The 106,784-nt window shown below is 60.0% G+C and overlaps 1 protein-coding gene across 1 annotated transcript; it reads right to left on the bottom strand.

Moving 5' to 3' along the window:
- Nucleotides 1–15,538: 15,538 nt before the first annotated feature.
- LOC142013280 (receptor-type tyrosine-protein phosphatase kappa-like) lies at nt 15,539–101,070 on the bottom strand. Its single transcript, XM_074994451.1, has 33 exons — nt 100,981–101,070; nt 78,324–78,512; nt 76,701–76,886; nt 76,182–76,364; nt 73,773–73,958; nt 72,811–72,999; nt 63,536–63,715; nt 60,674–60,856; nt 47,621–47,851; nt 46,432–46,749; nt 45,711–45,808; nt 45,047–45,239; nt 44,075–44,174; nt 42,991–43,237; nt 34,711–34,750; nt 34,176–34,284; nt 32,674–32,741; nt 31,140–31,288; nt 30,747–30,834; nt 29,392–29,462; nt 28,917–28,953; nt 28,140–28,237; nt 27,444–27,560; nt 26,729–26,886; nt 26,512–26,647; nt 25,519–25,668; nt 24,910–25,009; nt 24,438–24,517; nt 23,512–23,646; nt 20,013–20,138; nt 18,823–18,980; nt 17,296–17,431; nt 15,539–16,502 (listed from the first exon to the last, which is right to left on the bottom strand). Exons 4-33 carry the CDS (start codon nt 76,282–76,284, stop codon nt 16,428–16,430), a joined length of 4,059 nt encoding a protein of 1,352 aa, XP_074850552.1. The 5' UTR covers nt 76,285–76,364; nt 76,701–76,886; nt 78,324–78,512; nt 100,981–101,070; the 3' UTR covers nt 15,539–16,427.
- Between the last annotated feature and the right edge of the window lie 5,714 nt (nt 101,071–106,784).

Genomic DNA, 106,784 nt, shown 5'->3' with positions numbered 1-106,784 from the left:
CAATGGAGCTGGGGACAGACCCTCAATGAGCCCCACAACCACAGCTTCTCCCCCCAGCAATGGGGCCTGACCCTCTGGCAGCCCCACAACCACAGCTCCTACCCCAGCAATGGGGCCTGACCCTCTGGCAGCCCCACAACCACAGCTCATCCCCCCAGCAATGGGGCCTGACCCTCTGAGAGCCCCACAACCACAGCTCATCCCCCCAGCAATGGGGCCTTACCCTCTGGCAGCCCCACAGCCGCAGCTCCTCTCCCCAGCAATGGGGCCTGACCCTCTGGGAGCCCCACAAGCACAGCTCCTCTCCCCAGCAATGGGGCCTGACCCTCTGTGAGCCCCACAAGCACAGCTCATCCCTCCAGCAGTGGGGCTGGGGACAGACCCTCTGTGAGCCCTGCAACCACAGCTCATCCCTCCAGCAATGGGGCTGGGGGCAGACCTTCTGTGAGCCCTGCAACCACAGCTCATCCCTCCAGCAGTGGGGCTGGAGACAGACCTTCTGTGATGAGGTAAAGTACTCTGGAAAACATAATCCCAAGGAATATGATGGAATCTAAATTAACTGCTTCCACTCAATAGTAGCAGAGGTAGAGGTGTTAGTCTGTACTTCAGCAGAACAAAGCAGGAGAAATGTAGCACTTTAAAGAATAACCAAGTGATTTATTCAGTGATGGTTTATTCAGATCTGAAGAAGCGGGTCTGTCCCACCAAAGCTCATCACCACAGAAATCAGTTTGTTAGTCGTTAAGGTGCTACATTTCGGCTGCTTTGTTTTATTTCACTCAAGTGGGAGATCTTACAGCCACCGTGGGGAGGTCTCTGAGAACAGTCACTCGGTGTGCCATGGCCTTCAGAAGCCAAACCGAGTTTGGGAAACATCAGGAAAGAGACACATAATGAGAGCCAAAATCTTGCCCTGCTGCTGTGATACTCTGTGGTGCACCCACACCTCCATCACTGCTGCTGAGCTGGTCAGCCATCTGAAACAGGTGCATTGGCATTGGCAAAGGTTCAAAAAGGTCCATGAAAATAATGGGAGGTACGAACAGCTGCCATGCGGGGAGAGATTCATGGGAGTGCGACATCTCAGCTTGGAAAAGAGATGACTGAAGAGGGCTGTGATAGACCCTATGAAATCATGGACGGTGCGGAGACAGCGAGAGAGGAAGTGTTACTGACTGTGATGGAGTGGGGGATACCTGTGTGTATGTGAGTGGCTCACAGAGGGTGTGGGGTCCTGCTCAGGGTAACCTTGACGACCAGGTAACACCTTTGTACTGCAGACAAAGGAGGAGGTGGAGCCTGAGGGGTTTGAATTGGAACTGGGAGTTGGAAGCAGTGAGTCTGGGCTGAGGGAGAGAGAGAAAAAGGAGGGGGCAAGGCCCAGGCTCTGGGGGCCCCTCAGGGCCTCCTCTCCCCAGCATGGATTGGACTGGCTGTCTCTGCCTGCTGCACTGACTCCTCTGTACGATGCTGTGTCCTGTCGGCTAATAAATCCGCTGTTCTCCTGCTAAGTGAGAGACTCTCCTGCCTACGGCCGGGGTGCAGAGGTTGGGGGACCCCATCACCCCATCACACTGCTGTCAGAAGTGGGATGTTCTGCACCCCAAGGATGGAGCATCCAGCAGTAAGTGACCGGGGCCCTGGAAGAAGTGGGGCCTGCGAGACCCAGGTGTGCTGAAGGGCAGTGAGGTGCAGTTCCCCAAGGCGGAGGGGCCTGCGGCCGAACCCAAGCAACTGCGGTCGTGGTCCTCGAGAGGGGGTGTCACACCCGAGGAGGGGTTACTCCTGGGAATCTGTTGGAGTCGGTCCCAGAAGGTGGAGGGGCCGAGAGCCCAACCCCCAGGAACAAGTGACCCCTGAGGAGGCTGACGCTGAATGAGTCCTTCCCAAGACAGGGTGCTCATGGTCCTTGAGAGCGGGTGTCACACTGAAGAAGGGGTTCCGCTGGGAGTCTGTTGGAGTCGGTCCCAGAGGGCGGAGGGGCCTACGGCCTAACCCTGGGCAGCTTGTGACCCGCAAGGAGCCTGGCACACTGAAGGGATACTTCCAGGAATCGTGGGGTGCAGAGGGCATCAGCCTGAGAGCCTGCAACCACGCTGAGCAACTCCGCTGTGAAGTGGCAGCACCTGGAAACCGAATCGAGATTAAAGAAGCTGGACAAGGCAGCGTGGATGTGCAGTGGCAGAGCTGAGGGTTAAGGAGAATCCTGCAGAGGTGAGCCCGGATCCGGGCAGGGAACCCTGGACTGCCTGGAGCTCTGAACTGAGTGGCCTGCCACAGCTCAAGGAGGGAAGGAGCAATTCCAACCCATCATCTACTAGTGGCCAAGACAGACCTGCGAAGAGTTTTCCAGGCGTGGGCCGAGGAAGGTGCCTGTGTGTCTGTGCAGGAAAGCAGCTTCTCCACTGGGAATGGCAAGTTGTCTGTGAGAGAAGCTGCTTCACCTTCTGTGTGTGTGTGGAGACCAGCCGGGGGGCTGGGACAAAGGAGAGAGTGTCTCCCATTGTCTGTCTGTGTGAAACAGCAGCAGCAGCCTGGGGAGAGAGCAGAGCCTGCGTTTGGAAAAGGTGCCAATGAGGAAACTAGCCCATTGTCTGAGGAGGATTCCTCAGCCTAGGGTGGCTGGAGAAGGATCCACCAGAAAAGAGCATTCCAGGTGTGTCTCTGAATCCAGCCATGGGGGCTGGAGCAGAGGGAATGGCTCTGGGATGGGCAGTGGTATCCCTGCTAAGGACACTGGTCCTTGGTGCAAGAAAAGTGCTTCTGCTTCTGGGGAAGTGAATCCTTTGCCTGAGCCTGTGGGGGCTCGAGATGGAGCCAAGATCCCAGAGCTGGATCTGAGGGCAGCTGAAGCCCAGATGGGAAGTGGGCCTGCCTCTGTGTCTCTCAGGGGGGATGATGCTTTAACTCGGTCTAATCCAGTTAGTATCATCAGGGAATCCCAGAGACCAGACGATTCTGGTACTTGTTCTTTGCCTGATGCTGAGGTGTTACTGGGAGGGGGTGAGAGGACTCTGTCCTACCAGAGTCATCCTCTCGCCAGGACACAAGAACAGATGGGCAATGGAGTTATGCTGACTGATGAAGATAAAGGAGCTGGTAGCAGAAGGGAGGAAAGGGTCCCTAACCTTCTGTCCGGTGGTACTGGCTGTCTGCCTGGAGGTGGATTACGTGGGAATCTGCCTGATGGGCCAGAAGTGATCCTGGGTGTAGGTGAAACACAGGAGCTGGTTGTGGCTCAAGGGAGCAGTGCCCCTGTGGAGCCAGACAGGGGTGAGTTGTTGTTTGGGGGAGCTCTCGAGGAAGAGAATTTCCCTGAAACTTTTCCTGACCCGTCTGTGGGGACTGCAGAAAATGGGAGTGAGGTGAAGGAGAGTGAACAGGAAAGGTGCTTGCCTGTAAGCACCAGAGCCAGCCCTTTGCCTGGGGAGAAGTTTGTTTCAGCTCCTGATGGCCAGGACCTGCCTGAGTGTGAAACCACTGGCTGTGCTCTGCAAGGGTCCAAAGCAGGCAGGGTAAAAGTTTCTCAGGAATTGGAAGTTGATGCAAGTAAAGTGAAAACTATCAGGTAGTGTGAGCAGCCCTGTGAGAACCAAGTAAAACAGCTGCACAGTCAGTCTCTGTAGGATGCAGGAGAGCGCCAGCAATTCCCCATCTCCAGATGGTGGAAACACTCATATTCTCATACTGGATTTGACTTCTGATTCCATGGGGAGGCAGTAGTTGGAGGTGGAAGGACAAAGGAGCTTTGGGCCTGGTGGGCCAGTAAGGGATAAACAGGGATTCCTTCATGTGGATTCTGCGTCTGGGACTCACAAAACAGCTCTCAGAAACCAGTTTGGTTTGCAAATTTCCAGGCTGGCTGGGAGGGGGCATCTCCCTGAGATCATCAATGGCCCAGCTCTTGTTAGAAGGGAGGGCACAGCCAGAGAGATCAAATTTCCACCCCAGGGGGCAAGGGAGAAGATTAGAACTTGATGGTGCTAAGAAAGGCCTCAGCCATTTATCCCCAAAATACCAGTTTCTCAAGGATGTTGCACAAAGGTTGTGGTCTACCAAAGAGCAACGTAAATGTACAGTTGCAATGGGTTTGTTCTGCTACTCACGCTGACTGCTGTAACCAAGGGGTGCTGCTACCAAAAGCTGTAGAATTGTACCATGCACTGAATGTTTGAAAAGAGCCATGTGACATGATGACATTGATGTAGAAGCATGAATTGTATGTTGAAGGAGTCTGTAACTCTGAAATGTCACCATTGTTCCCTGTAACTAGTCTTGCAACCTCTGACATGAGAAGGAACATTCCAAACCTATTGTGTGGCATGGAAGGGGAAACTGAGGCACACAGCCATTTGGGTGGAAGCATTTGTACCTTCCGTTACTGGACTGTAACTGAATTCCAGACATTGGCTGGAGCAGCTGTATGGACTGGTGGTCAGATGGGGCAGGACCCAGACCACAAAAGACCTGTTTGATCTGTTGGTGCTGCAGCATCTGTATGGGCTCTGCCTGCCCGACTTGAGAACGTGGCTGACGGACCGGGGCCGAAGCAGGGAGACCAACCAACCCAAGGGAACTAAAGGGACTTGCCCGGCTGCATCACATGAAAAGGGCCAATACCAAGCTCCTGACTTGGAGCCTCCCCCAGCAGGACTATGACGTGGAGGTGGTGCACATCAAGGGGAGAACAGAGGGTACAGCCGATGCCCTGTCACAAGGGGAGAGCCTCGAACTTCCCCAGGTCACCAGTTGAGTGACCCCGCTCAGTTCGGTCTGGAAGGGGGGAGAGATGTGATGGAGTGGGGGATACCTGTGTGTGTGTGGCTCACAGAGGGTGTGGGGCTCCTGCTGACGGTAACCTTGATGACCAGGTAACACCTTTGTACTGCAGACAAAGGAGGAGGTGGAGCCTGAGGGGTTTGAATTGGAACTGGGAGTTGGAAGCAGTTAGTCTGGGCTGAGGGAGAGAAAGACAAAGGAGGGGGCAAGGCCCCGGCTCTGGGGGCCCCTCGGGGCCTCCTCTCCCCAACATGGATGGGACTGGCTGTCTCTGCCGGCTGCACTGACTCCTCTGTACGATGCTGTGTCCTGTCGGCTAATAAACTCGCTGTTCTCCTGCTAAGTGAGAGACTCTCCTGCCTGCGGACAGGGTGCAGAGGTTGGGGGACCCCAGAACCCCATCACACAGAACCCTTATGTAACCCTTCTGCCAGAGGGATTCGGCAGCAGTTGGGGCCAGGTTCAATATCTAGGGTTTCCTTTCCATCCATCTCACACAGAATCGGCTTCAGTCCCCACCCAGTAGCCTGGGAAATTCCCCCCCACCCCCGGGTGCCTCGGAGGCACTGCTTCCCCACTCGCCAGCACAGAGTCTGAGTGCAGAAAAGAAACTTTTAATGAAAGAGGCAGAGAAGTCACGTGGCCTTAGCGTGGGAAATCCCACACCCAGAGTTCATAACCAGCCCTCAAGGAACTGTCCCAGCTCAGATGGATTGAGCAGTGCCCTGGGTCTCTCAGGCTCACCAGTCCCACGCTGTAACCAGCCAATCCGCACACCCACCTTTCTCCACACCCCCACTTCAAATGCCCCACTTACACCTCGGTCCAGTCCGTGCCAGCCCTGACCCCTCGCCCGATGCGTTCCCTCCCTGGGCCTGAGGCAATGCCACCTTTGGGCTGCTCTGGCATTCCGCTTCCTTCCTGCCAGCTGCCCCACCAGCCGGCCGCTGCTCCTCCTCTGGTCGCCTGCCGGTCGTGCCTGCTGTCCATCTGCTGCTCCTCCGACCTGCTGCCTGAGGCGCAAAGGGACCTGGAGGCACCCCGGGCACTTGGAAGTACTGGCGGGGGAGCCGCGGCCAGACGCGAGCCGGCACTTGGAAGTTGAATGCTTCAGAGTTGCCGCAGGGGGCGGGGGGGGGGGTGTTGCTTCATGCAGCGCTGCATGTGCAGCGTGGAACTTCATTGGTAACTCCCAACACCCCCTCGCCATCCTCCCTCCGCAGCAGGGAGGCCGTGTCGACCCAGCCTGATGTTCTGTTCACTCCCTCCGGGGCCCTGGCACTGGCCAGTGGCAGCAGAAAGGGCACAGGGTTAAACAGGCCTTTGGGCTGACCCACTGTAGCCGCTATTCGGTTCTTCTACTCTCCGTCCCTGCATCGTCCCCCCATCCCACACCCCTCCTCCTCTCTGCAATCCTGTCCCCAGCCTCCCGCCCCAGGCCAGAGTCCCCCATAAGCCTCCTCTGGGGGCTCCATGGCGGCTGCCTATGGACAGTGCCAGGGCGGCCAGTGGGATTACCTGGGGGAGGGGCCTGGCAAGGGGCGGCCACAGGTGCTGCACCCAGAGGTGGGGGGGCGCTGTGGGAAGTGGTTTCCGTTGCACACAGGGTTCATAGTCTAGCTCAGGGCCCTCAGCTCCCTGACTATACCCAGGATTCCAGCACCCCTAGGGGAGCAGCAGGGGTTGGCCCCCGTCCCCCACTCACTGCGGTGGTGGGACTCACTCTGCCCCCCACCACTGCTGCGCCCCAGCCCCTGGGCACCTGTGATGGGGCGGGGGTGGGGAGTGCATGTGTGAGACTCAGGCTGGATGTGTGAGACAAGCAGAGCAGCTCCCAGCGGCTAAGGATGACGCTGGGGCTATAACCTAGGCTGGCAGGTAACACCTCTGCCCTGAACACAGAGCAGGGAGGAGCCGAGCTGGGTTGAATGGGAGGTGGCAGTTAGAAGCTGGGGGGAGAGGGAGCTGGAGGGCAGCCAGCCTGAGGAGGGGGAAGCTGCACCCCAGAGGGGCTCCCCTCGGGCTCCTCTCCCCGGGACGGGTTAGAATGACTGTCTCTGCCGGCCGCACTGACACCTCTGTGCTGAGCTGGGCCTCTGCCGACTAATAAACTTCCCGTTCTCCTGCTGAGTGAGAGTCACTCCTGGCTGTCGATGGGGGGCAGCGCTTGGGGACCCCTGAACCCCGTCACAGCACCCCACTTCCCACTGCTGTGGAGAAGCCAAGTGCCATGGTGGCAGAGATGGGGAGAAGCAGGCTGCCCGGGACCTCAGGGTCCTGCCACCCCCATGAGTGCAGAAGGGGGCGGCCGGTCCCTGCTGCCACCCCACGCCAGCCCCCACATACTCCTCCAGTACCCATTGGTGGGGCTTCAGCATGGGAGCAGAGCAGGGGCAGCACTTAGGAAAGAGGCTTTTCGAGTGTGGCCTTGGAGCTGCTCAGACCATGGCACAAGTGGAGGTGTGTGAGCAGCTCACACCGGCTGGGGATGACCCCTGGGGCTGGAACCTGAGCTGGCAGGTGACACCTCTGCCCTGAGCACAGAGCGGGGAGGATCCCAGCTGGCTTGAGTCAAAGGTGGCGAGTGTTAGCCAATGGTCAGGTGAGATACCACCTATGCCCTTATTTTCATCCGAGTCTTTAACTGCTAGGACAGACAGCCCCTTCGCAGCGGGCAGCCCAGGCAGGCTGACGGATGCCCCAGGGTTCTAACACCCGAGACCTCAACGGCTAGGACGGAGCCCCTTTGCAGCGGGCAGCCCAGGCAGGCTGACGGGTGCCCCACAGGTTGTACTGAGAGCCCCTACACCCGTGTCTGTAACTGCTAGGACAAGGGCCCTTCGCAGCGGGCAGCCAGGGAGGCTGACAGGTAGTGATGGGGTTCAGGGGTCCCCCTGCACTGCACCCCATCCGCTGGCGGGAGTGACTCTCACTCAGCAGGTACAACAGGAGGTTTATTAGGCAACAGATGCCCAGTTTCTCACAGAAGCATCAGTACAGCAGTCAGAGACAGTCCTTCCAACCCGTCCTGGGGAGAAGACCCCGAGGGGAGCCCCTCTGGGGTGTAGCTTTCCCCCTCCTCAGGCTGGCTGCCTTCCAGCTCCTCTTTCCCCAGCCTCTAACTGCCACCCCCGATTCAAAACCAGCTCGGCTCCTCTCTCCTCTTTGTTCAGGGCAGAGGTGTTACCTCCAGTTGTAGCCCCAGGGTCATCCTTCGCCACTGGGAGCTGCTCTGCGTGTCTCTCACATCCAGCCTGACTCACACATGCACTCCCCCCACTCCATCACACAGGTGCCCCAAGAGTCTGCTCCGTGGAGGCAGCAGGACTCAGCGCTCAGCTCTCAATATGCCCCCCCAGTGACCAGGCTATTACCGCTGAAAAGCAGCTGGGTTCTTTGTTTTGTGTTCGGTTTGCACAGTAACAGGAAGAGTCGGGTTACCACTTAACCAATTACTTCCTTATTTAACTAAAAGAGTTAAGCTCTTATGGTTACAAGATTACAAGATATATATACTTTGTTGCAAACTTACAAGATTTATACTTTGTTACAAAGATTACAAGGTTTACGCTCTGTTCTTTAGTTGTCAATAGCTAGCATGTAACAATTCAGAGATCTATTATTGAATGTGCACAAAGAAAACAAAAGAAAAGCAATACACTTCACAGGTCTTATTCTCACCCCTGCATTACCAACGTGGCGTGGCCAGCGTTTCACCCAGTCCCTGGGGAAGAAGCAATAAATAACGAGGACCTCGGGAGGCAACAACCCTCCTGACAGGCAGGTAGGGGTAACTGGAGCTCAATTAGGGGGTCTGCCAGGCCCTTCTTTGTACCCATTGGGTCACGTACGCTTCTTCCTTATCTAGAAGGGTGCCAGCTGAATTAACTCATCTGAGACACTAGTTCTCACAAGGCTGGTTCACACCTGTGGAGTGGAGATACTTTTAGGACATTCTTTCTTTATGGGCCGGAGATTTATCCTCCGTCTGGGACGTTTGTGTGGGCCAATCGGCGGATGGTACTTAGCCAAGGGCAGTCCGAGGCCCGGCTGTTTATTAACCCATTGTCTCTTGTTGCAGCTCCAGAGCATCAAAAAGGCTGAGCCTGAGATAAGCACATCTGCCCGCTCGCCATTCCAGGGCTGAGCTCTTCCTTTTAACCCTTTGGTGCTCTGAAGCACCCAGGGGAGACAAGATGGAGTAGAGAAAAGGCGGGGGGGGGGGGGTCTGTCTGGCTACAGGGAGAGAATTGGAAGGTAGCCTGGGCTGGGGGGAGATAAAGAGAACAGGGGACCTAGTCCCTAGATGGGGGGTCCCCTCGGGCTCCTCTCCCCAGGACGGGTTGGAGTGACCGGCTCTGCTGGCTGCACTGACCCCTCTGTGCTAAGCTGGGCCTCTTGTGCCTCATACACCCCCTGTTCTACCTGCTCAGTGAGAGTCACACCTGCCTGCGGATGGGGGCAGGGCCTGGGGACCCCAAACCCCATCACACCTTGTTGGTATGGGATGCAGTGCCGAAGGGGGCAGTGGAAGGTCTGGGGGTAGATCCTGGGTGGCCGGTGCCCAGTGCTGTGCCAGAGCTGCCAGGAGATGCCCTCGGCCAACCACCTCTGCTGCCCACGTGGCCCACGGGCAGGAGGCAGCTGCCGGGGAGGGGACGTGGCCCGTGGATGCGGAGAGGCACCTGCTGGGCGACGAGGAGATACACGCTGTGACCTGCTCTGCCCACCCCACTTTACTGCAGCTGGTCCCTGCAGCGGCCCTGGGATGCCTGGGAAAGATTCACCCACCAGGGACCGGTGCCACCTGCGGGCAAAGCTGGGGAATACCCAGGCCTGGGGAGGCCAGTTCGGTTGGACGTATTCCTGGAGGGTTCTTCCCGTGACATAAACTTTCATTAAAGGTTAATCTCATGGGCAGCTCGTGAATGTCTGGTTGGGGGAGACTAGCCTCAGCCCCGCCCCTTCCCACAAGGCCCCTCCTCTTCCACCAGAGGCCCCGCCCCTTCAGCATAACTTGCAGTGCTCCCCTAAACCAGTGCTGCCAAGGATGGAAGAACAGGAGAACAGCCACACTGGGTTGGACCAGGTCCATCCAGCCCAGTGTCCTGCCTGCCAACATGGCCAATGCCAGGGGTGCCCGAGGGCATGGACAGACCAGGGGATCACCAAGTGACCCATTCCCAGCTTCTGACTAACAGAGGTTGGGGCCCCTGCCCTGCCCTGCCAGCCTGGCTGACACCCACTGATGGGCCTGTCCTGAACTTACCTACTGCCTTCTTACACCCTGTTGTGGTCTTGGCCTTCACGACACCCCAGCAGTGAGTTCCCCAGGACGACTGGGCGCTGTGTGGAGAAATACGTCCCCTGGTGTGCTTGGAGCCTGCCGCCTGGTCCTCTGACTGGTGACCCCCATTCCTGCGTCTCATCAGGAGGCAAACAGCCCTTTGCTATTCACTTTCTCCGCACCACTCCGGAAGTGCAGCCCCTCGGATCCCCCAGTCGTCTCTCCCAAGCCAAAACTGCCTGCTCTGATTGATCTGCCCGCACAGGGAAGCTGGTCCACACCCTCAAGATCTCCATGGCCCGTCCCGGTACAGCCCTGCACCAAGACACGGCTATGTCCACGGGCATGGAGGTACGCACACACCTCTCCTGGAACGGGAAGGGAGCTCAGGAGGCCATCGAGTGCAGTCCCCTGCCCTCCTGGCAGGACCAAGCACCAGCCCTCTCTCTCTCTCTCTTTCTCTCTCTCTCTTTTAAATCTCTTCACCCCAGTCCCTAAACGGCCCCTGCAAGGGTTGAACTCAAGCCTGGGTTTAGCAGGCCAAGGCTTGTGAATATAAATCGGTACCCCTGGAACTGCAGGGCCCCCCGCAACTGCAACAGAGGAAGGAAGAGAAGTGGGAGCCAGCACACCCAGTGCTGCTGGGCTGGAGGCCCGTGTCCGGCCTCGCAGCATGGCCGGGAGCAGCCCGAGAGACAGGCGCAGCGGCCCCAGCACACATCTCCTGGCAGGTTTCCTGTTCACCACGTCCCCCACGGGCAGAATTCATTCTGCTGTGGGCCCCAGGGCATGTGTCCATGTGCACCACAACCTGCCCGCTGGGGGGGCAGTGGGCACGCTGCCAATCAGCTGGACACGTTGCATCTCTCCTGGGCTTCCGCCCCAGCACCCAGCTTACAGGGAACGCTGTCCCCCCAGTACAAACAGGGGCTTTCCCCTGCCCTCTCTGCACGAGGGGGAGCGGCTCAGCTGGTCGGGGGCAGACAGCAGAGGGTGTCCCAGGAGCAAACACCATGTTTGGTACCCAGGGTCGCCAGGGTATGACCCGCGGTGCCCATCAGTTTCCCCAGTCGAGGTCTCCAGAGCGCAGCTGGGTCTCACCGGCTGCTGCCCCATCTTGCAGCTTCCCCAGACAAACAACCACCCAGGTGGGGCCGTTCGCCCCCCGGGGGAGCTGCTGAACAAACACTGACCCACCAGCGCCTGCCCGTCCCTGGCTCAGTCAGTCCCTCCGCTTCCCGGCCTCAGCAGCCCCTCATACCCACCAATGCAGGACCACAGATGGGGACCTCCACCCAGCCTGCGCCCCGAGGGCCGGAGCCTGCTGCCATCGCCTGCCAGCCTGCCCACCACAGCACCCTCTGCACGGTGCTCTGGGGCGGGACACCCCGAGCTGATTGGTGTGTCCTGCTGATCAGCTCCTCCTTGGGTGCAGAGGGGGGCAGAGCACCCGGGGGAACTGACGGCGCCCAGGGCAGTGTTCTCAGCCAGGGCTGTATGTACCCTTGGGCGTACACCGAGGTCTTCCCGGGGCACTTCAGCTCATCCAGAGCTGCTCAGTTTTACAACAGGCGACATAAACGCTCTAGTCAAGTCGGTACAATCGAAACGTTCACTCAGACAGCAGCTTATTTCCACTGCGGCACGTGCCTTACGCTGATGGTGCTGGTGACGTGCCGGGAGGACCCTGCAGCCGGGCCGTTCCCGGCCACCTGCACAGGGCTGAAGGAGCGCGGGGCGGTCTGGGACATCAGCAGAGTCTCATGTCTCAGTGAGTGAGGGAGACAGGTACACGCCCAGCGCCCACCTGCCGGGCACGGGGCCCAACCTGCCCGGCCAGCCCAGGCGTGGGGCTGCCGCCCACTCTGGGCAGTGACCAGGGGCCGGGTCGGCGCTAACCAGGCCTTGGGGAGCTGAGTGACGTGATGGGGGGAGACCTGGGGAGGGGGTTGGGGAGGTTGTGATGGGGGGAGAGAAAAGGGGACCCCTCTCCCTCAGCCTGCAGGGACCCACCTGGGCTGTCACCAAGGGCCTGCCCTGCACCCAGCCCCCGCTGCTCCCCACAAACCCAGAGGTCCCCTGCCCCTCCCCAGCCCCCGCTGCTCCCCTCAAACCCAGAGGTCCCCTGCCCCTCCCCAGCCCCCGCTGCTCCCCACAAACACAGGGGTCCCCTGCCCCTCCCCAGCCCCCGCTGCTCCCCACAAACCCAGGCTTTCCTGTGGCCTGGCAGGGCCCGGGCTGGACACCCCTGGGCAGCTCTGGGAGGAGTGAAGCTCTGGGGCCTGGGAACTGGGATCAGCATTTCTGGGGGTGCTTCTCCCACCTCCGCCTTTGGGCGTGGCCAGACACCGGCCTCCTGGAGGCACCATCCCTGCCCTGCCCCAGACATGTCCCCCGAGCCTTCCCCAGGGTCACAGACTGCTCAGGCAGGGCCAGCCCAGTGCCTGGGAGATCCTGGGGCCAACTCCCCGGAGCCCGGGGTAGCTCTGCCAGGGCCGTTCCTGCCCCTGGGGAGCTCTGCTAGGGCCGTTCCTGCCCCTGGGGAGCTCTGCTAGGGCCGTTCCTGCCCCTGGGGAGCTCTGCCAAGGCCGTTCCTGCCCCCGGGGGAGCTCTGCTAGGGCTGTTCATACCCCCGGGGGAGCTCTGCTAGGGCCGCTCCTGCCCCCGGGGGAGCTCTGCCAGGGCCGTTCCTGCCCCCAGGGGAGCTCTGCCAGGGCCGCTCCTGCCCCCGGGGGAGCTCTGCTAGGGCCGTTCCTGCCCCAGGGGAGCTCTGCCAGGGCCGCTCCTGCCCCCAGGGGAGCTCTGCCAGGGCCGTTCCTGCCCCCGGGGGAGCTCTGCTAGGGCCGTTCCTGCCCCCGGGGGAGCTCTGTCAGGGCCGTTCCTGCCCCCGGGGGAGCTCTGCTAGGGCCGTTCCTGCCCCCGGGGGAGCTCTGCCAGGGCCGCTCCTGCCCCCGGGGGAGCTCTGCCAGGGCCGTTCCTGCCCCCGGGGGAGCTCTGCCAGGGCCGTTCCTGCCCCCAGGGGAGCTCTGCCAGGGCCGTTCCTGCCCCTGGGGAGCTCTGCCAGGGCCGTTCCTGCCCCTGGGGAGCTCTGCCAGGGCTGTTCCTGCCCCCGGGGGAGCTCTGCTAGGGCCGTTCCTGCCCCAGGGGAGCTCTGCCAGGGCCGTTCCTGCCCCAGGGGAGCTCTGCCAGGGCCGCTCCTGCCCCCGGGGGAGCTCTGCCAGGGCTGTTCCTGCCCCAGGGGAGCTCTGCCAGGGCCGCTCCTGCCCCCGGGGGAGCTCTGCTAGGGCCGTTCCTGCCCCCGGTGGAGCTCTGCCAGGGCCGTTCCTGCCCCAGGGGAGCTCTGCCAGGGCCGTACCTGCCCCAGGGGAGCTCTGCCAGGGCCGTACCTGCCCCCGGTGGAGCTCTGCCAGGGCCGTTCCTGCCCCAGGGGAGCTCTGCCAGGGCCGTTCCTGCCCCAGGGGAGCTCTGCCAGGGCCATACCTGCCCCAGGGGAGCTCTGTCAGGGCCGTTCCTGCCCCCGGGGGAGCTCTGTCACCCCTACACTCTCTGGAGCAAACTTCCCCAGCCTCTGGGCTCAGGTCCTGCCCTGGGCTGGGCCTCTGGCTGGGCCGTTCCCTGCAGCTGCCGGCTAGTGCCAGGCTCCTGGGCTGAGCATTCGCAGGCCCCATGGTTCAGGTGCCCGGCCCGGTGGAGCCGGGGCTGGGCATGGTGCTCAGGGGGCCAAGCCTGCCTGGGACACCCGCCCTCCTCTGCTGCGCGTGGGGCAGACCTCGTGCATGGACCCTCTGAAGACCCCAGTCCATGTGGAGGGCACCCACAGGAGTGTTCCTTGGCAGCACAAGGCCGATGCTGGCTAGTCCTAGGCTAGCATGGGGGCTGCTCCCTGGGGGCCAGCTGGCTGGTGCTCTTGGCAGGAGCTCTGGGCAGCTCCACAGGGCTGGGTGCTGGCTGCCAGCCTTGCTGGGCTCCAGGCAGCTCCTCTCCCAAGGCTTCTTCCAGTGCTACCAGGGTTAGCTCCCTGCAACACCAGGGACTGTGGGAGCAGGTGCCAACCCCTGCAGAGCTCCAGGGATGGATGCCAGCCACATGCTGCCGCCTGTCCAGCCCCTCCTGCCTGTGTTCTGCCCCATCCCCATCCCGCCTGTGTCTCCCACCCCAGAGCTCCAGCCCTGGGCACCACTGATATTTACTGCACCATCCGGACACCAGCACACAGAGCTGCAGGTAGGGCCTGGCCTGCTCTCCCCAGAGCCCCCCTGCAGCTGTGCCTGTGGGGTGGGCACAGGGCTGATTCAGCTGGTCCCCGTGAGTGCCCCAGACACCCCCTGCTGCCACACACCCAGGAGAGGGGCACAGCCCCGCCCTATGAGGAGCTGGGTTCCAGGTCCTGCTCCCCATGCAGTGAGCTGGCTCGGGTGCCTCCCTGTAGGGCTGGTTGGGGCGCCACCTTCTTTCCCTATGGCACTAGGTGGGGCTGATGAGCCCCTCTTGTCCCCTCTGCCCAGGGCTGCGCTGAGCAAGGCCAGCGTAGGACCAGGCTCTGTTTGTCTGGACAGCTGGGGAGGTGGCTGGCGGGCAGGGAGCAGGCCCAGAGAATGGAGGCCCTTCTGGAGCCGGGCTGAGCAAAGAGGCTGGAGGGGTGCAGATCGCACGCCGCAGGTCCCCAGAGATGGCCCTTACAGCAGCCAGCGCATGGCTGGAGCAGCGTGAGTGAGGCAGGGCCCTGGAGGAGGGTGGAAGCCAGGAAGTGGGAACGCTCACGGCTTTGTTGGCCAGCATGTGCCCAATTGCCCTGCACTGCTGAGGGGGCGTTACTGCATTTCTGGGGTGGCACAAGGGTGTGGGACTGTTGCAGGGGCCCCTGGTGGGCAGGCGTGACTGCGCCAGGTGGCTGGGCACAGCCATTGGCCAATGCTCTGCATCCTGACAGCTGCGGGCCAAGCTTGTCCCCTGCAACAGACAACTGACTGGCTGGAGACCAGAGTGCAGGGGCCCGGTGTGCCCAGGACAGACACGGCCCGGAGGGGAGCAGCTGGGGGGCCTGAGGTTGGGCCACTGGAAACAGGTCAGTCTCCTGCTCTGGGACTTGGGGAGCCCTGGGCTCTGGGGGCCCAGACGGACTGTGCTGAAGTGCCCGATGCCTCTGCGCTGCGTCCAGGCGGCTGATCCCTCCTGCGTCACAGGCTGGCTGAGTCCCAGCTGCTGCAGAGTGGGGGCAGGGCCCCGGAGCGTGGACTGTGACACCTCCCCGTGGTTGGCTGCAGTGAGGGAGCTGTGACCCTTCCCCGTGGTTGGCTGCAGTGAGGGAGCTGTGACATGCCCCCGTGGTTGGCTGTGGAGTGGGGGCCGTGACCCTTCCCCGTGGTTGGCTGTGGAGTGGGGGCAGTTTGATGTTATTGGCTTTTAAGCTGAACGGGCAAAACCTGGCTGTCCTGGGTGTGCACCCACCCTTGTGCCACGCGAGGTGCCTGTTGAAAGCTGGTGATGGCTGACTATGTTTATTCTGCTCTGATGTTTGTATCATTTTTGTACATGGAGTTATACATATGGGCTCTGGCTTGTACTTGAAACTGTAGTCTGGCTCCACAGCTCACATCCCAGCTCCTGGCCTGGCCGGGCGTGTGGTCGGTGAGGGGACGTGCGGCGCCGCAAGAGAGTTACTGACTCTGCCTGCCGGCTCCATGGGACGCTGTATCACCACGACCGGCGGTTTCAGGCCCTTGGCCTTGCGTGTACCGGACTGTACCTGGGACGCGGGTGTGCCAACTTCAGCCTGGCGCTCTTGGGCGCCTGCCCACTGCCAGGGCTCAGGAGCTGGGGGAAGCTGGTAAGTGCGGGGCACCGTTTCCAGGGTGTACGAGCAGAGTGTTGCTGGGGTCCCGGAGAGCAGGGTCCAGGCCTGTAGTGTAGCAGGGCTGTGGGTGAAGTACCAGCCTGCCGAGGGACGCTCAAGGCCCACCCGAAGTGGAGTGCTCATGGTACGGGCACTGAGCTGGGGAGAGCTCCCTGGTGGGCACAGCCAGGCCTGCCTCCTGCAGCGGCAGTGGGAGAGATCACCCGCGGCCAGAGAGGTGGCACCAGGCACTCACCTGGCTCCAGGCTGCGGGCAGGGCGGAGCCTGAGATCCCAGCAGTAGAGCAGCCAGCCACGCCACGGACACGAACCCGAGACAACCTCTGCTTCAGCCAGCTGGGAGGCTCCGCAGCCTCAGGAGCGCAGCGCCACCCGGCCCCCTCGTCTCAGCCCACTTCCGGGCCCCAGGTGGCTCCCACGGCATGGGTTCCTGCGCGGGTAGGGAGCTGCCGAGAGCTGCAGCAGCAGGGGAAGGTCCTGGCTGCAGCAAGCCCCTCGCTCGCGCTCATGGGACGTTCGCGTAGATGTTGAATGAGTCCAGGTAGCTGAGGGCGAGCTGGTAGCAGAAGGTGTACTGCTCCTGGGGAGAGAGGCCGCGTCAGCAGCTGAACCACCCCGCACATGCCCGGCTCCTGCCCTCCGCGGGCTCCTGTTGGGTCCGGCTGTGGTGCTGGCTGCTCCCGAAAGAGCCACACTCAGCCAAGCCCCCGGTGCCAGACTGAGGGTCAGAAACCCCGGTTCTGTCCGGAGCGTGGCCCTGAGCTGCAGGCCCCCCAGCCAGACCGACCAGAAGCACAGCCGGACCCTGCAGGAACGTGGCCCCTGGACCCCCAGCCAAACTGGGCAGGAGCACGGCCAGATCCCGCAGGGACGTGGCTCCCACGCCCCCACCCAGGGTGACCCAGACTGGGCAGGATGCCCCATAGAAAGGCACCATGTGTGCACAAACGGCAAGGCCTGCAGTGCTGCCGCCCCACTTAAGCCTGTGGCGCTCTCTGGCCAGCCGTGGGGCTGGCATGTGGGGCAGCAACGTGCTCAGCAGCTGGGCTAGTGGGGTCTGAGGATGGCAGGGCAGCTGTGGCTCTGGCTCCCCACCCCGTGAGGCACAATCTCAGGAGGTCGCAGGTCTCAGCCCGAGGCAGCTGGGATGGGGACTGATTCCCTCTGTGGGGCCCTGCTGCCTGTGCCGTGGGAGCCGCATGGGCTGGGGCAGGAGCCGGGCTCAGGGCTGTGCACGGGATGCCAGGGGGCGGCAGGACCCAGGATCGTCTCACCACCCCGCCTGGGCGAGGGGGGCAGGCGCTGGGGCTGCCTGAGGTGGGACTCCGCCTGGGGCTGCCACCAGAAGCACCGGCCCCCCCCGGGCCACGTACCACGTCCTTGACCAGCTGCTGCCGGCGCCGCTTGAGCATTCTCACCGCCTGCGACACGTCCAGCTGCCCCTCGCAGCGGATCTGCTCACACAGCCAGTGGGCCGCACAGAAGAGCCCACAGCGGCTGGCGCCGTCCCTGCAGCGAGACCAAGTGCAGCTGGGCACAGGCCGTGGCACCGAGCGGGCAGCAGCGCCGGGCCCTGCCAGCCCCACAGGGCTCCCCACTCCCACTGCAGCCCACCCCCATCTGCCCCCTCACTGCAGCCCAGCCCCACAGGGCTCCCCACTCCCCCTGCAGCCCACCCCCATCTGCCCCCTCACTGCAGCCCAGCCCCACAGGGCTCCCCACTCCCACTGCAGCCCAGCCCCCATCTCTCCCCACTCCCCCTGCAGCCCAGCCCCCCATCACCTCCCCCCCACTTCAGCCCAGCCCCTCAGGGCTCCCCAATCCTCCTGCAGCCCAGCGACCCATCTCTCCCCACTCCCCCTGCAGCCCAGCCCCCCAGCTTTCTCCTTCACTCCCCCCTAGGCTGGGCTGGAAAGATGGACCCTTCAGCTGCAGCCACACCTGTCCTTGGGGCGGCCGGCGCTGGTAATGGACCGACAGTCCCTGGTCACTTCCAGCTCCCCTGGATAAGGAGCCCCAACCCTGGGACTTGCGCGGCTCAGAGCCGGGGGATGGAGGGAGGCCCTGCCACGGCTCAGCTCGGACACTGCAGAGCCGGGTGGGGCTCTGGGCCCCAGGCCTTCCACCTGGCTGGCATGAGTGGGGGGAGTGACCAGGACATGAGTGGGCTCATCCCACCACAGCACCGCACACGAGGCCTCCCACCCGCTCTGCTCCAGCGCCCCCCGGCTCCTCTGGCCACGGCCAGCAGGGTCCTGTCCTCGGTCGAGCGCCAGCAGAAAAGGGCCGGTTACAGAAGGAGCCTGCGGGCAGCCTGCCTCTACCCCTCATCCTCCCCCTCATCTCCACCTCCACCCCCTTCGCTCCTGCCCCACCCGCCGAGGGCAGGAGGCTGCAGCCAGAGGAGAGGAGTAGCCACGGGCAGGGCTGGGCTGGGGCAGGAAGGCCGGGATCAGCCCTGCAGAGGCAGAAGGAGGACCCTGTTTGCCCCTCTCCCGCCCTGTTGTGCCCCCCCCGGCCAGAACCTGACACCTCCTCTCTCCCGGCCTTGCCCCTTCCAGCCAGGGATGGATCCTGCTCCCTCCTCCACACTCCTGCCCTGGCCCCTGCCCAGCTCTGACTCTTCTGTCCTGTCCCTCTCCTGGTTTCCTACCACCCCAGGGCCCCCGCCATGTCTGGGCCCTGCTGGCAGCAGGGGCCCTGCCTGGCCAGGGCTGGGGGCGGGGAGCCGGGAGGCCGTTCCGGCTGGCGAGGACCTGGATGCTCACGGGTCCCTTGTCCGCCCGCCACCCCCTGCGCAGAGCCCCTCCTGCTGCTGGCTCGGCGTGAGCCGGGCGCCCTCGCTGACTCTCGCCAGGCAGACGCAGCCTGTCCCTGCCCAGCCCGGAGCTCGCGCTCACCAGCACGTGACGAGAACGTGGCCGTCCTGGCTCGCCTGCGGCCACCGCTCCACCTCCCGCAGCAGGCTGATGATGGTGGCTGGGCACGGCGGGAGCTGCTCCTGCGTGGGCCAGTCGTTTGCTTGCCAGCACCTGATCTCCAGCGCGGCCTTGCTGGGCTGGGGGCAGGCGGGCACAGCGGTGAAGTGGAAGCCCTCGCGGCAAGGCCGGCAGAGTCAGCCCCTCATCCCCAGCGGGTCCCGGGCAGAGCGCGAGGGAGGGCGCTCCCTGCCTTCAGGCCTTTCCACAACTGGCCCCTGAGGAGGCGCTGTGGGACCAGGACCCCTCATGCAAACCCGGGGCGCTCCATCCCGCCGGAGATGCTCAGCGTCTCCAAACAGCCGAGCTCCGGCCAGCCACGCAGCCCCGGAGCAAAGTGTCGGTGAACTGAGGGGCAGGGAGAGGGACCCCAGCCCAGCCCCTGCTTGGAGGCAGGGCCATGTCAACCTACAGCAGCCATGTCCACGCTGGCCTGAGACCTGCTGGGGGGGTCCCACCAGCTCCCCTGGGAGCCGGCGCCAGAGCCCAACTCCACTGCCAGGCACAGAGCATTTCCTAGCACCCGGCTGACAGCCGCCTGGTGCTGCTTACGCCCATCACGTCTCCTCCCGCCGCTGGCCACGCCCTGCCCTCCGTAAGGCCGCACTCGGTGGGGCCACTACCCCCACCAGTCTGGTCCTCTGCTCTGCTCTCCTCTGGCCTCGCTGCAGAGGTCTCCAGCCGAGGCCTCTCCCACCCCAGTAGAGCAGGGCAGAGGGTGGCTACAATGCTGCCTGTGGGCCTGCCTGCTCGCTGGCACAGCTGCCGTGCCGTGCCGTGCCGTGCCGTGCCGTGCCGTGCCGTGCCGGCTCAGAAAGGCCGCGGGAGTTCCCATGTCCTCTTCCGCCTTCTCCGCTCATCAGCCTCTCCCTTGCGGGGCGGGAGTCGCTCGCTAGGCAAGCCAGGGCCCAGCCCTGCCCCAAGGGTCTGTCTTTGAGTCCCCCAGGCCCGGGCCATGCAAGGGTCACCTCTCAGGGCAGCCATGGCAGCTCTGCTCCCAGGGCTCCCCTCAGCAGCTAGCCCTGCCTCGGAGCTGGGTCTCCCGTTCGTGGGCGGCCGGCTGGGCCACCCAGGCCAGAACCCTCCATGTCCCGCTCAGGGGCAGGCCCTACCTGTTGCTTGTTGGTTACAGCAAGTGTGCGGGTGGTGAAGGCAGCTCCTGGCTCCTCTGAGATCAGTGTGACGTGGAAATGGCCATAAGAGGCCGCTCCTTGGGCAGGCCAAAACGGCAGATACGTCTGGGGAGCGAACACACGACCTGCTCACACGCGTGTGCTCACAGGACACACACAGACCCGTACACACGGTCACACGCCTAACGCCGGCAGGAAGGGGCAGTACTCAGACCCCACATGCACACACGGGCTCCAGGGCCTGCTCACACGCATGTGCTCACAGGACACACACAGGCCCGTACACACGGTCACACACCTAACGCCGGCAGGAAGGGGAAGTACTCAGACCCCCCATGCACACACGGGCTCCAGGGCCTGCTCACACGCACGTGCTCACAGGACACACACAGGCCCGTACACACGGTCACACACCTAACGCCGGCAGGAAGGGGAGGTACTCAGACCCCACATGCACACACGGGCTCCAGGGCCTGCTCACACGCACGTGCTCACAGGACACACACAGACCCGTACACACGGTCACACGCCTAACGCCGGCAGGAAGGGGAGGTACTCAGACCCCACATGCACACACGGGCTCCAGGGCCTGCTCACACGCGTGTGCTCACAGGACACACACAGACCCGTACACACGGTCACACACCTAACGCCGGCAGGAAGGGGAAGTACTCAGACCCCCCATGCACACACGGGCTCCAGGGCCTGCTCACACGCATGTGCTCACAGGACACACACAGACCCGTACACACGGTCACACACCTAACGCCGGCAGGAAGGGGCAGTACTCAGACCCCACATGCACACACGGGCTCCAGGGCCTGCTCACACGCATGTGCTCACAGGACACACACAGGCCCGTACACACGGTCACACACCTAACGCCAGTAGGAAGGGGAGGTACTCAGACTCCAAACGCACACATGGGCTCCAGGGCCTGCTCACACGTGTGTGCTCAAGGCACATGCCTGGACCCCTGCACACGCAGTCGCACGCCCAACACGGGCAAGCAGGGAACATGATGGTGCAGTGTTCTGATGCACGCAGCTTTCGCCACGTGCCAGACTGGTCCAGACAGCGCACCTGGCACCTCACCTCCACACGCTTGTGCGTACACGGCCTGGGAGCTACTGGTCACTCTGGCCAGGCTGCACAGGTGCAGCTGCCCCTCCGCAGTGTGGCCCGGATGGGCACCACCACGCCTGCCTCTCCTGTGCCAGCCTGCCCCTGCCCCCGCTCTCCTGGCGGGCGCCTTGGCTGGGACGGAGGGCTCTGGTTACGCAGGGCCGGGGGCAGCAAGCAGGATGGCTCTGCACGGCCGGTGTGCCAGGGAGCGGCAGCCCAGGCCAGGGACGGGGCTCAGTGCCCTACAGAACTGGGAGTTTAGCTGCCTGGCACACGCATGGCCATGCATACAGACACGGCCACACGCAGCAAACACACACGCAGACACTGGATGCACACGTGGCCACATGCACTCAGGGCATGGGCACAGACTCAATGACAGCCACAGGCCTGGGCATACACCCCTGGGCACACAAGCAGACACCTGCGCAGACAGGCGTGCATATGGACACACGCAAGGGCACGCGCCTGGGGGCCACGCCATTATCCCCATCCCTGGAGTCTGTGTGCCCTGCTCATGCGCAGGGGTCGTGTCTCTCCGTGGAGGTACAAGTACGGGCTCTGGGCTTGTGGTTGGACTGCTCGCCCCGGGGAGAGAGCGCCTGGGGGCTTGGGAACCTGGTGTGAGGGGCTCTGAGCAGAGCGAAGCCGCACCTGACAGCCAAAGGGCCGTATCAGGTGCACGTTGGCATCTGAGGGATTTGGCTGTGACCATGCAGCCCAGCAGAGAGGCGGAGGTTGGTTGTCTGAAAAGGGCTGGGACAGGCTCCATCCGGGATGTGCTTCCGCCCAGGGAGAACAATGGGATTCCCTCCACATGGGCCAGGGTAAGAGAGCTCCTCCATCGGTCTTCGCTCCAGCTCCTCACTTCAGAAGTCACCTCGCTCCGATCCACAGGGACCCCAGTGCTGGCGCCTCTCGACTGGATTGCTCAGTCCCCTGTCTGGGGCTGCCTCTGGACTGGTCCTTGGGCGCTTGAGCTGGTCCAGAATGTGGCTGCCTGAGTCTGAGCTAACGCCCGCGGTGCGGGGCACATTGTGCCAGCAGCTGCTCTGCCTTCAGTGTGTTCCGGGCGCAGTTCAAGGTCGTGGGCATGACTTATAAAGCCCTGAGGGCTGGGTCTGTGCTTTTTGAAGGACCGTCCTTTGCCGTGTGAACCTGCCAGGCACTGAGGTCAGCTGGGGAGGCTCTGCTTGCCGCTCCCCCCGGAGGGGGGTGAGATTAACATCCACGCGGGGCAGGGCCTGCTCTGCCTTTGCCGTGTGAGCCTGCCAGGCACTGAGGTCAGCTGGGGAGGCTCTGCTTGCCGCTCCCCCCGGAGGGGGGTGAGATTAACATCCTGCACTGCCTTTGCTCCCCGGCTCCCCCTCTTTCCTGGGCTATTCGCATGTCGGCTCCAGGCTAAAGGTGCCCTTTTTACCGAGGCTTTTATTGGCGCTCAAGGGGCAGCGATCCAGGCAGCTGTACCTGTGATCTGTGGGTTCGCACGGACCAGGCCGTGCTGTGAGAGGTGACGGGGTGTGCGGGTAAAGGGCCGCGGCTCAGCAGGCTCTGGCCCGCGCCTCGCCTTTCCTTAGCACCGCTGCGTGTACCGCTCAGTAAGCGCATGCTCTGATGCTGTTACTAAACCAGCTGTGTGTAGCTCGGACGCTGCTTGCGAGCGGGGAAGAACTGCCCGTCCAGGCGCCCAGGCGGTAGGGGAGGCTGTCCCGGGTTACGCGGCGGGGGCTCGAGCCGGTCGGGTGCATTACGGATGGAATCCCCTAGGATTCTGGCAGTCACCGGCCATTGACAGAAGGGTTACGGCTGGCCAGTGAGGTGACAGCCATGCTCTGCGTGACGGGTCGGTGCCTTGCAGTGGAGGCCCCCGGCCCAGGCTGGCGGTAGCCCTGTCTGAGCAGTTTGCCCTGATTTGGCCCTGTCGGCAGTGCCCAGAGAACCTCCCATATTCCAGCAGCAAAGCCCCACGGCCAGACGACCGCTGGATACCACCCCACATACCCAGCCCCACTCGGCGCAGGAGTGCTCCCACCCGCACGGCTGCATCCAGACGTCCCGAGCATCTCCACACACTGCCAGGCTGGGCAGCATGCCTGGAGCACCTGCCCCACTCTGGAGGCAGAAGGGCGGGACTGGGGGTCACGGCCCTGGGACGCAGCCCCACGGCCGGGAGACAAACCCCGACACTGCGCTGGAGAGGAGGGGTTGGGGTTCTCCACTGAGCTCTCACAGCAAAGATGCTCAGATCAGCTCCGCCTCCCCCCCGGTGCCTAGGAGCCCTCAGCTGGCTCATCGGGAGTGCCAGGCCCTCCCCGAGTGCTGGCAGGGCACCGGCACATGGCACAAAGCTCACCTGGTCCAGCTCCTCGAGGCGGTTCAGCATGACCAGCGAGGTGCAGGTGTAGTCCCAGAGCAGGGCCCAGAAATCCACAAGCGTCTCCTTGAGCGGCAGCTGGGTGACAATGATGCCGTCTTCTTCCTTGTATGTCTGCAAAACACAGACGGACAAGGTGGGGGCACCCGCCAGCGCCCCTGCTCAGGGCATGGCCACCCCAGCCCCCGGCCATGTTGCTGGTCCCCACATGCCACGGAGGGCTCCAGCCAGGGGCTCAGCCCAGCCTCCTGACCTAGGAACACATGGGCTGCCCTGGACCGTCCCCCGGCCTGGGACGACAGGCCAGCCTCAGCCCCTGGGCCTGACCTGTCCCCGTCCCACCAGCCAGAACCTCCAGGGCCCAGCCCAGACAGCGTCCGGACTCACCCCTCAGGTAGCCCAGGGCAAAGGGTCTCCCAGGGCTCCCACCTTTGTGCTGGGTCACGGGGCAGAGGAATGCCACAGAGCTGGGCTGGGGCAGAGGGAGTGGGGAGGGGAAGGGACGAGGCACAGCTGGGCTGGGGGAGGGACATCGGGGGAGGGGACGTGGCACAGCTGGGCTGGGGGAGGGACGTCGGGGGAGGGGACGGGGCACAGCTGGGCTGGGGGAGGGACGTCGGGGGAGGGGACGGGGCACAGCTGGGCTGGGGGAGGGACGTCGGGGGAGGGGACGTGGCACAGCTGGGCTGGGGGAGGGACGCCGGGGCAGGGATGCTGCACAGGGCCTGATGCTGATCCTCGGGGACCCTCGCCTGGTGCTGGGGCCGGTGCCTGGCTGTCTCCGTGGAAGCCCCGTGGCCGGACGCTGGATGGCTCCTGCACTGCCCCGAGAGATGGGTGGGGGCCCCAGGCTTGCTGCCCTCCCCCACTCGCGCCGGGCGGGACAAGGGGAGCTGGAGCCTTACAGCCACGAAGACAGCGTTGATGTAGCCCGGTGAGCCGTCGGCCTTCAGGGAGGACATGAGGATGGGGCGGCTGCAATCCGCTGAGGGGGCGGAAGGAGAAAGGTGGCGTCAGAGCCAGGCTGGCTGCACACGCCACTCGCCCAGGCACAGCGGCTGGGCCCAGCCCCCCAAGCGCACGGCCCGTGCCTGGGCCCTGGGCCCACGGAGCTGTGGGGAGCAGAGCCCTTCTGTTCCAGGGTGTGTCGCTCGGCGCTCGCCCTCCATGCCACAGGCCTGGGGGCTGGCAGCACAGGGAGGGGTACCCGAAGGGTGGAGAGGGTACCCTGTCGCCAGGCTGGGGTCCTTGCGCAGCGCTGGCTGGGAGCTCTCCCAGCCGGGACAGGGCCGTCTCCAGGCACCGGCCAGGGCCTCGGACCAGCGTGGTGCCTCCTGGCTAGCAGGGCCCCGGCTACGCCTGACCCCAGCGCCTCACCTGGCAGGATGGCTGGCTTGCGGTTCTTGGGCAGGTTGCCAGGCTGCTGGGCCTCTCTGCATGGGGAGAGCTGGAACAGCTCAGAGAGCTTCTGCAGGGCCTGCGGGGCGGTTCGGCAGGGTCAGCTCTGAGCTGGGACCCCATTTCCCCCGCGGCCCAGCTACATGGCCACACCTCCGCCTCCCCAGGGCTGAAGGGACAGACGTGCGGCTCCTGGGGCCGGGCCCTGGCAACGGGGCAGCAAGCCCCCGGGCGCACTGCAGCTCAGCATGTCGGGAGATGGCTGGCAGAGACGCCCATCCTCACTGCGCTGGGCTGCCTCCCAGGACGGGTCACCTTGGCCACAGCTGGGCTCTGGAGCTTCCCCAGCGCCAGGAATGGCTGTGCCTGCGCCACCGCTGGGGCCTTGAGGCGAACGACAGAAGCCTGGGGCACTCAGTCTGGTACACGTCACCGTGGCCCTGGGACGCGCTGCTCCCTGGCACCACGGAGCTGCCAGCCCACTGCTCCAGGCAGAGAAGCCAGCCCTGCTCTCCTGGGAGGGGAGGCAGCAGGGGCCGGGCTTGGGGTGTGAGCATCGGACCCTGGGCCAGCCCCTCCCACAGGTACCTTGAACTCCTGGGCGAACCCGCTGCTCCGTGTCTGGGCGTGGGGCTCACGCAGCTGGCTGATGTGGCTGGGGATGCTCTCCACCGGGACCCCGGTGTTCCCGCACAGCAGCGCCTCCAGCAGCACCTCGTAGAGGAAGGCGTACTGCTCCTGGGGAGGGGAGGGAGGGCAGGTGTCAGCCCCAGAGCCCAGCCCGGAGCCGGGGGCCAGAGTGTGGGGAGCCCAGGTGCCACGTGTCATCAGCTGCACCCGAGGTCCGGCTGGAGCCCCAGCCCTGCACAGGGCACTCTGACATTACGGGACCAGACTCTGGCACACTTCTCTCGGGGAGCAGCCCCATGTCCCGCGTCCCCTCCCTGCTTTGGCCTCACAGGTGGCCTGCGCGCAGCCCCCCTGCACCTGCATGTGCTGCCCCATGTGCCGGCCAGGAGCTGCAGGGATGGGCACAGTACCTGCCCCAGACGTGGCAGATCCCGGGATGGGGTAGTGCCCCCGCCCCAGCTGGACTAAGGCGACACCTTCTGACACAGTCCCACTGGCCAGCCCCCATGGAGCCGGGGGAAATCCTGCCTGCAGCCATGTGCATGCGGGCTCCCATCCCAGGAGCCCCACGGGAGCTGGGCACCTGGCCAGGTGCTCTCAGATCCCAGCAGTGGGGCTGGGGGGTGGCTCTGCCAGCAATCCTGGGAGTCACAGCTCCTCTTGGAGGCAGGGGCCCAAAATCCAGCTTCTGGGCAGCAGCAGAGCTGGCTCCCGGCAGCCAGGCCACGTGCCCCATGGCTGGGCCGGTTTTGCAGTGCCAAAGCCATGCGGCAGGTCCCTTGGGTGGGCACAGGAACCGGCTGGCCCCGGGGCCCAGGAGCTGAGCTCAGCAGACAGGGCGGTTCCCCAACAGCCGCTGGCACAGACAGTTCCCGCCCCTCGACCTGGGCACGATGGGCCAGGTGGGCTCCTGACAGGCTAGCAGCCGGGCAGCCCAGCTGAGCTCCTCACCTTCGTCTGCACCATGCTGACCCGCTGCTCCCGCAGCCCCTGCACGCAGCGGAAGACGTCCACGCTGCCCTCAGCCCGCGCCATCTTCAGGAGGATGTCCAGGGCGATGAAGGTGCCTGTGCGGCCGACCCCTGCGCTGGGGAGACGGGTGCAAGTGAGGTGCTGGCCCGGCTCTGCGCCCCCACGGCACCCGCCCTGCGCCTTCTCCCCCCGGTACCTGCAGTGCACCAGCACGGGGCCGATGGGCACCTCCGACACCCTCTCGTTCACCAGCTCCACCAGCTGCAGGAGCCGGGCCGGGTTGCTGGGGACCCTGTGGTCTGGCCACAGCAGGTAGTGAAACTGCTCCACATGTCTCGGGAGCGGAGCCCCTGCCTGCGAGAGTTCAAACGGGGGTGTGGGGGGACGGGGGCTGTGCAAAGGGCAGCGGGGGCAGGGAGTCGAAGAGAGCCCAGAGCTCCCTCCAGGCCAGGTTGCCGGGAGCCCCTGAGTACGCAGGGCTGCCACCAGCTCTTACAGGCCAGGACGTGGAGTGGGCCTGGCTGGTTTCAGGACCCCCCAGGCTGTGCCACCAGGCCCAGCAATGCCGCAGGGGCACCGACGGCCTCGGGGGTCAGCCCAGGCGCAGGTCCCGTCTGCGCAGGGGAGAGGCCAGGCCCCGGCGGAGCTGCCTGCTGGACAGGCTGACGCCCAGGGTGCTCTTCCAGGCCAGGCAGGGCTCAGCAGCTTCTCCCCGCTGGCTGTGGGGCCCCAGGAGACGCCCACGCCCCTGCCCTGCTGCAGTGCGACCTGGGCCTGTAGAGGGTGCCCCAGCCCTGGGAACCTCCAAATCCATCAGCCTCCCCATGCCCCCCCGCCGCCGGGGCCCAGCTCTGGGAGCCCCTGGGAGGGTGGGGGGTTGGTGAACCCCAGGAGGGGCGTCTCTGTCCTACCTTCTGCAGGAGGAAGGTGCGTGCCACCAGGCCGGAGCTGCCCCAGGTGCTGCTGAGCGTGACGGTGAAGTCCCCGTAGGTCTGCTCGCCCTCCGGCCAGTACTGCTCGCACTTGGGCTGCGAGAGCAGGACATGGCACGCGGCCCAACCCGCACGCTGCACACGCCCCCCGCCAAGGCTGGGCCAGGCTGAGGGGAGCCCCCGGCAGGGCACAACTCCGGCGTTGCCTCCAGCTGGGCTCGCAGGGCTGTCTGGCCTGGCCATGCCCGGGCACCCGCCACGGGAAGCAAACGTCTGGCTCCACCGCAGCCTACGCTGCACATGACCCGGCCCCGGCAGCTCCCCGGCGCAGGGATCCCCGCGGCAGGCCCCAGGGTCACTGGCACAGGTCGGGCAGGTGACCACGCTGGGGCCGGGAGGTGGCTCTACCATCCCCCCAGCTGCTGGAGGCTCTCTCTCTCTCTCTCTCTCTCTCCAGCTCTCCACCCAGCCCTGGTTCCTCTCGGGGCACCCCTCCCTCAGCCCCCTGTGTCCCTGGCCCATGCACGGCTCTGCCCCCTGGCCCGTCCACCCCTCCTGCCCGGGGACAGCTGCTGAGAAGGAGGAGTGGGGAAGGGCCCGGCTAAGTACGGACCCAGGCTGGCTGGGGCTGGGCCGTTCAAGGACTTGGGCCCCAAAAGACGCTGGGGTCGCTACCTTGCTCTGCTCCACCAGGCCGGTCAACATCACGATGGCCGAGGCCTTCTCCTGCCAGATCATCTGCCAGAAGTCCACCACGGTGCCAGGCAGTGGGCCTGGGGGAGGAACGCCCCACGCTGGTACCTGCCGGTGCTCTGCAGCCGGGCAGGGGCCGCAGCGCCTCTCCCCTCCTACGGCAGCGAGCAGCCGCCCGCGCCCAGCGTGCCCTCTGTGACCGGGCAGCATGGTCACGCAGCACGCGGGCCATGCTCAGAGCAGGGCACAGCAGCGGGGCAGCCGGCGAGCGCCATGCCGAGGTGAGAGGTGCCAGGCCCAGGTGCTGTGGGGACCAGGGCGCGGCTGCACGGTCAGGGTGGGAGCGGTTCGGCTTACTGCAGCACGCTTCTCCCCCCGGAGCCCCGGAGCCCTGCGGTGCGGGTGCAGCTGCCGCAGCCACCGGGCCGGAGGGCTCAGACCGAGAGCCCTGGGCACCCTGCCTCGGGAAGCAGGAGCAGGGCCAGGGCCGGGCGCGGCAGCGTGCCTGAATCCGACACAGGAACCCCCGGAAGGAGCGCGCAGCTCCCGGGCGCACGGCCTCACTGGGAGCAGGGAGCGGGCGCCGCCAGGGCTCCCTGGAAGTGCCAGCCGCGCCCCAGAGAGGGTAACAGCTCAGCAGGAGCCGCGCCCAGTGGCTGGGGAGAGGCAGAGACCCCTCGCGTGGCTGGCAGTCCCGGCTGGGAGCTCCACGGAGCCGGGCTGACCACCTGGGCCCCCTTTGCCCCACCGGACACTCACCCTGGGCCGCGATGAAGAAGCGGGGACTCCTGTAGCCCTGGGGGTGGGGAGAGAGCGCCAGTGTTAACCACGTGACCTCAGCTCAGCCAGTCAGAGCTACGAGACGAAACCCCCGCGGCCGGGCCACGTGCCTGGGTCGTGTGGCAGGGCCAGTCCCCCCGGCCCCCCACGTGGCAGCTAAGCCCTCTGTCTGCTGGGCCGTACACACGGCTCTCTGGGACCAGCAGGCAGAGCCCAACTCCTGCCGCCTCCAGCGCCCCCGGAGCACGTACCCAGCCTGCGAGCGGGGAGACGGCCCCCGCTGCAAGGGGCTTTGTCCCACAGACGCAGCTACACTTCCCCGGTCCCCCTCCCTGCCCCCATGCTACCTGGTCACCCTGCAAGAGACACTGCCCAGCCCCTGTGTGTCCTGGAGCCCCCCTGCCGCCTTTCCCCGCCCTGAGCAGCAGCCGCGCGGCCCTCCCGGGAGACCTACGCTGATGTAGCTGGCGTTGATGTAATCAGCTCTCGGGTCGGCCGACTGCAGCACCACGCGGCAGTGATCATCTGCAAGACAAAGGGGTCGCTCACTGACCAGCTCAGCGCAGTTGCGGGGCTGGCTCCTGCCTGTGCACCCTGCAGAAACAGGCCCGCCTTGGCTCCCTGTGTGAGCCATGCCTCAGTTCCACACCTGCGCAATGAGCACAACAGACCTGCCCGACCGCATGCAGCAGCCACCTCCAGCAGGGGATGTGGCAGCTGCCTCCCTGCCAGGCCAGGCCAGGCCTGCATTGGGGTGGGAGTGGTTCTGCCAGCACTTCTGGTCCCTGTCGTTGCAGACCTATGCAGGGCGGGAGGGAAGAGAGACTCCCACGGGCAATGCTGGGCTGGGCGGGTGCAGAACAGAATTGTCGAAATGGCTAGTTGGTCAGGCTGGTGGGCTGACGCCTGGCACTTGGCAAAGTGCTGAGAGATCCCCACCGCCCACGAGAGAAGTGGGGCTCTGCTGCAGAGTGGCTGAGAGCTGGTACCTCCTGCAACACCGGCCCCCAGTGTCCCCGGGCCCTGCCCCCCCGCAGGCTCTCACTCGGCAGGAGAACAGGAGGGGATCAGGCGACAGGGCCCCAGTGCAGAACAGACTTAACACAGACACCAGACGCCATCAGCACCATCCACCTCGGGGAGAGGGGCCCAGAGGGGTCCCCCAGCCAGGGCCTGGCTCTGCCCCCTCCCTCTCCAGCCAGCCCAGCCCGTCCCTCGCCCCCACTGCCCCATCCAAATCCCAACCACCAGCCCCCTCCTCCCGCTTCTGTCCCGTCTCCCTGGGGAAAGGTGTCCCCTGGCTGCCCAGGTTACAAATGGCAAAAGAGGCCCATTGAGTAGTGTGAGACATCAGCCCACAGACACCCCCCTCGCCACCATGCACCGCTGCTGTGCCTGGGGAAACTGAGGCACCCCTGGAGTTACTGCAGGATAGTGGGAAATATGCCATCGACCCTGGGAGTAAAACCCCGCACACACCCCGCACTCAGAACCGCCAGGGATCAGCATGGACTGGGAGGCCCACTGAGGTCCACTGAGACACCACTGTCCCAGCCCTGCAGAGCGCCCCCCAGTGCCAGGCCGGTGCACTGCCAGCAGGTCTCACGGCTAACGGAGGGCACCCTCGGGAGCCACCGCCCTGCTCCCAGCTGCACCTAGGCCGAAGCAGCAGCCAGGCCCAGCCTTGCCTGCTCCCCTGCTCTGCTGGGATCCAGCCCAGCAGCCTGGCTGCACCCTCTCCTTTGTCAGAGGAAGGGTTTCCACGATGCTCGGCAGAGCTGTGGGGCTGGGCCGGGGCGTTCTACTCACATGGGATGATGCTCTTGTAGCGGTTCTTGCCTTGGTTGTAAGGCTCCTTCCCAGCCTGGCAGGGGTGCAGCAAGCCCGAGATCAGCTTCTGCAGGGAAGAAAGGGGCCAGGTTGGGGCGGGCAGACACAGTTTCCAGCCCTACTGTCACGGGATCCAAGCTGAGGCCCCTGGGGCCGGAGGGCAACACGGCACAGAGCACTCAGCCAGCAGCCAGCAGAGGCAGGTGTCTAGGGGGAGTTACCCCACAATCGGGTTGGGTCAAATGCAGGAGCTGCACAGCTCCAGCTAGTCTGGCCTGGGCCCCTGGGGCCGCTCTGGATGGGACCTATGTCCCCAGGGAGATGTGTCCTCCAGCTGCACTGCAGCAGGGAGCAGCGGGTTCCGGCACCGACCTGGTACTCTGCATCCCGCCCGGCGGGGAGCCGCTCGGGGTTTGCCTCATCCTCCGCCCCCTCCTCCGCCAGCTCCGCTCTCCTAAGCCGCTTCAGCGTCTCCAGCAGTTCAGCCACCGGGATCTGTGTGTGCAGCCGGCTCGCCCCGGCTGGGGGCCAGAAAGCAGGGCTGAGCCCGGGGCTGGGGCCGGAGGGCTACCGGCGAATGGGGCTGTCATCACCCATCCACCAGGGTGTGACCCCGGCCCCTGCCCCTGCCCCCCAGGCCAGGCCCATGTCCCTGTGGGGCTGTGACCCCCCGACCCAGGCCAGGCCCATGTCCCTGTGAGGGTGTGACCCCCCTGACCCAGGACAGGCCCATGTCCCCACAAGGGTGTGACCCCCCCGACCCAGGCCAGGCCCATGTCCCTGTGAGGGTGTGACCCCCCCGACCCAGGCCAGGCCCATGTCCCCGTGAGGGTGTGACCCCCTTGACCCAGGCCAGGCCCATGTCCCTGCAAGGCTGTGACCCCCCAACCCAGGCCAGGCCCATGTCCCCGTGAGGGTGTGACCCCCCCTGACCCAGGCCAGGCCCATGTCCCCACAAGGGTGTGACCCCCCCGGCCCAGGCCAGGCCCATGTCCCTGTGAGGGTGTGACCCCCCCGACCCAGGCCAGGCCCATGTCCCTGCAAGGCTGTGACCCCCCAACCCAGGCCAGGCCCATGTCCCCACAAGGGTGTGACCCCCCCGGCCCAGGCCAGGCCCATGTCCCCGTGAGGGTGTGACCCCCCCTGACCCAGGCCAGGCCCATGTCCCCACAAGGGTGTGACCCCCCCGGCCCAGGCCAGGCCCATGTCCCTGTGAGGGTGTGACCCCCCCGACCCAGGCCAGGCCCATGTCCCCGCGAGGGTGTGACCCCCCCGACCCAGGCCAGGCCCATGTCCCTGTGAGGGTGTGACCCCCCCGACCCAGGCCAGGCCCATGTCCCTGTGGGGCTGTGACCCCCCCTGACCCAGGCCAGGCCCATGTCCCCACAAGGGTGTGACCCCCCGACCCAGGCCAGGCCCATGTCCCTGTGAGGGTGTGACCCCCCTGACCCAGGACAGGCCCATGTCCCCGCGAGGGTGTGACCCCCCCGACCCAGGCCAGGCCCATGTCCCTGTGAGGGTGTGACCCCCCCGACCCAGGCCAGGCCCATGTCCCTGTGGGGCTGTGACCCCCCCGACCCAGGCCAGGCCCATGTCCCTGTGGGGCTGTGACCCCCCCGACCCAGGCCAGGCCCATGTCCCCGTGAGGGTGTGACCCCCCCGACCCAGGCCAGGCCCATGTCCCCGTGAGGGTGTGACCCCCCCGACCCAGGCCAGGCCCATGTCCCTGTGGGGCTGTGACCCCCCGACCCAGGCCAGGCCCATGTCCCTGTGAGGGTGTAACCCCGCCCTTCCCCCACTGGCCCGTCATGGCCCCGTCCTGGGGAGGGCATGACAAGCCCTTGACCTGTGCACTGGCCCCCAGGATGCCCAGCTAGGGCCCAGGCTGGCCTCGGTCTGCCCGCACCTCCTCGTCTCCTCTTCAGGGGCATCGCCCCGTTGCGCTCGCAGTCCTTATTCCCGTCCTGCTTCTTCCTGCGGGTTCCCAACGAGAGCCAGGCTTGGGGGAGGGGAGAGGGGGTCCCCTGACACCTTAGGGATGCCCCCCACGCTGGCTGGGTCTTGGGGCCTGCAGGCTGAGGGCCGCCCAGGTAACCACCCTGCTGTCCCTGCCTCCGTTCAGCCCTGGAGAGAAACCTCAGCCCTCTGCCTGCCTCCCAAGAGCCTGGCCACAGCAAGCTGGGCTGGCAGCCTGGCCAAGTCTCACCCCACCCCCTGCTACGTGGGGTGTGAGGCGAGGCCACGTCCCCTGCGCTAGCTGGGCCTTCGGGTGGCTCCCGCAGCAGGGAGGGCCAGGCTGCTGGGAACAGCAGGCAGCCAGGCCAAGCAGGAGCTACCTGTGAATTATGCTTGCTCTGGCTGCCCTGCCGAGGCCCAGGACCTGCAAAACCCACGTCTCCCACAGCCCTGACCCACCAGGGCCACCCTGAGGGCTAAAGGAGAGGCAGGATCACATGGCTGTGCAGCCCTTGACCACTGCACTGAGCTGGCCAGCGAGGGGTAGATTGGGTGATAACGTAATCTGAGGCTTTACAGCTAACAAGTTGTTTACAATCGGCCAAGCGCCACTGCCTCACTTGACTACCCAGCAGGTTCTTGCAAACAAAGCAACTGTTTGCACAGACACACCCTGACGCTCTTCCCACTGCCATGTACATGATCTGCAAAGAGCACTTTCCTTCAGCTCCCGCTTCCACACTCCTGACACCCGTGTCCTGCAGGATGGCGGGTTTGGGGTGTTGTTGTCTGCGCATTAGGCAGAGCTTAATTTGTGCCAGGGCCTGGCAGGCCAGAGCCCCAGCACCACTGATTCAGAGCCCCAGAGCACCTGGGCCTGGCAGGTCAGAGCCCCAGAACCTCTGGACTTTCCCTGTCATTATCATGTAAAAAGTTTCTTAAGCCCCAGCACCTAATTGCTTGAGGCCCGCTCCTGCTTTCGTTAGAAATTAAGGCCCAGCATTGGGCTGTGGGCTACCAACCCCACTAGGCTTCAAACCCAGTGGGGAGTCACTGCAGGGCCAGAGAATGCTGGTGACAGCCATTTCCTGGCGCAGAGCCGCAGTTTTATTCAGTGCCAGAGGCTCTAATGCCCTGTGCTCTGCTCTCAGGCACACCAAAGCCGTTTCCGAGGGCCTGTTCTCAGGCCGCTGACACTGGGCGCCCCAGGAGGTGTCTGGCTCCACCATGGGCCATGTGAAAAGAAACGTACTGACCCCAAAGCACCTTCTCAACTTCCTGGTGAGCAGCACATCATGGGACACACGGACATGGTCCCCAACTGCCTTTGCACCCTGGCGGGATTGGCAGCCTGGCACCACCAGCCCTGCAACCCAAGGAGCTGGGCTCTGGGCAGCAAAGTACAGGCTGGTGCAGGGTGTGACCCCCTGGGACCCACTGAGTCACACTGACCTGGAGATCACAAGCCACAGTAGCAGGGCTCCTGCAGCCAGCAGCACCAGCAGCCCCAGCACGGCCGCGGCTATCACCACGTCTGTCAGCGGGGCAGTCCTGGCCTCTCCTGCGAGCGAGAGAAGCAGAGCCAGTAGGATGCTGAACGGGTCCCTGGCACAACCATGGCAGGCACAGTGCCCAGCTGCCAGGGGACAGCGCCCCCACAGAGCATAGCCAGATGCCCATGACAGGAGCTTATCTGGCCCCTGCCATGACCCGAGCTAGAGCAGGGACCCAGGTGTGACCTCCACAGCCACCCCAGCCCTTGCAGACAGGGGCTGTGTCACTTTATGGTGGTGCCCAGATGGCCCCCCCACCCGCCATCTGGGCATTAAACACACACATGGCAGGAGACAGCCCCACATCAGAGCTGGAGGGGCTGAGCTGGCCAGCTCAGCACACAGAGCCTGTTCGTCCGTGTCCCGGCTACTTCTACCCTGAGCCCTGCAACAAGGAAGGGTGTGGAAGGGATCTCTCCACGGAGAGCGCTCACCCACGGAGAAGTCGTATCGCACGCAGCTGGAATTCTCCACCTACGGAAGAGACAGAGCGGGGTGAGTGCGAACACGTCTACCAGGCCTGGTGAGCCCTGACTCAGGGGTCCGGGAGCACCACAAGGATCGGCTGTCCTGGCTGTGCAGAGGGGGAAACTGAGGCACGGCAGGGCTAAGGGACGTTGTACCTGATCATTACGGGCAGGCCAGTTGACAGGGTGGGGGCAAAGGGGTAATTGCTCCACGGCCCAATCATCTGAAAGGCCCTTTAAGTCGCTGCCGGAGAGCCAGGTGGTGGGCTCCAGGTGGTGCTGAGGGCTGGGGTGGGCCGACAGCTCAGGAGGCACTAAAGGCTGGCAGCCCCCAGTCCTGTCCCTCCCACCCAAGGCCCCACCCTTCTGGGTGTTGTGATGGGGTTCGGGGTCCCCCAGGCTCTGCACCCTGTCTGCAGGCAGGAGTGACTCTCACTCAGCAGGAGAACAGCGGGTTTATTAGCCGACAGGGCACAGCCTTGTACAGGGGAGTCAGTGCAGCCAGTCAAATCCATGCTGGGGAGAGGAGGCCCTGAGGGGCCCCCAGAGCTGGGGCCTTGCCCCCTCCTTGGTCTCGCTCTCTCCCAGCCTAGACTCACTGCTTCCAACTCCCAGTTCCAGTTCAAACCCCTCAGGCTCCACCTCCTCCTTTGTCTGCAGTACAAACCTGTTACCTGGTTGTCAAGGTTACCCTCAGCAGGAGACCCCCACCCTCTGTGAGCCACACACATGCACACAGGTATCCCCCACTCCATCTCAGGCGTGCAGAGCCCCACCACACCCCCACACACACCCCCACACACACCCCTCACCCAGGGGCCCAACAAGGCGGTTGGCTCCCCTCATTACGGGGGGGGGGGGCCCTAAATCCTAGAGATTAGCTCAGTTTAGACACCACGAATGCTTTGCCTTTAGCTTTGCATGGGTCACATGCAGGCTCGCAGCGCAGGGGCGTACCGCGCAGGGCTCCGCAGGCGCAGCTTTGGGACCGGCTCTGTTCAGTAGCTGAATCAGTGACACAGGACAGGGCTGGGCGGTGCACAGCTACGCGTGCAAATGATCCCGGGGGGGTCGCAGGCGCTTTGGGAGTGAGGGCTGATTCAGAATGGTCTGGACAAACCGGAGAAATGAGCTGAGGGGGAAAGTCAATACAGGCAACTGCGAAGTGCTCCTCTCAGGAAGGGACCGTGGGTTTCACACATGCAAAAGGGGAAGTGGCTGTCGAAGAAGGACCACAGCAGAAAGGGACCTCGGGGTCAGAGTGAACCACAAGCCAAATATGCCACAGCAGGGCGATACTTTTGCAAAAAAAGCAAAGGTCTTCTTGGGCTGCATTCGCAGGAGTGCTGCAAGAGCGACGTGAGCAGCCGTTCTTTGTGCGCTCTGCGCCTACGGGGCTTCAGCTGGAGTATGGGGCCCAGTTCTGTGACCACATTTCAGGAAAAATGTGAAGAAACTGAAGCAAATCCAGAGAAAATCGTTAAGGGTCCAGAGAACAGGAGCTCCGAGAGCAGACTGGAAGTCTGGAAAAGAGCAGACTGAGAGGGGACCGGGGAACACATTTCAAGTACCTAAAATGTTACAAGGAGGAAGGAGAAAAATTATTCCCCCAACCTGTGAGGAGAGGACAAGGAGCAAAGGGCCTAAACTGCGGCCCAGGAGGCTTAGCTTGGACATCAGGAAAACCTTCCCACCAGGGTGGCTAAGCACTGGACTGACTTGCCTGGGGAGGCTGTGAAATCCCCCGCGGTGGCGCTGTAAAGACCAGGTCAGACGAACACCTCTTAGGGCTGATCTGCACTGGGGTGTCCCACACGTTCACCACTCCCCACATGTGCTGAATAGAACACTGGGGGAGGGCATCTATTGGGCGGCTGGGGGTGCCTGGCTCTGGGGGAGGGGAGGACATTTATTTGGGGGGGCTGGGGGGTGCCTGGCTCTGGGGGAGGGGAGAACATTATCTGGGGGGGCTCGAGGTGCCTGGCTCTGGGGGAGGGGAGGGGAGGACATTTATTTAGAGCGGTGGGGGCAGGGAATGTGGCAAATATGGAAAGACGACAACCACGAGTGTGGCGATCTTTGAATTCCTGTTGGACACCACTGCCCTAGGCCAGTGTTCCCCAAACTGGCTTGGCAACGAAACACTTCTGGGCTTGGAATTTGCTGATGGAACACGAACATGCTGTTCCCAGGACAGGGGGGCTCATACCTAAATATTAGAATCATAGAATCATAGAAGAGTAGGACTGGAAGGGACCTCGAGAGGCCATCGAGTCCAGCCCCCCGCCCTCATGGCAGGACCAAGCACTTTCTAGACCATCTCTGAAAGCCAACTATCCAACCTCTTCTTAAATATCTCCAGTGATGGAGATTCTACCACCTCCCTTGGCAATTCGTTCCAGTGTTTGATCACCCTGACAGTTAGGAACTTTTTCCTAATGTCCAACCTGAACCTCCCCTGCTGCAATTTCAGTCCATTGCCTCTTGTTCTATCCTCAGAGGCAAGGAAGAACAAGTTCCCTCCCTCTGCCTTATGACACCCTTTTAGATACCTGAAAACTGCTGTCATGTCCCCCCTCAATCGTCTCTTTTCCAAACTAAACAAGCCCAATTCTTTCAGCCTTTCTTCATAGGTCATGTTCTCTAGACCTTTGATCATTCTCGTTGCTCTTCTCTGGACCCTCTCCAATTTCTCCACATCCTTCCTGAACTGCGGTGCCCAGAACTGGACACAATACTCCAGCTGAGGCCTAACCAGCGCAGAGTAGAGCGGGAGAATGACTTCTCGTGTCTTGTTCACGACACACCTGTTAATGCATCCTAGACTCATGTTTGCTTTTTTCGCAACAGCATCACACTGTTGACTCATATTTAGCTTGTGGTCCACTATAATCCCTAGATCCCTTTCTGCTGTACCCATTCCTAGGCAGTCCTTTCCCATTCTGTATGTGTGACACTGATTGTTCCTTCCCAAGTGGAGCACTTTGCATTTGTCCTTATTAAACTTCATCCTGTTTACCTCAGCCCATTTCTCTGGTTTATCCAGATCCTTTTGAATTATGACCCTATCCTCCAAAGCAGCTGCAACCCCTCCCAGCTTGGTATCATCTGCAAACTTAATAAGTGTACTTTCTATGTCAATATCTAAATCGTTGATGAAGATATTGAACAGAACCGGTCCTAACACAGACCCCTGCGGAACCCCACTAGTTATACTTTTCCAGCCGGATTGAAAACCATTAATAACTACTCTTTGGGTACGGTTATCCAGCCAGTTGTTCACCCACCTTATAGTAGCCCCATCTAAGTTGTATTTGTGTAGTTTATTGATAAGTATATTATGTGAGACCGTGTCAAATGCTTTACTGAAGTCTAGGTATACCACATCCACCGCTTCTCCCTTATCCACAAGACTCGTTATTCTATCAAAGAAAGCTATTAGATTGGTTTGACATGATCTGTTTTTAACAAAACCATGCTGGCTGTTCCCTAGCACCTTACCACCTTCCAAATGCTTGCAGATGATTTCTTTAATTACCTGCTCCATTATCTTTCCTGGCACAGAAGTTAAGCTGACTGGCCTGTAGTTTCCCGGGTTATTCTTGTTCCCCTTTTTATAAATGGGTACTATATTTGCCCTTTTCCAGTCTTCTGGGATCTCTCCCGTCTCCCACGATTTACCAAAAATGATTGCTAAAGGCTCAGATATTTCTTCTATCAGCTCCTTGAGGATTCTAGGATGCATTTCATCAGGCCCTGGTGATTTGCAGACATCTAATTTTTCTAAGTAAATTTTAATTTGTTCTTTTCTTATTTCAACTTCTAAGCCTACCCCTTTTTCACTAGCATTCTCTATGTCAGGCATTCCTTCAGATTTCTCAGTGAAGACTGAAACAAAGAAATCATTTAACATCTCTGCCATTTCCAAATTCCCTGTTTCTGTTCCTCCCTCCTCACTGACCAATGGCCCTACCCTCTCCTTAGTCTTCCTCTTGTTACCAATGTATTTGTAAAAAGCCGCCTTGTTGCCCTTTATGCTTGTAGCTAGTTTGAGCTCATTTTGTGCCTTAGCCTTTCTAATCTTGCTCCTGCATGCTCGTGTTGTTTGCCTATACTCATCCTTTGTAATTTGTCCTAGTTTCCATTTCTTATAAGATTCCTTTTTTATTTTGAGATCATGCACGATCCCCTGGGTAAGCCAAGGCAGTCTTTTGCCATGTTTTCTATCTTTCCTATGCAGCAGGATAGCTTGCTTTTGGGCCTTTAATAATGTCCCTTTGAAAAACTGCCAACTCTCCTCAGCCGTTTTCCCCCTCAGTTTAGCTTCCCATGGGACCTTACCTACCAGCTGTCTGAGTTTACCAAAATCTGCCTTCCTGAAATCCATTATCTCTATTGTACTGTTTTCCCTTCTACCCTTCCTTGGAATTGTGAACTCCATGATTTCATGATCACTTTCACTCAAGCATCCTTCCACTTTCAAATTCTCAATAATTTCCTCCCTATTTGTTAAAATTAAATCTAGAACAGCTTCCCCTCTGGTAGCTTTTTCAACCTTTTGGAATAAAAAGTTGCCTGCAATGCAATCCAAGAATTTATTGGACAGTCTGTCCCCTGCTGTATTAGTTTCCCAACATATACCTGGATAGTTGAAGTCCCCCATCACCACCAGATTCTGGGCCCTGGATGATTTTGTTAGCTGTTTAAAGAAAGCCTCATCCACCTCTTCCACCTGGCTAGGGGGCCTGTAGTAGACTGTCATGCTCAAAGGAGTTTAAAGAGTTAGTTTTTTAGATGCCTTTTATTCTACAAAGAATAAAAAATAACACAAGAAAATCATCTGAATGAACAACTAGGACCTGTCTACACGAGCCCAAATCTTCGACATGGCTATTTGCATGGCCATGTAGCAGATTACTTCCGAGGCGCTGATAGGAATAAGGGGATTTCGAAGTTGTCGGGCTTCTTTCGAAGAGGAGCCCCATCTGGACGAGCCGCGCGGGAGCGAAAAGTGGCAGTTTCGAAGCGCCGCGGCCAGAGGCATGCTAATGAGGTGCTGAATATGCATTTCATGCAAATGGCCATGTCGAAGATTTGGGCTCACGTAGCCATAGCCCTGGTGTCCTTCTGCCAGGAGGCTGGTTAGGAAGCATTACGCATGTAATCAAAAGTTAAGTGCAAACCCAAAACAAAACACCAATCTACCAGCTGAAAGGAGGGTGGTTAGTGGCGTGCTTTTGTGCAAATGAGCAAGGACAGTATTGTGCAGAAAAGGACTGGCCTTCCTCAAAGCTTAAAACCCACGTTCAGGAGAAAGAAACGCAAAACAAACGAGGTTTGGAAAATATTTGTAAACTTTGTGTTTTTATAAGTGTTGCTTTTACAGAACATGACTGGAAATTAAAAATAAGGAACATCAGACAGTTTTGGTTTTTTAAATGGGAAGAGGGTTTTGCATCTCTGGTTTGGCACGAGTCACACAATAACAACTATTCTATGATCAAAACACAGAAGCAGTCAAGCAGCACTTTAAAGACTAACAAAATAATTTATTAGGTGAGCTTTTGTGGGACACACCCACTTCTTCAGCCCAAAGGAGTGGGTCTGTCCCATGAAAGCTCATCACCTAATAAACTATTTTGTTAGTCTTTAAAGTGCTACTTGACTGCTTTTTGTTTTGATAGTGTATAGACTAGCAGGGCTCCCTCTTTGTTACTGTATTATTACAAGTGCATTATAAATATTTGAATACCTACAATCCAAAACCTGTATAAATGCCTTCGTATTTTTGACACACACACAATTTCCAATTTAATACTCTAGCACTGAAATGGTTTTCACGGCACAGCTACCCGCATCGCGCAGAACCCCAGTGCTCCTGGAACGCAGTTTAGGAGATGCCCGTGTAGACAGTGCTTGGCCCTGCGTGAGGGCAGGGGACGGGACTTGATGACTCCCAAGGTCCCTTCCAGCATTACTCTTCTGTGATTCTATGGGCTGAAATGGAATCCCGGGCTCCGGGACCCCACCTTCCTCCTCTAACCATCATACTGTGGGCCCTGCACTGACCGTCTCTGCCTGCGCCTGGGGCCCAAAGGACAAGAGTTGGAAGTTCCATCTTGCGGGTCGGCAGCCAGGACTTCCCCTTCTCTGATACCCCGGCCCTTGGCTGCCACCTCTCAGCCTGGCTGCTGCAGGAAGGGCACCCCCGAGTAAAGCCACTCCTGGCCTGGCCGGAGCCAAAGCCCAGGGCGGGCAGTGGCACCAGGGAATTGCTGGCCCGGGGGAGGGAGGGTGGGGGACCACTGTCACAGAGTGTGATGATGTTGGAGTCTGAAATGAACGTACGAAACACACTTGCGAGCACTGTTCTTCGTTTCCACCAAATCTTGTGCCAAGGGGCCAAGCGAGTGCTGCCTGAAGGGTTAGTGTTCGCTGACGGTGTTTGCACTGCTCATACGCAGGGATCCCTTCGGAGCGCGACATTACAGGCATCGGCCCTGTGCTTGCACTTCACTCCTTTGCTCCTGGGAGACCTCTGCGCGGGGAATGGCCACCCACTGGGCAAGGGTCGCCAGGCGCGTGAACAGCAGCGCTTCGCTGCCTGTGCACCTCAAGGGTGCCAGTCCGCGGCCGAGGAGCTCTGCTGTGAACGTTCAGAACAGCATGTCGGCCATGGCTGCTGCCTAATCCGGACTGAGCCAGGCGTGGACAAGCGACTTGCTCACGTGACGCACTCCCTCTTGGGCTGCACTTTGGCACGACGAGACCAGTGGGATTCCCTCCGCCTGGGGAAGGGTGTGGGGGGGCTCCTCCGTCTTTCTCTGCACTCCAGCTCACGCCTTCAGGAGCACCCCTGCTCTGAGTCGAGCTCGGAAGGGCAGACACCCAGCCTAACAAAGGCTGCGCCCAGAGACGCATGAGCAGAGGTGGAAGGGAGCCAGGGAGCCCAGGGAGGTGCTCCCACAAGAAGAGGCCAGCAGGCTGGGCTGCCCATCTCCCTCTGCTCCCAGCTGGGCTCCCAGGGCTAAGCAGCAAGCAGCCAGGCAGGTGAAAGTGGCTGGCTGGGAGCGTCCGGAGGGGTCCCAGCCATTTCCCTCCCAGCCCTTTTGGGAGGCTGGGGGCCTGCAGCCATATGTGACCAGCACTCAGTGGTTCTCCTTCCTCTTGCCATGACTGTCAGGGGACAAGGGGACAGTGTGTGGCTTGTGTGCCTGCCTCTCGCTCTTGGCTGCCGGGCGGGGCAGAGCCCTTCACACACACAGTCCTCTGCTCCTGGCGTCAGGGGAACAGGCACAAAAGCAGTGGCAAGCCGGGATGTGCAGCTGCAGACCTGTCACCTCCCGAAACGGCGCCCTTCCCTCTGCACTCACCCCCACGCCCCCAGCCTCCTCCGGCTCTGAGCCCCAACCCTCAGCCCCTGCCCGACTCCTGCGTCCCCACCTCACCCTGCTTAGAAGGGTGCAGATTGCTCCATCCCCACTGCAGCCTGCACCAGAATTCTCAAGTGGGTGTGTGCAGCTTGATTCCCTTCCCAATTTTACTCTCAACCTTTTCCTTCGAGAACAGCAAGCAGTCCTGGGCCACCTTATAGACTAACACATATTTTGGAGCATGAGCTTTCGTGGGCACAGACCGGCTGCGTCAGACGCCTGTCATACACCTGATGCTGCAGGTCTTTGCCCTCAAAAGCTCATGCTCCAACATACGTTAGTCTATAAGGTGCCCCAGGACTGCTTGTCATTCTCAGGGGTACAGACTCACACGGCCGCCTCTCTGATACTTGTCAATCTTTCCCTTTGTCCTCCTAGTTCAATGACGCTTTGGATGGCAGAGTGCAAAGGCCGGGCCCAGCGCGTGCTTTGGGGTAACTCAGTCTGAGGTGCGCACTGACCCGGGGTGACTGGTCCCTCGGGAGGGAAGAGCCTGTGCAGATCGGGGGGGGGGGGGGTTTCCCACCTGCATGCGGGGGGAGACAGGCAGTGGGAGGAGGGAAGCTGGAGAGTGGGAGGGATGTGCTGGGGCGCCTTTGCGCTGGCCAGTGAGGCGACAGCCATGCTGAGTGTGACAGGGTTGGGGCCTGTAGTGGAGGCCCCCGGCCTGGGCTGTCGGTAGCCCTGTCTGAGCAGTTGGCCCTGGCGTGGCCTTGCGAACGTGGCCCCGGGAAGTGGACTGGATGAGGTAGGTCGGTGTCACCGGGGAGCTGCAAGCCCAGGGCCTGGGGTCAGCGTCCGAGGGGAGCCCTACCTGGCGCCAGCGGCTGACGACGCGGACGATGGCGGTGTAGTTGTGCAGGGGGCGGAGGGGCACGTTGCAGTGCCCAGAGCGGCAGGTCCCGTCGCCCAGCACGAAGTCGGTCGGGGCGCTGAGGTCATGCACGGGGAGCACAGCGGCGAGGTACGCAGCGCCGGAGCCCCACGGCTGCAGGTCCGGTGAGTGGCAGGTGCCCACTTGGCTGGCGTTCTCCATCGTGGACACAATGATCTGATACTCCCTGCAAGGGAGGGGTTAGCCAGGCGGGGCTGGGGGGAGGGTGAACTGCGGGGGCAGGGAAGGGGTAGCCGGGGGGCTGGGGGGTACCAGGGAACTGCAGGGGGGCAGGGGTGGGGTAGTTGGGTGGGGGCTGGGGGGAGAGGGGGGAATGGCAGGGTGCGGGGTACCTGGGGGACTGGCGGGGACCAGGGAACTGCAGGGGCAGGGTAGCTGGGCAGGGACTGGGGGGACCAGGGAACTGTAGGGGTGGGGGGCGGGGTAGCTGGGCAGGGGCTGGGGGGAAACAGGAAACTGCAGGGGCAGGGGGTGGGATAGCCGGAGGGGCTGGGGGGAGAGGGGGGAATGGCAGGGGGCAGGGGGCGGGGTAGCTGGGGGACTGGGGGGACCAGGGAACTTTAGGGGCAGGGGGCGGGGTAGCCGGGGTGCTGCAGGGTGAGGGGGAACTGCAGGGGATGTTCGCAGCGGGGTTCCCGCTAGCTGGCTGGACGGTGCCCAAGCCTCTCCAGGCAGCGGAGAGCTCTTCATTGGTGTTTGCCACCAGACCGGACAAGGCTGTGGAAAAGGACCCTGCCCAGCCCAGCCCCCACTGCCAGTCCCCCAGGCTCAGGGGCTGCTCTAGGCATGGGGGGCAGCCCCTTAGGCAAGGCGGCTTCCACCTTTCGCTGCCCCGGGAAGTGCCCCTGGGGACGCTCCACCCTGTAGGGTAATGACCAGCAACACTCCCAGCACCTTCCAGCTGGAGGACTGCAGCCAGGCGGGCCGGCGCCCAGGCCAGCCCCAGGGGCAGGCATGTGCCTCTGGCTGCCCAGGGCTCTCCCTGGTCCCACGCCCAGCGTACCTGATGGGTCCGTGGAGCTCTGGGAGGGGCTGCAGGGGCAGCACAGCTGTGCCCTCCGACGGGGAGATGCTGCGGACGCTCAGGGCGGGGATGGCCGGCTCTGCAGGGGATAACAGACAAAGCAGCGGTGGCAGCAGCGCACAGGGCCCAGGGAGCCAGGCGTGACCCCTTGTTATGTGACGTGTGAGCTCCACCTCCCCAGGGGGACCCCATGTGTGTGCCTCCGTCCCCCGAGGAGCTGCACCAATGCCGGGCGTGATGGGCATTTCAGGTGTGACAACCTCCCCTGCCTCCACCTCAGCAACGCCCTTGTAAACTGAGCCTGGCCGGGGTGTGACCGTCAGCCCAGGGAACCAGGACAAAGGGGGTGGGAGGAGGAGCAGGGCTGGGGGGCTGGGACCCAGCAGCTGGGAGTGGGGCAGGCGGGGCTGGCTGGGGCACAGAACAAGGGCCAGGCCCCGGCTCTGGGCCCGTCTCCCCAAGGATGGTCCTGACAGCATCTGTGCTGACAAGTCTGTTCCACCCTGGGTTCTCGTCGCCTGACACCCTCCTGTTCTCCTTCTGAGTGAGAGCCACATGTCTGCCGCCGGGGGGCAGGGCCTGGGGACCCCCACTCTTTGGAGACACTGTTGGGGCCATCTGGCAGTCAGAGCAGAGACCTGCCTGTAGCCGGTACCTGATCGCAGCCCACGCTGGCCCGCTTTGGGGGTGCAGCCCGGGCCTGGCTCAGGAACACCGCCAGGCTGGGCTGTGCTGTGCCTGCCCGGGGGTTAAGGGGGTGCAAAGCACACAGGTGCGCACCAAGCAGCCCCAGCACACAAGCCACACCCTGCGCAGCCAGCCACATGGGGCCTGTGCTGTCCATGGGCCACGGTGCCGGTGGAAGGAGCCACACCACACACCTCGAGGAACAGCTTTTGGCCTCTGCCCGGCCCTGGCCCCCCAGACTCACCCTAGCGCAGGGGCCCTTACCAGCGATGTCGGTCTCAAAGTCCCAGCGTGACGCCTGCCCAAGGCCGGCCACCGTGAGGCCCTGGATGGTCACTGTGTAGTTGGTCCCATTTCTCCAGCGGTGCAGCTGGTACTCAGTGACCGACGGATCCATCCTCAGCTCCTTGACCTCCAGGAAGCTGCTGTTGTACTTTCTCCAGGCCGTGATGTTCAGCTGGAGAAGGGGACGCAGCCCTGGAGAGGAGCGGCACCGACCCCCGGGCCTGCCTGACACACAGGCCCCACACAGCAGGGGCACCCCCTCCCGAACGCCCCACGGCACACAGAACTGGCCAGTGCATTTCTCCTTCCCCTCTGGCAGCCAGACGGGCATTGCTCAGGAAGGGAGGGTGCCCAGGGCTGCTCCCCTGCACAGGGACCCCCATTTGGCAGTGTCCCCAGGGGAGAGCACACTGCTATTTAGGGGCTGCAGACCTGGCTGAAAACCAGCTCCCCAGCCCGGCTGGAACCCCCAGTGCAGGGGTGCAGTGCTGCTGGGCAGGTGTGAGGGGCAGCTCGCTCTGGGGCAGGACTCGGCGTGCCGGGGGCAGCAGAGGTGGACGATGACACCGGGCTGATGCCGCCAGCCCCCGCCCCGTCCCTCCCCAGCAGTCCATGCCCCGGGCTGAGACTCTCCAGGGAGTACCTGGTACCCGACGATCTCCCCTCTGCAGGGCGGCAGCTGCTCCCACCGGAGGGTTTTGGTGCTGAGATTGAACGGCTCAGTCACAGGCGCCTCTGGCACTAAAGCAAAACAACCCCAAGTCGCTGCCTGGCCAGGGACGCGCCATGACCTGGGGGGCAGCACTGGGAGGGGCGCCCGCCGGGGGTCAGCACTCTGGGCACTCCCTGGCACCGGAGCAGGAGGGCTGGGCCCTGCCACCTCGCCTGGCCAACGCTGGCTGGGCACGAGGCACTGGCAGCTTCCCATGGCCCCTCCCCGACAGCCCCTGGCTCCTGTCCCTGCTCCGGCTGCAAGAGGGGCTCAGATCCAGGTGAGGGGCTCAGGACGAGAATCAGGCTGGATGGATGGGGAGCCGGATGGCTGGGCGAGAAGAGCACTGGGCTCCTCTCCCCAGCAGCCCACTCCTGGGCCTCCAGAGCCCCGCACTCAGCATGGGGCTGGGATTTCCCCGCCCCCCCAGGCACACCCTGCAGGCAGGCCCAGCTCGCAGAGATGGGCTTGGGGGACTCTCTGCTCAGGGTAGCCCCACAGCCCCCTCCTGTGGCCCCCAGCCAGGGCCCCGGCCATGGGCAAGGCCTGGGCAGTTGCTCGGAGAGGGGGGCTGAGGGGCAGAGCACCAGGGGCGCGGCTCCCCCATGCTCAGCACCCAGGTTCCCAGCCCGGGCTGCGACTCCCCACACACCTGTTTGAGTGGTGCTGACCCGCCGGCTGTAGGGGACAGCTGTGTGGACGGGGCGGGTGGCTGGGTAGTCCCCAGAGATGGTGATGTGGTAGGAGGTGAAGGGCTGCAGGTCGCTGCATGTTACTGTCCCTCCCAGTCCCTGTAGGGGCTGCACCAGGGACTGCTCACGTCTCCAGCAGGGGCTGGGCTGGGGTCCCTCCAGCTGGCATTGGGCCTGCATCTTCCAGCTGCCCTGGCAGGACTCAGTGGGGCGACACTCCCAGTGCAGTTTGATGGAGGTGGGCGACGTCTCCAGGTCCACGGTGATCTGGGGGGTCACTGGAGGATAAGCAGCAGCAACAGGAGGGTGACTTCCCTGCCCTTCCGGATCTGCAGAGCTGCGCAGAAGCACTGCAGTCCCCCAGCCCCTGCTGTCTGGGGCCTGGCGACCACCCTCATGCACTGGGCTGGGCTGGGCTGGCCCCCGGGAGACTCCTTCCGAGGATCAAACTGGGGCAGCTGCGAGGGCCTGGAACGGCTGCAGGGAAGGGCATGCAGCCAGTGTCACGAGACCACTGGGGAGCACCGCTAGCCTCCGGGCACCCCTTTCCCACCAAGAGGCAGGAGCCGGGTGCTGGGAGCGGGGAGGTTCTGAGCACTAATCCCAGCTCTGCCACTGGCTGCCTGAGTGACCTGGGGCCCCTCACTTCACCGCCCTGGCTGAGCACAACCTGTACTAAGGGGGAAGCCTGGGGGAGTGGAATGGTGCCAGGCTCTGAACGCCACCCACTTTGGAGACCTTCTACATGGGCTGTGGGGCTGCTGGGATCAGGGCTGGCTCCCCGCTGGGGGCGGGGGACAGAGAGGCCCTGGGGCAGTGCTGGTGTGAGGCACAGGCTCTGCGGGCTCCTGTCCTGCGATGGCGACATGCCCAGAGCTCGCCACAGAGCAGCTTTGGCCCCGCGGCTTGCCAAGTGAAATGGGAACACACAGACCAGGACACATCTGTCCTGGGGGCACTTCTGAGCCCCAGGAAAACCCCGAGCCCCACCCCAGCCCCGAGCAGATCCGGCTCTGCTGTCCTGGGAGGCGTAGGCCCAGCACGCCGACGTGCGTAGCTCCCCCGCCCTGCTCCGCACCCAGGAGACCCAGTGACCCCACACCTGCTGGATTCTGATACACGTGGGCAGGCAGCCGGTGTGTCACTTACTCACACAGCTGACGTTCGTTCTCACGGGGCGCCACGTGCCCCCCTGGCTGTCCCGCACCACCCAGTCATTCCTGTAGCTCTGGCCCTGCCTCTTTCTCCTGCACGTGACCACGGAGCGCGAAGCCCAGCTCCCCTCCGGGCAGCTCAGCTCCAGCTGTTCATTCAGGCCGTAAAACGGCTGGTCTGGCACTAACCGGAGGCTGGGGTCCCACTGGGGCCGGGGGCATTTCTCTGCCAGAGAAAAGGGGGTGGGCTAAGCAAGGGCTGGGGCACAGCTGGGGCTGGGTGATAACGCCAGCGAGGGACTGACCCCACCTCGCCTGGGCCAGTTAGACCGAAGGCCAGAGCACACGGCCTGGCCTGCAGCGTTCGGGTGGGCTGGGGGCCTACCAGGGCTCTCCAGGCTCTCACTGGCACCCCGAGGCCTCGCTGGGGCCCGCGGGGGCTGCATCAGGAATGGGCTCCAGACACCTGGGCGCAGTGGGGACGGGGGCCGAGCCAGGCAGCTAATGGGTGGCAGGGGAAGGGCTGACAGCACAATTCAGCCACAGGGCTCCTTTGGGAACAGCTGTTCCCTCACAGCATCTCCTCCTGCCCAGCTTGGGGCACATGCCCTGCAGGGCCATGGCCAGGCCTGAGGGCTCAGATGGGGCACACGCCCACCCCCATGGCTGGGGACCTGAGAGGGGAACCGACCCCAGGGTGTGGGAGCAGAGACCTGTGCCCCATCCACCCCCCGAGGCCATGGGCCTCCTGCCCACACACAGCCTCGGAGTGGAACTCACCCACACATCTCACTCCTCTTGTGTCCCACTCCACACCCCCAGCCGTCTCCATACACCACATCCCAGCCGAGCCCCTCTCGTACTGCTCCGGGCGGCAGGTCACCTCAACCTTCTCGCCGACGGCGAACTCGGTGTGTGTGGAGTCGGCAGAGACTGACAGGGGCCAGTTCCCAGCCCTCGTACAAAACCCTGGTGTGATGGGGTTCAGGGGTCCCCCTGCACTGCACCCCATCCGCTGGCAGGGGTGACTCTCACTCAGCAGGTACAACAGGAGGTTTATGAGGTGACAGAGCCCAGCTCAGCACAGAGGGGTCAGTACAGCCGGCAGAGACAGTCCTTCCAACCCGTCCTGGGGAGAAGACCCCAAGGGGTGCCCCTCTGGGGTGTAGCTTTCCCCCTCCTCAGGCTGGTTGCCTTCCAGCTCTCTCTTCCCCCTAGCCTCTAACTGCTGCCTCCGATTCAAACCCAGTGTGATGGGGTTCAGGGGTCCCCCTGCACTGCACCCCGTCCGCTGGCAGGAGTGACTCTCACTCAGCAGGTACAACAGCAGGTTTATTAGGCAACAGATGTCCAGTTTCTCACAGAAGTGACAGCACAGCAGCCAGAGACAGTCTTTCCAACCTGTCCTGGGGGGAAGACCCCGAGGGGTGCCCCTCTGGGGTGTAGCTTTCCCCCTCCTCAGGCTGGCTGCCTTCCAGCTCTCCCTTTTCCTCGCCTCTAACTGCCGCCCCCGATTCAAAACCCAGCTCAGCTCCTCCCTGCTCTTTGTTCAGGCAGAGGTGTTATCTGCCAGTTGTAGCCCCAGGGTCATCCTTAGCCACTGGGAGCTGCTGCTTGCCTCGGACATCCAGCCTGACTCACACATGCACCCCCCCTACTACATCACATCTCTCCCCCCTTCCAGACCGCACTGAGCGGGGTCACTTAGCCAGTGACCTGGGGAAGTTCGGGGCCCTCCCTGCGTGACAGGGCATCGGCTATGGTGTTGTTGCTCCCCTTGACGTGGACCACCTCCATGTCGTAGTCCTGCAGGAGCAGACTCCACCGCAGGAGCTTGGCGTTGGCCCCTTTCATGTGATGCAGCCAGGTCAGGGGTGAGTGATCGGTGTACACGGTGAAACGCCGTCCAAACAGGTACGGCTGCAGCTTCCCCAGCGCCCACACCATGGCCAGACATTCCTTCTCTATGGCCGCGTAGCTCTGCTCCCGGGGCAGCAGCTTCTTACTCAGGTACACAATGGGGTGTTTCTCCCCTTTGTCAGTCACCTGCATTAGCACCGCCCCCAGCCCCACGTCTGAGGCATCGGTGAACACCAGGAAGGGCTTGTTGAAGTCTGGATTTGCCAGCACTGGGGCCCTGACCAGAGCTTCCTTCAGCGCGCAGAGGGCCTCTTGGCACTGCTCGGTCCAAACCACCTTGTCAGGCTTTCCCTTTTTACACAGCTCCGTGAGGGGGGCTGCGATGGAGCTAAAGTGGGGCACAAACCTCCGGTAGTACCCCGCCATCCCAATGAAGGCCTGGACCTGCTTCTTAGTCTGGGGTGTTGGCCAATCTCTGACAGCCTCCACTTTAGCTGGCTCTGGCTTTAAGCAGCCGCTGCCCACCTTGTGGCCCAGGTAGGTCACCTCAGCCATTCCCACCTTGCACTTCCCTGCCTTGATAGTCAGACCAGCCTTCTGGAGTCGGTCCAGCACCTGCTTGACCTGGGACACATGGTCCTCCCACGTCTGGCTGAAGATGCAAATGTCGTCCATGTAAGCCAGGGCAAAGCTCTCCATCCCCTTCAGTAGCTGGTCCACCAGACGCTGGAAGGTAGCGGGTGCCCCCTTGAGGACGAAGGGCAGGACCAAGAACTCGCAGAGCCCCACAGGAGTGATGAAAGCCGACTTCAGCCGGGCATCTTGGTCTAATGGCACTTGCCAGTACCCCTTGGTGAGGTCTATGGTGGTGAGGTAACGGGCTCCCCCCAGCTTGTCTAAAAGGTCATCAGGCCTGGGCATGGGGTAGGCGTCCGAGACAGTGATGGCGTTAAGCTTGCGATAGTCCACACAAAACCGAACAGACCCATTTTTTTTAGGGACTAACACCACGGGAGAGGCCCAGGGGCTGGACGAGGGTTGGATCACCCCCAGAGCCAGCATGTCTTCAACCTCCCGCTCTATGTCCTGAGCCGTCCTCCCTGTGGCTCTGAATGGCACACACTTGATAGGGGCGTGGGTGCCTGTCTCTATTCGGTGGACAGCCAGGTCAGTGCGTCCGGGTCTGTCCGAGAACAGCTGTTGATGCGAATGCAGCACCTCCTTGATCTCCGTCTGCTGGGCAGGGGTCAGCTGGTCTGAGAGGGGAATAGACTCCAGCAAGGAGCCGGCTCCAGTTCTTGTGAGTAAATCCACCAAGGGATCTTCCCCCTGCCCCTCCCAGTGTCTGCACACGGCCAGCACCAAGTTCTGCCTGTCCCAGTAAGGTTTCATCATGTTCACATGATAGACCCGGTGGCTGTGGGCCCGGTTTGACAGTTCCACCACATAATTCACGTCATTTAGCTGTTTGACGACCTTGAAGGGCCCATCCCAGGCCGCTTGCAGCTTGTTCCGCCGCACAGGTATAAGGACCATCACTTGATCCCCGGTGGCATAGGCTCGGGCCCTGGCGTTACGGTCATACCAGACCTTTTGCTTCCTTTGGGCCATGGAGAGGTTCTCCCTGGCCAGGCCCATGAGCTCGGTGAGTTTTTCCCGGAAGGTCAGTACATACTGTACCACTGACTCCCCTTCAGGGGAGGCCGTCCCCTCCCACTCTTCTCTGAGCAAGTCCAGGGGTCCCCGTACCCTCCTTCCATACAGCAGCTCAAACGGGGAGAACCCCGTGGATTCCTGGGGCACCTCCCTGTATGCAAACAGCAGGTGGGGTAAGTACTTGTCCCAGTCATGGGGGTATTGATTCATGAAGGTTCTCAGCATCTGCTTCAGAGTCCCATTGAACCTCTCCACCAGCCCATTGGTCTGCGGGTGGTAGGCTGTGGCCCAGGTGTGCCGGACCCCACACTTGTCCCACAAGCTTTGCAGTAGGGCCGACATGAAGTTGGACCCCTGATCTGTGAGGACCTCCTTGGGGAACCCCACTCTGCTGAAAATGGACAGCAGTGCATCTGCCACGGTGTCAGCGTCGATAGAGGTCAAGGCCACTGCTTCTGGGTATCGCGTGGCAAAATCTACCACTACCAAAATATATTTCTTCCCCGAACGCGTTGCCTTGCTGAAGGGTCCCACTATGTCTATAGCTACTTTCTGGAAAGGCTCCTCTATGATGGGCAGTGGCCTCAGGGCAGCTTTCCCCTTGTCCCGGCTCTTCCCCACCCTCTGGCAGGGATCGCAGGACAGGCAATACAGACGGACAGCTGCAAAGATCCCTGGCCAGAAAAAGTTCTGTAACAACCTTCTCCTGGTGCGGTGGATCCCCTGGTGTCCTGCGAGCGGGACATCATGAGCTAGGTACAGCAGCCTGCGCCGGTACTTTTGGGGAACCACCAGTTGCCTCTGGACCTTCCATGGCTCCGCTTTGCGTCTGGGAGCCCATTCCCGGTACAGGAATCCCTTTTCCCACAGGAATCTCTCCCTGCAGCCCTCCCCCAGCTGCGGAGCTGGGCTGAGACTGGCCAGTTCCCTCAGCTTCTGCAAGGAGGGGTCTCTCTGCTGCACTGCCTGGAATTCTTCCGCTCGGGCAGGAGCGGAGGCTACTTCCCCATCCCTGCTTGGCTCCAGCATCCCTGGCCTGTGAGATCTGGTTTTTGGGAGCCCCCTTTCTCTCAGGGTTGGCCCCTGTGGCTTTGGCTGGGCCTGTACCCCTGAATCTGGGGAGCGCACCCCTCGTTTTCTTTGGCTACGGGTCAGGACCAGGGCACGAGGGCGTTCACCTTGCCAGTTCTCCAGGTCAGCCCCCATCAGTACATCTGCCGGCAAATGGCTGTGCACACCCACTTCCTTGGGGCCTTCCTTCTTCCCCCATTTCAGGTGCACCCTCGCCATGGGCACCTTGAAAGGGGTCCCATCAATTCCTGTTATCGTCAGGTGGGAATCGGGTATCATGCAGCCCGGTGCCACCACCCCGGGTCGGGCCAGCGTCACGTCAGCGCCTGTGTCCCAGAACCCCGTGACCTTTTTCCCGTCTACCTCGAGGTGTTTGAGACACTTGCTCCACAGAGGCATTGCCGCCCCCACTCTGTAAACTGGCCTCTGAGCATTTGGTCCCCCTGAGGAGCTGGTCTGTGGGGCGGATTCGGCCCAATCCGAGTGCCCATTGTCAGCACCACCCGCCTTGGCCGCCAGCCCCTCTGACTTCTGGGACCCCACCCAGTTGACTCCATGACCCCCCGGCCTGCTCAACCTGTCTGGGAGCCTGGGGCACTGGGCTGCTCTATGCCCCTTTCGCCCACAGCGGTAACAGCCTGGGTCTGGTTGTGTCCCTCGGGCCGGCTGCTCTGTCCGGGCTCTGTTTGGCTCTCTGGGGGGTGGGTGGCTCGCCCCTCTTTCCTGGGCTTGCCCAAGAGGTGGTCCCCTCTGTCGTACAGTTAGGGACCGGTCTCTCTGAGATTCTCGGTTTCTCCAGGACTCCCTCTCCCTCCGGGACTCCCTCTCTCTCCGAGACTCCCTCTCCTTGTGGGGCTCACTTTCAAACCTGGCCCGGCTGTTTGTGAAGTCATCTGCCAGTTTCCCTGCATCATGTGAGTCCCCTGGCTTCCGGTCCACGAGCCACACCCTCAGGTCAGGTGCGCACATCTCGTAGAATCGCTCCACAACCGCCAGCTCGATCAGGTCCTCTACGGACTGGACTCCCATTCCGAACGCCCACTTCTGGTAGTATTGCCTCAGGCGGGCGGTTGTATCTACGTGGGTTTCCTCTGGCCTCTTCTGCGCCTCCTGGAACTTCTTCTTGTACATCTCCGGAGTCAGCCCGAACTTATGCAGCAGGGCCTGTTTGAACCGTTCATAGTCCCCAGGCTGCAGCCCCTCCAGCTGGCTGAGCACCGCTGCGCCCTTCCGGCCCAGCAAGGCGGTGAGGTGCCGGAGCCACTCATCTGGGGGAACCTCATGCAACTCACAGGCTCGCTCGAAGGCGGTAAGGAACTCGTCCATGTCCCCTGTGTCCTGACACTGGGCCAGCACACGCGTCTCCAAGTGACTGGCCACCCCGAGCCGTCTGGCCCTCTCCCCGCTTACCGCAGCTGGGGCCTCTTGGCGTCTCGCCTCTGCCATGGTTCGCTCATGCTCCCGCTCTCGCTCTCTCTCCTCCCGCTGTCTCTCTTGTAGCTGGCACTCGTGCTCACGCTCTCTTTCTCGTTCCTGGCGCTCGTGCTCACGCTCTCTTTCTCGTTCCTGGAGCTCACGCTCACGCTCTCTTTCCCGTTCCTGGAGCTCACGCTCACGCTCTCTTTCCCGTTCCTGGCGCTCACGCTCTCTTTCTCGTTCCTGTCGCTCATGCTCACGCTCTCTTTCCCGTTCCTGGTGCTCCAGTTCCTTTAATTTCACCTCGAGTTCCAGCCGTCTCAGCTCTGCGGCGGGGGACTCTGCCCGCGATGGACCACCGCTAGCTGAGCGCGACCTGGTGGGCACTGCGTCTGTCGGACGGCGTCGAGCCCCTGCTCCTGTCGGAGAATCCGAAATGCTTCCCGAGGCTGACCGGCCACTTTCTGCCGGGACAGGCTCTGCCCCCCCGGATCGGTCATTCTCTTCCAGCTGTGCAATGAACTGGGCCTTGGTCGCCTTCCCCACGGTCAGGCCCCTCTCTCTGCACAGCCCTGCTAGCTCTGCCTTCAGGAGTCGGGTATAATCCATCTCCCCGCTATTTCCCGGGGTATCCACTCACCAGCAGCAGCTGCAGGAATGGCTCTGTTCCCCCTCTGACTCTTGTGAGACTCCTTCCTTCTCTGGTGCTCAGTCAGCCACTGCTGGGAGCTCATCCGTGGGTGCAGTGCATCCCACTCCTGACACCAGTGTGATGGGGTTCAGGGGTCCCCCTGCACTGCACCCCGTCCGCTGGCAGGAGTGACTCTCACTCAGCAGGTACAACAGCAGGTTTATTAGGCAACAGATGTCCAGTTTCTCACAGAAGCAACAGCATAGCAGCCAGAGACAGTCCTTCCAACCTGTCCTGGGGGGAAGACCCCGAGGGGTGCCCCTCTGGGGTGTAGCTTTCCCCTCCTCAGGCTGGCTGCCTTCCAGCTCTCCCTTCTCCTCGCCTCTAACTGCCGCCCCCGATTCAAAACCCAGCTCAGCTCCTCCCTGCTCTTTGTTCAGGCAGAGGTGTTATCTGCCAGTTGTAGCCCCAGGGTCATCCTTAGCCACTGGGAGCTGCTGCTTGCCTCGGACATCCAGCCTGACTCACACATGCACCCCCCCTACTCCATCACACCCAGTTCGGCTCCTCCCTCCTCTTTGTTCAGGGCTGAGGTGTTACCTGCCAGCCTAGGTTATAGCCCCAGCGTCATCCTTAGCCACTGGGAGCTGCTCTGCTTGTCTTACACACATCCAGCCTGAGTCTCACACATGCACCCCCCCAATTCCATCACGTCTCCCCCCTTCCAGACCGAACTGAGCAGGGTCACTCAGCCAGTGACCTGGGGAAGTTCGGGGCCCTCCCTGAGTGACAGGGCATCGGCTATGGTGCTGTTGTTCCCCTTGACGTGGACCACCTCCATGTCGTAGTCCTGCAGGAGCAGACTCCACCGCAGGAGCTCGGCGTTGGCCCCTTTCATGTGATGCAGCCAGGTCAGGGGTGAGTGATCGGTGTACACGGTGAAACGCCGTCCAAACAGGTACGGCTGCAACTTCCCCAGCGCCCACACCATGGCCAGACATTCCTTCTCTATGGCCGCGTAGCTCTGCTCCCGGGGCAGCAGCTTCTTACTCAGGTACACAATGGGGTGTTTCTCCCCCTTGTCATTCACCTGCATTAGCACCGCCCCCAACCCCACGTCTGAGGCATCGGTGAACACCAGGAAGGGCTTGTTGAAGTCTGGATTTGCCAGCACTGGGGCCCTGACCAGAGCCTCCTTCAGTGCGCAGAGGGCCTCCTGGCACTGCTCGGTCCAGACAACCTTGTCAGGCTTTCCCTTTTTACACAGCTCCATGAGGGGGGCTGCGATGGAGCTAAAGTGGGGCACAAACCTCTGGTAGTACCCCGCCATCCCAATGAAGGCCTGGACCTGTTTCTTAGTCTGGGGTGTTGGCCAATCTCTGACAGCCTCCACTTTAGCTGGCTCTGGCTTTAAGCAGCCGCTGCCCACCTTGTGGCCCAGGTAGGTCACCTCAGCCATCCCCACCTTGCACTTCCCTGCCTTGATAGTCAGACCAGCCTTCTGGAGTCGGTCCGGCACCCGCTTGACCTGGGACACATGGTCCTCCCACGTCTGGCTGAAGATGCAAATGTCGTCCATGTAAGCCAGGGCAAAGCTCTCCATCCCTTTCAGTAGCCGGTCCACCAGACGCTGGAAGGTAGCGGGTGCCCCCTTGAGGCCGAAGGGCAGGACCAGGAACTCGTAGAGCCCCAGAGGGGTGATGAAAGCCGACTTGAGCCGGGCATCTTGGTCTAATGGCACTTGCCAGTACCCCTTGATGAGGTCTATGGTGGTGAGGTAATGGGCTCCCCCCAGCTTGTCTAAAAGGTCATCAGGCCTGGGCATGGGGTAGGCGTCCGATACAGTGATGGCGTCAAGCTTGCGACAGTCCACACAAAACCGAACAGACCCATCTTTTTTAGGGACTAACACCATGGGAGAGGCCCAGGGGCTGGACGAGGGTTGGATCACCCCCAGAGCCAGCATGTCTTCAACCTCCCGCTCTATGTCCTGAGCCGTCTTCCCTGTGACTCTGAATGGCACACACTTGATAGGGGCGTGGGTGCCTGTCTCTATTCGGTGGACAGCCAGGTCAGTGCGTCCTGGTCTGTCAGAGAACAGCTGTTGGTGCGAATGCAGCACCTCCTTGATCTCCATCTGCTGGGCAGGGGTCAGCTGGTCTGAGAGGGGAATAGACTCCAGCAAGGAGCCGGCTCCAGTCCTTGTGAGCAAATCCACCAAGGGATCATCCCCCTGCCCCTCCCAGTGTCTGCACACGGCCAGCACCAAGTTCTCCCTGTCCCAGTAAGGTTTCATCATGTTCACATGATAGACCTGGTGGCTGTGGGCCCGGTTCGACAGTTCCACCACATAATTCACCTCATTCAGCTGTTTGACGACCTAGAAGGGCCCATCCCAGGCCGCTTGCAGCTTGTTCCGCCGCACAGGTACAAGGACCATCACTTGGTCCCCGGTGGCATAGGCTCGGGCCCTGGCGTTACGGTCATACCAGACCTTTTGCTTCCTTTGGGCCATGGAGAGGTTCTCCCTGGCCAGGCCCATGAGCTCGGTGAGTTTTTCCCGGAAGGTCAGTATGTACTGTACCACTGACTCCCCTTCAGGAGAGGCCGTCCCCTCCCACTCTTCTCTGAGCAAGTCCAGGGGTCCCCGTACCCTCCTTCTGTACAGCAGCTCGAACAGGGAGAACCCTGTGGATTCCTGGGGCACCTCCCTGTACGCAAACAGCAGATGGGGTAAGTACTTGTCCCAATCATGGGGGTATTGATTCATGAAGGTTCTCAGCATCTGCTTCAGAGTCCCTTTGAACCTCTCCACCAGCCCATTGGTCTACGGGTGGTAGGCTGTGGCCCAGGTGTGCCGGACCCCACACTTGTCCCACAAGCTTTGCAGCAGGGCCGACATGAAGTTGGACCCCTGATCTGTGAGGACCTCCCTGGGGAACCCCACTCTACTGAAAATGGACAGCAGTGCATCCGCCACGGTCTCAGCGTCGACAGAGGTCAAGGCCACAGCTTCTGGGTAACGCATGGCAAAATCTACCACCACCAAAATATATTTCTTCCCCGAACGCGTTGCCTTGCTGAAGGGTCCCACTATGTCCATAGCCACTTTCTGGAAAGGCTCCTCTGTGATGGGCAGCGGCCTCAGGGCAGCTTTCCCCTTGTCTCGGGTCTTCCCTACCCTCTGGCAGGGATCGCAGGACAGGCAATATAGACGGACAGCTGCAAAGATCCCTGGCCAAAAAACGTTCTGTAACAACCTTCCCCTGGTGCGGTGGATCCCCTGGTGTCCTGCGAGCGGGACATCATGGGCTAGGTACAGCAGCCTGCGCCGGTACTTTTGGGGAACCACCAGTTGCCTCTGGACCTTCCATGGCTCCGCTTTGTGTCTGGGAGCCCACTCCCGGTACAGGAATCCCTTTTCCCACAGGAATCTCTCCCCGCAGCCCTCCCCCAGCTGTGGAGCTGGGGTGAGACTGGCCAGTTCCCTCAGCTTCTGCAAGGAGGGGTCTCTCTGCTGCTCTGCCTGGAACTCTTCAGCCAGGGCAGGGGCGGAAGCTACTTCCCCATCCCTGTCTGGCTCCAGTGCCCCTGGCCTGTGAGATCTGGTTTTTGGCCCCCGCTCTTTCTCTCAGGGTTGGCCCCAAAACCAACCCTGTGGCTTCTGTGGCTTTGGCTTGGCATGTACTCCCAAATCTGGGGAGCGCACCCCTCATTTTCTTTGGCTACGGGTCAGGACCAGGGCACGAGGGCGTTCACCTGGCCAGTTCTCCAGGTCACCCCCCATCAGTACATCCGCCGGCAAATGGCTGTGCACGTCCATCTCGTTGGGGCCTTCCTTCTCCCCCCATTTCAGGTGCACCCTCGCCATGGGCACCTTGAAAGGGGTCCCGTCAATTCCTGTTACCGTCAGGTGGGAATTGGGTATCATGCGGCCCGGTGCCACCACCCCGGGTCGGGCCAGCGTCACGTCAGCGCCTGTGTCCCAGAACCCCGTGACCTTTTTCCCGTCTACCTCGAGGTGTTTGAGACACTTGCTCCGCAGAGGCAGCGCTGCACCCACTCTGTAAACTGACCTCTGAGCATTTGGTCCCCCTGAGGAGCTGGTCTGTGGGGCGGACTCGGCCCAATCCGAGTGCCCATTGTCAGCACCACCCGCCTTGGCCGCCAGCCTCTCTGGCTTCTGGGACTCCACCCAGTTGACTCCATGACCCCCCGGCCTGCTCAACCTGTCTGGGAGCTTGGGGCACTGGGCTGCTCTATGCCCCTTTCGCCCACAGCAATAACAGCCTGGGTCTTGTTGTGTCCCTCGGGCCGGCTGCTCTGTCCAGGCTCTGCTTGGCTCTCTGGGGGGTGGGTGGCCGGCCCCTCTTTCCTGGGCCCTCCCAAGAGGAGGTCCCCTCTGTCGTACAGTCAGGAACCGGTCTCTCTGAGATTCTTGGTCTCTCCGGGACTCCCTCTCCCTCCGGGACTCCCTCTCTTTCCAGGACTCTCTTTCAAACATGGCCCGGCTGTTTGTGAAGTCATCTGCCAGTTTCCCTGCATCGTGTGAATCCCCAGGCCTCCGGTCCACCAGCCACACCCTCAGGTCAGGTGAGCACATCTCACATAATTGCTCTAGGACCGCCAGCTCGACCAGGTCCTCTACGGACTGGACTCCCATTCCGAACGCCCACTTCTGGTAGTATTGCCTCAAGCAGGCGGTTGTATCTTCATGGGTTTCCTCTGGCCTCTTCTGCGCCTCCTGGAACTTCTTTTTGTACATCTCTGGAGTCAGCCCAAACTTATGCAGCAGGGCCTGTTTGACCCATTCATAGTCCCCAGGCTGCAGCCCCTCCAGCTGGCTGAGCACCGCTGCGGCCTTCTCGCCCAGCAAGGGGGTGAGGTGCTGGAGCCATTCGGCTGGGGGAACCTCGTGCAACTCACAGGCTCGCTCAAAGGCGGTAAGGAACTCGTCCATGTCCCCTGGGTCCTGACACTGGGCCAGCACATGCGTCTCCAAGTGACTGGCCACCCCGATCCGTCTGGCCCTCTCCCCGCTTACCGCAGCTGGGGCCTCTTGGCGTCTCGCCTCTGCCATGGCCTGCTCATGTTCCCGCTCTCGCTCTCTCTCCTCCTGCTGTCTCTCTTGTAGCTGGCGCTCGTGCTCACTCTCTCTTTCCCGTTCCTGGAGCTCACGCTCACGCTCTCTTTCCCGTTCCTGGCGCTCGTGCTCATGCTCTCTTTCCCGTTCCTGGCGCTCACGTTCCCTCTGCCGTTCCTGGGCTTCCAGTTCCTTTAATCTCACCTTGAGCTCCAGCCGTCACAGCTCTGCGGCGGGGGACTCTGCCCACAATGGACCACTGCTAGCTGAGCGCGACCTGGTGGGCACCGCGTCTGTGGGACGGCGTCGAGCCCCCACTCCTGTCGGAGAATCCGAAACGCTTCCCGAGGCTGACCGGCCACTTTCTGCCGGGACAGGCTCTGCCCCCCCGGATCGGTCATTCTCTTCCAGCTGGGCAATCTGCTGGGCCTTGGTCGCCTTCCCTACGGTCAGGCCCCTCTCTCTGCACAGCCCCGCTAGCTCTGCCTTCAGGAGTCGGGTATAATCCATCTCCCCACTGCCTCCCAGGGTATCCACTCACCAGCAGCAGCTGCAGAAATTGCTCTGTTCCACCTCTGGCTCTTGTGAGGCTCCTTCCTTCTCTTGCGCTCAGTCAGCCCCTGCTGGGAGCTCATCCATGGGTGCAGTTCATCCCACTTGTGACACCAGTGTGATGGGGTTTGGGGTCCCCCTGCACTGCACCCCATCCGCAGGCAGGAGTGACTCTCACTCAGCAGGTGCAACAGGAGGTTGATTAGGCAACAGATGCCCAGTTTCTCACAGAAGTGTCAGTACAGCAGCCAGAGACAGTCCTTCCCACCCGTCCTGGGGAGAGAAGCCCGAGGGGTGCCCCTCTGGGGTGTAGCTTTCCCCCTCCCAGGCTCACTCCTTCCAGCTCCCTCTCCCCCTAGCCTCTAACTGCCGCCCCCGATTCAAACCCAGCTCAGCTCCTCCCTCCTCTTTGTTCAGGGCTGAGGTGTTACCTGCCAGCCTGGGTTATAGCCCCAGGGTCATCCTTAGCCACTGGGAGCTGCTCTGCTTGTCTCACACATCCAGCCTGAGTCTCACACATGCACCCCCCCCCGCCACTCCATCACAGCTGGCAAGAGCGAAAGGTTCAGTCCCAGCAAATCTCCCCTGCTGGGTCCTCCCCTCCCGTCAGAGCTGCACCTACCCAGGGACGGGTGTCACCCCATGCTGGGACTGCACTCACAATGTCCTGGGGAGCCAGCAGCCCATCTGCTCAGGCCAGCTGCGCCCCCATCAGCTGAGGGGAGGTTGACCCCCGTGGCTTGGCCGGGTCCCTCGGGAGCACTGGGGCTCACACTCACCAGTGCAGGCAGCTTTCCCACTCCAGACTCGCCTGCTGAGGAAGCCAATGCATCTGATCTCAGGCGGTGAGGGCTGGTACCCCTCAGGGCAGCTCCAGGTCACCACGGCCCCTGGGCTGTAGAACTGCTGCTGGATGGTAAACCGGACCCTGGTGTCTGAGGTCTCGGGGGCTTTACACTGTTCTGTGTGCAAGAGGAAGGTGATGGGAGGGGCTGGTGAGCAGGGCACCCCACACACTGCTGGCTGTCACTGCCTCCCAGGCCCTGGGCTGCACTACCTGGTCTCCCACAGGTTTCACACCCATGGTCCACGGTTATTGTGACGTGTGCATTTGTCACAGAACCACAGGCTTGGAAGACACCTCAGGAGGTCATGGGGGGAGGGAGAGCTCAGAGGTTTGAGCAATGGCCGGCTAAACCCAGGGTGTGAGCTCAGCTCTTGAGGGGGCCACTCAGGGATCTGGGTCAAATAGATTTAAAGGAAATCTGTCAGGGATGGTGCTAGGTCCCCTCCAGTGCTATGAGATGTGAGTCCAGCCCCCTGCCTAAAGCAGGGTCAGCCCCAATTAAATCATCCCAGCCAGGGCTTTGTCGAGGTGGGCCTTGAAAATCTCTAGGGACAGATATTCCACCTCCTCTCCAGGGGCTTGTCTACACTAGCCCCCTCGTTCAAAGGGGGCACGCTAAGCAACCTGATCGGAGAGGCTAACCAGGTGCTGTCATGCATATGCAGCACCTCATTAGCATAATGGCCACCGCAGGAACTTTGAAGTTGCTAATTCTAAACCCTGACCGGTTGTGCAGCTGGAGGTGCTTCGGATGCGGCGCTGAAGTTCTCGTACTCCCAAAGCCAAACCCACAACACCGTGGTCAGCAGGCTGACCGGCTGGCAGGAGTGACCAGTGGCAGGTCACTAGGAGAAGTAGTGGATGGCCGGCAGGGGCAAGAAAAATGCCAGAGCAGCCCAAAGGTGGCATTGCCTCAGGCCCAGGGAGGGAACGCATCGGGCGAGGGGTCAGGGCTGGCACGGACTGGACCGAGGTGTAAGTGGGGCATTTGAAGTGGGGGTGTGGAGAAAGGTGGGTGTGCGGACTGGCTGGTTACAGTGTGGGACTGGTGAGCCTGAGAGACCCAGGGCACTGCTCAATCCATCTGAGCTGGGACAGTTCCTTGAGGGCTGGTTATGAACTCTGGGTGTGGGATTTCCCACGCTAAGGCCACGTGACTTCTCTGCCTCTTTCATTAAAAGTTTCTTTTCTGCACTCAGACTCTGTGCTGGCGAGTGGGGAAGCAGTGCCTCCGAGGCGCCCGGGGGTGGGGGGGAATTTCCCAGGCTACTGGGTGGGACTTGAGCCGGTTCTGTGTGAGATGGATGAAAATGAACCCCTAGATAGTGAACCCAGCCCTGGCTGCAGCTGACTGCTTCCAGCAGAAGGGTTACATATGGAAGCCTGTTCTGTCATTATTGTCTATAGTGGCACCAAATCTTAGAACCATCAAATCCCTGGGCTGGAAGGGACCTCAGGAGGTCATCTAGTCCAGCCCCCTGCTTCAAGCAGGATCAACCCCCACTAAGTCATCCCAGCCAGGGCCTTGTCAAGCCGGGACTTAAAAACCTCAAGGGATGGAGAATCTTGTGTGAGGTGGGCCAAGAGAGGTGTCTAATGAAAGCTGGTGAGGTCCTAAATCTGTTTATGCTACTTGCATGTCTGTGCCATATTTGTAAAGGTATAGATATGGGCTTTATACCTGACCTAGAAATGTTTTAGGGCTGAGATTTACAATGGGAGGTGCAATTGCCTCCCCAGCCAGGCTGATGGGCTAAACAACAAAGACTCAGATGTCAAATACACAGCTCAGGAATTTGGGACTTGTCATCTGGGATGTAGCCAATGGCAGAGTGCCCCAGCAGCCCTCCTGCTCAGGTGACCCTCTGTTACCTATGGAAGAAGAAAGGAATTTTCCCTCCACGTGGAAAGCTATAACATGGCCCTGACAGTGACCATCTTGGTCTCCAGACTTCACGAACTGAGCTTAAGAAAACTGGGCTCCAATCCCTCAGGGGGTGCATTTTCAGAGACTTTCAAGAAATCAGCATAGAGCATTGCTGGCTGCACCAGTCGCTGTAACTGATGCACGTAATGTACCACTTTAGCAATGTTTCTCTCTGACCCTGTTCTTTCTTTCCTTACTAATAAACCTTTAGATTTCAGATTCCACAACGTGGGCCTAGCGCACTGCTTTGGGTGAAATCTAAGTATAGATTGACCTGGGACCGTGGCTGATCCTTTGGGGCCTGGGAGAATCCGTGTGGATTTGGTGAAATAGATTTTATAACCTATCACTTGAGGAGGAGGTTGCTGGTTTTGGGCATTAGAAGCAGCTGGAGAATCTGTGGGTTGGCTCGTGTGGCTTCTGGCTGGCCGGGGGGGCTGGCAGAGGTGGTGTTGTGGCTGACTTGGTTTGCCTAGTGAGAAGGAGATCCCAGCCTGGGCTGTAAATGGCCCGGGTTAAGCAATTTACCCTGAGTTGGTTCTCTTGGCTGTGCCCAGAAACCCCTGTCATGTTACAGGCTGCTATCGAATTGCCCCATCTCCTGCAAAGCTCCAGCTCCAGCTCCAGCTCCTGGGGCGGCTCTAGGCCCATCTGTGGCACAGACCCCAGCTCCCCCTGCCCTCTGAGCTCCATGCGCCCAGGGCCCCGTGTGGCACATCCCCTGGCGCCTGGGCTGCACCCTTGCTATGCTTTGGGGGGGCAAGTCCTTCCTCCCCACAGTACCAGAGGTCAATGAGCGGCCTGCACCAGCCAGGCCCCTGGGACCAGGTGGACGGGGGAGAGGGCAGGGGTGCAGCTCACACTTACTCTCGCAGATGACACTGTCGTTCCAGGCACTCCGGCTGTCCTGGGTGGTACATCTGATCACTGGCTGCGAGGGTTCAGATCCCACAGGGCAGCTCAGGGCCACCAGCTCCTCCGGGCCATAGTAAGACTTGTCGGGTTGGAAGCGCAGATCTAAGTCCCAGGTGGGTTTGCGGCACTTTTCTGTGGGGAAAACACCCAGGTTTGGAAAAGGTGAGATTCCCACCTCCGCTGTCCCTCCCACCCTACAAACTAATACGGCCACTGACTCTGCAGGGACTCCAGGGTCGCAGCACCCACAGAAGGAAATAGTGGGTGCTCAGCGCCCACCAACAGCCCTGCGGCTCCACTCCTCTCCTGTCCCCTGGGGCAAGAGGGGAGCTGTGGCAGTCAGAGTCAGGATCTGGGTGTAGCTCGAGGGCCAGAGTGGAGTGGGGCTGAGCTCACCCGGGGCTTTCCCTTCACCCTCTCCCTGGGTCTCATCATGCAGCAGAGCAGAATTCTGGAGTGTAGACAAAGTCGTGTTCACTGGGCTTTGCTCAAAACAAGCCCCTTTCAAAGCCCTTCACGCCAGCCACATGCATCTCTATAAGCTGTCAGAGTCTGTTCCCAGCATCCCCTTCCCAGCTTGACACCACAGGGACCTTGTCCCAGTATCCAGCCTGGTCTTTCTTGCTCCTCGAGGCTCACAACTCTACCAACCCCCTGCATCGGGGAGCCTGCACAGGCACTCAGGTTGTAGATATGTCTCTATTGGTTGTTCTTATATGACTGTGGATCATTTTCATATTATCTCTGTCTTATATAGAAGCTTTGTGTTAAGTTCTTTGTAGTGTGTCTTGGTATAATGGTCCCTAAGAATAGCTGAGGTAAGGAGAATGTCTTTGCACTAGAATGAAGCTCCTGCTTTGCTTACCCGATTGCCCTGTAGAGTCGGGGAGGTGTGAATGGATAAGTCAGGAACCACCAGCACCTCCAGAGGGTAGCCAGGGTTGAGGAGGGAACTGAAGTCAGATCCCAGGACAAGGAGACCTGTGAGATGGCTCATTGAAAGGAGATGGGACAGATGGACACCCTGGGAGTCAGCAGCAAGGACCTGCTGTTGGAAGCCCCACTCTGAAGATGAATGTTGCAGCATTAAGACAACACCCAGAGGAAGGCGCCACCGATGAGTACACAGATATGCACGGGATGGCTCACGCCGATGAGTACATGGATATGCACGGGATGGCTCACGCCGATGAGTACACGGATATGCACGGTATGGCTCACACCAATGAGTACACGGGTATGCACAGGATGGCTCACACCGATGAGTACATGGGTATGCATGGGATGGCTCAAACCAATTTTGCATATGCATGTGATGACTTTGCAACAGAGGGGAGCTACTATAACTCCAGGGTACCTTACAGGGGTACCTGGGCCTCATCTTGTCACCATCAGGAGCACTGATCCAGATCGGCAGTGCCTGGCTCCTCCCCTCCCCCATATCTATCTCTCTATCTATCGATCAATGTCACATGATAAGTGTTCGCATTGTACCTTCAATAAATGTGGTGTGTGGCCTTTTCAACTCTGCCATGAAGCCTCTAGGAGCTCCATGCCAGTCCCAAGCCTAGATGAAGGAGGAGGGTTGGTCAGATGCGTGTCGATGCGCTGACCGTCAAACAACAGTACGAATGAAATCTGATACCAGGACAACTAACTGATCAAAGATGCTGTCTTGGACATTGCCCAGATAAACAAGGTCTGCAGCACCAATTGTGCGATTGGGGTTCGGTCGATAAGTTGGCTACTGAAAGAAAATTACAACGAATACATGTGCTATCCATTGGAACATGGAATGTCCGAACACTGGGGGCACCTGGAAAATCAGAGCTGCTTCGGAAGGAGTTGGAGAGATACCGATACAATATACTTGGACTGGCAGGGATGCATTGGACAGCATCAGGAGAGTTATGCAGCTGCGCAGTCATTTGGTCAGGAAACGAAACGAAGCATGAAGCAGGAGTTGGATTCTTTCTTAGCAAAACAGCTAGAAGAGCATTACTAGGATACTAACTGGTGAGTGCGAGAATGATGGTAGCGAGATTCAAAGCAAAACCGTTCAACATCTCAGTCATTCAGGTGTATGCACCCAATTCGGCCACTACGGAGGAAGAAATTGGGCTATTTTATTAAGACTTGACAAAGACGGTGGAGGAGATGCCGAAGAAAGATGTGTTGATCATTGGAGGAGATTGGAATGCGAAGGTTGGAACAGATAATGAAGGTTGAGAAAGAGTCATGGGAAGGTTTGGATATGGAGAAAGAAACGAATGAGGTGAGAAGCTGGTAGAGTTTGCTACAGAGCATGAGATGGTGATCTGCAACACGAGATTCCAACAAAACGACCGTAGGAAGTGGAGGTGGCGATCGAATGATGGGAAGTCCAAGAATGCGATAGATATGATTTTGATAAGAAGAAGATGGATAACATCAGCACAGCAGTGCCAAACTTTCCAAGGAGCAGGTACAGACTCAGACCACAGTCTAGTGATCGCAAACATCAGGGTAAAACTCAAAAGAAAGTGTAAGACACAGTTTAAGAAAAGAAGAGACGTGGCGGGGCTATGTGAGGAAGAAACAGGGAATGCGTACAGAGCAGCGCTCGAAGAGACGATTAAGAATATAGCCACAGAGAAAGACCTAGATAAGAGAGTCGCAGGGATAGCCATCGTTATAGAAGAGGCAATTGTGCAGACTGTTCCAGAAGAAGAAAAGATCAATAAGAAGTGGATTACCCAGAAGACACTGACGTTGGTTCAAGAGAACAGAGCATTGAAGATCAGAAGACCTGTTTCTGAATTGGCAGAACAGCAATAGAGGGTGGAATGCAATGAGGTAAGGAAAGCAGCCAGAAAGGATAAGGAGAAATGGTTAGAGGAGCAATGTGAAGATATACAGAGGTATTATGGCAAATGCAAGACCAGGGAGGTGTATAAGACGATTAGGAATGTTAATAGGAAATGGCAACCGAAGCAGATGGTGATCAAAGATGAAAACGAAGAAGTGCTCATGAACAGGGAGAAGATTGTGCATCGATGGACAAGATATTGCACTGATCTATACAAAGGACAGTTGGACCCGAGTGTGTCAGAGAGACTGACTGAAGAACTGAAAGAGATATCTCCCCCGAGCATCGAGAGCGAGACCAATATTTCAAAGGAGGAAGTAGAAAAAGCAGTGAAACAACCAAAGAACAACAAGAGCCCTGGAAACGATAAGATCACAGGAGAGATGATCAAATACGGTGGAGAAAGCAGGATTCAGGAAATACACCAACTGTGTAATATAGCATGGAACGAAGGGAAGGTGCCTAAGGAATGGACAAGATCTGTGCTAGTGACAATACCCAAGAAAGGAAGTACATTGGAGTGCAAGAACTACAGACCGATTGCTCTAACGAGTTATCTAGGTAATGTGCTGATGATCATACTGACAGAGAGACTAAGATCGCAGATAGAAGAACATATAGCAGGTGAGCAAGTGGGGTTCAGAAAAGATAGAAGTACCATACAGCAGATATTGGCATATTGACACAGAGACTGACAGTGGAGAAAGCTCATTGAAAGAACAAGAAGGTATACACTTGCTTCGCTGATCTTCAGAAGGCATTTGATAGTATAGATCAGAAAGTGGCTTGGGCGGTGTTGGAGTCATATGGAGTGGATAGCAGACTGATACGGTTGTTGAAGGATATCAATGACAATGCAGAGGCAGTGGTAAGAACATGCGGGGAGTTGGGAAGTTGGTTTAAAACAAGTAGAGGTATGAGAGAATGAAATCCAATATCGCCAAGTATGTTCATCGCCCATCTGGAGAGAGCAAAGGACAAGGTCAAGGAAGAGGTAGAAGGGATATCTGTGCACGGGAAAAGACTTCACAACTTGAGGTTAGTGGATGCTAGAGTTATCACTGAGGAAGATGAGGAGAAGCCAGCGAAGACAGTGCTGGTGCTAAATGAAGAAGGGAAGTGGTATGGACTGATTATGAATATCGAGAAAACGAAAACAATGGTATTTGGAGATAGAAAATAGGAAGGAAGATCAGTGTTGATGGTATTGAACTAGAAAATGTAGAGAAGGTCACATATCTGGGGAGCAACATAACGTATGATCTAGACTGTAAGAAGGAAATAGTGACTAGAATAGCAAAAGCAAGAGGGAGTTTGAAGGCGATGGATGAGATCTGGAAAAGCAAAGTGATTAGCTTAGAAACAAAGCTGAGCATCCTGAAAAACGTGTGTATTCAGCAGCATGTTGTTCAGATGTGAGACATGGGTGACAACAAAAGATTTGAAAAGAAGAATATTGACGTTCAAAAGGAGCTGTTATAGAAAGATCCTGAGAATAGGATGGATGCAGAAGGTCACCAGTGAGGAATTATATAGGAAGATACAGCGGAAAGAGAACCTGCTGCAGAAGGTTATAAAACAGAAGCTACAACTATTCGGGCATATTTGCAGAATGAACAACAAATGAAAAATCAAGACCCTGGTATTCAGCATAAGGGACGGTTCGAATAGGAGAGGCAGACCCCACAGAGAATGGATAGATGATGCAGAGCTAGTCTACAGAAACTAAGCCGCTCCGCGCTGGACAGGGAAGGAGGGAAGGAAATAGTGAGAGAGGCATCAGACACCAATGGGTGCTGAGCCCATGGTTATTGATGAAGATGATGATGATGATGTGGCCTTTTCCCCTGAAAAGAGACCCTGTGTGCCTCTCATAAGCATATCAAAGTGTGAGCGCTGGCTCTCTGCTGCAGGGGTGAGCGGCCCTGAACCCTGTGGGCTGGAGTCAGGCAAGCCAGGGCTGGATCTGGCCCATGGGGTCTGCCTAGTGGGGGCAGGAAGCAGTAGGAGAGCAGCAGTGAAATGACGTGCTGCTGGGAGGCATTTCCCCCGCGGCTCAGGCTGGCTGGAATTGTGGCCAACTGGAGCAATGGGTGGGCGACGTCCGGGAGCAGGGGGGACACAGAGTCATGTATGTCCCCAGGGAGCTGCATAGGTAAGGGCCCCCCATCCCCTGTGCCCTTCCCAGCCCTGACTACACAGAGCCTCTATGGGGGGTCCCCCTAAATCCCATTCCCCCTCCCACTCCCCTTCTTACCAGAGCTAAACACACCCTCTGGCAAGCCCCATCCCACCCCTTGCAGCCCATGTTCATGTGCCAGTCTGGAGGGTCCTGGGGCTGGGGTCTGCGTTCCACCCTGTCTGTATCCCGTGGGAGGTGGGAGGTTGTGCTCTGCCCAAGGCCAGGCTTTTCTCTGGCTTTAATGTTTCTTATACCTGCCCCCTCCCATCCCTTCTCGCCCCTCCCATGTGGTTGCTGGACGTGGCCATGTGAGCAGAGCCGGGCAGCCTCCCCGGGCATGCTGGTCTATACACCGATGCCAGACCCATAGCCCTGACCTCTTCCCACGGCGCTGGGGTAAGCAGCCGGAAGGACTGTGTTCCTGAGAGCCAGCTGCAAGCGGGGAGAGGCCGGGGTGTGTGAGTTCCCTTTGCTTGGATTGGTGAGCTACCCAGCTGAGCAACGCAGCTGCTGTGGGGGTCACACATTATGTTAACACTGAATGCAGGAACAGGGAAGTGTCATCACCAACGCTTGCAATCACTGTGGGATGGCAGAAAAGACAGGCCGTGCTCACCCAGCTCTGCAAAGAGGGAGGAGCTGCCCATCTAAAGAACCTGGGATGGGCCAGGGCTGCTCTCCAGAGTTGTGTGAGGTCCGGGGGAGGGCAGAGCTCTCAGTCAGCAGGCTCACGGGGTTGGCTCTATGACTGGCTCACCACGTGTCTCCCCACGGGCTGCAGAGGAGAACTGAAATAAGCCGCATCAGGAGTCTCCAGTTATGGGACGTTTATTGCACAGGATGAGGAAACGACCTGTGGCTGGACTGGGTATTGGCTCAGGAGCTGAACTCACCCATGGCAGGACGGGCTGGTGGCCCAGGGCCAGGTCCAGCCGCAGGTGGTGGTGGTGTGACAAGTGGCCAGCAGGGCAGAGGCAGAGAGGTGTGACGACCAGCCAGCGGGCAGTGCAAAGCAGGCGGGCGGTGAGCGGCCAGCAGCGTGAGTGAGTCCCGGGGCACCTCCCGCAGCCCCCCGGGCTGGGAAATGAACACTGCGGCTGCGCCTCTGAGCCATGGGGTGCTGGCTGAGGGCAGCGATGGGGAGTGGGAGCAGAGAAGGGCTGGGCGGGCGAAGGGCAGGCGGGGGTCACTGCAGGGAAGAACCGAGAGGGAGAGGGCGCTGCCCAGCCTAGCGGGGTGGGACTTTAACTGGGGTTGTGTTCGTGGGGCTTCTCGAGTTCACACCATGTCACGTCCCTCCGTGTTACCAGCCGTCTCCCCCTACGCACCAACTCTTGTGTACGCGAGGGGGAGGCGTTGCCCCTCCGAGGCACCCAGGGTCGGGTGGGAATTTCCCAGGTTACTGGGTGGGGGCCGAGCCAGTTCTGCATTGGATGGCTGGAGAGGACCCCTAGGTACCGGACCCGGCCATGGCTGCACCCGGCAGAGGGGTTACTCTGACCAACCCAGCTGGCTGGGCAGAGCAAAGCACACAGAGCTGTCCTTCAGCCTTCGCAACACAAGATACAAGAGAGTCAAAAGGCCAAACCTCAGCTCCTGCCACAGGCTTACAGACGAGCCTCCCCTGTGGGGCAGGCAGGATGCAGCAAGCAGCCTGGATTCAGCCCCCCAAGCCTTAATCCAGCCCACAGCCCACCTCTACGGCTGGGGACGGGCATTGGCTTGCATGCTGCTGCCGCCCCAGCAAAATCTGTCAGCTCCCATTGGCTGCAAACTGGCCAATGGGTGCTGAGAGATGTTGCTGGGGGTGGGAGGAGTGCAGTAAATTTCTCAGTTCCCATTGGCCTCCAGAGGAGGTGGGAGCTCCCTCCCCAGAGGTGTGGGACTGCCGGCAGGACAGGGCCCGGGCCGGGGATACAGCTGGGGCTGGGGCTGGTCCTGCTCTGGGCAGGGACTGACCTCAGTGACCTCTAGGGCTTCACAGGAACCCCGAGATTTTCCTGGGGGCGGGGATGGGGGCGGGGGCAGCACAGGAAGCCTCCCCCTCCCCCACCCCACAGCACAGGGAACCACATGCAGCAGCTGGTGGGCTGGGGCGGATGGCGGGCAGCAAAGCCGGGAGCTGCTTAGGGCTGCTGGACACAGCCTGCGTCAGGCACTGTACCCCAGCTCTGTCCAAGACCCTGCACGGCTCCTACGCCCCTCCCCCAGCCAGAATGCGGTCCTGCACCCCCCCCCCCGAGACCCCACACACGCTCCCACACCCCCCCAGCCAGAATCCAGTCCTGCACCCATCCCCCATCCCAGACCGCGCACACGCTCCCACACACCCCCAGCCAGAATCCAGTCCTGCACCCATCCCCCATCCCAGACCGCGCACATGCTCCCACACCCCCCAGCCAGAATCCAGTCCTGCACCCATCCCCCATCCCAGACCCCGCACACGCTCCCATGCACCCCCCCAGCCAGAATCCAGTCCTGCACCCATCCCCCATCCCAGACCCCGCACACGCTCCCATGCACCCCCCCAGCCAGAATCCAGTCCTGCACCCATCCCCCATCCCAGACCCCGCACACGCTCCCACACCCCCCCAGCCAGAATCCAGTCCTGCACCCATCCCCCATCCCAGACCGCGCACACGCTCCCACGCCCCCCCAGCCAGAATCCAGTCCTGCACCCATCCCCCATCCCAGACCCTGCACATGCTCCCATGCACCCCCCCAGCCAGAATCCAGTCCTGCACCCATCCCCCATCCCAGACCCCGCACACACTCCCACACCCCCCCAGCCAGAATCCAGTCCTGCACCCATCCCCCATCCCAGACCGCGCACACGCTCCCACGCCCCCCCAGCCAGAATCCAGTCCTGCACCCATCCCACCTCCCAGACCGCGCACACGCTCCCACGCCCCCCCAGCCAGAATCCAGTCCTGCACCCATCCCCCCTCCCAGACCCCACACACGCTCCCACACCCCCCCAGCCAGAATCCAGTCCTGCACCCATCCCCCCTCCCAGACCCCACACACACTCCCACGCCCCCCCAGCCAGAATCCAGTCCTGCACCCATCCCCCCTCCCAGACCCCACACACGCTCCCACACCCCCCCAGCCAGAATCCAGTCCTGCACCCATCCCCCCTCCCAGACCCCACACACGCTCCCACACCCCCCCAGCCAGAATCCAGTCCTGCACCCATCCCCCCTCCCAGACCGCGCACACGCTCCCACGCCCCCCCAGCCAGAATCCAGTCCTGCACCCATCCCCCCTCCCAGACCCCACACACGCTCCCACACCCCCCCAGCCAGAATCCAGTCCTGCACCCATCCCCCCTCCCAGACCCCACACACACTCCCACACCCCCCCCAGCCAGAATCCAGTCCTGCACCCATCCCCCATCCCAGACCGCGCACACGCTCCCACACCCCCCCAGCCAGAATCCAGTCCTGCACCCATCCCCCGCCCAGGCCCTGCACACACTCCTATGCCCCTGCCCCTGCCCCTGCCCCAGCTAGAATCCGGTCCTGCACCGCCCCCCCAGACCCCACACATGCTCCTACGCCTCTCCCGCAACCAGAATCCTGTCCTGCACCCATCCGCCCTCCCAGACCCTGCACCCCAACCCCTGCCCTGGGTCACAACCACTTCCTTCACTCAAACTCCCTCTCCGACCCCACACCCTGTCCTGTACCCCAGTTCTCCACCCCAAGCTCCCCTCTGCACCCAGCCTACCTCCCAGACCCTGCACCCACTCCATAGAAAAGTGCAGCCCTTGCCCACTTAATGAAATCTCGCAGCGCCTCCCCCATCAAAAATGACTGCCCCCACCCCACCCCCATGCCGTCAGCGAGCAGGGACCCGAGGAGGTTGGCTTCTCCACCCTTACGCAGGATGACACCTCATAGATCGCCAAGGCGCCACCATACACCCAAGAATTACACCCGACCCAGCCCCCTAAACACAGCCCATAGCACTGAGCCACAGCCCCCCCATAACCACACACAAATACATCCCCGCCAACACACGACCTATAACCCGCCCTACGCCCACAGGCCGCGTGCTCCTGCTGCTCCAGACGGGCTGAGCTGAACACTCCACCCATACAGGTGCCCCCAGGAAGGTGTGGTGTCTCCTCAGTGCTCAACAGCACCACGGGGTTTGGCCCCGTCCCATCCTGCAGCCGGTCCGTACGGAATTTACCTACACAGGTCACACTGCTCGCGTCCCACGCCAGGCGCCCAGCCGCCTCGGTACAGTACACCCAGCCTGAGCTCCCCTCATGCTGCTCCTGGGGACAGGTCACCCAAACCTTCTCACCGACTGCAAACTCCATCTGTGCAGTGGCAGGAGACGCCGGCAGGGGCCAGTTTTCCGTCGTTGTACAAACCCCTGGAAGGAGAGCAATGGCCAGCCTTGGCAGACCCTGTTCTGGTGCAGCTGGTGCCACCGGGCACCCTGGGACGGAGCTGAGCCCAAGGGAGCGCTGGAGAAACCAGCACAGCAAAGGGCTGGGGCCGGAGAGGAAGGGGGATGAGCTGGTGGCGAGAAGTCGCGGGGTGGTTCCAGCCCTTCTGTATTGGCCCCTAGAGCCAGGGCCTGCAGGGCGTAGGAGAAAGAAAGAGGCTGGAGCACAGGCCTGGCGTAAGGCCTGGGGCCGTAAGAGGCACCAGCCAGAGTGGTCCTGTGAGACCAGGCGGGGCCGGTCAAAGGCAGGTGTTCACCTGCACGTCAGTGTCTGGGGCACGAGCTCAGAGTCAGGATGGCTAGTGCTGCTCAGACCCACGGCACCGGCCACCCCTTCCAGCAGCCCGGCCTGGCCTGGCCCAGAGCACCCCCCCTTGCAGGCGGTAAAGCGCCCCGGCAGCAGCGGTGCTTTGGGCAGGCTCTGCGCAGAGCCAGGGCTGCTCCCGGCGAGCTGCCGAACCTCTCTCAACACGGGCCAGCACCACGGTGGTGACACTGGCGACACTCACACGACCTCTGACAGCAGGGCTGGGCGCAAGCAGGCGGTGCTGCTCGCAGGAGAGAGGCTGAGCCACCGAAACGAACCCGAGGTTTCTGGGCTGAGACTCAAGTGGGCCAGAGACACCTCAATGCCAGAGTCTGGCTGCCAGCCTGGCCCTGGGACTGCGGTGACCTGGGGTGGTGAGGCCAACGTTTACCTGGCTGGCAGGCGGGTGTCTCGCTCCAGACGGCCTGGCTCCCATTTCTGACACACTCGATCACGGGCGGTGACGGCCGATAGCCCTTGGGGCAGCTCAGCGTCACGGAGACACCTGGGGCGTAGAACCGCCCCGGAGGGGTAAACTGCAACCCAGAGTCCCAGCTTTTGGGTGCTTCACACATTCCTGTGGAGCAAAGACATATGGGGAGACTGCTGAACCACGCAGCTTTCCCGCAGCAGAGGGGGCCTGATCCTGAGCCGTGCTGGGCACCCCCGGTGCAGCAGGGGTTGCAGGGAGCAGCTCCTCTCTGCTCAGCTCTATTTACCCTGTTTCTCTCCACAGGTGCTCAGTGCCTCAGGGGGCAGGGAGGAGGGGGATGCTTTGCTCAGGGCCTGCTTCACCAGCTACCTGCACACAGCAGCCCCACCGAGTCATGGGGGGGGCGGGGAACAGCCAGACTCCACCCCATTCCGGAGAGCTGCACCCCAGGCAAGGCCCTCACTGGCGACACGATGCACCATAAATGGCCCCACCCTGCAGTGCCAAGGGACTGGCCCAGCGACAGCAGCTCCAGCTCTGGCTCCTGGGGCAGCTGTAGGCCCGTCTGTGGCACAGACCCCAGCTCCCCCTGCCCTCTGAGCTCCATGCGCCCAGGGCCCCGTGCGGCACATCCCCCAGCACCTGGGGACGGCGCTCTCGAAAGGACCTGAAATCCCCACTGTCACGTGGCTGGACTCCGATATTGGGTCTGGAAACCTTTATATGCCCAGTGTGGCTATTGGCCCCACATGTTGCGCTGGGGGGCCATGTGAATGTCTAAGGAAGGCTGAGGATGCCCTGAATCTGTGTGTGCTGCTGGTATGTCTGTATCATGTGTGTATGTGAAGTTAGAGACGTTTAGCTCTGTGGCGGTGTGAGAAATGTCTCAGAGCTGAGGTTCGCTATGGGAGTTGGGGCTCCACCCCAGCCAGGACAATACCAGGCGGCCAACACCCATTTAGTGAGGGTGGGGTTTCCCCCTGGGACCGCAGTGAATGGGAACCCAGCACAGGGACTCACCGGGTCGGGTGCTAAGCCAAGGCCTATGGAGAACAGTGGAATTTTCCCTCTGCATTTGAAAAGCTGTAAGATGGGCCCCGGCAGGTACTTGCTTTGTGCTTCGGTCCTCAAGAGTTCAGCCTGTCTGGACTGGGGGCCCAGCTCTCACAGGGATGATGTGGATTTAGCAGTGTCCAGCTTGGAGCTTTTGTCTTGTGGTCTCCAGGGGTCCATGCCCAGCAGGACGTGCCGGAGCAGGTTCAGTGGAGGGCAACAAAAATGATTAAGGGGCTGGAGCACAAGACCTATGAGGAGAGGCTGAGGGATTTGGGGTTATTTAGTTTACAGAAGAGAAGACTGAGGGGTCATTTAATAGCAGCCTTCAACTTCCTGAAGGGGAGCTGTAAAGAGGAGGGTGAGAAACTTCTCGGTGGTGTCAGTTGGCAGAACAAGGAGCAATGGTCTGAGGTTACAGAGGGAGAGGAGTAGGTTAGATATTAGGAAAAACTACTTCACCAGGAGGGTGGTGAAGCACTGGAATGCGTTGCCTAGAGAGGTGGTGGATTCTCCATCCCTGGAGGTTTTTAAGTCCCAGCTGGACAAGGTCCTGGCTGGGATGACTTAGTGGGGGTTGATCCTGCTTGAAGCAGGGGGCTGGACTAGATGACCTCCTGAGGTCCCTTCCAGCCCCGTGATTTTGTGATTCTGTGTCCCAGCATGTGGACCCCAACCGGCCGGATCTACAACGCTCCAATGACTGAGTCTATGTCACCTGAAATGAACTTTCAGAGACTCTCAAGAATCAGCAAATAACATCGCTGGCTGCGTCAGTGGGGCTGGCAGAGGTGCTGCGGTGGCTGGTTGGCTTTGCCTTAGTGAGGAGGAAATCCCAGCCGGGGGCTGTGAGTGGCCTGGATTTTAAACAAAGGGGCCCTGGGTTGATTTCTCCAGCCGTGCCCAGAACCCCTGTCCTGTGACACCTGTGCAGCATGGAGCCTGGCTGGCAGGGGCTGAACAGTTTCTGTGGGACTTGAGAGCAGGAGCAGAGCAGACTGCATTGAAGAGCACCTCCAAACACACTGACACTAACCCCCGCCAGGACCCCAGCCCCTCCTACAAACATGGCCATAGGTATCCCAGATGTGCTAAGCACACAACAGCGCTCACCCTGACGCCCTATTGGTACCCCGGCATAGCATCTGTGCCCTTCTGCACATGTGGTGTGTGCACAGCCAGCCACGCACACGCACACTCACACTCACACTCACACACAGGTAGGCCGTTTTGCACCAGCTTTTCGCACTTTTCGGAATGCTCGGGACAGAAACACGCCCCTGTGACTGGTGACTCAGGCGTTCTTGCACTCACCCTGGCAGGTGGGTGTATCGCTCCAGACAGACTGGTTCCCGTGTCTCACACATTTGATCTCAGGCAGGGAGGGCTGATACCCCTCAGGGCAGGTCAATGTCATGGAGTCCCCTGGGGCGTAGAACTGCTTACTGGGGTCAAACTGCAATCTGGCGTCCCAGCCTTTGGCTACCTTGCATTTTCCTGTGGGTGAAATCAGAGCAGTGCACTGGGGGTTACTGGACCCGGGCAGACCCCCCCGGGTACTATGGGCTGACCCTGAGCCAGGCTCAGCACCCACAAGACGAGCAAGCATCTGCCCCTGTCAGGATCAGGCCCTACCTACTCAGGTGCATTTGCTCCATTCAGCATGGGAAGGTGAGTGCCGGCCTGGCTGCCCCACTGGGCTATGGGGAGATCAGCGTTCCAGGGCTCTGCTGCTCCTGCCCAGTCAGCAGGGCCAGGAGCTGGGATCAGAGCCATGCACACCCTTCCCAGCCACCAGCACCCAGCCCGCCCAGGGCCGGCTCCCCCACTCACTGACACACGTGTGTGCACCAAAGTCCCACTGGTAGAGCCCCGTCTCCGCCTCGGACTCCTTGCACGTCACGTTGAACGAACTCTGCAGGAACTGCTGGCGGCAGGTCACCAGCACCTCGGCCCCAATGCCGAACTCCGCCTGGGCCGGGACGAAATCCACCTGCCTCGCCCACTCATTGCACCTCCCTGTGGAAGGAAGAGGGGAGCAGCCATGGGGCGCAGCTGCCTTTGGCCTGGGAGCCCCGGGCTCCGGGGAGTTGGCCCCAGGATCTCCCAGGCACTGGGCTGGCCCTGCCTGAGCAGTCTGTGACCCTGGGGAAGGCTCGGGGGACATGTCTGGGGCAGGGCAGGGATGGTGCCTCCAGGAGGCCGGTGTCTGGCCACGCCCAGAGGCGGAGGTGGGAGAAGCACCCTCAGAAATGTGGATCACAGTTCCCAGGCCCCAGAGCTTCACTCCTCCCAGAGCTGCCCAGGGGTGTCCGTCCCGGGGCCTGCCAGGCCACAGGAAAGCCTGGGTTTGTGGGGAGCAGTAGGGGCTGGGGAGGGGCAGAGGACAGCTGTAATTGTGGGGAGCGGTAGGGGGCGGGGGACCCCTGGGTTTGTGGGGAGCAGTAGGGGCTGGGGGAGAGGCAGGGTGTCACATGACTGGATTGTTACAGTGGGTTTCGAAGCCATTTTCATGCTCACTGTATCTATTGGTCCCCAATATTGTGCTGAGGTGGGGGGGGGTGAGGTGTCAAATGGAAGCTGGTGATGCCCCGAATCTGTGTGTGCTACTGGTGCGTCTGTGTCGTGTGTAGGTAAAGTTACAGATTTCAGCTCTGTAGGTGTGTTAGAAATGTTTGTGTGTGAAGCTTCACAAGGGGGGTGTGAACTCAGCCCCAGCCATGACCGGACTATAAACAAAGGCTCAGCCAGTCGCATCCACATCCCAGACGCTTGGGACGTGTCAGTGGGATGCAGCGCACTGGCCAGGTGACCTGGGCTGGGCCAAAGGAACAGGTCCAGTTTGGAAATGGGAGGCTGTCTCCTGAGACTCACCCAATGGCCGTTTGCCACAACAGCCCACCTGAGTCAGGTGGGGACGGGCCTGCAGGGGCTATGGGAAGAAGAAGGGGCTTTGTCCCTGAATACGAGAGGGAACAATGGTGTGAAATGAGCAGTGTCCATCTTGGATCATTTGTCTTTTGGTCTCCAAGGATCCATGTCTGAGCTGGTGGGGCAGGGGACCCCCGTGATTGTGGGGAGTGGAAGGGGTTGGGGGGGTAGGGGACTTTGGGTTTCTGGGGAGCAGTAGAGGCTGGGGGAGGGGCAGGGGACCCCTGGGTTTGAGGGGAGCAGCGGGGGCTGGGTGAAGGGCAGGCCCTTGGTGACAGCCCCGGTGGGTCCCTGCAGGCTGAGGGAGAGGGGTCCCCTTTTCTCTCCCCCCATCACGACCTCCCCAACCCCCTCCCCAGGTCTCCCCCCATCACGTCACTCAGCTCCCCAAGGCCTGGTTAGCGCCGACCCGGCCCCTGGTCACTGCCCAGAGCGGGCGGCAGCCCCACGCCTGGGCTGGCCGGGCAGGTTGGGCCCCGTGCCCGGCAGGTGGGCGCTGGGCGTGTACCTGTCTCCCTCACTCACTGAGACATGAGACTCTGCTGATGTCCCAGACCGCCCCGCGCTCCTTCAGCCCCGTGCAGGTGGCCGGGAACGGCCTGGCTGCAGGGTCCTCCCGGCACGTCACCAGCACCGTCTCATTAACCCTGAACGCCGGCTGCTCGGAGGGAAAGGTCACCCTCGTGGCCCAGCTTCCCGTCCTGCGGCACCTGCCTGTGACGAGAGGGACAACCGGCTGAGGCCTGGCTCGAGACGGTGCCTCGTCCCACCAAGGGCCCCCGCGGCCTGCTCAGTGACCGGGGAAACGTGCGGGGCAGGGCCCAAACAGCAGCCCTGGCTCTCAGAGCCCTGCCGGGGATGGGCACAGAGGGTGGCAGGTCCGGGGCGCTGCTCAGGCCAGAGAAGGGCCCCAGCCCCCCTGCAGCTCCCCCTTGAAGCCTTGGGGCTGGTTGTTGCTCAGCCCTAGGTCAGTGCTGAACAGGGCAGGACTGACCACCCGGCTCCCGCAGGTCCTGCCCCAGGAGCTGCCAGCCGGATGGGTGGGGAGAGGAGGGGAGGGAAATCCAGCCAAGCCAGGGGAGTGCCTGGAGCAGACTGCAGTGCACAGATCAAGGGGCACTTGTTCCTATCAAAGGCCCCTCTGCACTCCCTGCTGAGGCAAACCTGCCCCACACCCTCCAGTCAGAGCAGGGTTCAGCCCCACACCTGGCCCTGAGCACCGCCCAGATGTGTGCACAGAGGGGTCTCTGCACAGAGGTCTCTGCCTGGCACAGGAGAGGAGGGACCCTCCCTGTCCTCGACCTGCAGGCGGGTGTCTGGGAGGAGCCTGGCAGGGACCAGAGAGACTGGGCCTGCCCTGGTGGGGATGGCCCAGAGGCAGGATGGGTGCTCAGCACCCCCACCAGCCTTGCAGAGCGTGTCACTAACTGGGTTGCCAGCCGTGCTAGGACCTTTCAGAAGGAGCTGAGGGCTGCCACACTCTAGGGAGGTCCAGGTCACGCTGGCCTTGGAGCTGTGGTGCCAGGGACCAGACAGGAGCCCCACTCTGGCCTGCTGTCAGCAGGGTTTTCTCTCTGCCCCCCACGGCCCCATGGCACACGCAGCGCAAGCCCAGGGGCGTGGCAGTGGAAGGGATAGTGCAGGGAGAGCCACGTGCTGCCCCGAGCTGGGGGAAAAGGGCAGCAACAAGTGACCCTAAAACCTCACATGAAAAAGAAATAGGCGGGTCCCAGGGAAGTCTGCCATGGTAGCAGATCCCCTGCCCCCACCAGCCCTTCCTCGTTCGTACCCCAGGTCTGCTGAGCACAGAGAACAGCACCGCGCATGTGATCCACGAGGGGACGCAGGTGTTGCGACCCAGAACGTCTCTGGTGCGCACCTAGAAAATCACAGGAGCGCCCTGGGCCCCTGTGCAGTGACTGGGCAGAGACTGCGCTCTGAGAGGCCAGCGCCAGCTTTATCTGCTTGCCCGTGTTACAGCTACAACCTGCCTTGTCTTGCCTGGGGCTCTCCCCATGAGTTACCACGCGGCAGCGGGAACATACCGCGTAAATGAGGGGCTGGGCCCAGCGCTCCCAGGCCTACAACGGGCAAGCAAGGAAGGCAACAGAAATCAGATGCCCCTGTCATTCAGCATGGGCGCTTGCATGGCGTGGCTAGGAGAAGGGGCACGTCCCCCCGCCCGGTGTTAGCCGACACGTGGCAGCTCGCACGAGGGAGAACCCTTGTGAAGACAAGGTAAGCTGTAGCTTTAACATAGGCAAGCAGGGTAAGCTCTACACTTCCCCCAGCCCCTGCCCCTCCAGCCTGGTGTGCGACTGTCTCACTAAAGTGCAATCCTGCTGGCCAGCCGTTCCCCAAAGCACACGCGCACCTGGCACTGTGAGCAGAGCAGTGCCTCATGCATAGAGACCACATCCTGTTCCTGCAGCTGCTCTTCCTTCACAGGCAGCCTCACCCTCAGAACAACGCCCCCCTGCACAGGGCATTCAGAGCACCCGCCGCTGTGCCGCCCCAGGCTCTGCAGGCGTCACACCCCACGGCGCCCAGCGTTCCTCAGGGCAGGCAGGACCGTTTCCCCAGGAGGGAGGTGAAGCACTGGAATGTGTTACCTAGAGAGGTGGTGGAATCTCCATCCCTGGAGGTTTTCAGTTCCAGCTTGACACAGTCCTGGCTGGGATGATGTAGTTGGGGTTGATCCTGCTTTAGGCAGGGGGCTGGACTCGATGCCCTCCTAAGGTCCCTTCCCACCCCAGGAGTCTCTGAGAGTTGTGACCCAACCCCACAGGACAGGGACCTGAATTGCTTTTCAAGAATTAATATTGCCAATAAGCGGGACGGGGGTAAAGATCTGTGCAAACTCGAGCCCCACCAAGCCCCAAAGGCAGGGGAGAGCCCCACGCCCTGGAGCCCCAGCCACACTTTGCTAGAAAGCTGAAGGCAGCAGCAGCCACTCAGGAGATTGCCCTCAAGTGAGAAACAGCATCTGCCCCGGCCAGCCCCTGCATCACCGGTGCTGAAAAGGGCCTGGCCCTCCCTGCTCAATGCCCATTACAGAAAGTCTGTGACACCCTCACTCCACGGTCCTGCCCAGCACCCTCCAAAGCCACATCCCACATGGAAGCTATCATGTCTGGGCAGGTGGGGATGGTGCTCACCTGCCCTCCCACTGCCCTGGGGGTCCAGCCCGCTCTCCAGCGGCTGTCTGCCTGGAGGAAACCCCTCTCCCCTGTCTCAGCTGCCCACCCCCTGGCGTAGCTCACAACAGTCCCAAGCTCTTTGGGGCTGTTGCACTGTGTCCCCCAAACTCCCTGGCCTGGTTGAAGTAGAACATTTCCCACCCTAACGGTGCAGCCTTAAGGAAGAATCGGTTACCCTGGATGAACACACACGCCACTGCAAAGGGCCTGCCCACGCAGCCCCAGAATTGCACTTCATGGCTACGTCTACACGTGCAGCCAACATCGAAATAGTCTATTTCGATGAATAACGTCTACATGTCCTCCAGGGCCGGCAACGTCGATGTTCAACTTCGACGTTGCTCAGCCCAACATCGAAATAGGCGCAGCGAGGGAACGTCTACACGTCAAAGTAGCACACATCGAAATAAGGGTTCCAGGCACAGCTGCAGACAGGGTCACAGGGTGGACTCAACAGCCAGCCGCTCCCTTAAAGGGCCCCTCCCAGACACAGTTGCACTAAACAACACAAGATACACAGAGCTGACAACTGGTTGCAGACCCTGTGCCTGCAGCATAGATCCCCAGCTGCCGCAGAAGCAGCCAGAAGCCCTGGGCTAAGGGCTGCTGCCCACGGTGACCATAGAGCCCCGCAGGGGCTGGAGAGAGAGCATCTCTCAACCCCCCAGCTGATGGCCGCCATGGAGGACCCAGCAATTTCGACGTTGCGGGACGCGGATCGTCTACACGGTCCCTACTTCGACGTTGAACGTCGAAGTAGGGCGCTATTCCTATCTCCTCATGAGGTTAGCGACTTCGACGTCTCGCCGCCTAACGTCGAAGTTAACTTCGAAATAGCGCCCAACGCGTGTAGACGTGACGGGCGCTATTTCGAAGTTGGTGCTGCTACTTCGAAGTAGCGTGCACGTGTAGACGCAGCCCATGTGTGGTACTCTCAGCAGGGATTGCGCGCACCGCATGCTTACACGACTCTCAGCTTCTTTGGGTTACTAAAACCCACATCATGTCCAGCAGTAGTCGCATGAGAGATGGAACCACAAGGAGTTCACAAATCAGCAGCTGCCACAAGAGCAGAGAGTGAAATGAGTCACGCTAGGGACAGGGGAAGTCTCCAGTCACTAAACATTACACTCGTGCATAGCTGAGAACTTCCAAAGAGCAGCAGAGACTCAACGGCGGCAGCAGCCGTGGCTGAAGGTGCCCGGGCACCACCAACAAACCCACAGAGTCTGCAGCAGTTTAGGGGTTTGTGGCAGGCACAGCACCGAGGTCAGGGCTAACCCTCATTTCTGTGAGCACTGAAGAGCTGTCCATCCTGGCTCCCACTGTGAGACATCTACAGGCAGTGCCATGCTGACACTGTCAAAACCTGCAGCCGCTTTCCTCCCGTGGGCTGGGTCGAACACAGGGGATGATGTCACCAAAGCTGACACCTCTGAGGTGTAGCAACCTTCCCCCTCCAGCCCCGGCAGTGATCATCTCAGACCTTTAGCAAGGAAATGGTCCTGAGCTCCCAAATTCCCAAGAGCTAGGAGTTCCTTCCCCACACCAACGCCTGTTACCCAGCGGAGACCCCACCAAGCACACCAGAAGATGCACAGCATGGGGCTGAAAGCCGCGTACTGTATGTTGGTTTGGCACTAGTTGCTAGTGCAGACAAGCCCAAGATGTATTTCCAGACCTGAGCACACATGAACTCCCAGTAATCATCTGTACACGGGCCAAGCTTTCAGTTATGGGCTCTTGCACGTTGAATAAATCTCAGGAATTGCTTGATGCAACCAATAACACACCAACGAAACATAGCACTGCCTGGATTAAGTCTGCTGGGTGCCCAGAGGATAATGCTGCACACATACATGGTGAACACAAGAGTATATTGCCTCCAATTAATGCCAGCCAACCAGCTAGGGGGTGTGTATGCAGTGGCTGTCTCTGCTACCCTGCAAGGTGACGAGTATCAGAGGGATAGCGCGCTAGTCTGTATCTGGAAAAACAACCCGAAGTTCTGTGGCCCCTTATAGACTAACAGATCCATTGGAGCCCAAGCTTTTGTGGGCGAAGACCCGCTCTGTCAGACGCATCTGATGAAAGCTTAGGCTCCAAAAGATCTGTTAGTCTTCAAGGCGCCACAGGATTTCTGGTTGTTTTGAAGATACAGACTAACACGGCTCCCCCCGCGATACCTGCCACCTTGGGAACAAAGAATCTTTTGCCAAAGTCTACCCAGCATTTCTGCGAGCAGGGCTGCCCACATGCCCCAAGTTACACGCTGTCCTCCAGACCAAGGCACTGGTGATTCACCCTCTGAACTCAGCAATGAGGAGGCCACACACAGATACTCGCTTGAGATTTGTGCAGTCCTCCGGCGCTAGCTGTTAGTGGAAATATTATGTCACTAATCTTCAAAGACTCCTTTGTGCAGTTACAGGCACCTGGCTGATCTGTGGGTTTTGAGATGTGTCACTGTGCAGGGAAAGAAAACACCATGAACCTAAAGCTGCCTAAAAACAGCCTTGGCTCAAGCGAGGAGGGTTTGTTTTGTTTTGGTTTTTCTAAAACCACTGGATGACATGAAAGGAAGTGCCTCTAGCAAGCCCTGTGCTGGAGTTAAGAGTCTGCTTCGGTTAACCCACCCAGTTGTTCACCAATCTCTTTTGGTTTCGTGTAGCTGATGACTGATTTCTTGGACCTGATGTGATCAGCTTGTAACAAATGGGACCTCTGCTTTCCAAATGTAGGGCCCGTCTGCTCTCTCATGCACTCAGACTGAATACGACAGGCCCTAGGAGAACAGGTGTATTTTGGCACTGTAGATCTCCAAGGAACATCCCAGAAAGTGGCCAAGCAAGCGTCTTTGTGAGCTGAGAGCTTGTCACCTCCAAGTTTGTCTCTCCCATGCCGCACCCTTCAGAAGACAGTAACCATATCCAGCAATGCCTTGGGGCACGAAGGGGCGGGGGGGGGAACCCCAGCTCACCCAGCGCCCTGGGCCCAACTTCTAAGGAGAGGAACCAGTGGGTCCCATGACACGCTATGCTGGGAGCAGACCTCAACAGCGGTTCCCATGTGAAGTGGCACCAGTGGCACCTTTATCGGGACTGTGCAAAAAGGCAGAGCTTGCCCCGTGCACCTGTGTGTTCAGAGAGAACTGCAGAGTAAGGGCTGCAGGCGCTGTGATGTATCTAACGATGGCTGTTTGCTCTGTCCAGAGCCTCGTGCCTGTGCTGGTGGAAGAGACGGCTGGGTCCTGTGAGGGAAAAGGTTTTCTGTGCAGGACTTCAAAAATGACCAGCGAAGTACCGGATGTCTCCTCAGAAAGAGGGGCAGCTGGAGTTCAGACCTGCCTGGCTTAACCTGTTTCAAGGTCATAAAAGGGCCAGGAACTGCAATGCCAGCTTGAGAGTGGTTTGAGATGCTCCACAGAGAGCCAGCGCTGTTAGGTGGCACCTCGCTATTGAGGCTAGTCTGCCCTTGCGTTTTCTGGTGCTTATTCACTTCCTCTGGGCCAGGAAAATCTGCCCCACTAGGGCTGAGGTTGGGGGAGGACATGGAGAATCATAGGTAAATCAGGCGCAGTGCAAATTGCTGGTCAAAAAGGGGCTTGGCCTGCAATGATGTCGGCCGGGGGCAGCAAGGAGTGGCGGGGGGATGGGCCCCCTCAGGGGTGCATGACTTTTCGTAAGGGAGGGGTCCAGCAAGATCAGCTGCTGGCGCTCAGGCTCGGGTGTATTCAAATGTACGTACCAATTAATGACATTTTTACATTCCACAGACTTATTTTCTTACATGTGCTGAAAGGGTTCTGGTTTGTTTTTCTGCATACGAACATAAGTGACATTTCCATCAATTGGATTACCCCGCATAGGTGGGGGGCCCTGCCGGCTGGAGGTGTAGATACATCTTTGTTTTAACTATTTTCTCACTGAGGCAGCTGTGTTAGTCTGTATATTCGAGAACAACAAAAAGTCCTGTGGCACCTTATAGACTAACAGATATTTTGGAGCATAAGCTTTCGTGGGCAAAGACCCACTTCCTCAGATGCATGAGTGGGGGCGGGTTTCAGAGCGGTATTTAAAGAGTGGGGTTCCAGTAAGAGGGAGGCCAGAGCTGACAAGGTCTATTCACTCAGGGTGGAAATGGCCCATTATCAGTAGTATGTATCAAAAGAGAAGAAAACAAGTCAGATCAGTCAGGGCGGGTCGGGGGGCGGGGGTGGGATGCGGCCCATTGTCAGAGTCTAATGTGGAGGTGTGAACTTCCAGTGCAGAGAAATTGCTTTTGTAAGGGGCCAGCCACTCCCAGTCTCTGTTTAATCTTTGGTTCCAATTGTAATCTTCCAGAAAGAAAGGAAAAAAGAAAATAGAAAACCTAAAAATAATTTAACTCTTAAAAAAATTGTAACTGCACAGTTTTAAATCTGAGAAGATATATGAAAGGGGGTCTGCATAAGCAAAGAGAAAAGTGAGAGAATACTTGTAAAAGAAAAAAAGCATATAAGTGATAATATGGCACCCCCAAAGGGGCAGAAGTAGGTTTTTATTTTTGTCTGTCAGAAAGTTAGGACAGGCAGATTCCAGCTGAACACCCAACAATATCATGTACCTGGTGTTGCAACAAAGATTGTTTTATGTTTGTATTTGTCTTGTGTCTGTCTGTCTTACTGCTAGCATTGTTGCGTGCTTTGTTAAGAATAATACTGCATTAGGCGGAAAGGGTTTAATAAGCAATAAGCATTTTGACTGTATTTACAGAAACCAGCGTCTCAAAAGGGGAGAGGCCAAGTGTGATGGGGTTCTGGGGTCCCCCAAGCTCTGCACCCCGTCCGCAGGCAGGAGAGTCTCTCACTCAGCAGGAAAACAGCAGGTTTATTAGCCGACAGGACACAGCATCGTACAGAGGAGTCAGTACAGCCGGCAGAGACAGCCAGTCCCATCCATGTTGGGGAGAGGAGGCCCCGAGGGGCCCCCAGAGCTGGGGACTTGCCCCCTCCTTTGTCTCTCTCTCCCTCAGCCCAGATTAACTGCTTCCAACTCCCAGTTCCAATTCAAACCCCTCAGGCTCCACCTCCTCCTTTGTCTCCCGTACAAAGGTGTTACCTGGTCGTCAGGGTTACCCTCAGCAGGACCCCACACCCTCTGTGAGCCACTCACATACACACAGGTATCCCCCACTCCATCACATCTCTCCCCCCTTCCAGACCGAACTGAGCGGGGTCACTCAGCCGGTGACCTGGGGAAGTTCGGGGCCCTCCCCTCGTGATCGGGCATCGGCTGTACCCTCGGTGCTTCCCTTGATGTGCACCACCTCCATGTCATAATCCTGCTGGGGGAGGCTCCAACTTAGGAGCTTGGTATTGGCCCTTTTCATGTGATGCAGCCGGACAAGTCCCTTTAGTTCCCTCAGGTTGGTTGGTCTCCCTGCTTCGGCCCCGGTCCGTCAGCCACGTTCTCAAGTCGGGCAGGCAGAGCCCATACAGATGCTGCAGCATCAGCAGATCAAATAGTTCTTTTCTGGTCTGGGCCCTGCCCTGTGTGACCACCAGCCCATACAGCTGCTCCGGCAAATGTTTGGAATTCAGTTCCAGTCCAGTAAAAGAAGGTACAAATGCTTCCACCCTTGGCATTTAGCCAGACCACCAAAATGGTTGTGTGCCTCAGTTTCCCCTTCCATGCCACACAATAGGTTTGGAATGTTCCTCCTCACGTGAGAGGTTGCAAGACTAGTTACAGGGAACAATGGTGACATTTCAGAGTTACAGACTCCTTCAACATACAACTCATGCTTCTACATCAATGTCATCATGTCACATGGCTCTTTCCAAACCTTCAGTACATGGTACAATTCTACAGCTTTTGGTAGCAGCACCCCTTGGTTACAGCAGTCAGCGTGAGTAACAGAACAAACCCATTGCAACTGCACATTTACGTTGCTCTTTGGTAGACCACAACCTTTGTGCAACAGCCTTGAGAATCTGGTATTTTGGGGATAAATGGCTGAGGCCTTTCTTAGCACCATCAAGTTCTAATCTTCTCTCTTGCCCCCTGGGGTGGAAATCTGATCTCTCTGGCTGTGCCCTCCCTTCTAACAAGAGCTGGGCCATTGATGATCTCAGGGAGACAGCCCCTCCCAGCCAGCCTGGAAATTTGCAAACCAAACTGCTTTCTGAGAGTTGTTTTGTGAGTCCCAGACGCAGAATCCACATGGAGGAATCCCTGTTTATCCCTTACTGGCCCACCAGGCCCACAGCTCCTTTGTCCTTTTACCTCCAACTTCTGCCTCCCAGTGGAATCAGAATTGGAGTCCAGTGTGAGAATATAAGTGTTTCTAGCATCTGGAGATGGGGAATTGCTGAACCTCTCCTGCATCCTACAGAGACTGACTGTGCAGCTGTTTTACTTGGTTCTCACAGGGCTGCTCACACTACCTGATAGTTTTCACTTTACTTGCACCAGCTTCCAATTCCTGAGAAACTTTTACCCTGCCTGCTTTGGACCCTTGCAGAGCACAGCCAGTGGTTTCACACTCAGGCAGGTCCTGGCCATCAGGAGCTGAAACAAACTTCTCCCCAGGCAAAGGGCTGCTCTGGCTCTTACAGACAGACAAGCACCTTTCCTGTTCACTCTCCTTCACCTCACTCCCATTTTCTGCAGTCCCCACAGACGGGTCAGGAAAAGTTTCAGGGACATTCTCTTCCTCAAGAGCTCCCCCAAACAACAACTCACCCCTGTCTTGCTCCACAGCGGCACTGCTCCCTTGAGCCACAACCAGCTCCTGGGGTTCACCTACACCCAGGATCACTTCTGGCCCATCAGGCAGATTCCCACATAATCCCCCTCCAAGCAGACAGCCAGTACCACCGGACAGAAGGTTAGGGTCCCTTTCCTCCCTTCTGCTACCAGCTCCTTTATCTTCATCAGTCAGCGTAACTCCATTGCCCGTCTGTTCTTGTGTCCTGGCGAGAGGATGACTCTGGTAGGACAGAGTCCTCTCACCCCCTCCCAATAACACCTCAGCATCAGGCAAAAAACAAGTACCAGAATCGTCTGGTCTCTGGGATTCCCTGATGATACTAACTGGATCAGACCGAGTTAAAGCATCATCCCCCCTGAGAGACACAGAGGTAGGCCCACTTCCCATCTGGGCTTCAGCTGCCCTCAGATCCAGCTCTGGGATCTTGGCTCCATCTCGAGCCCCCACAGGCTCAGGCAAAGGATTCACTTCCCCAGAAGCAGAAGCACTTTTTTTGCACCAAGGACCAGTGTCCTTAGCAGGGACACCACTGCCCATCCCAGAGCCATTCCCTCTGCTCCAGCCCCCATGGCTGGATTCAGAGACACACCTGGAATGCTCTTTTCTGGTGGATCCTTCTCCAGCCACCCCAGGCTGGTGAATCTTCCTCAGACAATGGGCTAGTTTCCTCATTGGCACCTTTTCCAAACGCAGGCTCTGCTCTCTCCCCAGGCTGCTGCTGCTGTTCAACACAGACAGACAATGGGAGACACTCTCTCCTTTGTCCCAGCCCCCGGCTGGTCTCCACACACACACAGAAGGTGAAGCAGCTTCTCTCACAGACAACTTGCCATTCCCAGTGTATCAGCTGCTTTCCTGCACAGACACACAGGCACCTTCCTCGGCCCAGGCCTGGAAAACTTTTTGCAGGTCTGTCTTGGCCACTAGTAGATGATGGGTTGGAATTGCTCCTTCCCTCCTTGAGCTGCGGCAGGCCACTCGGTTCAGAGCTCCAGGCAGTCCAGGGTTCCCTGCCCCGATCCGGGCTCACCTCTGCAGGATTTTCCTTAACCCTCACCTCTGCCACTGCACATCCACGCTGCCTTGTCCAGCTTCTTTAATCTCGATTCGGTTTCCAGGTGCTGCCACTTCACAGTGGAGTTGCTCAGCGTGGTTGCAGGCTCTCAGGCTGATGCCCTCTGCACCCCACGATTCCTGGAAGAATCCCTTCAGTGTGCCAGGCTCCTTGCGGGTCACAAGCTGCCCGGGGTTAGGCCGTAGGCCCCTCTGCCCTCTGGGACCGACTCCAACAGACTCCCAGAGGAACCCCTTCTTCAGTGTGACACCCGCTCTCAGGGACCATGAGCACCCTGTCTTGGGAAGGACTCATTCAGCGTCAGCCTCCTCAGGGGTCACTTGTTCCTGGGGGTTGGGCTCTCGGCCCCTCCACCTTCGGGACCGACTCCAACAGATTCCCAGGAGTTACCCCTCCTTGGGTGTGACACCCCCTCTCGAGGACCACAACCGCAGTTGCCTGGGTTCGGCCGCAGGCCCCTCCGCCTTGGGGAACTGCACCTCACTGCCCTTCAGCACACCTGGGTCTCGCAGGCCCCACTTCTTCCAGGGCCCTGGTCACTTACTGCTGGATGCTCCATCCTCGGGGTGCAGAACATCCCACTCCTGACACCAGTGTGATGGGGTTCTGGGGTCCCCCAAGCTCTGCACCCCGTCCGCAGGCAGGAGAGTCTCTCACTCAGCAGGAAAACAGCAGGTTTATTAGCCGACAGGACACAGCATCGTACAGAGGAGTCAGTACAGCCGGCAGAGACAGCCAGTCCCATCCATGTTGGGGAGAGGAGGCCCCGAGGGGCCCCCAGAGCTGGGGCCTTGCCCCCTCCTTTGTCTCTCTCTCCCTCAGCCCAGACTAACTGCTTCCAACTCCCAGTTCCAATTCAAACCCCTCAGGCTCCACCTCCTCCTTTGTCTCCCGTACAAAGGTGTTACCTGGTCATCAGGGTTACCCTCAGCAGGACCCCACACCCTCTGTGAGCCACTCACATACACACAGGTATCCCCCACTCCATCACACCAAGGAATTCAAGTCTTGCTGGCAGAAAAACCATCCGAAAGTAGCAAAGGCACATTTAAAGGGGGGGCATGCATAAAGCACAAGGTTTATCTGCTGGTAAAAAGAAAAATTAAAAACAAAACAATGGGTATGTAAAAGCATAATTCAGTGTTAATTAAAATGTTTGCATGCAAGCCCAGCAAAATGCATCTAACTGTTCCATACAGCTAAAAGTATAAGGCTATTTTCACAACTTCCCCGATTACTGCAAGGGGAAGTGCTGCCAAGGCCCAATAAAGGTACAGGTGCTACTAAAAAATTTTGCTTGATTTCCAGAAGGGGCGGGTAGCCTGGGAAAAGAGCTCCCAACTTCTGTACCGAACATCATTTGGGGCAATACTGAGCTAGGAGCTGACGCACTGGGACTAAGGTGCTGGCAGACAGGCTCTGGAACTGATAAAATACAAACAATGACAACAGACCCATCCAAGTGACCTTCTCAAAATCTTAAAAATGGCAACAATTGTTTTCTAAAACACTGTGACAAGCATTCATCATTGGTATGGTGTGTTTAAGGGGCAGTCACCCACTTGGCCTGCAATTCTAAATATTTCTGTCCTGTCATTGTCTTAGTAGTAGTAGGCATCCTTCAGTCTGCATAGACTATGGATCGCGCCCTTTACAGTTTCAATTGAGGACTTCATTTACAGCATCTACTGTGACTATGAAGACCCACACGAGAGTGACAGTCCTTGCTGCATCTCTTGCAGATGTGGTGGGTGTCTGATAAGTCCTTATTGTGCTTTCTGTGCGCTTGCTTCTCCTCTGCTAGCTGTCTGATCCTCATCTCGCCCTTCTGAAGGCCCTTGTGTAACCCCTGCCTCCATCTGCTGCGGTCGTCTGCTAGTTCTTCCCAGTTGTCCAGCTCATTGTCTTACCGGTGTCATAATTAAACCAGCGGAAATGTAGCACTTTAAAGACTGACAAAATGATTAATTCAGTGATGAGCTTTTGTGGGACAGACCCACTTCTTCAGACCGGGTCTGTCTCACAAAAGCTGATCGCCAAATGAATCATTTTGTTAGTGCTATGTTTCTGCTGGTTTGTTTTGTTGTTTTGTTGGAGTGCAGACTAACACGGTGACCTCTCTGTTGCTATTCAAGGTTGGTGTCGTAATTGTTATGTGCATCCTAATGTTCCATATGTGCTATTGGATAAAAAAGAATATACCTCAAAGTATAGTTGTCAATGCTGATTGATGGGGATTCAGCAACATCCTGACCGAGTACGTTTGTCTTCTTTAGGCTGATGGTAAGCCCAAAGTCCTTGCACGCTTTGGAGAACTGATCCAGCAGTTTTTGAAGCTGGTCTTCTGTGTGTGACACTACAGCAGCATCGTCTGCGAACAGCATGTCTCTGATGAGGACTTCCCGCACCTTAGACTTAGCTTTCAGCCTTGCAAGGTTAAACAGTTTCCCATCAGATCTTGTGTGCAGCAAGATGCCCTCTGTTGAAGATCCAAAGGCGTGCTTCAGAAGGAGTGCGAAGAAGATCCCGAACAATGTCGGAGCAAGCATGCATCCTTGCTTGACGCCGCTCCTGATTCTGAAAGCATGTTGCTGAATCCCCATCAATCAGCATTGACAACTATACATTAGAGGTCATCCACGAGTTCCTTTACCTCGGGTCCACCATCACTGACAACCTGTCGTTGGACACTGAGCTAAATAGGAGGATCGGAAAAGCGGCCACAACTCTGTCCAGACTCAGCAAGAGAGTGTGGAATAACAACAAGCTGTACACTCACACCAAAATGCAAGTCTACAGAGCCTGCATCCTCAGCACCCTCCTTTATGGCAGCGAGACTTGGACCCTGTATGCCCGCCAGGAAAAGAGGCTGAACGTCTTCCACTTGCGCCGCCTCAGGCGCATCCTTGGAATATCATGGAAGGACAGAGTGACCAACACCGCCGTCCTCGAGCAAGCTGGAATCCCAACCATGCACACCCTCCTCAGGCAGCGTCGACTCCGCTGGCTTGGCCACGTCCACAGGATGAATGATGGAAGGATTCCAAAAGACATCCTGTATGGTGAGCTAGCCTCTGGCAAAAGACCTCCCGGACGCCCCCAGTTGCGCTACAAAGATGTCTGCAAGAGAGACCTCAGAGAGGTAGACATCGAGCTGGACAACTGGGAAGAACTAGCAGATGACCGCAGCAGATGGAGGCAGGGGTTACACAAGGGCCTTCAGAAGGGCGAGTTGAGGATCAGACAGCTAGCAGAGGAGAAGCGAGCGCACAGAAAGCACAATAAGGACTTGCCAGACACCCACTACATCTGCAACAGATGCAGCCAGGACTGTCACTCTCGTGTGGGTCTTCATAGTCACAGTAGACGCTGTAAATTAAGTCCTCAATTGAAACTTTAAACGGCGCGATCCATAGTCTATGCAGACTGAAGGATGCCTACTACTACTGCCTCAAAGTAAAACCTGAAACAGAAATCATGAATCAATACATAGCCCTGAAGCCAATACATTAAAATTTAAATGTGACCCACTCATGAATTGTCCTTGAGGAGTCAACAGGGGGACAATGCAGATACATCTTTGTTTTAACTATTTTCTCATTGGAGTTTTTAAATATTGTGTCAAGTCATTTCCGGTATCATTGCGCTATGCCCTGTTCTGTAGAAATTCAGTTCTATTTTGTAGACCAGGTCCTAGAAGTAAAGTAAAGAAAAACTTCTCTGTATCCTTTATTTTCCAATTGCTTCATTGATTGCCCTGTGAAGTGAGTGAGGTGTGAACGGAAAGGCGGGAGACCAGCACCTCCAAGTACTCAGGAGTGTTGGAGAAGGTAGATCCAAGCCCCTGTGAGAAGAACAATGGAACATGTGAAGTAGTAGGCATCCTTCCGTCTGTGAACCTGTGAAGTGGGCCCGTTGAAAGAAGACTGGACACATGGACACCTGGGGAGTCACCAGCGAGTGCCGCCTTCGGAAGCACCGCCCAGGAGAAGGTGCTCAATGCATATTCATACAATTGCTCTTGCAGATTGTGCATATGAATGAGCCGGCTAACCGGTGTCAACCTGCACGCGAGAGAGGATGCTATCAGTGGAAGCATTTTGCACAGGGACCCCGGGTTTGTCTTGTCAGCACTGGATCACCGATCCGGATCGGCAGGAGCCCGGCTCCACCCCTGCCCCCCCGCTCTAACTCACCTGCCCAGCGCAGTTAGGGGAGCAACTATTCATAACACCAAGACAGGAGTGTGTGTGTTTGTGCGTGAGTGCGTGCGTGTGCGCACCTGTAAGTGAACTATGCATATTGTATGTGTATGATGTAGTGACACCGTATTCTCAGTAAACGCGGCATTTTGCCGTTTCCTCTGAAGAGATCCCACACAGGACTTTTCAGTACAACGCGGGGACGACAAGCGGCGCCCGACGTAAAAGTTTGCTCACCCCCATGTCGGCAAACTGTGTGCCAAACAGAAAGGCCAACCAGTCGTCCTGGTGCAGCACTGCAGAGAGTGCTCAGGGATGAGGCTGACCCTCTGTCTGACAGCCGGGCTGGGGACGGTGAGCAGGGCCTTGTCACTCCTCCCACAACCAGGCCATGAACTGAGACCCTTCCTGGGAGGTGAACATCCCGCCCGCCAGGGAGGGGGCCTGGGGGGACAACCCTCGCAGTGCTGTCTCTTCAGCTCTGGGGAGGCCTGTGCCAGAGAAGGAGTGGGCTGCTTTGTACAGTGTTCTGCTACTGTGAACAGTGGCACATTTGCTGGAGGCAGGTGCGTCTCCAACAAGGCCGCGGCATTGGCCAGCCAGGCCAAGATGGGGTGTCCTATGGCTGGAGGAGAACAGGCTTGTGGTGTGGTGTGGTGTCCTGGCACAGTGAACGACCGAATTGTCAGTCACATCCAGGGACACCAGAAAGACAGGGATGGTATTCACTGGGTCTGAAAACATTCCATGTGTCCTGCCAGGGGCAATCCTGGCTTGGTTGTAAGACTCTCACAGGTCCAGCAGGAGCAAAGATGTGGGCAGTCATGTACGTGGCCCTTCCAGGGAGTTTTGTGCTTGCTTGTGGGAGCTGCTTGCTCACCAGGCACAATTCCTGAGGCAGAGGCTGAGCGCATCCAGCTGAGAAGACCCTGGTGACAAGCTGCAGTGAGAAAGCCATGGGACAGGAGCATGTCGGCTGCTCCTGGTGAGGCCTCATGAGTGGATATCATGTCCTCAGGACAGGCGCCAGCCCTGCCGTTTGTGGATCCAGGGCAGGACATCATAATGAAGTTGACTCATGGGGAGAAGCGGCTCCATTGAAGCTGACATTGACCGAAGGCTCTTGCCCAATGTAGGTGTTCAGGGGCAGTGACGTTGCCCTACGTCAGTGGTTCCCAACCTTTTCAGGAGCACAGCACCCTTCAGCGAGACGAACCCTCCCATGCACACCCACTGCTCATCAGCTGAATCGATTGCTCCTAAGCATCACATTTACGCGCATTTGCTCTGGTTACAGTCTTACCGCAGAGGTTGGCAGTAGGGTTGTGCATCCGATAAGCTAACCAAGGATCAAAAGCCTTATTGTTTCAAATCCAGGACAGAACAGGCCATCTTAGCCAGCAAGCACAGCTGCATTTTCAAAGCTGCTCAGTGCCATGCTAAGGGCGTTGAGTAAACAAGTAACCACTGAAAGCAGCTGCCCTCCCCACCAGCTTGTTGGAGACAGGATGCGGCATTTAAACCACGCCCCAAATCACACGGGCTCGTGCCCTCCTGCTCTCCTGCTTGCCCCAGCAGAGAGTGGGGCCAGCTCCCTGCCAGCTCATTCAGACCGAGAAGCAGCAGTTCTGCTGCCTCCTGGCACAAACGGGGTCCCGCAGGTTAGCGCTTCACCCCACTGTGGCTCTGCAAGGGGGAAAAAATTGACGAACCCCACACCTGCTGAGACTCAGGCATCCTTGCTGCTTGGCTTGGGGTCATCGATGTCCTCCTCCCCACTCACCCATCCCCTGCTGCTGTGGCTCTGCAAAGCGCCACAGTGAGGGGAAACTGGCCACATTTCATGGCACACTTGCACAGTTCCTGGGGCACACGGCACACTGGTGGAAAACAACTGCCCTATTTTACACTAGACTCCCCACCCCAGGTCACATTCATATGGGTTTTATTAAATGTCACTGTTGGATTGAAGGAAAAAAGAGAACCAGCGTTCAAGCACACCCCCACCCCACAATCGTACCCACCTGCACCCACATGCCCCCCACACCAGCTCATGCTGGTGAAACGTTGCATAGAAACAGTGGAGGAAGCCAAGGTATAGTGAGGGCCAGCGTACCTGGCTGCAGTCACGAATTGGCAGTGATGAGCAGCTTGTATGACTCCTTGTCAGCTTACTCTCTCGTCAGCTGCAGTACTCAGGGGCAGTCAGGCCCACCCACCCTGGGAGAAGGCCTGTCCGTCTGCCCCAGGATGCTGCATGGCCATGAGTGATCAGCTAACAGCAGGTGGGACTTTGTTCCTCTCTGGATGCAGCTTCTTTCCCTTTCCCTTTCTCTTTCTCTTTCTCTTTCTCTTTCTTGGATGGGTTCTTTTGCAGGGCTCAGCTCCTATTCTCTTCTGGCCACCAAGGTGCCTGGCAGCTGGTTGTCCGGACAGGCTGACTTTGGGGACCAATACCATTGTGCACACACCCACATTCACTTTTCCTCTCTCACACAAAGGACAGCTCACTTCAGAGAAAGCAATTTCTTTTACAAAGGAACAGCCAGGGTTTCTTACAATTTTCTGCCCATGTCTCTCTGCTGGGCCGTAGGGGAGACGGTTTGTGTCGCTGAGTGGGGCTGGCTATGTCTCTCGGCTGGGCCGTAGCGGGGACAGTCCATGTCTCTGAGTGGGGCTGGCCATGTCTCTCGGCTGGGCCGTAGGGGAGACGGTTCGTGTCTCTGTGTGGGGCTGGCCATGTCTCTCGGCTGGGCTGTAGGGGAGACGGTTTGTGTCTCTGAGTGGGGCTGGCTATGTCTCTCGGCTGGGCCGTAGCGGGGACAGTCCATGTCTCTGAGTGGGGCTGGCCATGTCTCTCGGCTGGGCCGTAGGAGAGACGGTCCGTGTCTCTGAGTGGGGCTGGCCATGTCTCTCGGCTGGGCCGTAGGGGAGACGGTCCGTGTCTCTGAGTGGGGCTGGCCATGTCTCTCGGCTGGGCCGTGGGGGAGATGGTCCGTGTCTCTGAGTGGGGCCGGCCATGTCTCTCGGCTGGGCTGTAGGGGAGACGGTCCGTGTCTCTGAGTGGGGCTGGCCATGTCTCTCGGCTGGGCCATGGGGGAGATGGTCCGTGTCTCTGAGTGGGGCTGGCCATGTCTCTCGGCTGGGCCGTAGGGGAGATGGTCCGTGTCTCTGGGTGGGGCTGGCCATGTCTCTCGGCTGGGCTGTAGGGGAGATGGTTTGTGTCTCTGAGTGGGGCTGGCCATGTCTCTCGGCTGGGCCGTGGGGGAGATGGTCCGTGTCTCTGAGTGGGGCCGGCCATGTCTCTTGGCTGGGCTGTAGGGGAGACGGTCCGTGTCTCTGAGTGGGGCTGGCCATGTCTCTCGGCTGGGCCCTGGGGGAGACGGTCCGTGTCTCTGGGTGGGGCTGGCCATGTCTCTCGGCTGGACTGTAGGGGAGACGGTTTGTGTCTCTGGGTGGGGCTGGCCATGTCTCTCGGCTGGGCCGTAGGGGAGACGGTCCGTGTCTCTGGGTGGGGCTGGCCATGTCTCTCGGCTGGGCCGTAGGGGAGACGGTCCGTGTCTCTGAGTGGGGCTGGCCATGTCTCTCAGCTGGGCCGTAGGGGAGATGGTCCGTGTCTCTGGGTGGGGCTGGCCATGTCTCTCAGCTGGGCCATGGGGGAGACAGTCCGTGTCTCTGAATGGGGCTGGCCATGTCTCTCGGCTGGGCCATGGGGGAGACGGTCCGTGTCTCTGAGTGGGGCTGGCCATGTCTCTCGGCTGGGCCATGGGGGAGACGGTCCGTGTCTCTGAGTGGGGCTGGCCATGTCTCTCGGCTGGGCTGTAGGGGAGACGGTCCGTGTCTCTGAGTGGGGCTGGCCATGTCTCTCGGCTGGGCCTTGGGGGAGACGGTCCGTGTCTCTGAGTGGGGCTGGCCATGTCTCTCGGCTGGGCCGTAGGGGAGACGGTCCGTGTCTCTGAGTGGGGCTGGCCATGTCTCTCGGCTGGGCCGTAGGGGAGACGGTCCGTGTCTCTGAGTGGGGCTGGCCATGTCTCTCGGCTGGGCCATGGGGGAGATGGTCCGTGTCTCTGAGTGGGGCTGGCCATGTCTCTCGGCTGGGCCGTAGGGGAGATGGTCCGTGTCTCTGAGTGGGGCTGGCCATGTCTCTCGGCTGGGCCGTAGGGGAGATGGTCCGTGTCTCTGGGTGGGGCTGGCCATGTCTCTCGGCTGGGCTGTAGGGGAGATGGTTTGTGTCTCTGAGTGGGGCTGGCCATGTCTCTCGGCTGGGCTGTAGGGGAGATGGTTTGTGTCTCTGAGTGGGGCTGGCCATGTCTCTTGGCTGGGCTGTAGGGGAGACGGTCCGTGTCTCTGGGTGGGGCTGGCCATGTCTCTCGGCTGGGCCCTGGGGGAGATGGTCCGTGTCTCTGGGTGGGGCTGGCCATGTCTCTCGGCTGGGCCCTGGGGGAGATGGTCCGTGTCTCTGGGTGGGGCTGGCCATGTCTCTCGGCTGGGCTGTAGGGGAGACGGTCCGTGTCTCTGAGTAGGGCTGGCCATGTCTCTCGGCTGGGCCCTGGGGGAGATGGTCCGTGTCTCTGGGTGGGGCTGGCCATGTCTCTCGGCTGGGCTGTAGGGGAGATGGTTTGTGTCTCTGAGTGGGGCTGGCCATGTCTCTTGGCTGGGCTGTAGGGGAGACGGTCCGTGTCTCTGGGTGGGGCTGGCCATGTCTCTCGGTTGGGCCCTGGGGGAGACGGTCCGTGTCTCTGAGTGGGGCTGGCCATGTCTCTCGGCTGGGCCGTAGGGGAGATGGTTTGTGTCTCTGAGTGGGGCTGGCCATGTCTCTCGGCTGGGCCGTAGGGGAGATGGTTTGTGTCTCTGAGTGGGGCTGGCCATGTCTCTCGGCTGGGCCGTAGGGGAGATGGTTTGTGTCTCTGAGTGGGGCTGGCCATGTCTCTTGGCTGGGCTGTAGGGGAGACGGTCCGTGTCTCTGGGTGGGGCTGGCCATGTCTCTCGGTTGGGCCCTGGGGGAGACGGTCCGTGTCTCTGAGTGGGGCTGGCCATGTCTCTCGGCTGGGCCGTAGGGGAGATGGTTTGTGTCTCTGAGTGGGGCTGGCCATGTCTCTCGGCTGGGCCATGGGGGAGATGGTCCGTGTCTCTGAGTGGGACTGGCCATGTCTCTCGGCTGGGCCGTAGGGGAGATGGTCCGTGTCTCTGAGTGGGGCTGGCCATGTCTCTCGGCTGGGCCCTGGGGGAGATGGTCCGTGTCTCTGGGTGGGGCTGGCCATGTCTCTCGGCTGGGCTGTAGGGGAGACGGTCCGTGTCTCTGAGTGGGGCTGGCCATGTCTCTCGGCTGGGCCGTAGGGGAGAAGGTGCATGTCTCTGGGTGGGGCTGGCCATGTCTCTCGGCTGGGCTGTAGGGGAGACGGTCCGTGTCTCTGAGTGGGGCTGGCCATGTCTCTCGGCTGGGCCATGGGGGAGATGGTCCGTGTCTCTGAGTGGGGCTGGCCATGTCTCTCGGCTGGGCCCTGGGGGAGAAGGTCCTTGTCTCTGAGTGGGGCTGGCCATGTCTCTCGGCTGGGCCCTGGGGGAGACGGTCCGTGTCTCTGGGTGGGGCTGGCCATGTCTCTCGGCTGGGCCGTGGGGGAGATGGTCCGTGTCTCTGGGTGGGGCTGGCCATGTCTCTCGGCTGGGCCGTGGGGAAGATGGTCCGTGTCTCTGGGTGGGGCTGGCCATGTCTCTCGGCTGGGCCCTGGGGAAGATGGTCCGTGTCTCTGAGTGGGGCTGGCCATGTCTCTCGGCTGGGCCCTGGGGGAGAAGGTCCTTGTCTCTGGGTGGGGCTGGCCATGTCTCTCGGCTGGGCCCTGGGGGAGACGGTCCGTGTCTCTGGGTGGGGCTGGCCATGTCTCTCGGCTGGGCCGTGGGGGAGATGGTCCGTGTCTCTGGGTGGGGCTGGCCATGTCTCTCGGCTGGGCCGTGGGGAAGATGGTCCGTGTCTCTGGGTGGGGCTGGCCATGTCTCTCGGCTGGGCCCTGGGGAAGATCGTCCGTGTCTCTGGGTGGGGCTGGCCATGTCTCTCGGCTGGGCCCTGGGGGAGATGGTCCGTGTCTCTGGGTGGGGCTGGCCATGTCTCTCGGCTGGGCCGTGGGGGAGACGGTCCGTGTCTCTGAGCGGCTCTTGCCGCATCTCCCGGCCTGGCTGGCCCAGTGCACCACTGGGTGGGGCTGGGGAGGTTTGCGTCAGGGTTCCTCTTTTTCATAGCCAGCACAATTTTCATTTCCGCCTCACTCTCGGCCCCACCTGTTCTTTCTGGGCTCTCATGCCAGCAGCCCCACAGGACATGCCCTAGGGGAGGCCGTGCTGCCCACCCAGCTCCCTACAGCCCCTCCTGCTCACTGCCGTGAGCCTGTCCTCCTCTGCAAGGGAGTCAATGCCACCGTCTCTGGGGTGCTCTGACTCTGTTCAGTGCTGCCAGCTCGACGCCTCTGTTTCTCCTCAGGGCAGCTGGAGCCCCAGCAGTGCCAGCTTCCACAGGCTGCCTGGCCTGCCCCAGGTTAGAGGATGTGACCGTGAGCAGAGAGGAGCTGAGCCTCCACGGCACAGCCAGCCCGTGGCCTTGCTGCTGCAGCTGCGAGCATAGCTGGGTGGGGCCATGGGGACACCTGTCCACCAGGAGCCTGCCTGAGACACACCAGCTTGTTTCACGTGAGCCGGGACAGCGTTTGGATCAGGGCTGTGCCCTCACCTCGGCTGAAAGGAAGCCAGCGGGCTGGGGTCCCAGCCCATCCTTATTCCATTGGGCCAGCCTCAGCGCACCAGCCCGCAGCCTGCTCTGCTAAAGGCGACTCCAGGCAAACGCTTCCTAACTTCCCAGGCTTTCAGCTCTTGCCAGGCAGAACCATGTCAAGAACCCACAGACTTAGGAGCGAGCCTGCCAAAAGACACGGACCTCCAGGGCGGCAAGACCCACTGGGTGCTACCCCCGAGCCAAACCACAGCTAACGAACAGAGACCGAGGCAGAGCCAGGCTGCTCACCCCCAAATGCCTTCTCTCAGCCTCTGACACCACTAACCCATGGCCGGCTTGGCACCCAGCCCCACTCAGTGCTGGCCCTGCAGAACACAAGCCCTGCTCTGGAAGAGTTGGCGCTGGCCACAGACTCCAGCCCAGGTCCTGCCGGCAGGCAGTTGTTCGGCTGAGGGGACGGTGAAAGTTGCACCTCGGGTGGGGAGGGCAGCACCGAGACCAGAGATGGGTCTCGCAGGCCACGTGGTGCAGGGGATCTGTTCTAGCAACACTCTCCTGTAGCCCGTTTTCCACCGGAGACAATGACTCCGAGCTCCGGGCCCCCGTCTGAGAGGAGCACGGTTATTGGTGCACCCCGTGGCACTCTGCACGGCCCAACGCCAGGCCCGTGTGGCTGCATCCGCTCTCGAAAGGCACCCCTGCTGCACCGACCCATCGCTCACACAAGGTACCCTCCCTCCACGAGAACGCAATGAACTCGTTCCAGGAATGAGCCCGCTGTGCTGGGGGCGCCAGGGCAGCAAGGTGCACAGGTGCCTGGCCGGAGTCCAGCTCCTGGTGCCAGAGGCCCGTGCTGAAGTGAAACAGCCCCACAGAGCTCCCCCACCTGCGGGGCTCACACCTGTCCCCAGGAGCTGGTGATACCATTTATCGGGTACCGCGAGAGCCACTTCCTGGGCTGCTTCTCCACAGTCCGTAGACAGACGCTGACCTATCTGCCACTCCCGGCGGGGAGGCTGCTTTCCAGAGAGGAGCACGGCTGCAGCTCTCACCCAGTGGGCCACCCCGGGGCACAGTTTCCCCTGCCTCACCCAGAGCTCTCTGAGCCCCACAGGCTGAGGCCTGGCCCTGGAGGGCCACCCCTGCCCAGGACAACCGCAGCAAGGCTGTGAGGCAAAGCCCAGCCCCGAACCTGCAGGCAGGGAGCAGCAACGCCTCGGGCAGGTCCTACCTGGATTCTTGGCTTCTTCCCCGAGGCCGGAACTGGCCTGTGCCCCTTCCTGGGCAGACAGCAGGGTGGGGAGGGCCAGGAGAAGGGCCAGCGCCGGCAGCTGCATGGCCATGTTTCCATCCAGCCCCAGAGCAGCCCTCAGCCCAGGTGCTCTGCCTCAGCCCAGCTGGGGTGTGAGCTCAACGTGGCGGCAACAGCGAAGAGAGGAAACAGCCAGACACAGAAATCACATGTGGTGCAAGAGGCTTCCTCCTTGGAGACGGAAACTCCTGCCAGGGCCAGAGCTGCTCTGGCTCCTCTCAGGTGCTGTGGCACCCGCAGCTCTTTGGTAACCTCCCTGCCCTCTGAGCTGTCCGACTTCGCTGGGGCTCCCAGCCTGCTGCGTCCCCTCGGCTCCGGGCCAGGGCTCTGGGCTGCCTGTGGCCCACACGCAGTGCTCGAAGGTGGCTGGCAAAGAAGGCAATGTCACAGCGCAAGCCATGGACCAGAGCGCCAGGAAGGCTGGGGGCTTCCAGTGCTACCAGGCCAAAGCACAGCTCGTGAGTCCCGCAGTCCGCAGGGCAGGCCGGGGGCCGGGGGGGGGTTGAAATCAGGGTGCCATAGGGGCTGGTTTGGAGGGGTGCTCTGGAGAACATGCTGGAGTCACTGCTCAGTGGGTGTGTTGCCCTCAGAGTGAAGTGTCTCCCGCCCACCCTAGAGCTCACAGAGATATCCCCACGACTGGAGATCCCTGAATGCAGGACCATCCCCCTGCCTTTCTACTGCCGGGTGGTGCTGGGCCGAAGATCCTCCTTCCCCTTGCATGGAGAACAGTCTTCATCAGCCGGTGAAAGTGCCACCTGCCACACCAGGCCAGGCTAGGAGACATCCAAGTACATGCAGCTATTGCCATGAACCAGAGCAGAGTCCCACCACCTGCGGTTGGACACCATCACAGACGGAGTCTTCTGAGAGCAACAGGCAAGAGACGGGCAAGGGGGCCAGAGAGCTGTGGGGAGTAGGAGGCCCTGGAGCACCGCTCTGCTGAGCTGGCTCAGCCCCAGCCATTTCCCAGGCCAGAGGATGGACAGGGACAGGGGTGTGCTTAGTGTGCTGGGGGCTTTGGCAAGGTAGCTTTGTGGAACACCTGCTACCAAGGAGCTTAGGGGACAAGTGGAGACCTTGAGGGGCCTCTTCAGCGGTGTCCCCACTAATTGTCAGGCCCACGTGCAGAATGGATTTTGCTACTTGCCCCAAGATGGAGAATCTCTCCCTGACGCAGCCCTGGGCACCTGCCTGGGGCTTAACAGGTGGCCATGCAGCTTGCAGGGAGCGTGGCCCCTCAGTGTGCCTGGTTACATCCTGGGCCTGATGCTGGAGGAAGCAGCCAAGCCAGGAGAACCTTTCCCAGGAGGAGAGTGGGCAAAGGTGGATGCAAACCTGGGGGTGAAGGTGGCAGCTGAGAGGGGCACATGGAAGCCCCCAGCCCTTCCCTCTCTCCTCGTCACTAGGGCTGCGGTGCCATGTGACTGGAGTTTTACATTGGCCGGGGAAGCCATTTCGTGTGGCTATTGGCCCCAAATAGTGTGCTGTGGGGGGAGGGGCGTGTGAGGTGTCAGTGGAAAGCTGATGGTGCCCTGAATCTGTGTGTGCTACTCACACATCTGCATCACACATGTGGGTAAAGGTAGAGCTTTTAGCTCTGTAGCTGTGTTAGAAAACGTTCCATTGCTGAGCTCCAGAACAACAAGGGCAACAAAAAATGAGGGATTTGGGCTTGTTTAGTTTACAGAAGAGAAGACGGAGGTGTGATTTAATAGCAGCCTTCCACTTCCTGAAGGGGAGCTGTAAACAGGAGGGTGAGAAACTGTTCTCAGTGGTGTCAGACGGCAGAACAAGGAGCGATGGTCTGAAGTTGAAGAGGGAAAGGTGTAGGTTAGATATTAAGAAGAACTACTTCCCCAGGCGGGTGGTGAAGCACTGGGATGCGTTGCCTAGAGAGGTGGTGGATTCTCCATCCCTGGAGGTTTTTAAGTCCCGGCTGGACAAGGTCCTGCCTGGGATGACTTAGTGGGGGTTGATCCTGCTTGAAGCAGGGGGCTGGACTAGATAACTCCTGAGGTCCCTTCCAGCCCTGTGATTCCGTGATAACAGGAGGCGAGAACTCAGCCCCAGCCCAGCTATTGGGCTGAACAATGAGGTAGAAACAGGCGCTCAGATGTCAAATCCACATTTCAGACATTTGGGACGTGTCAGTGGGATGCAGCGCACTGGCCAGGTGACCTGGGCTGGGCCAAAGGAACAGGTCCAGTTTGGAAATGGGAGGCTGTCTCCTGGGACTCACCCAATGGCCGTTTGCCACAACAGCCCACCTGAGTCAGGTGGGGACGGACCCTGCAGGGACTATGGGAAGAAGAAGGGTCTTTGCCCCTGAACACAAGAACAGAAAGGATGATGTGGACTTTCAGTGTCCATCTTGGATCCTTTGTCTTTTGGTCTCCATGTCCCAGCATGTGAACCCCAGCGGATCTTTCAAGCGTCAGTAAATAACATGGCTGGCTGCATTTATAACTGGAATTAATGTATGTAAAGTATCACTGTGACAGTTCTTCTCTCTAACCGTCTTCTTCCTTTTTGGTTAGTAAGTCTTTAGATATTTAGATCTGAAGGGTTGGTGACCGTGGTGATCTGGGTAACCCTATATATTGACCAGGGTCTGGGGCTGGAACCTTTAGGGCCTGTAAGAATCTGTGCAGTGTTGGGTGAAACAGGCTCAAGAGCCTCTCACCTGAATTCGGGGGTTGTTGGTCTGGGCTGGTGCAGCAGCTGAGCAGTCTGTGGGCTTGTGTGTGTGGTTTCTGGCTAGCCAGTGGGGCTGGCAGAGGTGCTGTGGTGGCTGTTTGGATTTGCCTCAGTGAGGAGGAAGTCCCAACCAGGGGCTGTGAGTGGCCCAGATTTTAAGCAGAGGTCCCTGGACTGAGTTCTCTAGCTGTGCCCAGAGCCCCCATCCTATTACATGGGGGTGTCTGGAAGCACCGGCAAACCTGGCCCCTGACAGGCAACTCCTGGCAGCGTGTGATCCCAGGCAGGGAGCACCCATCACACATGCACATGCTCTCATGTGCCCTTGCAGTGTGCAGCTGGTGCTCTGGGAGGAAGTGAAACTCAGCACTCTCCAGCACCCTGAATCCCCTCCATCATTCCCAGCACAGGCATTGTCCCTTGCAAGCAGCTTCCTCTTTTCTGAGCCATCTGGGACTGCCCTGTGACTCCCCAGGGTGGAGCCAGAGCCTGACCCTGTGGTCGGCTGATTCACTTCCTTCGTGCTGTGCATTCCCTGATTTGCCCCCTTGCCGCATGAGCCAGGCCAGGTGCTGGGGGGAAGGAAGGGGGCGACCAGCTCCCCCCAAAAAATGTCAGCTTTTCCATTAAAGAAATAGAAGAAAGACCATTATTTGGCCACGCTGCCATGATGCCTCAAGAGCATCATCCCGCTGACTCAGGGATCCCAAGGCCAGAAGGGACCAGCATGGTCTCGGCTGAGCTCTGGCATAGCACATGCATCTCTGAAGACTGGACTCAGAGCCTGACACCACTCCAGTGCCTATGTGGGGCAGGGGAGAAGAGGGTCCCTGGAGGTATGCTCCAGCTGGGCAGCCCCACCCAGAGAGGAGAAGGGGGACAGAGGACCCCTGACTGACAGTGCTGGTGGGCACCACTGTAGCGTGTCCAGCTTGCAACACTGCTCTTCTCCACTAACATCGTTTGGGGAGTGGTCAAAAGCCCTCCCGGTTTTCCGTGCTCAGTGCTGATGCCGGTTCCCGCGGTGAGATCTTTTCATGGGAAAAAGTAGTTTTGTGAAAACCTTATTTTCTGCTGCAAACCAACTTAGACAGAACAAAAAAGCAGTCCTGTAGCACTTTGAAGACTAGCAAAATAATTTATCAGGTGATGAGCTTTCGTGGGACAGCCCCCGCCCCTTGTTCAGCCCATAGCCACACCAGAACTGACTCAATGTATAAAGCACAGAGGTCCACAAATTATCCAGGTTGGCAAATCAGAAAAATTGTTCTCAAGGTTGGCCAGAGGGGCAGCAGGATGGGGTGTGGGGAGGGGAAGTCAAGAGACAGATAAAACAAAGTGTGTAGAAGAGTCCTTATAACGGGCAGGTAATTGCTGTCCCGGTTCAAACCGTGTGTTCATGTGTCGCATTTGACTATAAATGAGAGTTCTGAGCACTCTCGCTGTGGGTGAGGGTTAAAGTCCCTTTTCCGTGAAACGCAGACGTTCCGGTCGTTGACAGAACGGGCCGCTCCATTAACGTGCTGGCTGACGGGTCTGTGAGTTAGGCACTTGTTGATGCCTGTTTTGTGTCCGTTTGTTCTGTGTCGAAGACGCCTCTGCAAGCCCACGAGGGGTGCACAAGGGACGACAGAGCAGCGCTTTGCACCGGCGCGCTGCCCTGCGCCCCCAGCCAGGCCGGCACACGCTGCAGGCAGGCCTCGAGCAGGGGAGCGGGGCAGCTCCGAGGCGAGCAGCACGAGGGAGCAGACGGCTGCTCTGGGGGGACGTGCTGGGCAGGAGCTCACGGCCTGGGCCTGGGCGGCAGAGGCCAGGCGACCGCAGAGGGGCAGCGCTCCGCTCAGCGCAGGGGCCTGCCTGGAGCGCTTTATGCTGGGAAGCTGAAGGAAACGTGGGCAGGAAGGGGTCTGGGGAGCCAGGGCCTTAGCCCCCAGGTGTGGGTGCAGCTGCCCACCCTTGGCAGGCAGAATAACAGCAAGAGCACCCCCCACCCCCCGAGGAGAGGCGCCTGGAAACCACCACGACTGCTGAACGGGCCTGGCCTCACAGCCCCTGTGCTAAAGTGTGGGGCTGGCGACCCCAGGGGCAACGCTGAGGGACATGACTGCGCTTCGACCACTAGGCAGCACTGTCGGTGGCTGTGACCCTTCCCCACCACCCTGCCGCCCACACCCAGCTTTGTCCTTGCCCCAGCCCCGCTCCCCACATTGGCTTTGTTGGCTGGGGCGTGGGGCGTGAGGGGGCTTGGCCTGGGCACGGAGGACTCGGGTACTGTCCTGGGGCTGCCTGCTGAGGCCCCTGCAGGGTCCCAGTGGCAGAGATCCGCCTTTCTCCCCTCCATGGCCCCACCGCTCTGATCGCCCCGAGGCCCCAGCCCTGCCCAAGCAGCACACCGTGGCCAGGCCCCTCTGCCTAAGCTGAGTGGAGGGCCGGGGCGGGTGGAAGGTTTGCAGCTCCCCACAGCTGAGCCTGCTCCGTCTGCCAGCCTGGCCTGCAGCGGGGCCCTGGGGACAGGCTGTCATAGGGGGGGAGGTTTCTGGGCACTGTGGGGAGAACCAAACCTGGGCAAATTGCTTAGAACCAGGCCCCTTACGGCACAGAGTGGGGTCTCCTGCTCAGTAAGGACGTTGCTGTGGAGGCATAACTAGCTCACAGAACTGGAAGAGCCCTTGGCAGGTCACCGAGTCCAGTCCGCTGCCCTCACAGAAGGATAAAGGGAACCGAGCCAGCCCCAAACGTACGTCTGCCGCCCCCCCGCCCCTGGCCAGCCAGAAACTGCACAGCAAACCCACAGACTCTGCAGCTGCGCCTAGTGCCCAAACCAGCCGCCTCCGCCCCAGGTGAGGGGCTGTAAAAACCTGTTGCACAAACTCCATACAGACACGTCCAGCCCCCAGAGGGTCCAGCCACAGTCCCAGGTCAGTAGCTGCTTGGATTGTACCCAAACCAGCGCGCTGGGCCGGTCTGTCAGAGTCTAACACCTGAAGGGTTATTAGAAAGTGTCATGGAGCGTGGGGTCCCCA

This window comes from Carettochelys insculpta, chromosome 5 (assembly GCF_033958435.1).
Source record: "Carettochelys insculpta isolate YL-2023 chromosome 5, ASM3395843v1, whole genome shotgun sequence".
Taxonomy (NCBI): domain Eukaryota; kingdom Metazoa; phylum Chordata; order Testudines; family Carettochelyidae; genus Carettochelys; species Carettochelys insculpta.
The sequence above is the reverse complement of the archived record's forward strand: the minus strand, read 5'-3'. Positions and strand labels throughout refer to the sequence as shown.

Excerpts from the sequence above, each read along its gene's own strand:
- LOC142013280 (XM_074994451.1), bottom strand. The coding sequence starts at position 76,284 with ATGACATTGACCTGCCCTGAGGGGTATCAGCCCTCCCTGCCTGAGATC. Across the intron at positions 20,139-23,511 it reads GCCTCGAGGAGCTGGACCAG|ACGTATCTGCCGTTTTGGCC; the intron begins GTGAGCTTTGTG and ends TTCGCTCCCCAG. Across the intron at positions 17,432-18,822 it reads CACGTTCTCGTCACGTGCTG|GGACGGCGCCAGCCGCTGTG; the intron begins GTGAGCGCGAGC and ends GTCTCGCTGCAG.